Raw genomic sequence first — 114,530 nt, 5'->3', positions numbered from 1 at the left:
CACAAAGGAGCTTGGGAGAGGGGCCCTGAGGCGAAGAGAAGCCCCTTGGGCTGGGCTGCATGTCTACAGCAGCACGCACTGAAGGAGGAAAGCACAGAGGCATTGCTCCCAGAACACCTCAATGCAGTGTCATTTCCCTCTGCAAATAAATAAGCAAACACACAATCCCAGAGGGTAAATGACACCACCACCCCCCGATGACATATGAATTCACAGACACCTCCTGAATACTTGAGCATTTACACACTGACTTACTCCACAAGACATTACCACTTGCTAAGTGCCAGGCACTGCACTAAGGATCAAGCAGTAAGACACAGCACCCACCCCTGCAGTGCTTGCAATCTGAGGGCCAGAGAGAGGCAAGGAGAGAAGTAAGTAAGAAATTCTACACTGATGACCCAATGGAAGCACTGAGACTCACACAGCGACAGAGTCAGCTCAGGAATCCAGATTCGAACCCCCAACCTGTGGTCTTCCAAGGTCTCCTGAGATCAATGTTTGTCTACTCTGAGGCTGGGGCTCAGTGAAGAAGGCACCCTAAATACCTAATAAGGAATGTGGACTCTACACTGAGGGCAAGAGGGAGCCATCGCATATTTTAGGGGGAATCTAACTGGGATCATGGAATGGTCACTCTGGTGGCCAGCGTGGAAGCAGACCTGGGGACAAGGTGACAAGTTAGAAGGCTAGAGTATGTTTCTCTCACTGGGACAAAGAACCTTTAGCCTCCAAATATTCCTTCCCCATGGCTTCCCAGTTCCACCTGATAAGCTAAGAATGAGGCTGGAGAGTATCATTTGTTTTCACAAGACTGGCAGCATGAGGGAGCTGAAAACTTTCTTCCTGGTATTGTTCCCAGGACCGAATTTAATATCATTTTCTACCGAGCTGAAGCTCTTCACCCAGAATTCTTTAGACCAGTGATGGCGAACCTTTTGAGCTCGGCGTGTCAGCATTTTGAAAAACCCTAACTTAACTCTGGTGCCGTGTCACATATAGAATTTTTTTTATATATGCAACCATAGTAAAACAAAGACTTATATTTTTTATATTTATTTTATATATTTAAATGCCATTTAACAAAGAAAAATCAACCAAAAAAATGAGTTCGCGTGTCACCTCTGACACACGTGTCATAGGTTTGCCATCACTGCTTTAGACAGCACCGGGCAAACCTGGAAGACTTGGTACTGAGCAAGAACGAAAGGGAAGACATGAGGCAGATCCTAAAAATCCTTTCCAGGTAGTTGTACTCTTAACAGGGAAACGTGAAGGGGAGGAGAAAACCAGGCACCCACGGCCCCCCTCTCCACTCTCTCCCCAGTGCTTCCCACCTGACACCACACAGTCCAGCCAAACCAAATGGTTTTGCAGATATATCCTGCAGTCTTCTATCTCTGTGTCTTTGCTCTTATGTTTTCTCTGCTTGTAATGTTATCTCCTCAATGCAGACTCACCCAAATGTCTGTCTTCCAGTACTGTCACCCTGATCAGTAAGAAATTCTTGCTTTGTTTTGATTAACTAAAAAACACTTTATCTCTGCCCAGCCTGTGTTGTTCAGTGGTTAAGCATCGACCCATGAACCAGGAGGTCACAGTTCAATTCCAGGTCAAGGCACATGCCCTGGTGGTGGACTCGGTCCCCAGTGTGGGGTGTGCAGGAGGCAGCCAATCAAAGATTCTCATCATTGATGTTTCTATCTCCCTCTCCCTTCCTCTCTCTGAAAATCAATTATAAAAACATCATTTTTAAAAAGCACTCTATGCTACTCGGGTGATTTTCACATAATAATCTGTAATTAAATTATTTTGTACATATTTATTTCCTAGATTGTAGATTACTTGAAGAGATTATTCCTACTTAGTGTTAGTTCTCCCAATAGAAACTTACACAGAGTGCAATAAACATTCTTAAGTGAACTGACGATAAGTGGGTATAGCTTTTAGGGTAACTATAAACTTCATTAAAGGAAAAGTACAGAAAAAATATATATATAATTATTCCTTGCCAAAACCCACAAGCAGCCTCCTCACCCATCTCATTCCATTTTCCTGACCACAACCAAGCTGTAGTCAATTTAGTCAACAGTGCCACCAAGTGGACATTATGGGTAATTATCTAAACCAGACTACACCTTCTTTTTAATCCTTAGAACTGTGCACAAACCATGTTCTCCCGTTTTTTACATCTTTTCCAGACCAGAGTTCAGTTAATCCATCATATAGATTCTTCTACAGATACATATAAATCCTTCTTAGCCCTCTGACTTTTCTTTCCAATTCTCTGATAAACCTCCAAAGTCCCTGAAAGTTTCTGAGAATTAATCTACCCAAGCCTCCATCTGTTTTTGCAATAGTTATGGTCTCTATTATAAAATTATTTCAAGTGAAATAAATATTATGTTTTTAAAGTATTAATGGGCTAGCCTTGGAACTTAACTACAATTTATAACCTTAATTCCAAGTGTTTCAGAGTTCAAGCAGTGAACTTTTGGAACTTCATCCACTTGTAAATTGTTGGTTGTCTGCTTTAGAATTTAAACTGACCTTTTCAAATTGGAAAAGTGGGCAGGAACAAAGAGGAAGTTGGAAACTAATAATGTTCACATTTTTATAGCTATTTATGGTTTAGAAAGTGGGTTTGTATCTTCATTTGCCCTGCGAATAGCCTTGTGAGGCCAGTAAGAGGTTTCCCGCAGCACAGGTGAGCAAGCAAGCCTCAAAGGCTGAATATTACACATTTAAGAAGTAGCAGAGTAAGACCTCACACACAAGTTTCAGACTTGAATTCCGTTGTTTTTCACTGCACCACATTTCCTCCAAGTGCTCACTGAACAAACTGCCCAGGCAATTTTGCAAAGCCAACATTCATTTCAACCTACCCATAAAAGCAATGAAGAAAAAATCCCCAGTCCAGGAAAGGGCCGGATGCTCTTTCTCAGGCCCTTCCTCATCTCTCTGCCTTTACACAAGGTATTGTTTTTTATTATTATTACTGCACTCCTCTTTCTCACCCTTATTGACACCGGCATAGCACCTGCTCCACTGTCTGGCACTAGAAGTTGCTCAGGAAAGACTTGTCCACTGAAGATGATAACCCCAAAGCCAGGAACTGGGTGGCAGCCGCAGAGAGAGAGGTTTTGATTCCATGGCGGGGAGGTGTCGGGGGAGAGGCATGCTCTAACGCCTCGGCAATCTGAGGATGGCCTGGGTGGGAGGTACCATAGCGAGCCCCCCATCGCTAATGGAGAACAAGCACCACCTTGGTCCGGACAGCGGCGCGGAAGAAAGCGCGGCAACCGGAAAATGAGTCCTCCGGCCGAGCGGGAGGGGCGTGGAGAGCCTGCGGAAGGGAGGGCGTGGCACGGGCGTGTGCGGGACAGGGGACACCGCCGGCGGCCCAGGGGGCGAGGCGTGCTCCGGGTCTATTCCGGAGCGGCGTGGAGGGGCGGGCGGGGGTGCCGGCGGGCATCCTGTCTGGCGGAGGGGACGCACGGAGGGCGCTCCCCGGGGCGGACTGGAGAGTGCAGCGCGCCTGCCCGCCCGCCGCCGCCAGCCCCGCCGGAGCCACCGCAACCCGCGCCGAGCGCCCCGGCCGCGATCATCGGCAGGCGCCATGGACCGAGGCCGGGGTAAGAGGAGCCGCAAAGGCCGCCCTTGCTGCACGGGGCGGGGAAGGGAGAACCGGCGAACAGGAGGCGAGGGGGGGGGGGGGGGCGGGGAGGCACCGTGGGGCGGCGGGGCGGGGAGTGGAAGGCCCGGTGCTGCGTGTGCAGGTGCCTCCTGCTGCCTCAGGCAGCCCGGCGTCTGTGGGTCCTGGAGCTGAGGGGTCTCCTGTGTGTAAAACCAGCGTTTCATGCAGTCTTAACTTCATAAAAGAATCCCCCCAAGATCCCCGAGTCCGGCAGGCTTTCCCACCCCATTTCCCTCCGGAAGAGTACACTAAGGTTGACAGGTTACAGCCCAGAAACACCCCACACGCGAAGACCCCACTGTGCGCCTGGGGGGAGGGAGGCCCGGGGAGACGGGAGCCCGCAGCTGCCCAGGGCACTGGGAGGAGAGAGGGCAGGCGCTCGGGTGGCTGAGCCCTGGCTCTGTTCCTGACACGCTGTGTGGCCTTAGCCCGGTCCCTTCTGCTCTCTGGGCTAGTGCCATAGTCTCCCGGACCCCTTCCTGCTTGAACTCTCAGGGGGTGAGTGTATTTGATAGAATTTTCGCAGAAGTGGTGGGGGCTTGCAGAAATTAGACCGGACTTGAGAAAAGAGAGGAGGGGGGCTGTGCTTAAGAAAAGGCCTAGACATCTCGAAGAGCACGAGGCTGTAAAGAGGGGGCCTGCTTGGACATGGGGACTGTGTCCAAGGCTGGGACACCAAGGTCCTAAACCCCCACCTCTGGGATCCAAAGAGACCACCGGTGTGAATACACTTGATAAACTGGTGAGTGTAGGGCATTATTATTCTTGTTATTATTGTGGTGAAATGGAAAATTCTTCCCCCTCCCTACAATCATCGTACACACTTCCTCCATCTGCCTGTGCGCTGTGCTGAGGCCACCAGGCGGGAAGGAGCGACCAGGAGTGTGGAAGCAATTAGGAGGGCACTGGGGGCAGGGACCTGTGCATGAGTAAGCGTCAGGGCAGCCTCCCCTGCACTCGCAGATAAAGCCAGAGTTCTGAGGGCTGCAGAGGACCCCTGGCTCCCAGTTCAAGATTTATAAAGCAGTTCTCACCAGACAGGTCTGCAAAGAGTATCCGCACTTGCCGGGGAGGAAAACGAGAAAGAGAAAAGACGCACCTCTGATGTCCCTCATTCCTCTGTCCCCACCTCCCACCTCCCACATCTAAAGCAGAGCACCGCTCCCCCACCCAGTTACCCCCACAAATGGTCAAATTCCACCCTGTCAGGCCCCGGTACAAAAATCCAGAATTATGGAAAGCAAACTATGTCTTCCTCAGACACCCCAAGGGTGACAATAATTCACTTAGTTTTAATGCTTAATAAACAATCGCTTCTCGGCCTTTTGGCTGAAATCAAGTGTAAGTACTTAATAAGCCTCGCTTCACTTCAGAAGGCTGCCTCCGGAGCACTCTCCCCAGGAAGCTGGACTTCCCGGGAATCTGTTAAGACTCAGAATGTTCCAGGGCTCTGACCCTCTCCCCCACTGCAGGCTTTCCAGGGCAACGTTCCTTCTCCTTCCCTGTTCTCATCACAGTGGGCCATAACTAAGTTATCCAGCGACCTGTTAGCATCTACCTGCCCTGCCCCACTGTGAGCTTCGGGAAGGCTAGAAGTGGATGACACTCTGCTAACACAATGCCTGGCACACAGTAGGAGCTCACTAACAGTGGTTCAGTTAGTTATATGAAACATACTTTACAGTGCACCTCAGGTTAACCATAATGCTGATTTTTTTTAAAAAAAGAGAATGTTACTAAGTCCTCACATCAGAACAGTTCTTTGTGACTTGTAAAGGCTTTCTCAAAATGCCAGCAAAGTAGATGGGGCACACAGGCCCAGTTATCTGTCTAGATCAGCCGTGGGCAAACTACGGCCCGCGGGCCAGATCCCGCCCGTTTGAAATGAATAAAACTAAAAAAAAAAAAAAAAAAGACCATACCCTTTTATGTAATGATGTTTACTTTGAATTTATATTAGTTCACACAAACACTCCATCCATGCTTTTGTTCCGGCCCTTCGGTCCAGTTTAAGAACCCATTGTGGCCCTCGAGTCAAAAAGTTTGCCCACCCCTAGTCTAGATCCTTGCTTGTAATTGTCTACCATGATAAATTATTGCACTTTATCAGCAAAACATGACCAAGTATTAATTAGAATGCAAAATCTGTATGTGCTTTTAAGATAAAACATGAGACTTGAAATATCATTCCAACAGACATTCCTTGTGCCTCTGTCCCCAAGAGGGTGTGTGCATACTCTTCCATTGTCAATAAAGGTTTCAGAAGTGCAGGTCTAGTTTCAACCCCATACCTACCATGTGGGGAGGCGGACTGTCATGGCCAGGATATTGTGGAGGAAACCACACTTCTGCATTAATAACAATATCAACTGAAATCATCAAGCTCTTACTATGTACCAGGCACCACGCTCAGCTTTTTACATGGCTACTCTTGGAACAAGTGGTGGGACAGGGGCTATGATCAGGCACTAATCACTATTCCCCACGTCATAGGAAAGCAGGCTTGGCAGGTATATTGGACAGCTAGGGCTGCCATAACAGAATGCCACAGGTTGGCTGGCTTGGACAGCAAAAAAAGTATTTTCTCACAGTTCAGGAGGCTAGAAGTCCAAGATCAGGATACTACCAGGATTGATTTCTGGTGAGACCTTTTTTCTGAGCTTGTAGACAAGCTGCCTTCTCACTGTGTCCTCACATGGCCTCTTCTCTGCACACACCAGGGGTGGGGAACCTTTTTTCTGCCAAGTGCCATTTGGATATTTATAACATCATTCGAGGGCCATACAAAATTATCAACTTAAAATTCTGCCTGCTATATTTGACCAAACATTTAATTAACTCAACCCTAATGCGTTGGCAGGGCCAGACCAAATGATTTCTTGGGCCTTAGGGGTCCGCAGGCTGGACGTTCCCCACCCCTGCTATAGACTAATACACCACCTTCTACAGGACAAGTAATTCACTTATCCTTATATGAGAATAAAATATGAATACTGATAATACCTATATCTTGGGGTTGTTGTAGATATTAAGTGCATGGGAAATACTTCAAACAATGCCTAGAACATGGGACCCACTCAATAAATGCTGGCTATTATGATCATTACAATCTTTTAAAATCAGATTTAACATAATAAAATTGCTTTACTTGGATCCTCCATACACTGGTCTGACTCTGATGACACTTTTTGAGTTCCTACTTTGGTCAGCTTTTGTACAACTCAGAGACAGGGTCCATGTCATGATCTTCTCTGTATCCTGGAGCCCCTGGGTGCTTGTCTCTTGGAAATCCAAGTTCAATAACTGGACCACTATCCAACTGACATTTCTCAGTGTCCATTTTCTCTTATTTATTCTACACATTCATGCCTACTGACTGTGGTTGTGTCTTCACAATTTTGCTTTTGTGAATTTTCCAGTCTTCTCAAGCCATCTTCTCTTTAAGTTCTTTGGTCTAAATTTTCTCAGATTTTCCTTCTTAATGTCCAAGGTTATTTCTGATCTGCCTGGCTCATATGAAGTCATTAATTTCCCCAATATTCTTTTCCTTTTCACTTCACACCTAGTTATCTTTCAATTAATCAAATTCAACCCAAGATGGGAGGTTTTTTGCTGCATTCTATATTCTTTTGGAAATCATGTTGTCTACTGAGCAATTCAAGAAATAATTTGAAGCTCTGCTTTTCATTAAGTGAAATTGTTATTGTTCGAGACGATAGAAGAACCCATTCTAACTGTGTCTTGCCCTCTGTTGGATCTGCTTTGAGGTGATTAGGAAAGCCACACCTTCCCTATCCATAGCTTCCATTGACCAACCAGCCTGAAGCTACTCTATGATGAGCCTGTCCCCATGGCTATGAATTCCCATACCTCTTCCCTGACATCCGAGTTCATTCCCTCCACCACCTCTATCAGTTACTGTCCTTCTGAAAGCCATACTCATCCATCCTCATCTTTTCCATCCAAACATCTGTGAGGTCACCTTTAACAGCCTGGCAACTCAGAACTGAGTGGGTCAGAGAATGGACTACTGGGGTTTGAGTGTGACTGCAACTTTTGACCGTGTGATCTTCTATGAATTGGGTAAATTACTTAATTTCTATGAACTCCAGTTTCATTGCATTTGGAGTGTCATGGGAAAAGCTAGCACTTATGAAATATTCAATAAATGATAGATGTTATATTTATCAAATATAATTACTTGGATTCTAGCCACACTGTGCAATGGATGTATGTGGTCATATGGTATTTAAGCTCACTCTCTTCCCTGTAGAGGTTTCTGCTGGTCACTGGGCACCACTTCCATTTCCTTGTACCAGTCAGTCTTCCCAATGTTTGGCTTCTCCATTTTAGTCAAGGTTTTTTTTTCTGCCTCTCCCTCAAATATCAGTTTCAAGCCCCCCTTCTCACGTGGGTGAGCACCCTGCCAAATAAGTTCTTCCCTCCCCATCCTCTGCCAAAAGCATATCATTATTCCATTCTGATCTTTGGTTTGGAAAAACAATCTTGTTTTTGGATACCATCAGCTTCTCATACCCTTCTTACCCTTTAAAAAAAAAACTTTCAACTACACAAAAAAATCAATCCCACACACACACATACCCCCGCCACCCGTAAGCATTTTCCTCCTTTCTTTCCTGACCAAATTTCTCAAATAAATGATCACTCATGGCTTCCTGTTCCTTCCCACACTCCCTTTCATTCCCTACAGTCTCACAGCTAATCGCACCTTCTGCTGAAAGCCCACTCTGAAGGGCTACAAATGATTTCTATTTTGTCTAACCTTCACCTATTCCAAGTCTCCTCTCCTGGATTTCTCTGTAGCTCCGTTGACCCTCTACTTTTTTCTAAATGTATTCTCCAACTTTAAAGAGATGGGAAAAGCATGGATTTGGGAATCAAATAAGTCTAGGTTAAATAACTACCGCTGCATCCCTCCAGGAAGCCTTTTCTGCCTCTCCCATCCCCCAATCCCAGGGTTATACGTGCTCATGGCCTCTGACTCTCCTGCCCTAAGGCAAGTGAAATGACCCAACTAAGTCTTGTTCCTTAGTCTGTAAAGCAGCAAGAATGACACCCAGCACTAAGAGACTGAGATGTGGTACTATTTGCCCGGCACCTGGCCCATGCTGGGTGCTTACTAATTGTTATGTCCCATATTTCCCTCTGGCTCACTTGCTTTTTCTTCTTTGATGGCTCTTGCCCCTCTCTCTCTCCTCTTATCCCCCCACCACCTCAGCCCACTCTCTACACTCACTCCTGTAGAAAACCAAGCCCTCTAAGAGGGGACTCTCAATGTCCATCTTCAGCCACGAGTTACTCCTGCGTTACCTCCTGCTTGTGGTACATTTCCATTTGGAGGTCCCAACTCAACCTCCCAGTGACCCAATTTTGAACTCATTTTATTCACCACCAAATCAGATGACCCTTCCTGTTTCTCTTTTTCTGCTAACAACACAACCACGTGAGGAGCTACTGAAGGAAATGGAGTTGTTTGTGAATGAGACTAAAATTGAAGGGGGGATCTGGGATCAGTCCTGTAGAGAGGTGACAGACTTCAGAAAGCTATTCAAGAAGTAAAGCAGAGGCTTAATTTGGGCTAAATCTAGGAGAAGCAGGCAAATGAAGAGTTATCAATAACAGAACTGGAGTTGTTCAGGGACATCATGAAGCAGAGGTTGAATGGCCACAAATCAGAGAAGCCATAGAATGGCTCCTGTGGGACCACAGTAATATATAGGTCAAGAATACCTGTCACTTAATATTCACAGTGTTTCCATAGAGATGGCCCTTTTGCAAATTATAGAGAACAGGACTTCGAGGAGTGTATACTTCAACCTAAAGCATTTATCTTTTATTTAAATACTAGAAGCCCGGTGCACGACATTCGTGCACTGGGGGTGGAGGGGGGGGAAGGGGGGGTCCCTCAGCCCCGCCTGAGCCCTTTCTCAGTCCCGGAGCCCTCAGTCGGACACCCTTATTACTGCCACGGAGGCAGGAGAAGCTCCCGCCACCCCACTGTGCTCGCCAGCCCTCAGCCTAGCTTGTGGCTGAGCGACGCTCCCCCTGTGGGAGCGCACTGACCACCAGGGGGCAGCTCCTGTGTTGAGCATCTGCGCCTGGTGGTCAGTGCACGTCATAGCGACCAGTCATTCTGCTGTTCGATCAATTTGCATATTACCCTTTTATTATATAGGATACCTTATATCAGAAATTTTAATGGACTTAGAAATTATCTCTGCTTGTGGATGGAATTTGGGAAGAGGGACTGATGTAATTAAAGACAGTTATTTAAAAACTATAGATCTGATCATGCTTAAACCCTTCATTAGTTTCCCAATGTTCTTAAGAAATAGGTTACAATCCTTGTGGTGGCCCTCAAGGTCCTTCCCTGGCTGTCACAAACTTATTTTGGGCCCCTGTCCATTTCTTACTGTGGGCTCTCCTCACACTGGCCTTTGTACCTTCACCTGCTTAACTCCTATTTATCCTTAGCAATCTGCTCAAACATTACTTCCTCAAGGCAATCTTTCCCAGTCTCCAAAGCTACATCTCCCTTTTAAGGTACTCTTAGAACCCTATTTCTCTCATTGGTTGCCATTTTCACAATCACAATTAATTGTGGGAGTGAATTAGCTGTTAATGTGAGCTCTGTGAGAGCAGGGCCCTTCTGACCTGTCCACAGCTCTCTCCAGCACCTAGTTTAATGCTTGGCACATAGTAGGTACCCAAAAAATGTCTGATGAGATGATGAATAAATGAAACAAGGGGAGAAACAAAATTCACCGAATGGAATTGGATATGGCCCCTTTAAGCTCCAGGATTCTCCATTTCAATGATTCTCATTTTAGGGACAGAAACATAAACTTAATCATTATTCATCATTTCCTTTGCCTTCATCCTTTCTACAATAAGACTCTGAGCCCTATTGACTTTTATTGAAAAACATATCTCGGATGACGTCTTCTCCTATATACTGTCATCTCCTATAGGAGCTTCCTCTTTCTACTCTCGCCTTCTCCAGCCTGCCTTCAGGACTACTCCTAATTTGTCTACAGCAGTGGTTCTCAAATCCAGCTGGGCTCAGAGCCTACTGAAAGTATATCCCACAATGGGTTGATCAATGGAGTGAGGTTTGGGAATGCACATTTTTTGCAAAGCTCCTAGGTGAGCCTGATGTCCTTACTGTTCTAATGCACTGCTTTTACCTTGACCCTTGAACCTGCTCAAACACCTACTGCTCACTCTAGCACTGCCTTTCACCCTTTTCTACCAAGTGGGACTCTGGGGTCTGGGTCTGCTACCCAAAGTAGCCTTCTGAAATGTCTCACTTTATCTTTAAAAGGCCAAGTGAATTTTCTACTGTAGTTCATAATATAGGGTGTCCCCAAAAGATGAATGAGCACATTTTGAATAATTATAATGGCAGTGTTTATTAAAATACATTTCATCTTCAAAACTGAGCCATCAGCTGCTAAAGTGTGTATACATTTTTGGGGGTACCCTGTATATCTGCACACACTCCCACCCCAAAAATCTTTGTGCAGTGTTCCTCCAGAGATGCACTGTGTTCATCCAGAGGCTTCCGCTTCCCTACCTGCGCTGCCTCTGCCATGGCTTATATAAACTCTAGCCTGAGAAGACAAACCCCCCAACAAGTGTCCCAGCACACAGTGCCAGAAATGGATCAGGACATGGAAGTAGAAATCCCACATCTTAGTCCTGGCTCATCCATGCACTTCTGCAATATGAGAACATACATTTTCATGAAGCTTTTAACTTTTAGAAGCATTTTCACATTTGCCAGTTCTTCCCATTTCAGCTAGTGTCAAGGGTGTTGAGCATCATAGCATGCTTCGTTCAGAGCCTGGCAGCCTCTGGAGATCACACATGCTCTCACTCAGCAGTCATTCACTGAGGGGGTAAGGGGGTGCTATGGGTAAGAAGGAACCTGAGTGATAAGAGGAATTCACAAAGAACTGACCACTAAAACCCTTTCTCTGGGGAACCTTCCAGCCCTGTGCTTCTCTTCTGTGGCTTCTCTCAACTCTGGCAAAAGCCCGGTGGAGTGGACAGCTGAAACATTCTTCCCATTGGACAGGTGTAAAAAACGAGGTTTCAGAAGATGACTCTGCTACTCTCCCTCCCTGAAAGAGACTTCCCTGTAAAACCCCCCTGCCACATCCCCGCTTTCACCTTCTCTCCGACTTTGGGTTACCTCCACCATCTTTGTGTATTTTTTTTTTAACTATATTTTTATTCGTTTCAGAGAGGAAGGGAGAGGGAAAGAGAAACAGAAACATCAATGATGAGAGAGAATCATTGATCGGCTGTCTCCTGCACAACACCCCACCCGGGACCAAGTCCACAACCCTGGCATGTGCCTACACCAGGAATCGAACCTTGATCTCCTGGTTCATAGGTCAACACTCAATCACTGAGCCACAACAGCCAGGCACTCCAGCCTCTTTTAGAAGATTTCACTGCACTAACTGAAATGCCTCCTCCATGTGTATATAAGTCCCATGGTCTTAAACTATCTTTTCATCTCATTTCCAGTGTCTAATACAGAGCAGATGTTTAATAATAATAGCCAATGAGTGTTCACCATGACTCGGGCAGTTTACATGTGTATGTCAAGCCATTTAATCCTCTCAACAAGCATGAAGTTGAGACAATTTAGCCTTATGTCCATAAAACATGCCATTAATTTTATTGCAGGAGAAATTCCATCCAAAAATGCTGCGTACAGCTATGAGTTCTGAGTGTCTGTACAGTGTGTAGCTTCTATTTTCTAAAATTACAGATAGGGCATGCATATGAATTATCAATATACTAGAGGCCTGGTGCACAAAATTCATGCATGGGTAGGGTCCCTAGGCCTGGCCGGCAATCATGGCTGATCTGTGGGGTGACTGGCAGGGGGGGGAGGCCCTGCTGGCACCTGCCTTGGCAGGTCTGGCACCGCCCAATTGCCGGCCCTGCCCCCCGCCGCTGCCACCGGTCGCCTCTCTCTGCAGGAGGCAACTGGCAGGGCGATCAGGAGGAGGGGGGTAGGCGCTGGCCTGCTCGCCGGCCAGCCCTGCCTCCCACCACTGCCACCGCCAGTCGCCTCCCTCTGCAGGGTGATGGGCGGGACAATCTGGGGTGAGGGGGCCCGCTGGCACCTGCCTTGGCTGGCCTGGGGCCTTGCAGGTTGGGGGCACCTCCTGCGTTGAGCGTCTGCCCCCTGTGGTCAGTGCACATCATAGCGACTGGTCATTCCACCCATCATTCCACCGTTCAGTCGATTTGCATATTAGGCTTTTATTATCCACTAGAGGACCGATGCACAAAATTTGTGCAAGAGTAGGCCATCCTTCCCCGGCTGCCAGCACCAGCTTCCCTCTGGCACCCGGGATCCGAGCTTCCCTCGCAGCCCCGGCTTCATCTGGAAGGTTGTCCAGAAGGATGTCTGGTCTAATTAGCATATTATGCTTTTTGCCGGAGGGAAGCCCAGGTCCTGGGTGCCAGAGGGAAGCTGGTGCATGAGAGCAGCGGCTCTCACAGCGGGCAGGTTGGGGCGTGAGCTATGAGCGGCAATGGGCAGGGCGGCCAGCTGAGGCAAGCGGAAGTGAGGCTACTTGCACACGATTTTGTGCGCGCTGGGCCTCTAGTATATATATATATTCAATGTCCCCATTTTACAGATGAAGAAGGTTAGAAAGGTTTATTTACCCACCCTGCCTACCTCTAACCTAAGTTCTTTACCACTGCTTTCTATTGCTTCCCCATGAATGTTGGAGAGTGATCCCCAGGTCAGTTATATGAAGGGCTTGTTAGAGAAACTGCAAGGACTTATCAGGTAAATGTTTCAAGGCAGGGGCAGGGAGGCTGCCAAGAAACAGGGGAGAGAAAAGCGGTCTGAACAATAGGGCCAGGCAGCTGCCAGTGAGATTTGATTTCTTAACCTTCACATTACTGCTGTGGCCGTAGGAGTTCTGGTATTTAGAATTCAAGAAGCTCTGAGCCTCCTGGAATTAACAAAGAGGCTGCCTCCCAAGGGCCCAGGCAGGGTTTGTGCTCCTTCTAAAATTCCATTCGGGAATCCCAGCCGCACCCAGGTCAAGGTGGAGGTGCAGAGCCAGCCCGGCAGGATTCTTCTCCCTGACACAGTTGTCAGGCTGCAGTGGGGGCAGAATGTGGCAGCATTGCAGTCATTCCAGCTCTGACAGCAGGTCCCGCAGGAGGCGAGCTCAGGCTTTTTATAGCCCTCTAGGAACCAGGGAAAGCTGATCTCCTGAGAGGGAGAGGTGGGCGCGTGCCTTTTCCAGGCACCATTCCCTCAGCTGTGTAGTCCCAGGGTAGGGGGTCACTGAGCAATGCAGGGGCGAGGGAGTGAACCTGCACTCACCGCCCAGGAGACGGGGATCCCAACCAAACCAGTTCCTTGAATCCCTTCCTTGCGCTTCAGTTTCTTCACCTGTCAGGTCGAAGTATTATAGTGCAGGGATCTGCACACCTCAGGCCATGGACCAACTCCAGCCTGCCACCTCTTTTTGTAAATAAAGTTTTATTGGAACACAGCCATGCCCATTCATTATGCATTGTCTATGGCTACTTTCTCACTACAATGGCAAAGTTGAACAGTTGTAATAGTTGTCATGTTTGGCCTGCAAAGCCTAAAATATGTGCTGTCTAGTCCTTTAAGGAAAAGTCTCCCAGTCCCTGGATTAGAATGTAGAGTTGGGTGTGTCTGTGTGGAGCACCGTGGTGAGTAGGATTCTGAGGGTGTGTTCAGACTGAGGAATGAAGCATTGTCCTTAGACATTACAAAAGTTTGTATTCAAGAGCAGCGTTGGCAGAAGGCCATTTACCAGTGCTTTTTGAACTACTTTTAGCCCCAGAATCCTTTTGCAAACAAAATCTTAAGCAATAGAGCTGCTTTGGGTGAAGTAGAAATGAGAACTCTGAGTACAGCCCACTGCATCCCTCCTACTCCCAAGGCAGCCCCTAAGGAAGCTACACAGATGCCCTAGCTTCATCAGAACAGCATTTGAAAACCACCTATCTAATCCTAGGCCCCTCATTTTACAACTGGGGAAACGGAGGCCCAATGGGCAGCGTGTTGCCTAAGGTCACATGATCAGCTCCCAGTTGGCTTCCCACGGCACCACTAATGTGGTCATAAGGTATCAGTAGAGCACAGACATCTCTCCGTTGTGGAGAAAAAACCTGTCCACTGATTTGTGGGCTCAGAGCTGCCTCTAGTGCAGTGGTTCTCAACCTTCCTAATGCCGCGACCCTTTAATACAGTTCTTCATGTTGTGGTGACCCCCAATTTCATTGTTACAAATTGAACATAATTAAAGCATAGTGATTAATCACAAAAACAATATGTAATTATATATGTGTTTTCCAATGGTCTTAGGCGACCCCTGTGAAAGGGTCATTCGATCCCCAAAGGGGTCGCGACCCACAGGTTGAGAACCGCTGCTCTAGTGCATGGGTGGCCATGACATGCCCTCACTGACCCAGCAGCCCACAGGGATTCAGGGCTGGGGCTTGACCGGGACACATTGCCGATACCTGCTCATGCTTCACAGTGGTTTGGTCAAGGTTTGGAAACCTTTTATCTGAGGACCAACAGAGCCAAAAAAATAAAAATTGAATTCGACCATATTTTTTTAATTTCATTGATTCCAAGACATGTTTTTTAAAAATCCGAGTATCTCTGGCGCTCTCCCCCTCAGGAGCATGCTGGGGCCTTTCTCTTCCCCCCTCTTGTTAACCCCAGGCGCCTCGCCTTTGCCTTCCTCCCTCCTAAGCTTCTTTTGCTTCTGTAACTTGTTTCCTGAGCCTGTGCAGCCCAGCTGACTCGCCCCTACCACCTCTATAATTTTCTAAATAAACTTTCGCTTATAATTTGAAAAATCAGAACATAGCATATAAATGATACATTGATTTGTTCCTCTTTCTGTGTGTTTTTTCCCCAAAAAGCTGTTTTTCAATAGATAAAACATCTTAAAACCAGTGGCATCTTAGAATGGAGAAATTATGATAATTTATGCTAAAGCCTTCTTTTGAAGATGGAATCAGATTTATTCATTTGTAGAATAAATATTTATTCTTCCTGCCCATTCTTGTTGAAGGGTTTGCTGAGAGCAGATCCAGCTGATAAGAAACTAAGGGGGATTTTTTTTAGCTCCACTTGAACCAAGAAGAAAACGGATCTAGGAGTTCGCTGGGAAGCCAGAGGCGGGTCACATTTCCTCACCTCTCACCAGCAACCAGGTGCAGCTCTGAGGGGTTACAGAGGAGAAACTCGGGGTCCCTGTACCCTGGGACCTCCTAGTGCGGCAGAGAAAGTAAGACTTGGTCACTAGTGTCTATGGCATGAACTCATACCTGGTCATTGTCCATCAAAGAGAATATATAAAAATACCAGAGGGCTCAAGGGACACTTTCCAGCCAGGAGCCTCAGAAGCACTGGAGAGGTGGCACTGCAGGTGGAGGAAATGGCAGACTGGAAGAAAGTCCCGGAAACGTGCTGAGGGTACAAGCCGGGTCAGCGTGCCTACAGCCCGGGGATGCAGGGACAGGTTAAATGGAAGCTCTGAAGTCCTTCCCAAGAGAGGGGCCTTATCCTCCAGGTCCTTGACTGGGTGTGCCCCAGGCCCTGAGAGCCTGTGTCGCTGGGTTTGTAACTAATAATAGAGACAGCATAATGTGGGAGCTGAGTGCCGTGGCTCTGGTGTCAGGTTGCCGGGGTTTGAATCACAGTTCTACTCCTTCCACTTAATCCTGAGTCTGAGTTTCTTCAACTAAAAATGGAGATGATAATCTCCTGCCTACCCAGGGGGAGTAACTGGATTCGTGCAAGGAAAGCGCTCAGCACTAGGAAGCATTTTTTAAAAAGCTAATGCTTAAAGTACAGCTTTGTCAGTGATTGCCTTTCTTAATGAATTAGAATGGAATCCAAGTTCTCTCGGTAACACTTTCTCCCTCGGCTTCTGGCTTCTCCTCGATTGCCCATCCAAAGGATGGGATTACAAAGGAGTTGGGGATAAACCACGGGGATCGCACGCATGTGTGGAGCTCTTTCTTCACCTGTGTCACAGCGGGAACGGGTGTCTGGCCCTGGGGAGTTCTTGCTGGGGTGTGAGCAGGTGGGGGTTATGCTGAGTGTTGCCATTTGGGGAAATAATTGAAGCCAGCAGTGAGCTCACCTCAGAGTGGAAAGGGGGAGCTTGGAAAGAGGTGACTGGTTAGAAAAAGGTGACCGGTTAGGAGCTTCAGCAAATATTGCAGGTGAGCAGCAGACTATACGAGATTGACTGGCCTTCATGTTTCAGTTAAGAACAGGAGAGAGAAAACTTCAAACTGTCCATTTTCAATCACATTCACTGTGGAGAATGGTTGGTCTAATGAAGGCATTTGTCTGGGGCTCTTCAAGACTCAAGACATTCATTCCTAGGACCTTCAACCATCATTTTCTTGATCCCCATCCCTAGTCCTGGAGGCAGGATTCACCCCAGGATGGCTGGGCTCCCTAGGAACTGGATTCCTGGCTGCCTGGCCCAGAACCAAATCCAGGGTTAGCACTGGAAGGCTTTGTCAGGTGAGGGGAAGGAAGGGAGAGAGGGACTTCTTACCGGGGCAGCAGTCAAGGTGGCCATTCTGAATCTGACCTTTAGCCTCCCACCTGGAACATTTAGGCTAACCCTGGGTGATGCTTGAATCCCCTGTGACTTCCAACAACATCAATAGTAACAGCCAAACTTTACAGATGGACTCTTGTGCTCGGCACAATGCCTAACACCCCGTACATTATCTCCCCTTCTGCTCACCTCAGCCTTCTGAGGTCAGTGCTCTCATCACAATTCTCATGTTAAAAAGAGGTGACATCACCTGCCTGGGGTCACTGGGCTAGGGAGGACAAGTGCCAGGTTTGATTCTAGGTGTTTTTCACCCGGTCACCCGGTGTTTTAACTACCCACTGTTCTGATTAAACTCTTGGAAGGGACATCTGCTTCTTCTTAGTTCAGATTTCTGCCCTCCAGTGCCCCCGGTGGCCTAGTGCTCCACCCTCCCCCTCCGCCCCCTACACACATGAGCCCTTCTGCTCTTGGAGACAGTTGTCATAGGCAGGATTTACAGCCCCCTCCCTAGTCTGCAATCCTTTCTCTGAATTCTGGGTTGTCAATTAATCCCTCCCAGTCACCTGTTATAAACTGTGCAGGGCACTGGGTAGCAGTGGCAGATATTAAATCAGGCATCATCTCTGCCCTCATGGGTTCACAGTTTAATGGAGGAGAACAAGTCATCTGCTCTAAAGGGTGTAACAGGATGACCTCACCTGTGCAGGAGAGCAGGATGGACCACCTGGAGCAGTGGTTCCCAATGCCCCACAGGGGGGCAATTTGATTTTTAAGGGGGGCAATTTGAGAATGAGTTATTAACAGTGACTTTTTTGCATTTCTTATGGTTCTAGGGGCCTCATATACAATATATAAATATATATTGTGACATACTTATGTATTTCAGTCTCTATTATTAGTATATGTTCTGAAACTTTATTTGCTATTTTTTCATATCACTTCATATTATTACTAGAGGCCCAGTGCACAAAAATTTGTGCACTCAGGAGGGTCCCTCAGCCCGGCCTGTGCCCTCTCACAGTCTGGGACCCCTCGGGGGATGTCCACCTGCTGGCTTAGGCCCGCTCCCCGGGGGATCAGGCCTAAGCTGGCAGTCAGACATCCCTCTGGCAGCCCGGGAGCCCTCGGGGGGGTGTCCACTTGCCAGCAGGGAGCAGGCCTAAGCTTCAGTCGACATCCTTAGCGCTGCTGAGGAGGCAGGAGAGGCTCCCGCCACCACCGCTGTGCTGGCAGCCGTCAGCCTGGCTTGTGGCTGAGCAGAGCTCCCCCTGTGGGAGTGCGCTGACCACCAGGGGGCAGCTCCTGCATTGAGCGTCTGCCCCCTGGTGGTCAGTGTGTGTCATAGTGACCAGTCATTCCCAGTTGTTCTGCTGTTAGGGTCAATTTGCATATTACCCTTTTATTATATAGGATTATATAGGATTATTAAGATTTTCTTAGTGATTTCTTCCTCAGTACTTCAACTGTCCTTTTGTTCTTTTAATTTCCTCTTTCATAGATGCCATGTTCTTTGGAAGCTTGTTTAGACCAAGTTAATGGCCTTTTAGGCTTCCTCCACATGAATAGGAGTTCACTTTTTGAATAATTATGTCGCGGGGGTGGGGAGGAGGCATCAGGATTTTAGAGATGCTTAGGTGGGGCATGGCCAAAAAGTGGTTGGGAATCACTGACCTGGGAAAAGTGGTGTCTAAACCAACTCCCAAGGATGAGTTGGGAGTAGGAGAAAATTTAAATAACAATAATAGTCAACTTGGTATGTATCCGAAACTGCTCTAAGCACTCTATATATTACCTTACTGGGTCCACATGACAACTCTATAACGTGTATAGTTATTACTAACCCCATTTTGCAGATGAGGAGACACAGAGAAGTTAAGTAACTTGCCCAAGCTAGTAGTGGATAGCAGCTGAAAGCCATGCAGAGGAAATATTGTGAAAAAGAACAATGGGGTAGGTGGGGTCTCAGATATTGAAAATAGGTAAGAAATTAAAAAATCAAAATTTTTAAAAAGACCCATCGAACATAACGAAGATAAATATATACTATGTTCCCTGAAGTATCTATTGATGATTTTCTGGTTCTTTATAACACTGAGGTTTCTGTGGGCTGATCATCAACCTAACCTTTGCCTTTCAGAAGAGGGATTCTGTTTATTCTCATCTCCTGAATCCTGTACAGGTTCTATTGTTTGACTGCAGAGAGGGGAGCAGATGGCACAATATACTATTAACCACAATTTACCAATTTACAAAACTTCACAGTACAGCGTGCTCTCACTTTTCACAGATTTGAGTATCACAATAGGCCCGAAAGGTAGGCAGGGCAGCTATCATCACCCACTTTAATGTGAAGGAAACTGAGACACAGAGACATGAAGCCATTTGCCCAAGGCCACACAACCAGTAAGTGTGGAGCTGCGGCTGGAGCCAGGGCTTTTGACTGTAGCTCCTGTGTTCTCTCCTCTACACCAAAACAGGGTGTACAGTGGGAGCCAGAAAGATTCCAACCTGGCCCCTGTGACAGCCAGAAAGCTCCTTAGCCTCACTAGGCTTCAGTAGCTTGTCAGTAAAACTGACATGAGAAGAGCTCCTATGATACAGGATCGCCACAAAGATTAAGTGAAGTAGTGGGCACAGAAGATTAGGCACAGAGAATGTTCCCACGATGGAATGTCACACAAAACAGTGAGTAAATGCAATGACAGGCAACAACTGGATAACTCTTTGTACAATAATAGTAAAGAAAAAAGGTCATAAAAGGTTACCTACAACATTATGCCCTTTTAAAAAGGGAAGAACAATTAAAAATGTTTAAATGTTTACAGATACGTCTGTTGCAATGACACTATAGACAAGGGAAGAAGACAAGAGTGTGAAAAATACAGCATTTAAGATGGCAGCTAGGTTGGTGGGGAACGCAGAAGCGTGGGATCATAGTGGGATGTAAGATACAGTCCAGATCGTGGCTTTTGTTTTGAATAGTAGATTCATGGGTGGTTACCACATTAGCAAAAATAACTAAGTAAATAAATAACTATATGAAAGAGGAATGAATATGCATGGAATGATAATGACAAGCAAGAATTTTTGTCTACCTAAAATCCTATTTATAAAAAGAAATAAAAGGGTCAGACACGGTGCCCAGTGTTCAATAAATGTTCTCTGTCGTTCTTGGATATCCTTTTTATTATGCGCATTATCTGCACACCCCTAGCCAGCTGTTCTTGATGTCTGCCCCAGGCTATTGGCGAAATGGGTCCTCAAACTCAAACTTCTCAGAAACAGAAAGCCCAGCCCCAGGTAGGCCTCAGGCCAGGTGCCCGTCCTGTGAGCGGACACCAGTGGGGAGCGGTCATGAGGTGCTCACTCTTGGGTTCAGCAAGCTTTGGGGGTTGGGAATCCCTGTTAGGAGAAGAAGCCACAGGGATTATAATGCAACCATAGGAAGCTTAGGCGCTAGAGTTAGGTCTACGTTTGAATCTTGGTCCTGTTATCTATGTGGCTTTAGACAAACGACTGTGCCTCTCGGAGCCTCACTTGGTTCCTGTGTAAAACAGGGCAAAAGCAGTATCTACCTCACAAGGTCATTACCAGGATTAAATGAGGTAATCAACACAAAATGTTTAGCACAACATCTGGAACATCACTTACGATCTCAAAAGCACTACCTGCTTCATCATTGGGTCTCCCAGGCCACCCCTGGGACTGCTTGTTTCCCAGCTTCGGTGAGGGAGGTGGTGCAGGCAGATGCTGAAAGTGGAAACAGCTGCCATGTTGTGTGGGGGGTGAATGTGTGTGTCACAGTTTTCCACTTCCTCCTGGAACCATTTCCTTTGTCAACTAAACAGGGAGGAATCCGCAGACAAAGGAACAATTCTGGGAGAGCCCAGTCCCACAGCCTAAAGTTATTTCCTTAGAGGTCAGTGGCTTGCCCCACCCCCTCCTGTCTAAAAATGCTCGTTGAAGAGGGAGCTATGATTCCTGGTGCCCAGGCCTGAGAAACCAGGTGCCCGGAGCGAGGGCGCTGCTGGTGGATGACAGGAGCTAGGCAGAGCTAGAAAGGCCACTAAGATGCAGGGCTTTCACTGACACTGTCACCCTGCACCACCACCTGCTTCCCCACTGACCTGTGACCTCCCTGACTTCTGGCCTCCCTGTCTTCCAGTAGGTGAGAGAATTGTACTACTCTACTATCCCTAATTATAATCCCCACGGTTGACAAACTCTTTCCTAGCCATTCCCAATGCCCCCTGGCACAGACCTACACATGGGGATTCTACACCCCTCATTACAGAAGAGGAAAATGACACTCAGAGGAGCTACCGACTTATCCCAAATTCGACACTAGTAAGTGGCAGGAGTTAGAACCCAAACCAGATCCTTATGCCAAATCCCAAATCTTCCAACTTTTCTTTACCACCTCCCTTCCTTGGGATTTTGTTTCTGTCCCATGGAGTCAAACTTGTACTATTCTCTTCAGCATAAAGGATATTCAGTTTCCTGCCAGAGCTTTAATTAACACACACAAAAGTCTTCCAAGGTGACCTCGCTCCCCCTTGCCCTCCCTCACACCAGCGCTATATTTAACTCCTGGAAAGCAGTCGGCACTGAGGCATTGGCTTTGCAGCTGGGATTTCTTTGCTACTCTTTTTTCATTCTTTTCCAGCCCTATGGTCTCCCCTGTATACTCTGAGACAACAGGAAGTGTTTGTTTTAGTGATCAACAATGCTAGTCCAACCAGTGTGGTCCCCTCCAATGACCTTCTCTTGGGCTTAGAGAAGTGCTTGTAAATTCAAAGGAAGGAAGCGGGATGTCACCGTGGCTCCAGATGAGTAGATCTGCAGCAACTTGGAAGAGACCATGGACAGGGGAAGGAGATTTCTGCACCCCTGAGGTGAAGGGACAATTCTACTGGCCTCGCCTGTATGGCTGGGGCTTCTCGGCTGCTTTACCCAGAGCTGGACATAGACAAAAGTAGCCTCCTGAAGGAGCATGGGGGGAGGCATCCCTTAGTAGCTCCTCAATATTCTTCCCATTCTGCAATCCTCAGTTCCCACACCTACAGAATGGGGCTAGCCCACCTTGCCATAAGAATGAAATTATCGCTCTGGCCAGTGTGGCTCAGTTAGCTTGGTGCAGTCCCGTGCACCAGGAGGTTGCCAGTTTGATTCCTGGTCTAGGGCCCATGCCTGGGTTTCAGGCTCGATCCCCAGTTCAGGGTGTGCAGGAGGCAGCCAATCGATATTGTGCTCTCACATCGATGTTTCTCTCACTCTCTCTAATAATCAATAAACTATTTTTAAAAAAGAAGGAAATTATGTAAATAATACATGTAACTCTCTTAAAGCAGAATATGACCTACATGATAATTATGGAAGAGTAATGTAAATAGCTAACATGTATTGAGTACTTACTATGTGCCAGACACTGTTCTAGACCACATTTTCATGTATTAGGGCCCATTCACACTGATGAGGTGGTATATTCACAGGTCACTGATGATGTACATGAGGAATGGGGCGGTTATGTGAGTGTCCCAAAGGTACACAGCTAGGAAATGCGGAAACAGGACTTGAACTCGAGTAGTTTGGGTCGCTCAATATATGTTAGTTTTAATTTCCTAACTTATATGTTAAGATTAAAATCCACCAACTACAAAATGGGCATCACTAAATAATGGGCAGCCATACCCACACGAGGGGTACAAGTGCAACCAAAACGGGGCTTGGGGAGCTTAGCCAGTTGGGCTTCTGGTTCCTTTGGTTACCCAGGGCTCTTGGTTCTTCTTTTTTCTTTTTTTGAGCATCTTTTTACTGTGCTGAGCCACTGTGAGGACAGGCATGGTTTGCAAATCACATTAACTAGTCATCATACTTTATCAACTCGGAAGAAAAGTTTGCTTCCAGAATTCATTCATTCCACAAATACTTAAGCACTTACTTGTGTCAGGCACTAGCGAAAGCAGGCACTATTCCTGCCCTCAGGGAGTTCGGGCTCATGTAGGGGAAACGGACATTAATCGAAGAAAGACGTAAGTAAATATAACATTTCGCCATGAAAGGTACCACGGGAGAATGATGCTATGATAGCATAAGTAGGGGAGTGGTTGCGGTCCGGAGGACAGGGAGTTTCCCTTAGGAAGTCAGAAGTGAATTGAGAACCAAAGCGGGGCGGTACTGGTTTCAGGGGAAGGGAGTTCTGACAGGCAGAGGGAATAGCATATACAAAAGTCCTGGGTTAGGAGGCTGAGGGGGAGAGCATGAAGGCAGCCTGGAGGGAGGTCTCTTTGGAAGGGCTGCGGGGTGGGCAGGCCCAGGAGAGGTTCCTCTGCCTTTCCTTCCCCCACCAAGCATGGAGGTCACACCTGTTGAGTGTCCTGCTTTCCTTTCCAGGGCGACTCGCCCTCCACTGCTGTCATGGGTCATACCTCATTGACGTGCTAGGTCGTTAACACACGGCATACAGAGACTCATCTCTAAAGTCAGGTTCAAAAATGTCTTAGGTAGTGCACTAGTTCTTTCTCCAGGGCAGGAGCCTTTATGAGATGGAAATTGGGTTATTTTGCTTTGCTATTTGGAAATGAGAAAGGAAAATTGAATTAACCAAAAGAAAAATTGTAGGCCCTGCATAAAACCACATTCTGACAACTCTTCCTAGTTTCCAGCTTTAAACCATGCTGCTTGCCTTTCCTCTGATTATGAGAACAAAGAAGGATGAGTTATCTTTGTCCTAAAGATGCTTGCCAAGTAGTGAGGTGGGGAAAGGAGAAATTGTGTTTCCTCCTACTGCTTTGCATATACAGTGACTGAAATCCTAACTTGAAAGCTTTGCCAAGCATTTTTGTAAATTCCAGGCTAAAAGGTGACCAGGGTGAAATCTGAAGTCAGAGCGCCCTCTGAGCCTACCTAGTGGGAAGCAAAACAAAGGTTGTTATTCTGTGGTTTGCTGACGTTTAATTTATTCACTTCTCTCTTGTCATGCAAATTACACTCGTTACCTTTGGGTTCTCTAAATGAATCCGCCTTCCCTGCACTGGCAGTGAGGAGCCTCTGGCTTGAGGGTTTCACTCTCAGGCCACAGCAGGGGTGTGAGCTGGGGATGCGGTCCTGGCAGCAAGGAAGAGTGCTTTCCCGCCTGTGGTTTCATTTCTGCTCTATACCTTTTGATTTCAGTTACGTAGGAAGGGTGAAGAAGCAAAGAGAAAATTGGTGTTAGCCTTGGTTGGGTATTCACCAGGAACAATAAGCACTTTGTGGCCTAATCTTAGATGTATTTTTAAATACGTTTCTGATTTTATTTGGCGAACTTTTTTGCATCCCAGAGAACAATTATCGCCCATCTTGGGTTTCTGTGCCTGGCCTGTCCCACATAGTGAAAGACTGAAGACTTATAAACAATGATTAAACCATTTCTTCCTGTGTTTTTTCCTCATTGGGATTCACTGTATCTCCCCAAGGCTCAACTAAACCAAACAAGATCAATGAAATTTATTCGTGGCTCTAAATAAACTTCAGACATAAAAGACAGCCCTGTCCTTGATGCCCCCGCCTGCACTCAGAAAGCAGAAATGATCTAGGCCAGGAGCGAAGAAGGGGGTTGGGGGGTGGATTAGGGGTTGGTGAAGGAGATCTTTCCTGGCGGGACGGCAGGAATGGGATTTCTGGGTTGCATTCCCCTCACCTGACATGGAGGGGTCCTCAGAAAGCGAGCACTGAGGGAAGTGGATCCACTGCCATAGGCGCCCCAAGCTCAGTGTCGGGCACAGGGCTGGCAGAGCCCCCTGATGTCCTCTTGCCCCAGCTCCCCCCTCCCTCGTGCCTACCACTGCACCTGAGGCTGTCAGAGCCACATATGGATGAACAGAGCACGTGCTGGGTGCACTGAACACCACAAGCATCGCTTCATCCCGTCCCCACGATGGCCATGGGAAGCGGCTACTGTTACTGCCCACACTGTTTGCAGGCAAAGAACTGGAAGCTTAGCAATGTTAAGGCGTTTCCCCAGAGGCCCACAGCTGGGAAACGGCAGAGCTGGGAGGGGCCCAGGTGGTGCCCAGCATTGCTCCTCTATGACTCTTCTAAGCTTCATGGTGTGGATGTAACACAAGGTACTTCCATTTTCAACTGGTTGTGTGGCCATAACTAAGTCAAATAACCTCCTCGACCCTCACTTTCCACCTCGTTAAACTAAGAGTTAGAACCGTGTTCTCTGAATAAATGCTCCCTGGGCATCTACTATGGTTGAGGCACAGTCCCTGTCCTCGTGGAACTTGTCACAGCAGCTGCAGCGGACCTGTCGCTGAGTACTCTCTGATCAACACTGTGGGGTCTGCGTCGTTGTGGGGAGTTTAAGAACAGCAGCAACAACAGTACCATGGCCCTCAGGGAGCGAATGCTGGCTCAGGCACAGCACCATCCTGAGTGCTTGCAAGCACGGCCTGGCCTAGTTCTCCCCGCCTAGGCGGTCGGGGTCCTATTATTCTCGTTTTACAGGTGAGAAAACTGGGCTCGGAGATCTCTAACATACCCGTTCTGTACAGCTTGGAAATGGCAGCACAGGAATTCCAACTTGCATAGGTCTGACCCTAGAGCCCACTCACTGTGCTCTTCTAAGCTAGGCTCCACGCCCAGCTAGTTATCATTTTCTGTAGGGACTCTTCTTCCCACCTTGACTCTCCGTCATTTCAGGAGGGGGTGTCTACTGATACGTGTTTAAGGAATGAGAGAGTTCTTCCCTCATTCCCTGTGGTCACAGACATTCCCCGTAGTATGTTTTTTGGTGGCGTAGTTTTCAGAGATTGAACCTTGGACTGCCTGCATCAGAATCACCTGGGGTGCTCATTCAAGTGCAGATTCCTGGGTCCCCGTACAGGGTCTACTGAGTCCGACTCTCCTGATAGGAGGTCTGGGAATCTGCATTTCCAACTAACCTGGGAGAGTCTTAATCTTGCTAAAATGTGAGCCTTGGGTATGGATGAGCCCTGGCAGAACCATCTGTCATATGCATTATATGATTTTTCTACAAATTCAGTTCCCTGTGGTTTAAATCCCTGCGGCTTGAATTATCTGGCCTTAAAGACAAAGCTGCCCTCAGAGGCACCTCTGTGTTCGCTGCACCTGACAGCCAGCTTGCCGGGGAGTTCCGTGTTGTCCCTGAAAACCCGAGTCCTGGCTGAAAGCTTTCCTGCGCGAAGATAAGGTTCTCTCTGGGATGAGATCCCACTGTTAAGTCAGGTGTGTGCTTTGCGTGACTTGTTTTTCTTCTAGGAGATATTCATAGTCAGGGCTCTGAAGTTCAAAGGGCCAGTGGGGAGAGGCCCACTGCGCAGGAATTCCAGACCCACAGGCAGGGGCTCTCACCCACCCAGTGAGGGGACCCCCCCCAGGTCAGGGGCCCCAGTGAAGTCATAGCCCAGAGCCCTCAGCGGGAGGGCTTTGAGGGGCTGCCCGCCTGCTCCCCACCCCAGCCTGGCCTCTGCTGCTCCGAGCCAAAGTCTGCTGATGGTGGATTCAGGAGGGGGGGGGGGGGGGGGGGGCAGGCTTTGAAGTCGGACAGACCTGGGCTTAAGGCCCGGCCTTACTGTTTACTGGCTGGATGATCTCATTCCTCCAAGCCCCCGTTTCCTGCCTTGTAGGGTACAGACGGCAATAAGCATACCTCTTGCGTGGTTTATGAGGATTAAATGAGATGACGCAGGCTAACTCCCAGCACACGATAACGGCTCAGTTCTAGGGAAGGGTTCTTACCCGCTCCCTGCCTGCAAGCGGAACCCCCACCCCCCACCCCCACCCTCATGCTCCTCAGCAGCTGCGCTTTAGAAATGCTACACGATGCTCCCTCTGCCACCTGCTGCCTGCCAGCGCCTGCCAGGCTGCGGGACCAGCCCTGGGAGCTCCTCGCGCCCCCTCTGCTTCGCCCAGGTCCACTCGGTCCCCTCAGTCTCCTTCGCATTATTTGGACTTTTACGGTCACATCTCAGCTAAACGGAAAACACTTAGAAGTCAAGGTTCCATGTTAGGAACCCCATCAAGGACCTGGAGAAAGACAAACAAAAAGTGTTACAAAGCCTGAATACTGTAGCTCATGTTTTTAAATGCAGAGAACTCACTCACAACCTAGTTGGCATTGCTTTAGAAACAGTCACGACACACCTTAAGTGAGAGGCAGGAGAGTGTGGGCAGCAGGAACGCTGCCACACATAGGCGCTTGCTGAGAGCAGCAAGAAGAAACCCTTGAAAACTCACAGCCAAGAGGAAGAGAGGATGGGAAAAAAGGGACGGAAGGGGGAGAGAAAGGAAGGGACAGAGGGGACAACTGGTTGGAATATTATTAAGGGAATAAAATGTCGATTCACTTAGATGAACTTTGGAAACTTTATGCTACCTGAAAGAAACCAGTGACAGAAGGCCACATAGTGTTTTGGTTTTTTCCTTTAACTGATATGCAATGGTCAGAATAGACAAATCCATACAGACAATAAATAGATTAGTGACTCTCAGGGCTGAGGATGTTGGGAGTAATGAAATTATTCTAAAATTGATTGTGGTGATGGTCTCACAACTCTGCGAATATAATGAGAACCAATGAATGTACATTCTTTTTTAAAAAATAGTCCGAAAAGTTTGATGTCATTCATTGAAGGACAGTAATTCTCTAGAAGCTGTGGTGGGGGCGCATCTAGGAGGTCCCCAAGATGTTTTCAGAGGTCAAAACTATTATTAAGGTCAAAACTATTATTATGCAGTACTAAGGCCTTACATGGCCTTTTCACTCTCATTGTCTCGTGGGTGTGCAGTGGAGTTTTTCCAGAGGTTACATGACATGTGATAACATGGTAGCTCTGAAGGCTAATGGGATGTGTGCCTCTGTGTTCTTGTGTTTTAAATTTCTCTCGGTCTTAGTTCTTAATACAGCCAATGTTGACAGATATAACCCACATAAAACAAAAGCTCATTGGGGTACTTGATAATTTTTTAAAGTGTAAAGGGATCCTGAGGCCAAAACATTTCAAAACTACGTATCGAGAAAGAAACTGCCACTGCACCCCATAGTCGTAGCATTCCTGCCTGACAGCAGAGCAGTGTCGTGGGTTTTCAACTATGAACCCTGACTGCAGGCCACAGAAAGCTCCCCTGGTGCCCCAGAGGGCCTTCCCTGTAGCTTTCAGCATGGCCTCCCTGTGAGCATTTACTATGTATGGGCACAGCATTTTTCATGCCTGACATACCTCATCTTCACAGGGACCCTAAGAGGCAGGTGCTGTTATTACCCCCTTTACAGAGGAGGAAACTGAGTCAGAGGCTAAGTAACTTGTCAAAGGTCCCACAGCTAATGGATGATGGAGCCTGAACTTGAACCCAGGCAGTCTGGCTCCAGGGTCAGCTCTCTTAAGCAGGATGTTCTAGCCCAGGGGTGGGTAAAAACTCAAGGGCCACAATGGGTTCTTAACCTGGACCGGAGGGCCGGAACAAAAGCATGGATGGAGTGTTTATGTGAACTAATATAAATTCAAAGTAAACATCATTACATAAAAGGGTACGGTCTTTTTCTTTTTTAGTTTTATTCATTTCAAACCGGGCCAGATCCGGCCCGCAGGCCGTAGTTTGCCCACGGCTGTTCTAGCCCCTCTTAGCCATCCAGACCCTGTAGCTACAGGTCAGTCTCACCACTTCCCCAGGAGGACCCAGGGAGGGGAGAAGGGCATGGAGTTGAAGGTCAAGAGACTAGAGTTGAAGTCCTGGCTCTTCTGCTTGCGTCTGTGTAATTCAAGCAAGTTCTTTATCTTCCCTGAGCCTTGGTTTCTTCATCTAAAACGTTAGGGTGATCATGGGACCTCTCCCAAAACTTGTTGGTGGGATTGTATAAAATACTGCAAAGCAATATGGTGCTATGGGGAACCAGGTCCAGCCAAGGCCGTGCTGGCTGTGTGACTGGAGAAGTTATTTAACCACTCCGAGCCTTAGTTTCATCCTCCATATAATGGAGATAATAAAACACTTGATAGGAGATTTAAATAAGACTGCAAGTCTGAAAGGGCTTAGGCAGCTCAGTACAGGTTAGCTGTTGTTATGCACAAGGGATTGTCGAGTTGCAAAGCAGGACAATACTAGTACTGTAATGAGGCTGGTCTTTAGCTCTAAGGCAAACCAAGTTCCTGTTACTATTCGGGACAGGGAGACATCAATGACATCATGGTCTTGGCACGCTCCAGCTTTGAAAGGAGTCTGTGCCCTAGGATTTTGCAACTCCATGTGGTCTCAACCAGCAGCAGCAGCTGGGAGCGTATCAGCAATGCAGACTCTCAGGTCCCACCCAGGCCTCCCGAGTCAGAATCTGCATTTTGACAAGATCCCCAGCTAATTCCTATACACATTCAAGTTTAAAAAACACTGGTGTCGCATGGAAAGAAAGAATGGTAATGGTAGATTTTGGCCTGGGATGGGAAGGGTTAATATTTAGTTTGGCTCCTGCCAAGGCACCGGAAACAGAAGGTTCCAGAGATTGAAGTGTATGGACTGATGGGACAGGAAGGCTCCCTTCCTGCCTGTGTCCTGGACTGCCAGGGCTCCAGCCTGGGGCCTGCACTGAGCCTCGGGCTGTGGTGAGGAAGGGCCCCGGTCCTGCAAAGCAGAGGGCATGCTGGGACAAAGGGAGGCCTAAGTGCCTCTTCTCGGGCCACCTGGACTCAGAGTTGCCGGAATAAGCCTGGGAGGTTCAGTCCTCAGGCTAAGGCCACATGAGGTCTGAGGCAGAGTGGAGAAGCCCAGAGGAATGTCACAGTTAACTGAGTAGGGCTCTCCCAAGGGTGGCCAGCACTGGGACAGCTGTTTGAAGGCCTCTGAGGTCTCCCTGTTGCACCCAGCCTCGCCCTCTGTCCCCTGTTCCCCTGGCCTCTAGGGGGTGGGAGCAGGGCTGGGTTCGGGATCCGGGGTGCAGCGCTGTAACCACGCTTCCTCTGCAGTGCTGGAGCAGCTGCTCCCCGAGCTCACGGGGCTGCTCAGCCTCCTGGACCACGAGTACCTCAGCGACACCACCCTGGAGAAGAAGATGGCCGTGGCCTCCATCCTGCAGAGCCTGCAGCCTCTCCCAGGTCAGACGTCAGCACTCTGCCCAGAGCCCCTCAGGACCCTCAGTAGCTCCCCAGGGCTGCTGGCAGGAGGAAGCCCAAGCCTCACAGCATAGCTTTCAACACTGTGTGTGGTCTGGCCAATGTCCTCATCCACTTCGGCCCTTCTCCACCACAACCCTGCCTGTACTGTTTGTGCTTCTCCAACCCCAACGCACTACAAATTCACACACACAATGCACATGCCACACACAGGTACACACCACAAACCACACTCACATGTACACCACATTCTCACATACACCTCACATGCATAGCACATCCATAGCAAATATACACTACATGTGACACACACCACGCTCTCACCAACAGCATGCACTCACATACACAGCACACATGACACATCTCTCACACCCCACATGCTCTCACACACAACAAACACATACACATCGCACACTCCTGTACACAGATGCACACGGACACACACCGTCTTTATGAGTTGGCCCCACATCGTTATTCGTTCCCCACCCTCTGCTTCCCACAGCTTCTCTGCCTGTCTTCCCAGCAGCAAGGCCTCCTCGCCTGCTCCAGCCTCTTCTCTCCACCTGTCAGCCTCTGAGATGATATGTGTACATCAAGAGCTCAGTGAGCCCTGATGGGCTGGCCCCGTGTCCCACACTACTGAAGGCATCTGAGTGATATGCTGGGAGGTCACTACTCAGTGATTCTCTGAGACTCACTTCCCAGTGACAAAGCAGGTCGAAGTCACTGGCTGCCCTCACAGGACTGGGCGGAGGAAGGGGCAGTGGTCGTTGAGCTGGCTGGAGCCCCTGCCCCCGGCCACTCCAGGGTGACCCCTGGATTCTGTTTTCTATTCTGGGCTCCAAGCATCCTTTCACTTGGAGGAGATCCTCAGTAACAATGTAAAAATGAAAACAAGGTTTGAAAACTAAAGAAATCATGTTGGTTGTGCACATGCTTTGCAAACTGAATCTTGTATCCTGTGCAGTGGGAGAGACCTGGCCCCTCCTCAGAGCCAGCATCTGCGGGTCCCCGTCCTCCTCACTGTTGGTGTCTTCTCCTTCCTCCCAGAAAAAGAAGTCTCCTATCTGTATGTGAACACAGCCGACCTCCACTCGGGGCCCAGCTTCGTGGAGTCCCTCTTTGAAGAATTTGGTAAGTGACCCTCTCCCGACCTCAGTCTCTGGAAGGGCCCCTGGCTGGGCCGGGAGATACCTGCACCTGGGCCTGGCTCCAACATGACAACAATGGTCACTTTAGGCAAGTCCCCGAGCCTCTCTGGGCCCTGCCACGTCTGAAAGTCTCGTCAATGTACGGTAATAGGAAATCACCCCCAAATTTTGAGGAAAGGAAAGGATGAACGTGCAGGCAAGGAAGGTCTGGCACTTGGGGCATTGTCTTGCCTGCTACCTCGCATTCATGAGCAATGGCCGCTGGGTCCCTGGGTTGAGCAGTGCAGTGGCACCATGGGCATGGGAGCAGCCAAGCTGGGCTGGTGCCGTGTGTGTGTAATGAGTGTTTTATCTCAAGAGGAGGCTCAACACAGGGAGAAAGCTATGGGTCAAGTGAGAGAGTGTTAGGGGCTGACAGACTTAGGGAAGACATTGCTTTCATGACATAACCCTGACAAATGTGCACAGCACTGTACCAAACGTTATCTCATTCGATCTTGTCCATAACCCTGAGCGATAGACAAGGCCGGTTTACAGATGCGAAGACCGAGTCTCAGAGCGATGAAGTCATTGGTCGTTAGGGTTAGTAATGGAGTTGGTATTGGAGGCCTTCTGACCCCAAATCCAGCCCTCTTCCTGCTCTGCCTTGCTCATCCTCGGCTTTCTCTGCCCAACGGCCTGACGCTTCATAGACTGTGACCTGAGCGACCTTCGGGATATGCCGGAGGACGATGGGGAGCCCGGCAAAGGAGCCAGCCCTGAGCCAGCCAAGAGCCCGTCTCTGAAACATGTGAGTCATGGGCTGGCTTCCCACACCCTCAGGCCCTTTGCTCCTCTGGAGGGGGCAAGGGAAGCTGCCCCCTTGATGCTGGGGATGCTCCTGGATGTGCAGGGCCCTGTTCTCTCTTCTGTGTGGTAGTTAAGGGCAGAAACTGACTCATGCTGACTGTGCCCCCGCTGAGCAGGGATAATGTCCCTTTAGGCCCAAAGGGTGGCCCAAAGGGTCTGTCATGACTTGTGCTTGCAGTAACACAGATGGAGTGATAGGGAAAGCTCTGGGCCAGAAACTGAGTGGCCTTTACCCTCTTCCCTCCTGCTGTGTGGCCTCTGAGCCTGAGCTTTTCGCCTACAAAATGAAGGTTTGGATCATATCTCGGGTTCCCAGCCTTGGGGCCATAGAATTAGGTCAAGGGACCCATAATCACATCAAGCATTGTGTCTCAACTGCATAACTCACTATCATCAGCATCAACCGTTCCAACTGTTGACAACTTACTATGTCCTTTACACGTGCACAGCAACTGAGTGAGGTTCTCCGCATTTTACAGGAAAGGAAACTGAGGCTCAGAGAGAGTAAGTGACATGCTGATGTCCCACAACTAGAGACTCATAGAGTGTGGCTGTAAAGCCAGGGTTCCCTGGCCCCAGAGCCTAAGCTCTTGGCCACGAGGCAACACTGCCTCACTAAGTAACATCTCACATTTACTTGTCCTGCTGCTCCTCGTGTGTGTGTGTGTGTGTGTGTGTGTGTGTGTGTGTGTGTGTAGGTGCTTATAGGGCACTGCAGAACTCACAGTAGCTTTTGGTAATTCTGCATGTGCTCACTCAAGTGTGTAACTCCTTCTATGTGACAGTCCACAAAACTTTTAGACATTACAGAAGCCCTGCTGCTTAAATAACTTGGATAAAAACACAGGACCAACCAAACACTCTTAAGGTTTCCCAGCTTTGCCCTTCTGCAAGTCTATTAGATATTATAGCTACTTAGTCAGATCTTGCCTTACAGGAGCGCCTGCCTCCCTCTCCCCAGCCTCCTTCCTGTCATTCTGCTGCTCCCCTCTGCTCTCTTGGCCTTCTTAGTCTCACATACCTCCTCCTTCTCCCTCCAGGCAGCAGACCTGCCTCCACCGCTCCCAAACAGGCCTCCGCCTGAGGATTACTATGAGGAGGCCCTTCCCCTGGGGCCAGGCAAGTCCCCTGAGTACATCAGCTCTCACAGTAAGTTCTGGTCCCCTTGGGGGTAGAGGGCAAGGAGTAGGAGGCTCCTCTCCTGAAGCTCCAAGCCTGGCACCCGCCAGCCATGCTCTCCCCCTGAGGAGTAGCTGCCTGAGCACATGGCCTCTTTAATGACGTCCTGGGTACATCAGTGGGTGTGGACCCAGGGGTCAGGAGTTTGGGCTCTAGTCCCAGTTCTGTATGGCCTTGGGCAATCCCCTTCCTCTCTACGGGCCTCTGTTCCCTTACCCTTAAAATAAGAAAGAGGGGTAGATACATGAATGTAAACGCATTAGGGTGGAGATGCACAGATGACCACTACCACCTTTGCCTAGCCCTGAAGCTGGTGCTAACCTCAGTGCTCCTCCTAGGTGGACTGGTGAACTAAGGCATGTTTCAGCAGAATCACAGCTTACAGGCGGATTAGGTTATGTAGGTTATGAAGTCAAAGCATATGATAAAGAAGCACATAGTCAAAATCAGAGGTCTTCAGCGGAGAGTGTGGGCACCCAGGGGATTTATGAGATTTTGTGGGAGAAGTATCAGAAGTATCTTTTACATTTAGATCAATAGCTCTTTTAAAAATTCCTATGTGAATGTTTTATAGAATTTATAAGCTAATAATAGCATGAAGCTTCTAATTAGTTTAAATATAATTATATATATATATATAATATAGACATACATAATAATTTATGCATGTGTAATTTATACATAAATATAATTATAGTTCATGATTATATTTTTACCGGTAGGTGAGCACAATAAAATAATTTAGAGGGCACTAGTACAAATTATCTTTGAAAAATCTCTTAGCCTGGCCAGCATAGCTCAGTGGTTGAGCGTTGACCTATGAACCAGGAGGTCACGGTTCGATTCCCAGTCAGGGCACATGCCCGGGGTTGCGGGCTTGATCCCCAGTGTGGAGCATGCAGGAGGCAGCCAATCAATGATTCCCTATTATCATTGATGTTTCCATCTCTCTCTCCCTCTCCCTTCCTCTCTAAAATCATTAAAAAATATATTTAAAAACTAAAAAATCCCTTAAGTTGACCACAAAAGGAAAGTGTCTGGTTTTGACTTGTTCTCAACCAGTCTCCTCCAGTGTTACAACAGGTGGCTATTCCTTTGAGGATCAGATAAGTCACTGGCTTGGGTGTGGGGACTTAGCAATCCATACAAGAAAGTACATGATGTTCAGTTGCCAAGATCACATCTGGTTCTCCTGGTAACTTGGGAGAACAGTAGCCTGACATGGATAGTAGGTTGGTGAGATGGAATTCAGGGAAAGAACTGTCATAGGATGTCATTGTAATTGCTTTTGTGCTGTAAAGTCATAGATTAAGAAAAGGGTAGTGAGGCCCAGAAGGGGCTTTTATCTCAAGTGCTAAGAAATGATAGAAAGGAACAGCAATTTAGGTGGAGTGCCACAATGTACTATGATGTACATTGAAATAAAATCCTCTACACCAGAAAGAAAGGAAGGGAGGAAGGAAGGAAGGAAGGAAGGAAGAAAAGAAGGACGGACATGATGATTTTTGGATGACTCAGCATAGTATTTGAACATGTATATGAAAATGTTTGTGTGCTGAAATATTTTCCAACCACAAAAATAGTAAATAGCCCTAACTGGTTTGGCTCAGTAGTTAGAGCGTTGGCCCAAGGACCAAAGGGTTGCAGGCTCGATCCTTGGCCCAGGTCAGGGCATGTGTAGGAGAAAATCAATTGATGTGTCTTTCTCACATCAATGTTTCTCTCTCTCTCTCCCCATCCTCCCTCCCATTCTCTCTGAAAATCAAGGGAACAATATCCTCAGGTGAGGATTTTTTTTTTTTAAAGTAAATAAAATAGGTCTCCTGTGCTGATCAGAAAAGAATTCCAAGATATATTCACTAAAAAAAAATCAAACACATAATACTGCATATGACATGATTCCACTTATTTTTTAACAGTATATATGCACATGCATTCATTTTAACAATTTTTCTAGGATATGCAAGAGACTCAACAGTGCTTTCCTGTGGGAAATGAATAGAAAACTGGGTGAAGGGAACATATATTCCCACTCAAATTCTTTTGTTCTGATTATGCTTTTCACCATGGGCATATATATTTCTTATTGTAGTAAAACACACATAACATTGACCATTTCAACCACTTTAAAGTGTCCAATCAATGGCATTTAATACATTCACAGTGCTGTGCAGCCATCACCACTATCTAGCTCCCAAACATTCTCATCACTGCAGAAGGAAACGCCATACCCATTAAGCAATCATTCCCTATTCCCCTCCCCTCCCCCAGCCCCTGCCAATCACCAATCTGCTTTCTCTGTGGATTTGCCCTTTCTGGATACTTCATATAATAGAATCATACAATGTGTGGCCTTTTGATTCTCGCTTATTTCACTTAGCATAACGTTTTCAAGGTCCATCCATGGCATTGCATATATCAGTACTTCCTTCCTTTTTCTGGCCAAATAATATTCCACATTTTGTTTATTCATCCATCAGATGGACATTTGGATTGTTTCCCTCTTTGGGCCACCGTGGCGTAGTATTTTTATGATTGCTAACTAGTTCAAACAAAGTGAAACAGTGAGGTTGGACAGGTGATCAGTGGCTTTCTCCAGCCTTCATAGTCGGGGGGTCTACCGTCACTATTAGCAGCTGTCTGTGGAGCAGGTGACTTTTATTTACTCCACTGGAAAACAGGGGGGCGGGAGGGGGGGAACGAAGTGCTCTGTGCCCTGAATCCCAGTTCAAGCCCCTCAGATGAGGCTCCTCCACTTCCCCACAGAGCTCACCCACCTCTCAGCTGGCACGGAGAAGCCGCCCCTGGAAGCAGCAGGCATCCTGGGGCAGTAGGGAAGGGAGGGCCTCAGGAAGGGCCAGGGAGCTTGTCCAGGGAAAGCGTGCCAAGCCCATCAGGGAGTATCCTTCCTTTCACACAGTATCCAGCCCCAGGTGTCTGAGCACTTGGGCCAGGCTGTCCCTCCCTATTCTCCCTCACACCTCTTCCTCCCCCACCCCCACACCCCTGGTCCTGACCCTCCCAGTCCTCCTCACAGGGCATGCCACCAGCACGTGAGGCCTCAGAGTGCCTGCTGGGAAAGGCAGGCTCTGAGCCACACTTGGGAGACAGAACTGGCTGTCCCGGTCGCTGAGAACTCGAGCACTGCCATCCTCTGGAAACAGATGGACAGCAGGGTCTGGGAGCCCAGAGCAGTGCTCAGAAGAACAGTGGGGTGCGAGAGCGAGCCGGACTGGGTGAAGGAAGGCTTTCTGAAGAGGGGATGTGCCGCTGTCCCCTAAGCTGGCAGCCTTGGTCTCATCCAGGCTCTGTCACTAGCAAAATGTGTGTAGCTCAGTTTCCTCGTCTGTAAAATGGGGCTGATTCCTACATCCCTGCACTCTGGGAACTGGAGGAGACAATAAGAATAATGTGCCATGCACTGTGCTGAGAGTTTATATGCCTGATATCACTAATCCATGGGGGAAACTGTGCTTGTCACTTTAAGATGAAGAAGGTGAAACGCAGATAAAACCGTTTTCTTTCCAAGGCCACTCAGCAAATGATGGAGGCAGATTTAAACTGAAATCTGATTAATCCCAACACATATGCCCTTAACCCACTGAACTTCAGAGTATGCTCCAGAGACTGTCTACATCAAAATAACCTTTTTTTTTTTTAAATCCAACTCCTTGGAGTTCGATATAGTTTCTATTTTTACATATGTTTTAAAATGTCCTATTAAATAGTTGGGGGATTTTAAAGTGCAGAGTCCTCGGCCCTGTCCATCCCAGTGAATCCGAATTTCTGGGGATACAACCAAGGATCGGCAATTTAAGAAGACACCTGGTAATTCTGAATAGAACAAACTGTGAGGTAACCCCACCCCTGTACTGTGCTGCACCCCTGAGTGGGATTGTGCTGTGAAAGTCCAGCACAGGCAGCTGCTGTATTCACTCTGACATGCATTAGTATTACCTCGTCTAGTCCATTTCCTCCTTTGTAGTTACAGAGGCTTAGAAGGAGAATTGCTTTGATACAAAGAGGGGGATGTATCAGGAAGTGAGCAGAAGGGCTGAGGTGGCAGAGGATGCGGCAAAGGCGGCACAGGAAGGGGGCTGGGATACCACTCTGTGTAGTACAGGGACCAAGACTCATGTCCACACACACCAGTGCTCTGGGGTCAGTGAGGAGGGGCTGACCACACTCTGCCTGCGAAGGTCAGAGAGAAGAACTTCAGCTGGGTCTTTAAGGGTGAGTAGGAGTTCTCCGAGAGAAAATAACAGCACAGGGAGTAGCATGAATGAGGCCTGGAGGTGTGACAAGGCCCACCAGGACAGTTCCTGGTGACAGGCGCACAGAGGGCATGTGGGGACCTGCAGTAGATGAGACACATTGAGGAGGCCACACCCTGGCCGGGAGGGCTGCAGGGAGGGCCACTCTCTCCCCTGAGTGGGCAATGGTATCCAGGGTCTTCCCCAGCCCTGGCCCCTGGAGTCTGCCTGCATTTTTCCAAAGTGTGGCTCCTTCTGCCAACCCCACAGATGGCTGCAGCCCAGCCCACTCCATTGTGGATGGCTACTACGAGGATGCAGACAGCAGCTACCCCTCGACCAGGATGAACGGAGAAATGAAGAGCTCCTGTAAGTACCAGGCGGGCCTTCAGTAGGGTTCTGTCCCCTTGACCTGACCCTTGGCATGCATGTGCCCAACCCCCTGACCCCATTAGTGTCCCCATGGAGGCCCCAAAGCCCTTGTCCTCAATGACCTTGGGATTCAGGGGAAAGATCACCAGCACAGGAGTCAGGAGCCCCTGATGGAGCCCTTGCCCTGATTCTTGGTGACCGACCTTAGACAAGTCATTCATTCTCTTTGAGCCTCTAGTTTCCTTATGTATAAAATGGGGATTTGCTGGAGTGTCATGAGAATGACTTGAGACAGTGGATGCAAAGATGATGGGGTAGTGACAGTCGCTGATGTTTACTGAGCACTCACTCACTGCTAGGCACTTAGCCAAACACTCCACATTCACTAACTCTCGCAACAGCCCAAATGGGCAGATACTATGACACTGTTGTTCACTGTGACGGTTTTACTGATGAGGAAACGGAAGCTCTGAGAAGTAAAGTCGCCAAGGCCACAAAGCTAGTGGCAAAGGTAAAGCATAGCGCCCATGCGGGTGTTTAGCCATCACCATAACCACACCTCACACCCACCCTTTGTGGTCCTGGGGCCCCAGAGCGGGGATGCCTTCGAAGGGGTAGGGAGGTGCCACCCAGCTGATGGCACAGTGGCAGGTCCTTTCCCATGGCGCCTGCAGACAACGACTCTGACGCAATGAGCAGCTCCTACGAGTCCTACGATGAGGAGGAGGAGGACGGGAAGGGGCTGCAGCCCACGCACCAGTGGCCCTCCGAGGAGGCCTCCATGCACCTGGTGAGGGACTGCAGGATATGTGCCTTCCTGCTGCGGAAGAAGCGCTTTGGGCAGTGGGCCAAGCAGCTGACTGTCATCAAGGAGGACCAGCTCCTGGTGAGTGGGCACGGGCGTGTTCCTCTTGGCCTCTCGTGGACTTGTGCACGCGTGTGTATCTGTGTGTGTGCAGGCACGTCTGCCTCAGTTACCCTGGGCTTGCTTTGTGCACAGAGGCTCAAGGCCTGGTGCTTTGAAGATCGGTGCTCTGCCACTGGAGTAGAATTTAAAACACACACACACACACACACACACACACACACCAAAAACTAGAAGACCTGACATAGACTTTACCAAGAGTTGGTTTTGCCAAAGACAAACTTTTTTTTATCGCTTTAAAACAATGTTTTCATTATGCAAGTAAAGTGTTTATAAAGCTAGAGCAAAACAATGTGGAAAATGATTTTTAAAAACACCATCTATAATCCCATTGACCAAGAGCCACTGTTAAGTTTTGGGGGGTTTTATTTTATTTTAGAGTACATTTATTAAAGCTTGGACAATGAAACAAGGAAGGCCTAGGGTAGAAGCAACAGGAGAGCCTGGGCGGGCTGCTTTCGCTCTCCAGAAACGTTAGGAGAAGGAAGTGAGCCCAGGTGGGGCTGCTGTCAGCTCGCTGCAGAGTCAGAGAAAAGGGGGCCTCGGAGACAGGTTCAGGGGGTTTTCCTGGGACAAGCTGCCCATTGCTCCCCTGTTTGCAAGTCTCATGGGGACCCTTAGAGTTTAGGAGAAAGACGATTCACTGGAAAAGAAGATTCGAGCGGACATGTCCCAAGAGGGCAAGCCTGTTAAGTTGTGTTTTTTATATAGTTTTATTGATTTCAGAGAGGAAGGGAGAGGGAGAGAGAGATAGAAACATCAATGATGAGAGAGAATCATCGATCAGCTGCCTCCTGCACATCCTACACTGGGGATCAAGCTCACAACCCGGGCATGTGCCCTGACCGGGAACCAAACTATGACCTCCTGGATCACAGATCAATGCTCAACCACTGAGCCACACCAGCTGGGCCTAAGTTTCAATATACATATTTCCACCCTCATTTTCATACATCGTTTTTTTCCAAAACTAAGCCCATGCAGCACTTGCTTTCTTAGTTTTTTTTAGTTTGCCATCTCTCATCCCTATTATGTCATAAAAGAAAATGTGCCCTTAACTCCAAAGTATAAGATTGGACAGACATAACTTCAGAGGAAAAAAAATAGCTTTCTATCCAAGTCTGTTGACAAACCTTGCCTAACATACATTCATCTGAACATGACCTTTTCTCACCCTGGCGCAGTGAAAAGCTAATCCCAGTCCAGAATCAGTCCAGAGTCACGACTTACTCTTTCCTCCCCGCATGCCCTCTATTTGTCTTGATTTACTGCACTACCTAGGCCTTCTAGCACAATGTGAAAAGAAGTGGTGAGAGTGGGTGTCCTTGTCCCAGTCCACATGTCAAAGGAAAAGTTTCAGTAATTCACCATCAAGGCTCTTTGCTGTGGGTTGTTTGTAGATGTTCCTTATTATCACATTAAGGAAGTTCCCTTCTATTCCTCGTATAGGAGTTGAGTTATAAAAAGGTGCAGAATTTGATGAAACACTTTTTCTGCTTCTATTGAGATAAGTGGTGGGTCTCCTTTTCCCTGTTAGTATGATGAATGATACGGTTGGTTTTTTAATGTTAACCACTCTTGCGTTCCTAGAGTAAACCCTACTTGGTCTTGACCCAGTATGCTTTTTATACATGTCTGGATTCTCTTTGCTAATATTTTGCAACTGCTTTGAGAAAGATTAGCCTATAAATTTCCTTTTTTGTAATGTCATTGCCAGGTTCTGCTATCAAGGTTATGCTGGCCTCATAATAAGAACTGGGAAGTGATCATCATTATTGATAAACTATTGACTTCCCAAACCCAACCCTCTATCTCTGCTAGAATTCCCTCTCCCACATCCCTACCATGTAGCCCATTAGTAGCAAGGAGCTAACTTCCTCCCAAGCCAGCCTGTTTCTTCTCTTTAGAGAAGTTCTTTAGACTAGAATGGTCTTCCTAGTACTGTGCTAAAATTTATCTCTTCCTAATAAGTAGTTGTGCCCCCCGGGCCCCTCGGTAGCCCTTGGTATCTGAAGATTGCCCAGAGATACCCCCTCTCTTCTCAGGGGTGAACAGCCCCAGCCCCTGTCTTCACGTAGCACCCACAGTTGGGCTGGGTGGGGAGGGGAGATATCTGTGAGGTAGGTAGAGCTCCCCTTTGTGCAAGGGTGTCTCCCTCCTCTACCCTCCACTCCAGGAGACCCTGACCTCTTCTCTCCCTGTCCAGTGTTATAAAAGCTCGAAGGACCGGCAGCCACATCTGAGGCTGGCACTGGATGCCTGCAATGTCATCTACGTGCCCAAGGACAGCCGGCACAAGAGGCACGAGCTGCGCTTCTCCCAGGGGGCTACGGAGATCTTGGTGCTAGCACTGCAGAGCCGGGAGCAGGCCGAGGAGTGGCTGAAGGTACAGGGAGCTGTGCCCCCCTTCCACCTGCCCTCCCTGCCCTCCCTTCCTCCCTCTCTTTCCCAGGACCAGCTCTCAGTGGGGTGGGCCCCTGCCCCTGGAAGAGCAGGCTTTGCTCCAGGGAGGGGGCCGATGCCTGTGCATGGCTAGGGCTTCTGTGTGGAAATGGGCCTCGGGCATCTCCAGGAGACAGACCTCAGGCTGGAGGCCTGTGTTTCTTCTCATCATCTGAATCACCACCCTTACGTCCCTACTGAGGGCTTGTCCAGCCTGCACTGAGGCACCTCCTGGAATGGGGAGCTTAATATCTACGGAGGAAGCTGATCTGACCACTAGATAAGCTAATCCTTTTTTTCTTTTAAAAAAGGAAAAATCCTTCCTTGTCTTAGGTGAAATGTGGATCCTTGAAACATCCATTGTGGCCCAGCTTCTGCATCTTGCAGCTGCACAGAACCATTAGAGTTAGCATGTCCTGGGCGCGTACTGTGTGCCATCTGTTGTTCTAAGAGCTTTACACACATGACCGAATTTACTCTTTGCAATGGAACTATTATTGTTTCCATTTTACAGATGAGGAAACGGAAGCACAGAGAAATTATGTGACTTGCCAAAGACCACACAGCCAAGTGGGTGGGGCCAGGATTAGAAGCTAACAGGGAAATCTACACCAAAGGCCATAGGTAGGGTGGCATAGTGACGATGAGGGAGGCCTTGGGTGACACACAAACCTGAGTTCAAGTCCCAGGCCTAAGTGGTTGTGTGACCTGCAGATGACTTCGCCTCTGTTTCCTCCTCTGATTAATGGTTCTTGTAAGAATTCTAGAGAGCATTTGACATAGTATCTGCCAGGCGGTACGTGCTCGGTAATTATCAGTGATTACTGTGCCACGACGATGAAGGCGGCACCCCCAGTCCCTTTCACGGGGCCCTCCAACCCTGCACCCTCCCTCCATTTCACTCTCACACCTTTTTCTCTCCAACTGTGATCTTCCTGCTGGAACAAAGAAACCAAACCCCTCCCTCCCCATTCTCCCTTCCTTCCTGTGATAACCAGCTCTCCCCCACTCCCAACCCCTCCATGTTTAGTGTTTCTCTTTACTGCCTTTGTCTCCGGAAGGAAAGGAGGGGAGAACCTGACTGCTAGTGGAGCCTCTGCCCTCAAGGGGCAGGTGGGTCAGAGAAAGAAGCCCTAGACTGGGAGTTAAGAGGCCTGTCATAACATCCGGTTTGGGAGGCCATTGGCCCAGAGGTTAAGGGCAGGCAACTGTGGCTCCGCCTCTTGGCGCCCCATCATCCTGATGAGTAACTTAGAGACCACAGTGGTCCCTCCCCCGCAGGGCTGCTGCGGGGATACAGTGGGCTATTCCATGCAAAGTCACCTGACTTTGTAAACCACAAATGATGACCTGTTACATGATCTGGATGCTTATGCTGTGTGACCTTGGATGAGGAGGCAAATGCCTTGGCGTCTGGAGTGTCCATATCTTTTAAATAGAAACAATAACCCTGGCTGCCCCCCAGGCTGTTGTAAATGTCCAGCACAGTCAACAGAAGTGAGTCTCTCACCCTTGTGCAGGGCAGCCCAGTTCACGTGGCCCTACACACCCGTCATCTCGCTGGTCCTCAGACAACGTAATGAAGTTATAACCCATGTTACAGATGGGGAAACTGAGGATCAGACAAGTGGCTTTTCTCAAGGCCACATACTCATTAGCAATGGAGCAAGGTCTCGAAGCCAAGCCTCTTGGTTCCCAGCCCCATACCTTTTCAACTCGAGGGACAGATACAGGAGAAAGCTATAAACCCTGATGTGCCCACACATGTGGCAGGAAGCCGCATCAACCTGTCTCTTCTGTCCAGTGGTCCCAACCTCTCTGCTCAGTGGCCCTGGCCACACAGACCCCATTCTTCCTTTTGCTTCCACAGCATCCCTGCCCTCCTGCTCACAGCTGTGTGTCCTCCCCACAGGTCATCCGAGAGGTGAGCAAGCCCATTCCAGGGGCCGAGGGGGCAGACATGCCCAGATCCCCAGTCCTCCTGTGCAAACTGGACCTGGACAAGGTACAGCTATCTCCACGAGTCTCCTCTGGGCCAGGCAGTGGGGGCTCAGCACAGGCTCTTCCCTGGGGGGACTCCTGGGCTGGTGGTGAAGCAGGCACCCAGAGTGGTGTCACACAAGCCAGGAGTGCCCAGTACAGAACTGGCCCCACAATAAGCACTCGATAAATTTCTAACCAATGAGTGAATGCCTATATCCAAGGTGCAGCACAAGCCAGAGGACAGGGTGACTAACTGCCAGGACAGGAGTGGTTACATGTGAATGGAGGAGCCATGAAAAAATTGTATTTGTCTGTCAGAGTGTGCCCCATTGGAAAAAAACGTGCTAGTGTCTATTCTCTGCCCAGTACTCTGGGTAATAAAGGGACTCAGCCCCAAATCCTAAGGGAAGGTTTAAGACCCACATACATGGGTCTGACATGATGTAATACAGGCTAGCAGTTTTAGAATGTGACTGTGGGGCTGACATTGTTCTAAATGCTTTGCATGTATTACCTAATTTAATTTCTACTACAACTCTTGGATGCGTTACACTTTCAGATAGGGAGCCTGTACCCAGTAGGCACTTAATTGACCTGTCATGACTTTTTAAAATGCCAATTCATCTATTTTTCTCCATCCTCACTGTCACCTTGGTTCATCCTGTTACCCAGTCTCACCTTGCCCAGGATGACACACTCTTAAGGAGCTCTTCAGCTTCCAGTCTTGCTCCCTCTTATCACATCCCCCATGATGCCACAGGAGCCAACTTGCTAATCTGGTTGCATTACCAGTACATTAGTCTCCCATTTAAATATCTTCCCAGATCTTCGTCACCTGGTCCAAACTCCTAGGACATGTATCTCAATGTGTTCTAATTAGTTGCCTTGCTCCTCAAATAGACGGTGAGAATCTCAAAGATACAACTATTCTAAGTCATCATAGTCCACCCCCATACCTGGAATGGCATCAAGAACATAACTGTTGCTGACCAATATTTGTTAGCTAATCCTCCTGAGCTGGAGTCTGGGGGAGACTGAACCAACAAGGGGCCCTCTGATATGGGGCTGTCTGTGTCCTTCTCCAGAGGTTATCCCAAGAGAAGCAGACCTCAGACTCCGACAGCCTGGGCATGAGCGATAACTGTTCCACCCTTGGCCGCAGAGATGCCAGCGAACACGGTAGGAGCCTGTGGGGGATCAGGTGGGGATGCCAGAGCCGGGAGGGGCGGGGGCTTGCCACACGCACGCAGTGCAGAGCAGGTCCTGACCACTCTGGAGACCTGGGTGAGGTGACCTGACCTGTCCACATCTGGAGCTGTGGGCGAGGCCTCTGGGAAGGTGAGGGGTGGGTAGACCTGGGTCACGGGTCTCCCTCCCCTCCCCTGACCCATCTCTGCAGCAACAGGCAAAGGGAAGAAGAGCAGCCTGGCAGAGCTGAAGGGTTCGATGAGCAGGGCTGCAGGCCGCAAGATCACCCGCATCATCAGCTTCTCCAAGAGGAAGGCGCTGGCCGATGACCTGCAGATGTCCTCCACTGAAGAGGCGGTTCCGTGCTGTGGTGGGTCCTGGGCATACTAGGCATTCACTGGAGAATTCAGACCCAGTTGACCGGGCCCCTGGGGCCAAGCCAAGAGACCCTCCAGGCTTCATCCACCTTGCCCCCAGGACAGAGAGGAGAATCCTGCCACTGGATAGCTAACCCCCACCCCGTCGGTTTTCCATGTCCTCCCATCTCTACTCTCCCATGAGGACCTGACACTCAGCAGAAGGAAAAGCCAACTGACTCCCATATTTCTGTGACCTTAATTCCAGTTATTACCTGTCTCTAGGCCTCAGGTTCCTCCACTATGACAAGAGGAGAGTATCTTATTTCCCAGCATATAACATACCAGGTGTATAAAAAATATTTAAGTACTTTTCATTATAAATGCATTCAATGTGAGTTAAAAGTGGTTTGAGAGGGAAAGCGTATTATTCTACTCATTTAAATGCAGTGTTCCATGTGCTGGAATTCAATAGAAAAATCATATATTTTAGATATACAATAATATTCTAACCCTGGAAGAACAGTATAAAGGCACCTGGCTATTCAGAAATATTTTGTAAGCCGAGGGATTTCTAAACCCATGGGTCACAGGACTGTACCGCCCTCATTTTATAATTCTTTATCTTGGTTAGATGCTTTTACTCCCACATGCTGCCACCAGGGGTCAGCATGACCCATTATTTTAGGGAGAGGAAAGGCAAGAAAGAGAGTTGTGTCTCTTGTTCATTGTATATAGCAGTCCCTGCCCTTTTCGTCAAGCTTGGGGTGGTCCAAAGGCTGTGCGGAGAAGCGCAGATATGATTAGCAGTCCCCATTTCGCAGACAGGAAACTGAAACTCAGAAAGAGAAGAGGATGCCCGAGATCACAGGCCAGGAGAGAGCTGATCGGAAGGCCTTCTTCTAGCTAGAGTGCAAGGGCTGTCCAGGCGCTGTGGCCCTGGGGCACCCTCCACCACACTGCGCTCTCCCCTCCCAGGCTACCTGAACGTGATGGTGAACCACGGCTGGAAGGAACGCTGGTGCCGCCTGAAGTGCAACACTCTGTATTTCCACAAGGACCGCACAGACCTCCGGACCCACGTGAATGCCATTGCCCTCAGGGGCTGTGAGGTGGCCCCGGGCTTTGGGCCCAGACACCCATTTGCCTTCAGGATCCTGCGCAACCGGCAGGAGGTGGCCATCCTGGAGGTGAGAGAAGAGAGTCCAGAGGCCCTGGTGGTGGGAGTAAAGGGAGTGATGGCCTGGGTGCTGGCTTTTGTCTTGGGGCCTCTCTTCTTTGTGGCAATCTTTTGGCTATTTAGATTTTATAATGTTAACCCTGAAGGAAAATGTTAACAACTACCCTCTCGCGTTACAGATAAGGAAACTGAGGCCAGGGCAGCCAAGTGCTTTGTCCAAGGCTCCACCGAGGGTCAGTGGCCTCTTGGTCTCATCCTAGAACTAAAACCAGCCCCTTGGTCTTGTTTGCTTTGCCCAGTGCCCACTGCCTCTCTCGGTTCTTAAGTTCAAGAAATATTACTTCAGTAACTCACTTTTATTTTTGATAGTTTAAGATGGGTCTCTTATTCCTCTTAAATTATACACAGAGCTTTCTGGCAAAAAGCGTACTTTCTTCATTCAAGTGCAGCATGTATGGGCTAAGTTGATTTTATAATAATGCTCTTTCAATGAAAACTAACATAAGTATGCATTTAGTTGACCAGCAATTTCTGGCCGATCTTCCTGTAAACAATTGGCGATTATGATACAAGAAATAATATGATTGGGTTATGTAAGAAATAGCTTCCTCTAGTGAAAAGTAAGTATTTTTTAAGAAGATTCAGGAAGACTCAAACGTTCTCATATCTAAATGGTCAGGAGGACTCTGAGGATAATGAGCAGAGACCTGAACTGAGGGGACGGGGGGGCTATTTGGATTCCTGGATGTGTTCTAACCTTGTTCTTCTTGGATCCCCAAGTTTTGGGTACATAACAGGTACTGTATAAATATGGGGTTGAGTGACGTGAGCAGCAGCCAAAGTGAACTCAGCTTTGCCTCCGCTCCTTCAGGCAAGCTGCTCAGAGGACATGGGCCGCTGGCTGGGGCTGCTGCTGGTGGAGATGGGCTCCAAAGTCACTCCCGAGGCCCTGCACTACGACTACGTGGACGTGGAGACCTTGACCAGCATCGTCAGCGCTGGGCGCAACTCCTTCCTGTAAGAGCCGGCACCCACAGCCCACAGCCGCCCAGGACCTTTCCCGTCTCGGCTCCCTCTCAGAGGCTCGGAGTCCAGCCCTGGGCACTGGGCGGGAAGGCTGAGGAGGGCTCTGTTCCCTTGGGAAGTCAGAGTGGGTGTGTTCCTCTTCCAGCAGCAGGAGTGAGCGGGCTAAAGGAGGCGGCCCAGGGTCGGGGGAAGCCTTGGATAGAGTGAGCAAAAGTGGAGAAGTCCTTTTTTAGAGTGACATGGGCTCTGCTCGCATGCTGGAACCTTAGGCTCTCACACCCTCGAGTCCCTAGGCGGGCAGGCACGGAGCTGCTACGTAGAGTTTGGTACTAGAAGAGCTAGACTCGCATCTCAGCTCTATCACAATCATCAGCTCGGCTGGTTCCTTGCCGGTCTCAGTCCTCTGTTTTCTCACTTATATAATGGAGGCGATGCATTACTTGTTTCCTGGGTATTTAGAAGCACGTGGGTCCCTGCCTAGAAAGCCCTGAACACAGCAATGGCCCAGTGCTGCCTGGGATGGTTGTATCACTAACCTTCCAGTACCCACTATGAGCTGCTGCCAGAATCAAATGAGAGAGGGGACGGGAAAGCACAGGAAGCTGCAGAGTGCCGTCACATCAGACCTTGTATCTTCTAGATATGCAAGATCCTGCCAGGATCAGTGGCCTGAGCCCCGTGTCTACGACGATGTCCCTTACGAAAAGATGCAGGTACGATCCCTTGGGGCTGCCCGGCAACATGGCCAAGGCCACTTCTTGCTCTCCCTCTCTCTTTCCCTCACTGCAGTCGTGTGCCGCTTAGTGTCAGGGATACATCCTGAGAAATGCGTCCTTAGGCAATTTCGACCTTGTGCGAACATCATAGAGTGAACTTATCACAAACCTAGATGGTACAGCTACACTCCTAGGCTACATGGTATAGCCTACTATTCCTAGGCTACAAGTCTGTACAGCATGTTACTGTACAAAACAACATGAAATCAGTGAAGCACAAGAGAAAATGATGCAATCAAGAGACAGCAAACACATGATGTATGAGGCTGCTTGCTGCAGGTGTAACACGGTATACCGTTTTACAGTACACTTTTTTATAAGTAGGAAGAGTACACACTAAAATAACATTTAAAACTATAATAAATTTTTTTGAAGTATAGTAAATACATAAACAAGTATCATAGTTATTTGTTATCATCAAGTACTATGTACTGTACATAACTGTACATGCTATACTTTTTTTTTTTTGGTTAATCCTCACCCGAGGATATTTTTCCATTGATCCTTTAGAGCAGCAGTTCTCAACCTGTGGGTCGTGACCCCTTTGGGGATCGAATGACCCTTTCACAGGGGTCGCCTAAGACCATCAGAAAACACATATATAATTACATATTGTTTTCTGTGATTAATCACTATGCTTCAATTATGTTCAATTTGTAACAATGAAATTGGGGGTCACCACAACATGAGGGGTCACAGCTTTAGGAAGGTTGAGAACCACTGCTTTAGAGAGAGTGGAAGAGAGAGGGAAAGATAGAGAGAAACATCGATGTGAGAGAAACGCATTGATTGGTTGCCTCCTGCATGTGCCCTGGGGAGGTGCCTACAACCAAGGTAGGTGCCCTTGCCTGAACTTGAACCCGGGACCCTTTGGTCCACAGGCTGACTGCACTATCCACTGGGCCAAACCGGCTAGGGCTGTGCTATACTTTTATAAGACTGGCAGCACAGTAGGTTTCTTTATACCAGCATCACCACAAACACTGAACAATGCATTACAATGTTAGGACAGCTATGATGTCACTGGGCATCAGCTCCATTTTCAGCTCCATTATCATCTTATGGGACCACCATTGTATATGCTTCGACAGAAACATCATCATGCAGCACATGATGGTACTCCTTTTTTCCTTTGCCTCAGAGAGATTTTTTTCATTTAACCAGCAGCTGGAAGGGGAGGGATGAGGCGCAGGATGAGGAATCCCTGGAAAGGAGGCTGGGTGGTACAGTGAAAGGCTCCCAGATCAAGACGGGGAAGGGCTCTGGACACTGGAAAGCACCATTCCAGTTTGAGCCAGGTGTTGGGCTCGCCGCCCTTTAACACTCTGTGAACTAAGGCTGCTGATTCAGTGGTGTCTAGAGGCGGAGGCAATAACTGGGTGGCCACACCTGTAGGCCTTCACCTGGTGGCATCCACAGTCTGGGTTTCAGCTCCCAGGACCAAGTCTCCTGTCTTGCTCACTAAACCGAGGAGATATCAGCTCATTAATTACAGTGAGGCCTCTGTGGCCATCACACAACCCAGACTGCTCCTGCTGTGGAGCAGCCTCCATAGAGAGCCAGAAACGTACATTCTGTCAGATGCTGGTGGTGGGTCAGGCCCCACAGTGAGGGGAGAGGGGGGAACCAAGCTACCAAGGAAAGCAGACGCACATCGGGACCCCTGCCTTGGGCAGTGCTAGGTCACACTCTGAGGTCACACCTCTAGGACTCCCTTCGCATGGTCTTTCTGACACAGATGAACCAATGGATGCAGCTTGAGATCTTTCTCATTTGCAGAGTTTAGGAGCAAGAGCTTAATACTTAAAGGAGCAAACTTTGGACTGAGGGCTCAATCTGAGTTACCTTGGGCTTCACCTCTCTGGTCTTCACTTCTGGGCTTCACACGGATATGATAAAACCTAACTGTCTGCACTATTGCAAGAGCTAATTGAAATATTTTAAGGAAAGAACTTAGCACAGGGCCTGGACAGGAAGTTCTTACACAGAAAAGTAAACCGCACTGCTGTTACTGAAATCACTATTATATTACACTAGAGGCCCAATGCATGAAACTCGTGCAAGAGTAGGCCTTCGCAGCCGCGGCTGACTCGATCCCACAGCTGCAGCCCTGGCTTCATCCCAGAAGGACATCCAGAAGGACGTCCGGTCTAATTAGCATATAACGCTTTTATTATTATAGATTATTATCATATTCCACTCGTGGTTCCTGAGCTTTGACAGATTCTGAGTGTTCTTAATACTCTTCATGCACAAATGTATAGTCAATCTATGTAACTTCTATCATCGGCGGATGTCATCCATGACTTTTTTTTTAACAATTCAGAAAACTTTCACGATACTTCGAAATAAGAAGAGGACAAAATATCTATGATAAATCAAATATGTCACCCATAATCTTTTCAGACTTAATTTTCCTCTCTGCACATATTCCAATTTAGGGCTATCTTCTGCTGCCCCACCCCACAGAATGGTAGGAGGATCCAATAATATACTGCTGGTGAAGGTGGTTTATAAATTGTTGAGTGCCGCACAAGTTTAAAAATGTAAAGCCAAGATCTCAGAGGTCCCATGGCACTCACCCACCGAGCACGGACCAGAATACACCCGTGTTGATGACTCTGGGCCTACCTGCACTTCATCTTCTTCCTCCATCTCCCTCCCAGGATGAGGAGCCTGAACGTCCCACCGGTGCCCACGTGAAGCGCCACGCCTCCTCCTGCAGTGAGAAGTCCCATCGAGTGGATCCGCAGGTCAAAGTCAAGCGCCATGCCTCCAGTGAGTTCTGTGGGGGAGGGGGAAGGGTGAGGAGCAGCCCATGAGTGGAGGGAGTCTCAAAATCATTTTCCTCCAGGGATCAGGCAGGTAAATAAATGAGTGAATTGAGGTGTAAGAAAATACTCTACCATAAGAAAATCCACATCATAAGTACAGTGATGAAGGACAGCTTGCATGTGGCCTCAGAGGAGAAACAACAAGGAGTGGGGTAGGAGAGACTGTAGGAAACTGGAGTGCTCAGGAGTGGCCGCTAAGCTCCAGCCGATGGCCCCCACACAGCAGTGCCAATTATTCAAGAGAAACCAGAAATCTAGACTTTGTATGAAATCTATATACGCATAAAGAAAGTACTGAAAAGAGAGGAGAGAAAGAAGCGTAAAAAAAATAATATATATAATTAAATATATATATAAATAAGTAATATTTATATATATATAGAAATAATGGCTGAAAACTTGCCAAGTTTATTGAAAAACATTATTGATATATCCAGGGTACCAGTGAAGTCCAAGTGAAATAAAAGCAAAGAGATCCACAAAGGACACATCATGGTCAAAATGCTAAAGCCAAAAGGAGAAAACCTTGAAAGTAGAAGAGAAATCTATTTGTCACTTACAAAGGATCCCCAATAAGATTAACAGCTGATGTATCAGAAACAACAGAGGCTTTCCTCTTTTTTAAAAAAAAAAATATATATATATTTTATTGATTTTTTACAGAGAGGAAGGGAGAGGGATAGAGAGTTAGAAACATCGATGAGAGAGAAACATTGATCAGCTGCCTCCTGCACACCTCCTACTGGGGATGTGCCCGCAACCAAGGTACATGCCCTTGACCGGAATCGTACCTGGGACCCTTTAGTCCGCAGGCCGACGCTCTATCCACTGAGCCAAACTGGTCAGGACTGAGGCCTTCCTCTTAAGATCACCTGTGCCCAGCCGGGTGTGGCTCAGTGGTTGAGCATCGACCCAGGAACCAGGATGTCACTGGGTTCAATTCTTGGTCAGGGCACATGCCTGGGTTGCAGACTCAGTCCCCAGTAGGGGCATGCAGAAGGCAGTCAATCGATGATCCTCTCTCATCATTGATGTTTCTATCTCTCTCTCCCTCTCCCTCTCCCTCTCTGAAATCAATAAAAATATATTTAATTTTTTTAAAAAAATCACCTGGAATACTATTCAGCAATAAAAAGGAAAGAAGCACTGATACATACTACATTAGTGCATTAGTTACACTAGTAACTTGGACATTAAACATTCCTTATTTTCCCCTCCACTATGGAAGCCCGGATTTTTCTGGAAGATACTTGGGCAGTTCTGAGGCAAATACTTTATCACCACTACTAGGAGGCCCACAGAATTATAGCTCCTTGCAACAAGCTAGTTTGCTTCTTCACCACCATTTGAGTGACTCAAGGATTACAGAGTTGGGCGTGAGATAAGCTATTCTCCCTGGCGCCAACACAGTAAGGCAAACCGGGGCAGTGACTCCCAAGAGTGAGTCCACTCACTGGTTCAGACCCTAAGGAAGTTTTCCCTCATCTGCAATTGAAATGATAAAAATAAGCGCAGTGCGGGACGTTTTCCATAAATCTAAATCTATTCCATGTCAATGACTACTTTATTCTGCATTTGTGTTCTCCCAACTCTGGGGATGTTACCATATTATTTATTTCATAAAATGTTTGGGATAATTAGATGGTAGTTGGTATTTTTAAGGGTCTTTTCTGTTATGTCAACAACCCTTTGTTGGTCTGCCCATTTTCTTGATTTTACCAGTCTATAAAATCCAAAATCCTGGTAGCCAGCTCCCCAGATATGCCATTGTCTATCTGGAAAGTTGGAGGGAGTAGGGGTCCCCTTCTCTGCCCTCCATGCTTTATTTATGATCTGGTTTGACTTGCAGGGTAGTTGTGGCAGGAACTGATTTTTGCATGAGTCATTGGGCAATCATTGCAATCTCTACAAGAACTGGACAGACAAGACCCACACAACTATCAGTAAATCATGGGAATCAGTCCACACGCCACCAACTTACAAAGGACCTTGTGTGGCTGACTGTAGCAACAACATACTAGTACATAAAATTTCCCTGAGAGGTTTGACTATGGCCTTGCCCCAGCTAGAGCAGTATTACCTGGCTGGACCCTGGAGTTAGGTGTACATGGGTTCAAACCTAGATTTTGCCATCATTACCAGTAAGATCTAACCTCTCTGTGCCTGTTTCCTCAACAATAAAATAGAGCTAATAATAGTCAGTTTTTTTGTTTGTTTGTTTGTTGGGTTTTTTTAATATATTTTATTGATTTTTCACAGAGAGGAAGGGAGAGGGATAGAGAGTTAGAAACATCGATGAGAGAGGAACATCGATCAGCTGCCTCCTGCACATCTCCTACTGGGGATGTGCCCGCAACCAAGGTACATGCCCTTGACCAGAATCGAACCTGGGACCTTTCAGTCGCAGGCCGACGCTCTATCCACTGAGCCAAACCGGTTAGGGCAGTGGTCGGCAAACTGCGGCTCTTTGGCCCCTTGAGTGTGGCTCTTCCACAAAAGACCGACTTCTGCGCATGGGCCACGAAGTTTCAATTGCTCTGTACGTGCGTGCCCGCACATGGTATTTTGTGGAAGAGCCACACTCAAGGGGCCAAAGAGCCACATGTGGCTTGTGAACTGCAGTTTGCCGATCACGGGGTTAGAACAGTAGTCAGTTTTTATGAGAAGGAAATGGAAATGCATATAAGTGGCCCAGTACTTAGTAAATACTCAATAAACTTTTGCTATATTTGTTTTTATTTATTTCAGAGAGGAAGGGAGAGGGAGAGAGAGATAGAAACATCAATGATGAGAGAATCATTGATCAGCTGCCTCCTGCACACCCCCTATTGGGGATCTAGCCCGAAAACCCAGCATGTGCCCTGACAGGGAATTAAACTGTGATCTCCCGGTTCATAGGTCAACACTCAACCACTGAGCCATGCAACCGAGCTATTTGTTGTTTTTATCCATCATCATAGTGTAGAGTCCATAGTAGACTACTAGATCCCTCTCTACCCCCACCATTTCCTAGTAATAAAATGGGCAATGCCTGACTTTAGCCTAAGGTCTTGATTCTCTATGGATCAGAGTTATATCTACCAGTCTCCTTGTCTTACACATACCTGAGAGTTGACTATAAAATATGCCCTTTTAAAACCAAAGTATGTTATACATCACAAAATTTGTTTTACATTATTATTATTATTATTATTATTATTATGTAACCTTTACTAAGCACTTATTATTTGACAGGTACTACACTAAGTACTTTTCATGAATTATCTCATTTTAAACCTACCACAATGCAAAGAAATAAATTTGATCAATATCCACATTTACAAATGAGGAAACTATAGCTGAGGGAAAGACACAAAAACATCACTATTCTCTTTTGCCTGATGTCACACAACCAATAAAGGGCAAAAGAGAATGCAAACCTTTGTCTGGTTCCAAAGCCCTTGCTCCTCACCCCTGAGCTCTACCTCCCTTTTGCTCCTTGCTTCCTTAGAGCAGCCACATTAATGATATCGAGGGTTATCGCTCTAAATGTCCCCATTTTTATAGATGGAGAAGTGGAGGCTGAAAGAGACGCTAACACCACCCAAATGCCCTCTCAGAGGTCAGAACTGAGGCCCTTTTCCTGCCTCCTAACTCTGCAGGTGCCAATCAATACAAGTACGGCAAGAACCGAGCTGAGGAGGATGCCCGGAGGTACCTGGTAGAAAAAGAGAAGCTGGAGAAAGAAAAAGAGACAATCCGGACAGAGCTGATGGCACTGCGGCAAGAAAAGAGGGCGCTAAAGGATGCCATTCGGAACAATCCAGGTACCTACATGGTGTGGTCCTAGGGCTTGGCCTTTCCCTAGAACAGATCACCTGGTTTCTTACTCAAGACAGGTGAGCTTCTCCCTCCTTCCTCCTTTTCATCATCATCATCGCTACCACCACTACCACCACTACCACCACTACCACCACCACCACCACCATCATCATCCTCCTGACTAATGGAAGGGCCACCTATTTGATAACTGCTTTGGGGGTAAAGGGATTAAAAAAGCATCACAAAAATGTGTACACTTAATGTAAGATGCAATCTGATTTTAAAAACGTTAAAATGTGAAAAACAGCGTGTCCCTTAGAATTAGAGAAATAAAAGATCATTTTGAACCTCACATTAACTCATTCATTCACAGATGGGTGCTGAGCATGGCTATTTGAGCGTAGGTCCAGGTGCTGGGGATGATGGACAGCACCTAGTACATAGCGAGCATGCAATATGTGTTTACTGAATGAACAACTGAATGAATGAAATGAACCCACCATTACTAGAAAACCCTCCAGTGCAGCCTCCCTCAGGGTAAACATGGACTAATTTTTAAACCTAGAAAGGCCCAACATAGATAGCTCTTGGTACCAAGAAGGCTCTAATACAGATATGTTGGGTTAAACTGAATAAGCAGCAAAATCCTAGTAGGAACCCCTGGTTTGTAAAGCTCTATGACTCTTGGTTACAAGGAACAGAAACCAAAGTTAAACTGGCGTAGTAATGAAAAAAAAGAAAAATGCACTTGAAAAACTGAACAATCAGGTATATCAAGGTCAAAGGACTTAAATGATGTCACCAGGAAGTACCTTTCTCCAACTCTTGCTTTGGCCTTCCTCTACATTGGTTTCATTCTCTCCAGCCCTCACCTAATCCTCTCAGCCACCCCAGCAGAGAAAACTTCTCTTCCTAGTGGCCCCCACAAACACTTCACTCTGACCAACTTTGATCCCTAAGCCAATCACTGTGACCCTGATTGAGATAGGATTATGGGCCAGGATTAAGTTATGTGCCAACCCCTTGAACTAGGATTGAGTAACACCCATCCAAACTATCCTATATAATAAAACCTTAATGTGAAAATAGACCAAACGGTGGAAGGACGGGTCTGTATGACGTGTACTGACCACCAGGGGGCAGATGCTCAACGCAGGAGCTGCCCCCGATGGTCAGTGTGCTCCCATAGGGGGAGCGCCACTCAGCCAGAAGCCGGGCTCATGGCCTCTCCCGCCACCTCCGCTGCAGGCAGGTAGTAAGGAGCGAGGGGTCCTGGAGTGTGAGAGCCCCAGACTGTGAGAAGGATATCTGACTGCCAGCTTCGGCTCGGTCCCGGCAGGCGAACATCCCCCGAGGTGTCCCAGACTGCGAGAGGGCACAGGCCAGGCTGAGGGACCCCCCAAGTGCACGAATTTTGTGCACTGGGCCTCTAGTAAATAATAATGAAGGAAATGTGGTTTCCCAGGGGGAAAAGCCGGGTTCTGTATCTAGAAGATGGGGAAATGGGTATTGGGAAGGTAAAAAACACACTACCCCAGGCCCAAAGTCCACCTCTTAACCAGGACTGAGGATAGGAAAGGTCCTCTGGAGGGGCAGACTCGGGCCTGAGGCCCTGCCAAACTGCTCGATGCTTCAGGCCAGGCTCAGCTGTTTCTCATCAATGTCTTTGGAAACAGGAGCAAAGTTAAAGGTTCTGCAGGAGGCCGTGGCCACACTGGAAGCTCAGTGTCGGGCGAAGGAAGAGCACCGGATCGACCTGGAACTGAAGCTGGTGGCTGTGAAGGAGCGCTTACAGAGGTCTCTGGCAGGGGGCCCAGCCCTGGGACTCTCCATAGGCAGCAAGAACAAGAGTGCGGTGAGTCCACTCCCTACTACACCAGGGGCAGCTGCTCCTAATGCCCTCACATGCTACAGATCTTGCTCATCCTTTGGGGCTAGGAGTTATGCTCACTTACAGATAACAAACGAGGCCCTAAGAGACATGCCATTGGTGGCACAGCTAGGAAGGGGACTCTCACAGCAAGTTCTCTGGCCTCTGTTCTCTCCACTGACGCACCGTCATTTATTTGACTTTGTATCCTGAATGCAGTCTTAGAAGTGGCCTTAAGGTTACTGATAATAACTACCGTACGTTGAATAAGAATAGCAAACTTGTGTTAACCAATTACCACACCATCTTAACCTGTATTATCTCACATAGTCTTCACAGCAGTCCTATGAGATAGTACTATGCGCATGCACCCCATTTGACAGCCAAGGAAACTGGGATTTTTATTAAGAATTGGACTGTATGGCCCAGCTGGCGTGGCTCAGTGATTGGGCATCGACCTATGAACCAGGTCACAGTTCCATTCCAGGTCAGGCGCATGCTTGGGTTACAGGCTCAAGCCCCAGTAGGGGCATGCAGGAGGCAGCCAATCAATGATTTTCATCATTGATGTTCCTATCTCACCCTTCCAATCTGAAGTCAATTTTTAAAAAATATTAAAAATAAGATAAAAAGAATTGGACTGTATTTTTTTTTATCATAATAGCCCTATCCCTTTACATACTCTGAAAAATAGTAGGTGTGCAATAAATGTTTCAAATGAATAAATGTTCTACTTGCTTTCAGACAAGGAAATTAAGACTCAGAGAAATGAAGTAATTTGTCTGCTAAGTGCAAGTTATCATTGAGAACTTTCATCTTATTATTGTCCAAGATAACAGCTGCCTGGTCCTATGACTAGGAAGTTAGGGCTGTTTCTCCCACCCTACATTTCCTCTCCATGGGGCATTTCTACCTTACTTAAAAATTAAGAGCTTAGGAGGATTTCCAGAAGATGACGGCGTAGGTAGACACCTATACTCACCGACTCCACAACCACATCAAAATTACAACTAAAATACTGAACCACCATCATCCAGAATTGCTGGAAAGCTGGCTGAATGGAAGTCCTACAACTAGAGAAGAAGAAAGCACACTGAGACTTGTAGGAGGTGCAGAGGCATGGAACGGGCTGGTCCGGCACCTGCATGTGCTGCTTTTTTAATCAGGAGGGAGATCACCTCTGTGGAGGCCACCCAGAGGAGCAGGGGTCCCAACCGCACACCAGAACCCTAGCCCAGGGTCCCAGAGCTGGGAAAAGAAGTCCCTACAGGCAGTATGAAATACAGGCTGTAAAAACCAGTGCAGATTGGGGCTCAGTAACACAGAGGCTGCTGGAGACCCAGCTATTCCTCTTAAAAGGCCAGCACCAGGAACTGAACTTACAAGGTCCTGCTTCCTCTGAGCTCCAGTACCAGGGCGAGGCTCTGGGGAACACAGACACATACGAGGAGGAACTGGATTGTCTGGCTTCATGGCAGGAACTCAGGGGCGGCTTTCCCCCAGATGGAGGTGCTCGCAGGGATCACTGTTCCTATGCTGGGACCTCCCCAGTAGATCCCAGGGCTGACTGGCGCCATGTCTGTTTGCTCTGCCCTGGTGATTCCCTAAGACCCTGCCTCATCCAATTTAAAATCCCACCCAATCTGTGTGCAGCAGGTTTTGCATATGAATGGCCTGTCCTTGTTCAGGCTAAATTCTCTCAAACAAGCTAGAGCTGGGTCAGGGAGCACCAAACCTATCAATAAAAGGCCCAAGACCCAGCACCAGCACCAGCCTGACTTGCTTCACAGCTGGGCCTTGTCTGGGCACTTCCAAACCCAATACAAAGAGGAGGAATCTGCAGATCTCTCTGTACCTCCTGCTGGGTGGCCCCAGGCAGTGGCTGACTTTGCACCTCCCTAGAGACTCAAAAGCCAGTGCACCTAGTGGTCACTGTCAGACCATACCACATTACAACTCTACACATCCATAAGCAACACACTCAAGGGGCAGACTCAGTGAGCAACAAAGCCCCACTGAAGCAAGTCCTGCTCCATAGAGGTGTCTCCTGCACAGCAGCTCTCCCACTGTGGTTGCAGCTGGTCCTCACAGTCAATTGGCCTGGAGATCAGTTTCTCCCAGTGATACTAACAGCAATCAAGTCTCAACTACAACAAGACTGTGCTCACAGTCCACAAAGAGGTGCACCTGGAGCTCCCAGCTCAGGTGACTGGGGAGGCTGAGCCACTGGGCCCTATAGAACACCTACTACATAAGGCCACTCTACCAACTCAAGGAGACATAGTGGCTCTACCCAATACATAGAAAGTGAAGCAGCCAAAATGCGGAGACAAAGAAACATGTCACAAATGAAAGAAAGGGAAGAAAGCAAAGTACTGCAGTTAGAGTTCAAAACCACAGTTGTAAGGTTACTCAAGAATCTTCTAGAAACCTCCAAAAAAAATGGAAAAGGACCAGTCAGAAATAAAGCATACATTGCCTGAAATAAAGAATAATATACAACCAAGATTACTCTACCCAGCAAAACTATCATTTAGAATTGAAGATCAGATAAAGAACTTCACAAACAAGAAAAAGCTAAAGGAGTTCATCACAACCAAATCAGTATTATATGAAATGTGGAAGGGTATTCTTTAAAAAGAGGAAGAAGAAGAAAAAGAAAAAGGTCAAAAATATAAACAACAAAATGGCAACAAATACATACCTATCAACAATTGAATCTAAAAATCAAAATAAATGAGTAAGAAATCTAATGGACACAATAAACTGGAGAATAAAATAGAACCAGAGGCATGTAAATGGAACAGACTGACGATTCTCAGAGGGAAGGAGGGTGGAGGGTGGTAAGAGATTAAACAAAAATCTTATATGCATATATGCATTACCTATGGACACAGACAATAGGGTGACGAAGGCCTGGGGTGGGGCGGGGACCAGGTGGAGGGGGGCAATACGGGGTGGAAAAAGAGGGACATCTGTAATAATCTCAACAATAACAATTTTTAAAAATTAAGAGCTTAAAGGCCAGGGACAGAGTCACAGAGGGCTGGTGGACAGACAAGAAGTGGTTAACTCATCCCAGCTGCTTCCTCCCACCAGTAGGCCCTGATGTTCACATTCCAAAAGACTTTCCCTCCACTTTTGACTCTTTCCATGACCTTTAGAGATAAAGTTTTCTCTAAATTCCCTGCAAGCTAAGCTGTTAATATGTCCCATGTAAGGAACTACATCCAGTAAGGTACTAAGCAATCACCTGGAAAATTTCAGGGTAGCGTAGAAAATTAGAAGGAATACAGGAGAGAAAAAGATAGGAAGAACAGTGGGGTAGGAAACCTAGCTCTCCCACTCCCCAGACATGTGACCTTGAGCAGTGACTTGACCTTCCTACTTTTCTTATCTTTACAATAAGATAACTAATAGTACCTACTTCATAGGCTTGAAAAGGCTCAATAAACTAATCCACACAATGCCTAGTATATAGTGAGGGTTCAGTCATTTCAGCTGTCATTAGCTTATTCCAAGGCCTTCCTCCCTCATCCTGTTTGATGCTAGTATATGTGTATAGTACCTTTTATATGCATTCTTTGGAGGGCAGGCTGGGTGAGGTAGACAGCACTAGACTTCACCTATGTAATTATTTCTTGTCATCAACAGGAAACTGCAAATAAACCCCAGAACAATCCTCCAGAGCAACCTCTCCCTGTCAACTGTGTTTCTGAGCTGAGGAAGAGGAGCCCATCCATCGTAACCTCCAACCAAGGACGGGTGCTGCAGAAAGCCAAGGTACAGCCCTAGATGGTTTTTCTCAGTGATAAGAGCGTCGTCGTGGGTTTGATTCTGGTCAAGGGCACATACTTTGGTTGCAGGCTCAGTCCTCAGCCCCAGTTAGGCTACATGCAAAAGGCAAGCAATCGATGTGCAATGAAGTGTTTTTATCCTACAAGTCACACTAGACTATTCAACAAACTGATCTGTCTTGTCTTTCTGTACTTCAGGAATGGGAAATGAAGAAGACCTAAAAAGAGGATGAGAATTTTATCCAAAGGAAATATCAGCTTGTCCATCTAAGGCAGAAATGCTTTTTTCACAAGGAGCTACCAGAAGACTGAAAGTATCCCCCACTCTCTGGGGCACCCAAAAGACCAGCCTTTATTGTCTGCATGATCAAAAGGGGTATAGGGAGGGACGAAGTAGAAGGGAAGAGGGAAATGAAGGGCATCCCTATATAACTTTACAGAGGGTGGGAAATGGGGGTGGAGGGAGACAGACATCTGCCCAGTTGTAAAGATTTTGTTAAATGTCTTTGCCTTCCCTTCTGAAGGAATGAAAGCATGTGTGAATAAGCCATTCCATCCCACTCTCAGCATCCCATTCCCAGTCCCTAGGGCAGAGGAAGGCAGTGCTGAAGTATCAGTGATGCAATAGAGAGAGGCGACTTGATCATCCAATCACATTTGTGTTGGGCATTATTGACAGCCTTTGGGCAAGATAAATAGGCTGAAAAATCAATAGAACTATCCCTGCCTGCATAAAGGTGCACAAAAGCTATAGAGAACATGCAAATTCTACAATCATTCCTCATCTGCTTTAGGCAGATGCAGTGACCAGAACTCCAGATTTGAATTGTTTTCAAATCAGAGATCTAAGTAAGCAGCAGGCAAGGAGAGGTTCAGTAGCTGACCTATGTTAAGCTCTGAGTGATGCTCAATGACAGGAGCATGGATTGCTAATGTCCACAAGAAGTTTCGAGCTTTGTAGGGTGGGGTCATTTGCTGTCAATCAAGTCCTTTCCCTATTTTATATGACGCTCTGGCACCAGGAGTTATGGTTAGAAATGCAGGAGACACTCTTAATATGTTTATCCTCATCTTGCACTCAAGAGGCCCACCTGCCTGCTCTTCCGTATCTGCCATCAAGTAAAACTGTCAGGGAGAACCAAGAGGACAGTGGCCCATTTCTGCCACATGAGTGCCTTTTACAAGCACTTGATATTTTTGTAGAGGAGCAAGGACTTCAAGTCCTGGGCAGTCTCCTTGCTGTGCCACTAATGACTTTCTCAACACTGTGGGCATTTTATAAGTCTACTACATTTCCCTCCAATAAAGATAAAACCATTGAGCCATTGGAGCTCAGAGGTTAGCTCAAAGGTTAGCTCAAGGGGAGAGAAGGGAAATCCCATAATAACCTCTGGACACTCTGCTAGAGGCTTCACATACTTGACCCTGCCTAAGGCTTTACATACTTGAAGCCTCGTCCAAACGTTTCCACCCTCTGAGGTAGCTGGAGACCAGAGCAAGAAAAATAACCTGACCCACAGCACCCAGCTGGCCAGCGATGGAGCATAAGTTTTAGGGCTTATAGAGCCTGTCTGTATCCAGACGGGGCTGGGTTTGAGCCCTGCCTCTGCCACTTAACAGCTGTGCCTTTGGGAAAGTCACTTGACCTCTCTCATTCTTGTTTTCCTTGCCTAGCAAAGCCAGGTTAACAATAGTATGTCCCTCCCAAGACCGTTGGGGGAATTAAGTGAGATAATACACAGTGTCCAAGTAATAGCAAACATCTAGTCAATAGTGGTTCTTATTATTGACTTTTACATGGTAATTACAACCACCAAAAGCTATAAGGCAACAATCTGTAGCCGAGTTTTCATCCAGATTCCACCTGAGTATCTTCAATAGCAGGCACTCACACACTCTGGATTGTCAATATGCCTTTTAAAATGTGAATCTGAAATGTCACCTGACAACCCAATTGTGTCATTGTTTCCCATGTAGTTATTTTGAGACTAAGTGTCTTTTTCCACAAATAAATCTTAAGACTCCTTTGAGAGGTGGACCCTAGAAAATTAATAATTAACATTTTGAAAAGAATTTTTATCTATTTATTTAAATATATTTTTATTGATTTCAGAGAGGAAGGCAGAGGGTGAGATAGAAACCATCAATGATAGGAGAATCATTGATTGGCTGCCTCCTGCATGCCCCCTATTGGGGATCGAAACCTGGGCAGGGAATTGAACTGGTGAGCTCTTGGTTCCTGGGCCAATGCTCAACCACAGAGCCACACCCAGATGGGCTAATTAACAGTTATTGAACACTACCACGCATCAGGCACTATGTTAGCCAGAGCCAGCTTCACAGGCATGCAGCCTGTGCAGTCAGGCTTAGCAGGGTTCTGTGCTTGGTTGATTGCTCTGCTGTTGCCCTCTTAATAAGTTTAGAACAAGAGGTTCCACATATTCCTTTTGTCCTTTAAATCAGCGGTCACCCACTGGTGGTCCGTGAGGTCCGAAAGGTTGGCGATCGCTGCTTTAAATTATGTAGGCAGTCCTGGTGCTAACTAATCACTTTTCTAGGCATTATCCCTTTAGTCTTCACTAAAATCCCGTGACATAGATACTGTTATCCAAGTTTTCACAGTTCAGGAAATGGAAACCAGAAAAGTGAGATAATTGGCCAAAGCCCACAGTTAGGAAGTAGTGGAGCTAGCACGGGAATGCAAGGTCTGACCCTAGAGGCCTTCTCAGTTCCAAATGGATAAAGGCTCTATTTCATTCATTTCTCCCCCTCCCCTTGCATTGCAGCATTCAGAATGAAGCACAGTAGCATTTAATAAATAGATGAATGAATGTATGCAGCACATTTGGTCTAAGTTGAGCAACTAAGAGAAGTGTAAAGAAAATGGCTAGCCCTAGCCGGGTTGGCTAAGTGAATAAAGTATCAGCCTGCAGACTGAAGGGTCCCAGGTTTGATTCCCGTCAAGGGCATGTGCCCGGTTTCGGGCTCAATCCTCAGTAGGGGACGTGCAGGAGGCAGCTGATCAATGATTCTCTCATCATTGATGTTTCTATCTATCTCTCCCTCTCCCTTCCTCTCTGAAATCAATAAAAATACATTTTTTTAAAAAAGAAAACGGCTAAAGCATAGATGCCAGTTCTTGCTTGTTAATGCTTTGTTTGGTTGTTTTTCAAAGTACAGGCTCATGGATCTGAGGTGGACTTGAAGCTCCAACCTTCCCAACACTCCCAGATGTTTGGACTATCAAACTTCTAGTGTCAGATTCTTAGCGGGGGACCTTGGGCAGGTTCACCAACCTCTCTGAGCCTCAATTTTCTTATATGTAAAAGGGGATCATAATCCCTTTTTAAGTCGTGTTGCTCTGCCCCTAAGGCCAAAAGAAAACATAAGGTGTTAGCTTCAACACATCTGAGTTGGGCCTTGGATAGAATATAAACATGCAATTCATGGAATTCATGTCCTCATGGAATTCACAGACAAACAGAGAGAAAATCTGGCCCAAATAGGTACAAGTAACCCATGTTCTGGTGCATGCACTCAAATAAGGAAGGCACACTTCTCATCCTTTAAAAAATATTTTTTTAAAACCTTAGGGACTATCCAGTAACTAGTCTGGATATGCCTTCAACCCCAACCACCAGTCACATCCTGTCAGCTTTCCATACTAAAACTCTCGAAAATACATCCACTTCTTCCTATCTCTACTCATTCCATCAAACTTCATCAATTCAGTCAACAAATATTTATTGAGCATCTATTGTACTAGATGTCAGAAATCACAGCTCTGAACAAAATAGCTTCATGAAGCTCATACTCATTAGGAGAACAAGCAAAAAGAAAACAAAGCAAATAAAATACTAATATGAAAACAAAAATGTGCTGGACACACCTAAAATAGTAGCTGTTTTAGATAATGTCTTTGTTGAGGTGACCCTAGAACCCTTGCATGGACTATTCCAATAGCTTGTCTCCCTACCTGTTTCTCACATCCTGAAATCTCCTCCCTACAGCAAAGTGACTCCTTTAAACATGTACAGGCTTTGTAGCATGTTCCCATTGCAATCAAAATAAGACTCATTCAAAACTTTTTGAACTACATCAGGGTACTGTTCACAGACCAAAAAGAAATCTCTACCCTAATGGAACTCACATTTTAGTGGAGGGGTGGGGGGGTGGAGAGAGAGATGAGAAAATTGGAAGAAGAAAAGCAGGGAACAGTGATGGAGGAAGGAGGAGTGTCAGGACCCAATATTTTATTTTATTTTCAACATATATTGTTATTGGTTTCAGAGAGGGAGAGGGAGAATCATTGATCAGCTGCATCCTGCATGCCCCACACTGGGGAATTAGCGCACAACTCAGGCATGTGCTCTGACGGGAACCAAACCACTGAACCACACCTGCCGGGCTGGATCCTGTACACAAAAGCTATAGTGGCAATCTGATTTACATTAGGTTAATGATTTACATTAACCTAATTCATATAATTATATTAACCTAATTCATATAATTGCCACATTAATATAGTGGCAATACATTTTAGCTGTATAAAATTGTAGGTTATACGTATAATTAAATACAAAGATCTTTCTTATTCAGCACAGGTTCTCTTCTCTAATATAGTATAATTAAGCTATATTAAACCCATCTGTCAATGCCTAACCTTACATCTTACGTTGTCACCACCCCTTCCTCCAGTATTTCAGTCCCTTTCTCGCAGTACTCTTCCTCTCCACTGGATCATTGCAGAAGCTGCTTACCACTACCTGAACTACTTTCCTGCTCTTTCATCTACTCACTCCACAGCTTTCAGTTCAAATACTATTCCCTTTAGAAAAACTCTCCACATTCGGCCATATTGTATTAGTCTTCCGCAACACCATAACCCTCACCTTTAAACTTCGGTCCTATTTTGACTTTATATCGCGTTTGCATTTGTTTGTTTATAATTTCACATAAGCTCCAAAGGAGCACATCTGGGATGCCCGTGGAACCCGCGGCTAGCACCGCGCCTACGCCGCTGAAACAGAAACACATACAAAGCGCAGAACCCACCGAGGACCGGAAGTGTTGCGCCCCGGCGCGGTAACAGACTGGCGCACCGGAAATGAACGTTCGCTTCCGGCATCCGGGAGAGGGAATCGCCCGCGAAGGCTGCCGGGAAGCGTGGTTTTTTGAGTGAGCGCTTCTCATCACCTGGAGCCAGTGCGCATGCGCAGCCTCTGTCGGCCTAGGTCGGGAACATGGCCGCGCGGTCCTTGTGGGCGGTCCGGCGGCGGGTGCAGCACCTCTTGGCCTCCACTGCCGCGTCCGATGGCAGGTAAGCCAGCGGAGCAGGCCGCGGGTCGGGGACGTGAGGACAATGCGGGATGAGCGAGCCGCAGGGGCAGTTGTGGACAAAAGGACTCACCAAGCCTCTCGGCCACTCGGATCAGGCGCTCGCCGCCCCATTTTACAGAGCGGCAAACTGAGGCCCACAGCCGCGCTTCATTGCCCGGCGGAGAAGGTGGGAAAACCCGAGGTCACGTCCTCGGAGGCGGGAGATCTCTTCAGCCCCGAACATGGGTTGAACTGGGCAGGTACCTCTCCCGGCCGCTTCTCCGCGGCTGTGGTGTCTGTGGGTAGATGGGACCCTCTCCCCGACTCCTGTGTGACTCCGGCCGCCCCTTCCCCGTGTTCCGGGCTTCGCTTCACCTTCGGGAAAAGGAGGGCTTGGCATTGGTGTCCCCCCCAACCGCCCTTTCCCCTGCCTTTGGGGGTCTGTGAAGTTCCAGGTGCTGTTTTTATCTATGGGCTGCGGCCGTTTTTATTGATCACTTATGCCGATGGTAGAACTATGGGCAATTTTTTGTATTAGTCCCGGTTTAATTGAGGAAACTGAGGTTTGGAAAAGTTGAGTAACTTCTCGGAATACTATTCCAGACGGGAAACCATTCAGGGCTCCAGAATCGGCGCTTGTAATTAGGAAGCAATGTTAATTATTCTCAGGAACAACTCCCTGTGGACTACTTCTTCCTCGGAATGAAGGAAATGGCTGAGTATGTGGGTGGGTCAGGTTGGACCTCTGAAATGTAAATTAATCCGCGGGGGAATCCGAAAATTTACTGTATGCAAAGCTATTTGTCATCTTTTTATCTTCACACACCTGACCCGGCAAGCACCCCGCCCTAACACCTGGAGGAGAGGTTGCATTCGAGCCTTTTTCAAAGTCTTTGTGACCAGGAGAAAAATGGCTCCTCCTGGTAAAATGCACCCCCACTCCAGTTCTGCAGGGATTGCCACAACTCCCCTCTCTTCCAGGACTTGAGGTCTGGCCACCTCCTCTCTATTGAATAAATATGGTTTGTTAGGGGTTTACGAGGAAGAAGTTATTTCATGTGTATAATCTGACACCAGTGGATTCAGGCCTGGCCTGGAAAGTCTGGGAATATGAAAGTCTTGCCTTATACTAGCTGTTCCCTCTTCCCTTTCTTGAAGCAAAACTCCTTTACCCTCTTTGAACCTTTGCTCGGATGTCACCTCAATGAGCACTCCTCAGTCTATGCCAGTTTATGTGAGTAAACCATTTTTAAAGAGCTTTTTTGTACTCACAGATTGATTTTCTTGATAATTTTACTTATCATCAAATGACGAGGATCCAGGAGGTGTGTTGGAAACCTCATTGAAGAAAAGGTCAGAGGTGCTGCAATCCAAGATCTACAAACTAGCCCCAACTCCAAATTTCCTCCTCTATAAACTGAACGCCATGGCAAACATTTTAGCTATATAAAACTGTAGGTTATACGTATAATTGAATACAAAGATCTTCCTTACTCACCTGTTTATAATTCACAGTCCATAACATATAGTGTTTTATGCATATTTAGTTGACTTGATTTTGCATATAGGTGAGTTACCATCTCAGAATTTTTCTTATTCAGCACAGGTTCTCTTCTCTAAAAGCCTTACAGTTTGCAATCAAGAAGATTTAGGATTCTAGATCTAACTTCAGCTTGATAAAGTCCCTGTACTGGGCTTTATTTTCCCCAACTATAAAATCAAGGATTGAACCAGCTTTATGGCTTTGTGTTTTGAATTCCCCCAACTGATAAATGCCCCCACTGAATCTGAGTATCAGAACTTGGTTTCTTCTTGATAATTTTTGTGTCCCCATTTCTGGCTATTTCTGCTGCCTGGTGCCAGTATCCTGGCTCCATAGAATACTAGCTATGTGATCCTGAACAAGTCTTAAGCCTCGCTGAGCCTCAGTTTTCTCATCTGTACAATAGGAATGATCATAGTACTTATCTCACGCATTGTTATGAAATGAAAAGATGATTTAAGTAAAATCTTGAAAACAGTCTGTAGTGCTTAGTAAGCATTTTATAATTGTTCATATTGTTACTGTGACTGAAAACACTTGTCTTGAGTTCAATCTGGAAACGTCCAGTCTCCGAACTCCGTTGTAACTGTTGACTGTTTATGATGGCATTTCTTCATTATGCGTTGCCTCCCTCCTACTTCAGGGGCTGTCTGCAGCCTTTCAGCACTGCCACCCAGAGAACTGCGGGTGAGGACTGCAGTTCTGAGGATCCTCCTGATGAGCTTGGGCCCTCTCTTGCAGAAAGAGCCTTAAAGCTAAAAGCTGTTAGACTGGAGAAGGAAGTCCAGGATTTAACCGTGAGTAGATTTTATATTATGTGCTCTTCACATTCTCTCTCTGGTTAAATATCCAAGTAAAGTTTTTTATGTCAATTATCACTGACTAAGGATAGCAATCTCTTTCAATTCCCTATTTTGTTACAGTATTTAGATATTTTATATTTTGGTAGCTTCAGAGGAGGTACACGGCCTGGCATGTGATTGACAATAAATATTTGTTGAATGACAGGTTATTTATCATTATACTCTACTGATCATACTACATTTGGCATACTGCTCCCAGTACTGGGTTGACAAACACACTTTGGTGAAGATAGATATTAGAGTAATTGCAAAGCAAGACTAACATATGGTAAGGAGGTTGGAAAGCATGTTCTATGACAGCATTTAAAGGAACCAGGGATTATAAAAATGAAAGAGACAAAGACTAAAGAGACTAAAGTAACTGCCTTCAAATAGATGACACATTTTTTTAAATGTACTTTTGTTTGTCTTAGAGTTCAATTCAGTGAACAAAAGTTGGACAGTGATAATGTTGGCTGAATGTGAAAAAGAAAGCTTTTTCTCAAGATGAGCTTGAAAACTGTTGATATGTTCAAGCTAGCAGGCTAAATGACAGCTTTTCAGGGCTTCTATAAAGAGTAGGTTCCTGCTTTGACTGGGCATTTGGAGTAACTGATAAAAGATTCCTACAATTTCTTTTTTTTTCCTTTTTTTTAATTAAAAACCTGTCACAAGGCTAAAATTTGTAAAGTATGCAAAAACATTCTTTCCTACCAAAAAAGCATTTGTTTTCTCATCATATTAACTTTGCTTTTGATGGTCAGGTGAGATACCAGAGAGCTCTAGCTGATGGTGAAAACATAAGAAGGCGAACCCAGAGATGTGTAGAAGATGCCAAGATATTTGGTGAGAGATTTATTCACAATAAAGAGTACCTTTAACTTTAAGGCTACTTACCAACAGTTCTGCAAACTGAACATAGTGAGAACACATCTGAGTCCTCAACTGATCCCTACCCTTCCCTTCCATTATTACCATAGGCTTTCATGCTGCTTTTGGGGAATGTTGTCAAGTGAACCATTTACTAAAATAACGCTTGTCTTTAGTTTGACCAAACCTTCGTTATTTCCTTTTTAAGCATTACATTTAACACTCTAGTGCTCATACAAACAATTGTGTTTAACTCATTAACAAGTGAATCATTAAGATGGTCAGAGAAGAATCCATAAAACAGACACATTGGCCATCAGGACTGCTGAAACTTGCTTCATAGTAGCAAAATTGGTCTATACAGTGCAATAATCAATTGTATCTCCACCAAACTATATTTACGAGTGTGGACAAGAATTATTTGCATTATTCTCAGTATTCTACAACTTGCTAAATTATAAAGTAACTCAGAGACAAAAGCTTGGACCATATGGAAGCAGATAACCCTGGAAGCTGTGCTAGATCACATTAATTTCTCTTTGGTCCATTTCAGAGTCTTTCAGAAATTTTTCTCTACATGCATCTTGTTCCAAATGTGTTCATAACAGTGTTAGTTGAGTAACAGGGCTTCAAAGGTGAAGGGCAAATCTGTGATTATTTGCTGTACTCACAATTTATTAGGTAACATTATACTTTCACTATACATAGAAGGAAGTGCCTGAAGGGCCCTTGGATTCTATCTAGTCCAGTCTTCTTTTACAGATAAGATGATAAAAGTGAACTTGTGATAGATATAGACTGAGTTCATTATCTCCTGACCCCTAACCTATTATTCTTTCCTATTTAGCCAGTCCTCAAAATAAACCATTCTTTTGACTCACCTTTAGCATGGTCTTTTGTCAACTAATTTTTTATTATTGCCTCCCATGAAATGCTAATGTCTTGTCCCCATTGAGAATGCATGCCTCAACATAACTGAGACAGGCAGAAATTTTCAAAATTTACATAACTCAGTGCTAAAAATGAATAGCAACAAAAATACAAGAAGCATAAAAATGGTTTTAAAGGACCAATTCCTGAGCCCATTATAAATAGTCTTTCCTAGTTCTTGGGTTCTACATCTGCCTACCATCCTAGTAGGCTTCCTAGTCATGTGCCTTCCAAGAGAAACTGGCTTGTCAGTTGGGTTGATGATGATCCCTGAGTCCTGTGTGGCAATCTTCCCACTTCCTGGTGTGGCCAGTACACTAGTCACCTCTCTGGGCCTTCCCCAGACTCCACCCCCAAAGGCAGAGTGGTTTCCTCATAAACACTAAAAGTGTCTGGTTTCTCCATAGGAATTCAGAGCTTCTGTAAGGACTTGGTAGAGCTGGCAGACATTTTGGAGAAGACTACAGAGAGCATTTCTGAGGAAACAGAGCCTGGGGACCAGAAGCTCAGCCTGGAGAAGATCTTCCGAGGACTGTCGCTTTTAGAAGCAAAGCTGAAAAGTGTGTTTGCCAAGCATGGCCTGGAGAAGATGACCCCCATTGGTGACAAATACGACCCACATGAGCATGAACTCATCTGTCATGTGCCGGCTGGTGTTGGGGTGCAGCCTGGCACGGTAGCATTAGTAAGGCAAGACGGCTACAAGCTTCATGGCCGCACCATTAGACTTGCCCGGGTGGAAGTGGCAGTGGAGTCTCAGAGAAGACTGTGAATGGGCCGTGAGGAACTGAATGTCCTTCAGAGTGCAGCCACTTGTGTTTCCTTTATTTATTAAACTAGGTTTGTATTGTACATGAGCTACTTCATGTGATCTTTTTGGGTTTAGTCATATTGGCTTTCTTTCTAAGAGACTCTCTTGATTTACTGTGACCTGTTTGGTCTGTCTCATCAGGAGTCTTGCCATTGGGCATTTGAACAATGTGACAAGTGTTCCTATGGGCTTTATCAAAATATGTTAAAGAAAATTACATTTGTACTCTGATGACTTTCAATCCAAAATCTTTTTAAAAGTTGGAAATGAATATATGTTTACGTATTTTCAACTGAATATTCCTTTCTAATAGTCCCCATCACAGGAATTGTATAGGATCTTGTATTTTGTGGGGAAAAGGATTGGTTCAACATTTGGGTACTTAGATGATAAAGCTTTATAGTTGTATGAATTTAGATCATTTGGGTTAATTTTTATATACATAGATTTTCAGACTTTACCTTTTTAAATTTTATTTTCCTTTAAGCCATTTTTGTCCTTAAAGTTCCTGACAGGTAGACATTATATTCACACTCATTGTCTTTTTCTGATTCCCATTTATAAGGGCTAAAGACCCAGGCAACACTTGGAAGGCAGGGAACATTGAGAAATTAAGATACCCAGCTCCCTTTATGTCACATGTATGCAAACGTATCACCCCTTTAATGTATTGACTTCCTAGAGTTAATGAGCCTATATGTTTATTATTCTTTCAGTCTTGCCTCTTATAACTGGTGTTCCATAAAATGTGTTCAATGTATGAGTTAGTGAATGGATGATACATCAGACTTTAGAAAGGAGGTCACTTATGGCTATTTTAATGCTAGAAGAGGCCTTAATTATAAACTAATTTCACCCTTTCCACTTTTTCTGACATATGAAAACAGTGTTTTTAGAATTGGACTCAAAAAAAAATTCTCTAAAACTAGTGAACTAAATTTCACTGAGAACTCAAATAAGGAACAACTAGATAACTTCAATCATTTAAGATTTAACAGCTCTTTAATGAACATGCAAAGATGTTCCCAGCAGACAATTAAGTGTTAGCTGTTCAGATTGCAAAGGTTTAGGGTTGTTGTTTTTTCCCTTCATTGTTTTAATTGCGTAGGATTAGGTTTAGTTAATTACCCATAAAATAAATCCATTTCTACTGGAACTCTGTGACTGCTTCCAGTGGAGTGGTAAAAGTTATCCTCTTAGACGTACATAATTCTAGGACACTACACAGACTTATATCAATAGAGCCATCCGCCAATGAGCCCTACCATCTCTATCAGACTTAGACACTTTAAAAAAGACTGCATGCTCTTAAAATGCAAACAAAACACTGGTGGTAAGATTTTAAAACCAGAACCTCTTAGCATCCTGCTAAGTGCATAGTATAAATTTAATGAGCATTCAGATTTTACAATAGGAATTTGTCTTTGTTTTGGCCTGTGTTCCTTTGAGATTGACAGATGGTGACAATAAGAAAATAAGCCAATTATATTTATTCATGTGCCCTTGGATTACAGGCTATCATTACCAGTGAATTAAAATAACCGTAATTTTAGGTATGGAATGTTCTGATTACTTGAAGAGTTTTCTAATATTCCTTGTAAGCTCCTGTTTTAGAATAATTTTAAATTCTTTTCTTATTTAGTAGTTTTGTGGACTTAAAAGTGTAAATTTAGAAAATGGAGCTAGTACGAATCTCAAGTTGAAGGGCTTTTGAGAGCCAGAACAGCATAATCAAGCATAGGCTTGGTAGGTATATACCTGAACATAAATCCCAGCTCAGTCGTCATAACCTTTGGCCCCATTCATCTCACCCTTCTGAGCCTGCTTCCTTATTTGTAAAAATGGTTATAATCTTCTCACAGTATTGTGAGAATTAAATGAAATGTGTAAATTGCCTATTTTAGTAGGCCCTCAAATATTTATTTTTATTGCTTTTTATTATACACATTGTTTTTCCTGTTTTTATAGCTGCCTAAAGTCTAGGGAAAGGGGAATACTGATTGAGAGGTACTTAACTATTCAAACTTACAAGGTAATCAGAGTGATGTATTTTTCTTCCAGCTTCTGGTTGTTTTGGGGTTTGGTTTTGTGTGGGGTGTTTTTTTTTTAACCATAATGCAAGAAATCCACATTTCTTAGACTGATTGAGCAAGAAAATTGTGTTGGTGCTCTGAATCATTTCCACCTTTATGGTAATATGAAAAGACATTGGCTTGCAGTGGATATGGGACGAAACTTTGGCTCATGTAAAGAAGGGGTCTTGGTGTTTTGGTACTTGGATTCTAGCGGATTTTCCCCACTGCCGTAAAGGAACCAGTCAGTACAATACTGATGTAACTTCTTTGGTGCTTTCATGGCAAAGGATTTGCTAAGTGAAGAAAGGCTCTTAAACACTAAAACAAAATCAAAGAGGGAAAACTAAGGATGACATATGATATTAAGAAATAACGAATAAAACCCAACTCGAAATAACTGCAATTCTCATGTGTAGTGTCTTTGTTTGACTGATTCATATTGTTCATTGATATGCTGTAGCCACTTCAGTGACTGTGACCCACCATGTTTGGTGCTCAGTGGCGGTACCTTGAGATTTCACAGCAGCCCAGCCAAATGGATGCAGTGAAGGCCTTCCGCACCCTCCCCTGGTGTTGAAGTCTTGTCAGTTTTTATAGCTCCTTGACCTGCTGCTTTCTGATTCCTTTGTATTTTTTAGATCTAGACTCCTGTTTTTGCCTTCCTCTCTAGAATTGCCTTATTTTCTCGTGCTTGCTTCTTGGTTCTAATTGTCCTCTGCTCTAAACACTTAACTTGAACTGCTGGATGTTTTACCATCCTCAACCAGATTACTAACACGTGACCTTGTCCTTCCCAACCTCTGCCTGGCCTTGTTTTTACCTCTGCTCAGCTGACTTCCACCTACCCAGCCTCCTGGCTGAGTGGCTTTCTTTGGAGCCAGCCTTTCCTGCAGTGTGACTTTCGTTTTCATTCTTCTGCACACCCTGACTCCAGGATCTGTTGTTTTCCATATTCCCAGTGTTAGTCGGTAAGTAAATTCTAGTTCCTATGTACTCATAGACTTTGTCCACATTCTTAATTTCACAGTGGAGGTTTTAAAACGTGAAAACCTGGTTCCAAGTTTCCTTGAATTTGAACTTTGTGATTGACCAATAGAATGTAGTTTCTCAACACAAACCTTCCGTCTCTGGATGGTCACTCTTAGAAGCCAGCCACCAAACCAAGAGCAAGCTGAAGCAGTCTGTGGGGTAGAAATGAGGGCCTAGCCAAGCTGGCCCAACCCAACTGACAGCCAGCACCATCTTGCCAGCCATCTTGAAAGTGGGTCCTTCAGCCTCACCGGACACCATGTGGGACAGAGGACCTGAGGTCACAGCCCTGCCCAAAGTGTGGGTTTGGGACAAATAACTTACTTTTAGCCACTAAGTTTTGGGGTAGTTTGTTATGCAGCAGTAGATAACTGATAGAGTCACCCAACCTCATCCCCAGTCTCACTAGTTGTTTTAACACCGCTGTCTCTAGAATCATGCCTCTGCTTTCCTCGTACAGCTTTTTTGAACTCGTCCTACAACTTTGATGCGCTCACACTGCCAATGTGATGTTAGGATTGGAAGAACTTCCTAACAGAAGAAAACACAGCTCTAGATTCTAGAGTTTTCAAGGACCCTGAAATTACAAGCAGAGTGAAGAAGTTGTTTTAAAGTTAATATAATTTACCCTACAAAAAACCTACACCATTAAGTCAGCACAGAAAAGAGCTTTGCTCAAAAAAAATTTAAGGAATTTTTTGAGTCTTTGGAAGTAAACTTAAAAGATTTTGCATTCTTACACAAACACAGCCAAAGTTTTGGGGTGTTTTTTTGTTTTTTTGTGGAGTTTTATGTGTGTGTGTGTATATATATATATATATATATATATATATATATATTACTAGGAATGTTTGTTTATTCATCTACCACTTTACTAGTAATCCAGTTTGGCCCTCTTAAGACACAAAGCTAGTTTAGGACCTCAGCTATAAGCTCCATTACTATTCTCTGAATCCCTTCAATTTCTTCGCTTAGCCATAATCTAACAATACATATGGATTTTACTTACCTACTAGAGGAAATCTGACTTTCAGTGTGGCAAACTATCCACACTGACTAGTCCTGTTTTTTTAGAGGGTGAAAATGGAGGTTTATCCCTTCCTTTTTACCTTTCCTTCACTGTAAGTGGATGAAGTCCTTCCCTTTAGTTTGTTTTGTCTTGTTTTTAAGTAGAAGGCTTAGCGACTAACTACGTAGAAACTGCAAGTAAACGTAACAGCAGTATCAGAAGCATATACAGAGGGTAACCCTGGCTGCATGCTTGGTCAGCAATTTCCAGCATTTGCAGACACTACCAAGCATTTTCACATTCCTTATGTCACGTGATCATCACAACCCCCTAGGAAGGCTGAGCAGGGAAACTGAGACACAGAGGAGGCAGATTACAGAGCTAGTACCTCTCAGAGGCTGGACTTGAACCGAAGTCGTCTAAGCTTTGCTTCTTGCTCTTCCACCAATCTTCCCGCAGCAGGACCCAGGTCCTGATGCTGAGCACCCGAAAAGTGCACACCTGGATAAGCCAACCAATGACGAGCCCAGACTCAGGAGGCGGGACGGGGAAGCTGCCAATGACAGAGCCTGCCCGAGAAAGATGCAGCCTGTGCCGGAGAGGGACGGCTGCTCGTCCAATGAGAGGCTGTGAGCCGAGGGGCTGGAAGGCGGGACGGCCCATGTCGCTCCCGGGCGGGGCGGTGAGCCCAGCACCAGCGCGAGCACCGGACCCCGGCGAGCTGCCCCCCGTCGCCGCCCGCCATGGCCCGCGCCGCTCGCTTCCTCGCCGCGCTGGCCGCGCTCCTCGCCGCCGCCGCTACAGGCGGAGACGCCGGGCCTAGTAAAATCGGTGCGGGAAGGACGCGATGGGGTGCTGAGCTGGGGAGGGCTGCGCGGGAAAAGGGTTCTCAGCCGGCAGCCGCTGGGTGGGGGATGGGGAAGGCAGCTGGGCGGTGGAGGGGTCCCCTGGAGAGGAGCTGGGTGGGGAGGAGGCGAGGGATTGCGACTGGGCGCAGAAGGGGACCGCAGCAGGCAAGGTGCTGCTGCGGAGGGTGGCATGGGCATGTGTCGAGGCTATCTGGGGTGGAAAAGGGGCTTGGGCAGGACTGGCCAGTGTTCTCACCGAAAAATTCCGAAACAGTGAGCATCTGCCATGGAGCAGGCTCTTTGTCAAGTGCCCCCGATAACAGAGGTCAGGGTATGAGAGACTGGTATGCACAAAGGCTGATTGAAGGCCTTGGTAGCAGGCACGGCGCTCCTAGTTCCTGCAGAAGAAAACTGCACAATACCGGGAAGTTAGTGCTAAGGCTGTGAGTACCCTGATATAGAGGAAGGGCGCTTCACCCCAGCCTCTGATGGCTCTGGGGGGGCCCTGGGGCGCTTCTGGAAGCAGCACCTAAACCAGGCCTCTGGGAGACTAGGAGACAGCCCTAGTGGAGACAGAGCCCAGGGTAGGTCTGCTGGAGATTTGCTGAGTGACAGACTGGGGAACTTTTTAATAGCAGTCATTTTATAGTATTTGTGTGTGTTGTGTTTTGTGGGTTTTGCCTGTTTCCCCCGCCCCCCGCCCCCCATTATTTTATTTTGAAAAATTTCGAATGTCCACTGACGTTGAAAGAATTTCACAGTGATCATCCCTCTACCCACCACCTGGTTCCTGCCATTATCAGACTGCTACTCTACTTGCCTTATCACATACCTGTCCACATCCATGAGCCCATCTGACATGTTAATGCATTTCAAAATAAACTGCAGGCATCAGGACGCTTTGCTAAGTACTTCATCATGCATGTCATTGACTAGCCTTCCCCATATTTGTTTACAAGTTTTTTTTCCCTCTTAACGATTGTCATTTTAACTCAACATAACTCAAAAGATTGTCATGTCCCTCACGGAAAACTTCCATAGGTTGGCAGAGGTGGCGGGCTTCTGGTGTTGGGGAGTAGGAGCCCCCACTCCACTCTTCTTCTGTGAGCCCCTCTTGGCAGGGAAGGATGTCCCATGGGAGCACCACACACTTAGGGTCAGCGCAGTGCTAAGGCGTCTTGGGTTACAAAGCCACAGCTCAGGCCACAAAGGGTTAAGACAGACTGAAGCATGTCAGAAATCCATTTGGGACCGAGAGTTTGGGGTTTTCTAAAGAAAGACTCTTGAGGGCCAGCATGGCCAAAGAAGACCTTGTGGAGAAGGTGGGTTTTGAGCCAGGCTCTGAAGAATGGGGATGAGTTAGGCAGGCAGTATCTGGAGGTGCTGGGCACTCTTCCTTCTCTTGGGAATGGACAACAGAGCAGGACACCCACTGACCACTGGGGAAGGCTCAGGGCCTCCTCCCTGCACTATTGTTCCTGGCAATGTGAAGCTTGCTGCCTGCGTTGTTCCAGCTGGCCCTGCCTACCTTGCCCCAGGGGTCATCTAAAGCAGGACACTTGGCAATGCCCAGCTGCCCTGTGGCTTCCTGATTGTCCTCAGCTCTCTGACAGGAGCCTCCGTCCACCCTTGGTGGTTTGAACTCTACCCACACCATAATGAGGAGCTTCCTGTTAGCGTGGCTTAACCCTCAGACTGCTGCAGAGTCACATCTGAACTGCTCGGTGTGGCGTTGGACCCTTTAAATCCCCCGTAGTTCCACACACTGCCCTGCTCACGCTCTTCTCTCTGTGGAGAACGTGTTTCTGCTCACGGGCTTCCAGGTTGTCCTCCAGAGTCCCAGCCAAGCAACCCTTCTCCTGTGAAACCTGTGTCTCCCCACCCCCGGGCAGAACTCATTGCTTCCTCCTCAGGATTCCCTGGAACCCTGTTGTCGCCCTTAGTCACACATTGTCGTAGCTGCTTGTGCATGAGTCTGTCTGCCCCTCTCTGCCTGTGCTCAGGAGGACAGAGGCCCTGTCTGATTCATCGTGTGCCCCAGAGAGTGGGTGTCAGTTCATGGGTGTTGAGTGAGCCAGGTGTTCTGCTTCCCTCTGACCCTTGGGCAGCTTCCAGGCCTTGTGATACCGGTTTCTCTGGAAAAGTGGACAGTTTGGGGCTCTGTTGCAAATGGAGGGGAGGGGAGCACACTGGTTTAAAACCGTTAGTGGCATTCTTGGAAGTGGTTTTGTCAACACCGAGAAGGAAGAAGTGGTTTGGTTTGTTTTCTCAAGGTACAACAAATACTTAATGGACTCTCCTGCCTGCCAGGCTCTGGGGGCAGAGTGACCTGCTCTCAGTCCTCAAACAGAGCATTTGAGCAGAACGTGCCAAGGACCAGGCCAGGGGTCAAGACAGTGTGATGTGGAAATATGCCGGAGGGACGCCTGACTCGTCAGGTGGGCCAGGCAAGCCAGGCAGTGGCATGAGGGCCCTAGAAGCCAGCGAGGCAGAGGGTGACAGCGCATTCCTGGTAAAGGGAGCAATGCAGTCAAAGGCAGAGGCGCGAGAGAGCAGTCACATGCTCCACAGAGATAAGAAAGGTTGCAAGGGTGGGGCAGGGGATGGAATAAGTAAGTGGAGGCCAGATGATAAAAAGCCTTGCATTTTTGCCTACTGGACAGGAGCTGGTGGTTGCAGGGTCCACCGTAGGTCTAGGAAGGACAAATCACACCAGATTTATCTTATTTTCTTCTTGACTAGAGTTACTAGCTGGACTGTCAGATGAGAGGATCAGATACAATGTGGGTCGGGTGTCAGGCCAGTTCCGTAGCTTCAGAGCTGCCTTACTGTCCTCTCACAGTCCTGTTTTGAATTCGTATCTAGATTAGTATCTATCTGGATGGTGGCTCCCAGTAGCACCTCACAGTCCTGTGCGGTAAGACGTTTTTTATCAGTGACTTGAATAAGAATACTGGTGGCGTGTGAACCACGTTTGCGAAGGGAAGAGGTGAAGGACACACAAGGGATGATAAGACCCAAAAAGACCTCCAAGAGCTGAAACTTGGTAACAAGAGCCTAAACTGGAATAAAGTGCCCTATACGCTTCTGAGCAACCCATCACAGGGTGCTTTCCAGTCTTGGCCAAGACAGATAAAGAAACGATGTGTCAGGTAATAGGTTGGACTAGACCAAGGGTTGGCTGACTTCTTCAGGAAAGGGTCAGAGAATAAATATTTTAGACTTCGCAGGCCTTATAGTCTCTGTTGCAACTACTCAACTCTGCCTCACAGGCAAGCAGCCAGAGACAAGCTAAAGAACAGGTTTGGCTGCGTTCCAATAAGACTCTGTTTGCAAAAAAACGGGCATCTGCATAGATTTCGCCCATGAGCTCTAGTTTGCCAAACCTTGGGTTAAAGAATGGTTTCCAAACACTGATCTACCTAATAGTACCTGTCAGTGACCAAGTTTTCTTTTCTTTTTTTAAAAAATATATTTTATTGATTTTTTACAGAAAGGAAGGGAGAGGGATAGAGAGTTAGAAACATCGATGAGAGAGAAACATCGATCAGCTGCCTCCTGCACACCCCCCACTGGGGATGTGCCCGCAACCAAGGTACATGCCCTTGACCGGAATCAAACCTGGGACCCCTCAGTCCACAGGCTGTCGCTCTATCCACTGAGCCAAACCGGCCAGAGCGTGATCAGGTTTTCATAGTGAAATAAAAATAGGGACAATGTAATGGGTTTTGTATCAAACTAAATTTATTCTCTTTAAATGATCATCCTGAAATTTGAGGTCCCTGCTTTTTTGCTGCTAATGTGTGTGGTTTTTTTTCTTCTTTTTACAAAGTGAGGGTTACAGTAGTTGGCAGTTTTCATATTGTCCTTTGCTCTTGAGTATTCGCTTTACTAACAACTAGTCCGCAGATTGCCTTTCTGAGGTGTTCTAACCCTCTGCAAGTGCCTGGGAACCACTGGCCCAGGAGGCCGTGAAGGTGTGTCCTGCAGTCTCATGCCCATATTCTGTCTCTCTCCTTGCCTGCCTCCCGGGCCTGCTGGCAGCCGTGGTTGGAGCTGGAATCGGGGGCTCTGCCGTGACGCATTTCCTTCAGCAGCATTTCGGCCCCCGGGTGCAGATCGACGTGTTTGAGAAGGGGACGGTGGGTGGCCGCTTGGCCACCATCTCGGTCAACAAGCAGCACTATGAGAGCGGGGCCGCCTCCTTCCACTCCCTGAGCCTGCACATGCAGGACTTCGTCAAGCACCTGGGTGAGTGCACCGTCCTGAGGCTCATCGTCCAGCCCCCAGGGCTGGCAGCAGCCATCAGGCCCTTCCCATATTGCCCACCCCTGATGGTCAAGGCCAGAAGGTCATGTAGCCCAATCTCCTCATTTTACAGATGGAGCAGCTGAGACCAGAGAGGGGAAGGAACTTGCCTGAGGTTACACAGTGAGTTAGTTGCAGAGCCGGGATTACAACTCAGGTTTGACTCCCAGGCCAGTTTCTTTCCCTTCCAATTTGCTGCCTCTTCATAATCATAATCGTAATGGCTTGCACCTGCTGTGTGCTTGCCAGGTACCTGGCATCCTTGTAGGTGGTACGTAGACATTACCTCTAATCCTCCCTACCAGCCTGCAAGATGGGGTCATAGCTCCTCCTGCGGAAATTGAAGCTCAGAAAATGTATGCACCTCGGCTAAGGCCATGCAGCTAATAAGTGAGAGAGCTGGGATTTAACCCCAGCGGCATCGATCAAAACCACAAAAACATATACTGTTCGATGCAGAAATTCCACTTCTCAGAAGTGATATTTGCACATGTGCAATGAGGCAGACACATACGGTTATCATCACAGCATTGTTTAGAATAGCAAAAGGTGGAAAGTATCCTACCTGCCCACCCACTGGGATCTGAGATTAAATAATTATTGTTTAAGTATATAGACTGGTCAGCCAGATGAGGGCGTCCTTTACGTCCAGGCATAGGACAATCTCCAAGACATAGCATGTCGGTAAAGTACAGAACAGTGTATAGTATGTGGGGGGAAAGGGGGAACTCAGAAATATACACATTTATGAGTATTTGCACAAAATATCTCTGGAAGGATGCTGAACAAAGATGCTGGTGACTCAGAGACAGGAATGGGAGGGTGAAGGCAAAAAAAACCTGTGACTTGGGACAGGTCCTTTAACCTGTAAGCCTCGGTTTCCACATCTCTGACACCTGTGCTGCCTCTTCCCGGACCGTGAGAGGACGGAGTGAGATACACACGTGCCTGTGCTCTGCAAGCTGTAGAGTGTGGTGGTTACAAGGAGCTGAGCCTCTTCCCGTGTGGTCTTGGTGCCCAGGGCTGCCATCCCAGAGCTGTCCACCCCTGACATTCAGGATGGCACCTGAATTTCACTCATGGCTGAGTGGATCCCTTTTGGGGGGGAAAAAAAAGTAAAATAGTACATTATTTTAATCTTTATCTCCTTATTGACTAACCAGCTCCAACCTTTCCCCCGTGCATTGGTTGACTGTCTTAAACAAGCAGCACAGATGGATGAACCATAGAGTTCATGTTCCCTTAAAGGGAGCCAGTCCATTTGCATCCTTCGGAAAGGCCCCGAATTTCAGCTTCAGGTCTCCTGGGGGGCCCTCTGAAGGGGACCTGAGGGGCTCCTCCTTGTCTCCTCAGGGCTGAAACACCGGCGAGAGGTGGTGGGCAGGAGTGCCATCTTCGGCGGGGAGAATTTCGTGCTGGAGGAGACGGACTGGTACCTGCTGAACCTCTTCCGCCTCTGGTGGCACTACGGCATCAGCTTCCTGCGGCTGCAGATGTGGGTGGAGGAGGTCATGGAGAAGTTCATGAGGTAGGGCTGGGCGGAGCTGTGGGGCTTCCCAAGGGACAGGGGGACGAGGTCGGCAAGGAACCGGCTTGACTATACATTGTCCAAAAAGAAAAGGGACCCAGCACCATTCCGTCCAGGCCCCGAGCAAGCACCCAGTGGGAAGAATGTCCTGAGTTGGTATAGGCATGGTCTCTGGTATTATCACGATAGCATCCTCTTTATCTCTGCTGAGCTAAGCAGGGGTTGTAAACTCAGGCACCTAAAGGGGATATACAGCAGCAGGTGGGAGAGCGGGGGTGGGGTGGGGCACCCTAAAGAGCAAGGCCTTCAGAGGGGGCAGCCGGCACTCTGCTAGCACCAAGTGCGGCCGTGGGGGAATACCTACCTCATGTGGCTAGTTCTTCCAGTTTTTTCAGAAGAAGCTGAAAATCTGGAGTTGCATGTGAAATCTCCCAGCTTTTCAATGTATGCAACCCATTCATCTTATTAGCCGAAGAAAACATATCTGTCGGCCGTGTGCAGCCTGCAGGCTGACCCTGACACTGTGTCTCCCAGTTTCCCCACCGCGAACAAACACCTTTCTTCACCCTTCTCTCCTCCTTGGGTCTCAGCCCCTCCCCATCACTTCCAGAGAACAAGGCCGAGTGGCCGTGGTCACTCTGTCCCTTTCTCGCAGTTCACCTGCTTGCCACGCTGGCCCTCCAGCTCTCCTTCAGAGTCCCCCCGAAGGGTCCCCCTGCCCCTGGGCCAGGTACAGAGGTGCTCCTTCCTGTCCCTGGCACTTCTCCCCTCTTTCCTGACTGTGCTTTTCATGGCACCTCCTCCGTATATTCTCCAGGTAGCCCCCAAACGTCATATCCTCACCACTCTCTTATGGTTTTCTCCCTTGTCCATTGTATGCAAACATACAAAGCTGAGTTCTCCCTTTTGTGGGAGACACTTCTCCCTGTCAGCCTGTTTCCCCTTCAGTTCCAGACCTACGTTTCTAACTGCTTGACCCACATTTCTAACTGGACACCTCCATCTGGGTATCCCGTTAATAACCAGACTCAACATGTCTACACAGCAGCCCAAGCAGAGGCAACATGTCAAAGGCCAACCCACCCGGAAATCCATCAGCACATGCTCCCTGCGATTGGGGGAGTTATGGAGGGAGGGGCAAGATGCGAGCTCGGAGAGTAGGTGGCGGTCCTGTTAGATCAAGCTAAAGGAGAGGACAGGCTGGGCTAGCAGAGAGAGTGACAATATTGGCATGAGGCAGCTGCCATCGGGCCCCATGTGGTCCTAGACAGGGGGATGCATCCGTGGGGCGGCGGCCTAGTGCCTGGCAGTCCCAGCTGCGTGAGAGGAGGACTGTGCCCTTGACAGGGAGTGGCTCAGAGAATGTTTGCAGCTGTCATCCAGCAGAGCCACCATGTGAAGCCCGGTCTGGTGGGATTCCGAGGCATTTGCCCTTCACTCTGCGCTGTCCCCTTAGGTGGGCCAGGCCCCCCACAGCCAGTGAACAGACCCAGGGGAATGTAACCATGCAGAGGAGGGTGGGTCCCTGCCGGGCCTCCCAGGAGCAGTGGCCCAGCAGCGGGTGGTCTGCCCAAAGGCCTTTCTGCATAAGGGCTCCAGCTCCGCATCTCTCCCAGGATCTATAAGTACCAGGCCCACGGATATGCCTTCTCGGGCGTGGAGGAGCTGCTCTACTCACTGGGGGAGTCCAGCTTCATCAACATGACCCAGCGCTCTGTGGCGGAGTCCCTGCTCCAGGTGGGCGTCACGCAGCGCTTCATCGACGACATCGTCTCTGCCGTCCTGCGGGCCAGCTACGGCCAGTCAGCAGCGATGCCCGCCTTTGCTGGTGAGCCTGTGGCCCTCGGCCTGCCCACCTGCCCTCCCCTGCCCCACAGTGCCCAGCATGGGCTGGCTCCCCATAACAGCCTCACATCTGCCTGGCTCAGTGCGGCTCTCTGAGCACTCAGTGGCCCCGACCCCACTTGATTCTGGCATCGGTCCTCCGAGCTGGCAGGAGATGTATCTACCCCACTTTACAGATGGCAAAAGCGAGGCTCAGATCTCAGGTCCAATGTGTTTCTGCTACTTCTGACTAGGTTAGTTTCAGTAACTACCCTGGCTATTCACCTATTAGCCCTTCTAATCTTCCCAGCTCATGACTGGGCCAGTGAGCATGTGGACAACCCACTGTCCTCCAGCAGAGGCCACAAGAGGGGTCATAACTAAATCTGCCTGCAGAGCCATTGGCCATGTCTTCCCCCAGGCATGGCCACCATTCGGGCCTTGGAAGATGTGGTAGGATTTTGCTGGGACCGTGGGAGGATGGAGAGCTGGGGCATTTAAGGCCAAGAAATTGCACAGGCACTTGCTGGCCTCTCCTCCCAGCCTGCTTGGCTGGGCCCTTCTCTCCTCCCGGCCCCATTACATGGCAGGGCCCAGGCTCGGTCCTTGGTCCTCTTCTCACGTGCCCTTGGTGAGCTCAGCCAGTCTCGGGGCGTTAAATTCCACCCACCTGCCTCCTAAGCATGACCTCCAGCCCAGACCTCTCTCCAGAACTGCAGTCTCACATGTCAGCTGCCACCCTTATGTCTCCACTGGGACTTTTAATGGATGTCTCAGAGTCAGCACGGCCGAACCTGAGCTCCCGACCTTTCCTCCTGGAGCCTGCTTCTCCCAACGGGGTTGGTAGTAACTCCTCACGGTTGCTCCTGCCCAAATCTTGACGCATTTCTTTCTCTCATACCCTCCACATGGTATGTCAAGAAATCTCATTTGCTTTATTTCATCCAGAGTCCGGCAGGTTCCCACCACTGCTTCCTCCCTGGTGTAAGCCAGTATCATCCCTCACCTGAATTGCTGCAAGTCTCCCACCAGGTCTGCCCACACCCCCGCCCCTTACAGGCTATTCTCACCACATCTGCTGGATGATCCTTTTAAAACAAAAGACGAGTCGTGTCAGGTCTGCCTGTGAAACTGCGTCAGGGCTCCTGTTTTCCTTCAAGTGAAACCCAAAGTCCTCTCCGTGGCCTGCTAGGCCCTACATGGTCCAGGCCCCACCACCTCTCCCCACCCGCTCACCCCAGTCCAGCCACTCTGCCCTCCTCACCATGCCTCCAGGTGTGCTCCTCACCTTAGGGCTTTTGTGTGGCCATCCCTCTGCCTGGAACAATCTTCCCTGAGACTCAGTCGTGCTAAACTCTCTCTCCCCATCATGTCTTTGTGCAGGCGGTGCCTTCTCTTGAAGCTACCCCACCTCCTTGTCTTACCCTGCCTCTTGCCCCCAGCAGCCCCGGTCTCCCTCCCCCGCAGGCATCATCTTCTAGCGGACGATTACACTTACTTACTTTTCTCCCACTAGAATTTATGCTTCCTGAGGACAGGAATCTCTGTCTCCCTGGTTTACTAATGTGCCCCTAACACTTAGAAAGTGCCTGGACCATTGTAGGCACTCAGCCCATTTTTGGTGAATAAATGAATGAAAAGGTTTGAAATTGACAAGCTCCTTCCCAGTCTTCAGATCCTGCTACGTGTCCCCTCATGGAGCTTCCCTGTTCCCTTTTCAGTATTTTGTGTGTACCCTTCAAAATACAATTCACATACCACACAATTCACTCATTTAAAGTATACAGTTGAGTGGTTTTGACTATATTCACAGTTGTGCATCACCACCATTTTGAACATTTTCATTGCCCCCAAAAGAAACCTCATACCTTCAGCTTTAGCTGTCAACTCCCCAATACCCCCAGCTCTCCAGCCCTGGGCAACCACGAATCTACTTAGTGTTTCTATGGATGTGCCCATTCTGGATAGTCTGTATAAATAGAATCATACAGTCTGTGTTCTTATGTAGCTGGCTCTTGCATTGAGCATGGTGTTGTCACCTCATAGCATTGTACATTTGTTACATTTAATTTTGTGTGTTATGTCTCTCTGTGCCCATGGCTGGGGGGAGTCTTGGCCTGGGAGGGAGGCCAGGTAGGATGGTAGTGGATTCTTCAGCCCTACTTACTGCCCAGTGATTCTGCCCCCTTCCCCCTTTGCCCAGGAGCCATGGCGCTAGCGGGGGCCCAAGGCATCCTGTGGTCTGTGGAGGGAGGCAACAAGCTGGTTTGTTCCGGTCTGCTGAAGCTCACCAAGGCCAATGTGATCCATGCCACAGTGACCTCTGTGACCCTGCAGCATACAGGTGAGCAGACAGCAGGGGGCGTGGCCACCCCGTTCCTAGACAGTGAACACTTAGCCCTCTTCTGTCCCCAAACTCCAGTTTGATCTGCCTGGGAGGATTCCAAAAAACCAATGGGAAGTCCCAGCCTTGTCAAGTGACACCAGAGGGCACTGTTGTCCCAATTCCAATGTCAAAGCCAGAACACAGATTCGCATCAATCTACCTCTATTCATTTGACCACAGTCAGCAGCGGTAGCAGAGCCAGAGCTTGAGTCTCCTGGCTCCCAGTCCAGTGCTTTCCCTGCAGCCACACCTGCATGGAAAGACGACCCCCACCATCTGGACAGCCCAGCCACACCCAGAGGTCTCACACCCTCCATTCTGGGCCCCAGATGAGAGATCGATGGGTAGAAGCCAAGAAATGAGTTGATTTTTGTGCTCTCTTCTCTCCTTCCAGAAGGGAAACCCTTGTACCTGGTCGAGTATGAGAATGAGGCGGGCACTAGCTTCGACTTCTACGACATCGTGGTCATCGCCACCCCCCTGCACCTGGACAACAGCAGCACCATCGCCTTTGAAGGCTTCGACCCGCCCATCGACGTCATCCAGGACTCTTTCCAGCTCACCGTTGTCTCCTTGGTCCACGGCTACCTCAACTCTTCCTACTTCGGGTTCCCTGACCCTAAGCTTTTCCCCTTCGCCAGCATCCTTACCACAGATTTCCCCACTTTCTTCTGTGCCCTGGACAATATCTGTCCCGTCAACATCTCGACCAACTTCCGGCGGAAGCAGCCTCAGGAGGCAGCCGTTTGGCGAGTCCAGTCCCCCAAGCCTCTCCTTCGGTCCCAGCTAAAGACCCTCTTCCGCTCCTATTATTCAGTGCAGACAGCCGAGTGGCAGGCCCACCCCATCCACGGCTCCCGCACCACTCTCCCTCGGTTCGCACTCCACGACCAACTCTTCCACCTCAATGCCCTGGAGTGGGCAGCCAGCTCCGTGGAGGTCATGGCTGTAGCTGCCAAGAACGTGGCCCTGCTCGCTTACAATCGCTGGTACCAGGACCTAGACAAAATTGACCAGAAGGACTTGATGCACAAGGTGAAGACTGAACTATGAGGGCTCCAGGCGAGCCTGGGAATGTCCATCCCCGCTGAAGATGGTGATCCCCCCACAGCAGCCAAGGCTGCGCAAGCCACGCTCGCCTGCCCAGCCTCCTTCTGACCCCTCCCATGTTGAGTGAAATCTCTCCAGTGGGTCCAGGTGACCTGCTCTCTGCCTCTCTATCTTAAGGATTCTCAGAGTGATTGTTCCTTTTTTTTTTTAATATATTTTATTGATTTTTTTTTACAGAAAGGGAGAGGTATAGAGAGTTAGAAACATCAATGAGAAAGAAACATCGATTCAGCTGCCTCCTGCACACTCCCCACTGGGTATGTGCCTGCAACCAAGGTACATGCCCTTGACCGGAACCGAACCTGGGACCCTTCAGTCCGCAGGCCAACGCTCCATCCACTGAGCCAAACCGGCCAGGGCGATTGTTCCTTTTTAAGAGAGAGAGTAAGAGAAGGGAAGGAAATTCAGACCAGTGTATTCATTTTATTTATTTTTTTAAAGGAAGAAATAAAAGTCCATCTTCTCCAGCTACTTCTGACTGGCTTTTCTAAGTAGGAGACAGAGATAATGATGGGAATGAATAGAATACAGAGAACTCTGAATCCAGTTTCTTTGTTGTTTCTCACTGCCTACTCCCAAAATGTACCTGTGGCAACACCAACAATGACACAAGTAACCAGATGGTCACAAATCAAGAAGAAGGGAAGATCAGGAAACAGAAGACATGATAATAGCTCCTATTTACGGAGGGCTTGTTGGATGTGAGGTGCCTGGTTAAGAACTTATTGCCCTGGCCAGGAAGCTCAGTTGGTTAGAGCATCGTCCCGATACGCCAGGGTTGTGGGTTTGATCCTGGTCAGGGCACATATAAGAATCAACCAATGAGCGCATAAATAAGTGGAACAACAAATCGATGTTTCCCTCTCTCTCCTTCCCCCTCTCTCTTAAATCAATTTTAAAAAAAAATAACTTATTAGACATCATCCAAGCCTCTCAGCAATACCATTTGTTGGAGAGATGGCTGTGGTAGGACCCAGGGAAGAGATGGTTACCCCCGAGGGACAGTCAGGGTAGCTCCAAGCTTCCTGGCAACCACTGGGAAATGGGAAACATACCAGGCCGTAGGAAGAGGAAAACTTCCTTGGCACTTGCAGGAATTGACCAGTCTGTCCATTATGCAGGGGCTGAGGAATGTAACAATGACCTGTCTTGCATGGAGACAAGTCCCTAGACGGGCATAACGCAATCATACCTGACCCCCAAGCACTGACCCCCACAGAGTAAAAAAAGATAAGGTGTTGGGGTGCAGTTCAGAGGTTAACATGATTAGGATGCCCAAGTCCCACCCAGACCTGCTAAATCTGGCTCTGGGGTTGGGCCCAGGAGGACACAACACTGCCAAGGGACACTGATAATGTGGCTAACTTACCCTTTTTTTTTAATACATTTTTTTATTGATTTTAGAGAGGAAGGGATAGAGAGAGATAGAAACATCAATGATGAGAGAGAATCATTGATAGGCTGCCTCCTACATGTCCCCTACTGGGGATGAAGCCCGCAACCCAGGCATATGCCCTTGGCCAGAATTAAACCTGCGACCCTTTAGTCCGCAGGCCAACGCTCTATCTACTGAGCCAGACCGGCTAGGGCTAACTTCCCTTTTTTTGAAGAGATGGAGATAAAAGCCCCAAATGAGGAAGTAATTTGCCCAAGGTTTCTTGGTGAGTTCACAGAGTTAAAATCTGGAGCTTCTCCTAATGAATTGAGTTCAGCATGGGGCAAAATCCCCTTCAAGTAGGCAGAGGCCCAAACTGGCTCTGAAGTTTTACCCTGCGGAGGTGATGGCAGTGGTCATTAAAGCGTTGGTGCCTTTAAAGTTAGAGAAACATGCCCTTGGTTACTACAGGAATTTTGAAGTTGACACGTCAGTAAGAATGCTTTTGGTTGACGTAGTAGAAAACCAAACTCAGACTGCCTTAAGCAATAAAAGGGTTTTATTGGTTATCATAACAGTCCCAGCTCAGGGCACTGTGCAGTGCCAGCGCCATTACTTCTCTCATGGTCAAGGATGCCTGCCAACAGCTCCCAGAGCGAGAGCATCTTCTCCCACGACCCCTGAGCCAAAGTCTGGGCTCTGGGCCAGTTGGGCCCCTGCTGAACCAATTCCTGTGGCCAAGTGAATGTCACATGCTGATTGGCTTAGAACAGTCAGGCCCCACCCCTGGAGCAGAGGTGGTCTCATCCAAACTACAAGGGCAGAGGGGTAGAAAGGGTGTTGGAGAGACGCACAATGTCAGCCACAGGTAGGATGGGGCTGTGACCATTCCCTTTTCTCAAGTCCAGTGAAATCAGTGTGAAATGGCATCCTTCTATGGTTTATATTTAAAATGGAGATGCCTCGGGCTATCATGGAGTAATGGATGATCATTGGTTTGGGGCCAGAGGACCAAGACCAATAAACTTGTCCCTGATAACCACCCCTTTGTTGCCTCCCTACGGATGTGTACAAAAGAGGCAAACCAGGGCAGTTACATTTGATCCCCGAAGCTGGCATTTGGCTCCATGCCCAGCTTGAGTGCTGTGGAGCTGGCTGCTTCTTCAGAAACTTCCTTTGTCTGGGTACGCAGGCCTGAACAGCTCAGAACCAAACTGGGCCAAAATGCCCATGCTGCCCACTTCCCCAGGCCCAAACCTGAGAGCTGCATCTCACTACCTTCCCACCTACAAGGAAAGGGCAGAGATCTGTAAGGGAGCATGAGAACCAGGGAGAAACCTTTGCCCCCAGGCTTACCAGGAGCCCTCAGGGACCCACAGCCCTCTGGAAGAAGAGAGAGCTTTTGCAAAGACAAAGAGTCCTATCATCTACCAGATAAAACAGGAAAGAGGTCACACATTCTCAGTCATCCTGGGGGCAGTGTAGTACACGTTTAGAACTCCTCAAAAGAACTTCACTCCTAGAGCTGGTGGCTCAAGCAGGATTTCAGCTCTTCAGTGGGAGGAGGGCTGTGGAGGGTAGAGTTGGGGGTGGGTGAAGAACAGTGGGGAGGGAGGAGTGCCTTGCTCCTGACCCACCTTTGAAGGAGCAACAGAGGGAGCTAGGGGCAGATCTTGGGCTCCCCTTGAGGCCTCCTTGCATGAATGCATGCATGCATTCATTCACCAAGTCCTGCACCCCTATTTTGAATGTGGCACTGTGCTAGGTGCTGGGGATGCAGCACTGACGTTGGCAGATGAGGCCCCTATTCTTACGGAGTTGGGGGACTCTCACCAGAGAGTGGAAAGCGGGAGACACATTTAAACTCCAACCAAAGGAGGTTGGGGGCACAGTGTGGACCCAGTTCTCCAAAGGTCCCTGCTGCTGCCTTTAAACCAGGAGACTGGGAAGGGCCAGCTGCCACCCGCCCCCCCCCCCGCCCCCCCCCCAGGCTCACGAGACCAAGCTCCAGATGAGAAAACTGACGCCTGGAAAGAGGAAATGCCAACCTCCATATAAAACTAATAAACTAACTGGTGTTCATTGAGGATCCCTGTGTGACTGGTGCTCTGGGAGGAGTCCCACCAGGTGAGGAGTTTCCCACCCAACCCCTATGCCCAGGGCCCCTGGGGTCTCCTCCCAGGACTAGAGCAACCATCTTGCCTCTCAAATCTTCCCACGCCCTCACCCCACAAAAAGGCCCTGGAGGCCCCGGGTCCCTCGTGTGCGGCTCCAGTCTTAAGGCCTGAAGAGCAGGCTGTGGGGGCCTCAGAGACAAGCAACCCCCCAGGGAGGGGACACGGCTGCTGGAGGCATCAGCATGGGCTGGCACGAGAAATCTATTTTCCATGTGTCTGGAGCCAGGCCGAAGCTTCCTGGGGTAATTTTAACCAGTATCCACTCTAGAACGATACCAAAAAAGGTAAGTTACTTACCACCCCAGACAGACACATACCTAAGCTAACCGGTGCCCTTTCATGAATTATGGAGCCTTAATACATTCAGAGCTAAAGCTGCTGTAAGCGTTGAAGTGAGAGCAGCCGCGGATTTCTATACTGGCCGATGGCCCTCTTACTGAAACGAACTCTAAAGAGCCAGCTATTCTTACCCTCAGAAAACAGCCTGAGCCCCTCAGCTGTCCTGGGGGCAGGAAGGTATTTTTAGACCTGGGAGCAGCTGATTTAGGATTTGGTGCAGGGGCTAGGAGGGCAGGGGGAGGATTGAGTTGCAAGGGGCTGATGGGTGGGTGGGAATTAGCAGCTCGGGGGGAGCTTTCGGGCAAGTCGACCCACACTGCCTTTTTTATCAGTAAAGCGCTTTGATATAAACCAGTGGTTCTCGAAGGGTGGTCCCCAGACCAGCAGCAGGAAACACTGCCTTAGAAATGTGAGGTTCAGCCGCCATGTCAAACCGACCAAATCATTTCAGAACCACTGCGTGTGGGGCCCAGCAATCTGCGCTTTAACCAGCCCTCCGGGTGATTCTCACGCTGGCTAACGTTTCAGAACCACTGCTGTCAGCAAACCATCTCACCAGATCCCCCTGTGGACACGGCTGGAGGAAAGCATGATCTATGTTGATGCTTCTCAACTCTCGAGTGTTTGTGCAAAGCCAGAGATCCCCAGACCAGAATACGTGCATTCCCACACGACCATTTCAGGGGCTCGATGGCCCAGGGTAAAAACCCCTGCCCTTTGGCAGCCCCGAGGCTCCTCTCTGGGTCTAAGGCTGAACCTGCAGAGAATCCGAGTTGAGCAGGAATCTGCTCTGCCATATTCTTGAGCGGCTCAGCCTTTGCTGGACCCTCACAGAGATGGGAGAGATTGTTTGCAATGGTCCTGCACCTACCTAGGGAGAGTTAACGCTTGGTCACTCCTGCAGACGTTTGTGGCAACCACGCTTCAATGACATGACTGAAATAAGCCTTATAAACCCAAATTAAAGGAAGTATGTGACTGTCCGAAATGGTGGAAGTAAATGCAGTATTTTTTTTTAAGCACCTATTTCAGTGTTGGAGAAGGCTGAGCGATGGGAAGTCCTCCTTTATATTGATCTGAACTCTACCTCCCAGGAACCTCCTACCCCCACCCTGGTTTTGGCTTCAGAGCCACAAGGAGCAAACCCAAGGTCTCGCTTTAGAAAGACAGCGTTTACTTTTCATTGGCCTTGTGTGGGGTGCAGGGAGGGCGCTCTCCAGCTGCCCGCAGGTCCTGGGCCGGGGCCTGGGCCATTCAGAAGATGCAGGTGCAGCCCACGGCGATGGTCTCCATGACTGCGCGCTGGCGGCAGGGCCCCGTGCGCGGGGGCAGGGGGCAGAGGCGGCGGCGCACGGGCACCTGGCTGAACACGGGCACGCTCACCATGCTGCGGTCCTCCTGCATGGTGAAGGGGTTCACGCAGCCCAGACACAGGCACCGCGCCTCAGGCAGGTCCGCCGGGATGCGGGTGGGGTCGTGGTTGATGCTGCAGGAGGACGGGAGAGAACGCAGGGCTGCTGCTGGTGGTGTGTTTGGGACGGGGGAGGGGCAGCAAATTGGCCCCCACGCCCCACGCCTCTGCTTTTCCTAACCCCGGATTTTCATTCCCAGGCAAGACTGTGTTTCGCCACAGGAAGGACAGTAATCAACTCCGTGTTCCCGGTGAGAAAAGGAACCTTGGAAGGCAAGTCCGGCACCCCAAGGTTATCCAGGTTCAAGGACGCCAGTCCGTCACCCAGTTTTCTTCTTTTCTCCAGCAAGATCCTTATCCTGCTACTACATGGTGCTGTGGGGTCTCAAAGAAGCTAAGGACCCTCTGCCTCCCCACCCCCTTACTTATAGTCTTGAGGAACTTAATCCACGGGAAGTTAATATTTGAGAACATTTAGGCCTAATTCTCACTAAAAGAGGAGTCAGGAGGTCTGGGGTCTATTTTGACTTAATTTCTATTCATGCAACCCTATCCTTGACATAGGGTGTTCACTGATGGACAGCACAGAGGAGTTCCCTCCTACAGCTGAGAGGATGGGGACTTGATGTGTGACCCTGTCTTCACTGTGTCTCGGTTTCCTCGTCTGCTAAATGTGAGGGGTGAACTTGACTTGTGGACCTGCAGTGTCAGGATCACCTGGGAACTTGTTAGAAATGTGGAATCTTGTGCCCCGCCCATCTCCCCACCCCCTCTTGATCAGAACCTGCATTTTTATAAGATATCCTAAAAGTCAAGGGCACAGTACAGTGAGAGGCCCAGCTTTGGAGGACCTTTATTTTATTTTATTTATTTTATTATTATTATTTTTTTTTTTTGGAGGATCTTAATGGCCACTTCCAATGGCCACGTTCCAGATATGGTAGCCACTAGCCACATGTCGCTATTTACATTAATCAAAATTAGCTTCCCAATCACACCAGCCACACTTCAGGTGCTCAAGAGCCACATGAGGCTGGTTGGACTTGACATCATCAGAGAATGTTCTATTGAACATGCTATTCTGGACATCGGTTGTGTGGCCTGAGTTTGTGAGAGGACCCTTCAGGGTTAGTCTGTTTCGTCATTATTCATTCAACACATGTACAAGTGGCTTCTGAGTGCCAGGTGCTGTGCTAGGAAGTGGAGCTACAACCAAGCTAAGATACCACCCCTTCCATCTAGGAGCAGCAGATTGTGACTCTCAAACCTAGCTGTGCATCCTCATCACGTGGAGATGTATAAAATCCCACCTTCTGGGCCTCAGCCCTGGAGGTTTGGATTAGATGGAGCATGAGAATCCGTAGAAGGTCCTAGTCTAGCATGAGACAGACATGGACACAGTCAACTCAAGACCACCCAGAAGTGCTGTAACTGTAACTGAGAGGTGTACACAAGACACCCCAAGCTGGAGGAAGTGACATTCAGGGAAAGCCTTGCAGGTACTTCAGCGGGGACTTGGAGAACAATAACAGCAGTGTTCTGCATGGATATCTCATTTAATAACAAACCTATGAAGTAGGTACTTCTATCACCTCCACTGAGAAAACTGAGAGGCTAGGCAACTTGCCTAAAGGCCCACAGCAAGTAAGAAGCAGAGCCAGGATTCCAGCCCAGGCGTCAGGCCTCTGCATCCAAGGTCTTAACTCTTACAATGATGGGGACAGTGGGCAAGGTTCCCCCCTCCCCGTGCAACCCGCAACATGCAATGCAGCTTGCCCATGGCTACCCAACCTGGCCTACCTGTAGCCCCATGGTGACAGGCTTCTCTTGTTGGACAGCCACAGCTGCAGGTTGACCTCACACTTCCTCCTCACTGGCTCAGAGCTGTTCCTCAGTTGGGCCACCATCTCCCCGAGGTTTCTCTCGTATTCCTCCATGCGGGCGTATGGTTTTGCCCTCGATACCAGGTCCAGTGGCACCTGATGAGGCCCAGGGGCCACGGTTCCAGGCCTCCCTTGCCCCTTCCTCTTGCTTTTGGGGTTCCTGGGCTGGCCCAGCCCCAGGATGATGGAGATGGTAAGAAGAAATAGCTGAGGGGGAAGGTCATGGGTCAAAGGTCAGAGAGCCAGGACTCCCTCTGGGCCAAGAGTCAGGGCTCAGAGTGGAAAAAAAAAAGAGGAAAGGCCTTATGGGAGTGACTCTTACCTGCCATGCCCTGTCTTGGTCCCACCAGCCCACCACTCCTGTGTGCCAACACGTTTGTGCACCACACCCATCACTAAGTCTTAGCTATTGCACCCTTCAAACATCTCCCTGCCCATTTGAACTGATGGAGAGGTTTTTAAGGGCCAGGGATGGGTCTTTTCTAAATATCATTACTTGTAAATGAAGTCTATTTTTCTTCTTTGGGGGGGGGGGGGGAATCTCCCACCCATCCACTTCTCTCTATCTTCATCAGTGTTCTCACTTCCCTGAACAGCTCAACAGTCCCTCTCCCCTCCTCCGAATCAATTCTCCACATCTAGGCTAAGAACAGCTATTTGAAATGCAAATCTAATAAAGTCAGTTTCCGGGGCCTGAGCTTCCTCTCACACCCACGGCTCAGCCTCTGGCCTTCTCTCATTCCCTTCCTTTCACCATGCTCCTTCCTGCCACAGGGACTTTGCACAGGCTACTACCTGCAGAGGGCCCCTTCTCGCCCTCTAAATGCCTCTCTAGTGTCACTTCCTTACGGAGGCCTTGGTGGGCATTCTTGGGCTCTCAACACCACATGCCTCTTGCATGACTGCAGTCTTACAGTCTCCGAGTGCGATTCTCTTCTATGCCTGTCCCCCACTAAGCACAGACTCCATGAGGACAGGCATTGCGCCAGTTTCCTCACACTGTCCTAGCCCCCATGTCTGAGTGAATGAATGGCTGTCACCATCCTTGCCTTCTGTAGCTCACAGTCTGGGAGAAAGAACAGATGGTGAACAAGAAAGCAAACACCTAAATCTCCCCTAGAGATAAGTGCGATGGTGGGACCCTGCAGACGTGGTTAGAGAAGAACAGGGCCACCCGCTTAGCCAGGTGGCAGTGTAGGGTCCCGCAAAGCCTTTCTGGGGTGCAGGCATGTCAGGTGAAGTTTGAAGGATAAGAGGGAGGCAGATGGGAAACAGTGTGAGAGGAGGTTTGAGTTGGTTAAGAGCTTTGCTGGAAGGAAACAGTGAGGCTGAGGTAGAGTGTAGGGGGTGGGGGCGGGAGGAGGGGGCATGAGATGAAGTTGGGGAGGGGGGCAGGTGGAAGCCCAGGATCTCTGTTGGACTCCATGGCACCTGTGCTCTCCTCCTCCACCCCTAACCCTCTGCCTGCCCCACCCCTCGTCCTCCCTCACCCACTCCTCTCCACCCTCACCTGCCGTCCATTTCTGCCCGCAGAACCCAGAGTGTCAGGAAAGCCCCTGGCTCACACAGGAGAGGCCCCGGGGGCCAGCAGAACCCAGACTCCTCAGGAAGCCGGGGAGAGAAGGGCCAGGGCTTGGGGGAGGGCCAGGGCTGGCAGATGGGGGAAACCTTCAGGGGGAGTTTCATCTCCTCACGGAATCTAGCCAGGCCCCTGCCTGCCCTGTGTCCCTCACCCCACGGTTCACATGGCCCGCGCCTGACCTTTCCAGGCTACCCAGCAAGTCTTGACCCTTGGAAACAAGTTTGAGCGTAGTCCCTCTTGGCAGAGCCATTTCCTGGAGCAAAATCCACGACAGAGAGTCAAGTCACCACATTCTTCCTTTTTGGTCCTAGATCCTGATGCAGAAAGATGTCTCCCTAACCATAGGCTTTCTCCTCGCATCTGCGTCTCTCACTCGGTGTTCTCAAACTCTGGCTCCTCATGCAGAGGACCACGGAACAGAATCAGAGGCCCCTTCTCTCATGTTGCAGGTGGGACACAGAGACACAGAAGGGCTTGCCCTGGGTCACACCGCCTGGCTCTCAGCACCCAAGGACTCGCTGGAAAAACCCCGATAACTGAGTTTGCCAGGATCTCCCCAGGTGCCTTTGGCCTGAAAGGGCTTCAGTGTGGACGGGCCCAGTTCAGGAGCCTGAGCTACTGGCCATGGCTGCAGGCTGTGAGACCAGTCTGTTTCTCTCCAGCCCTGGGGGAGAGGGCAGAGGGAGAACTCGGCCGATTCCAAGCCAAACAGAGCCAGACATTAATCAATAGGAAAGAAGTACGGAAACACTCGGGCCCTCAAAGGGGTGGGGGTGGGGAAGCGCCACGTACCAGGTTGTACAGCCAGTCCATCCCGACGAGCCAGGCGGTCGGCCTGCAGCTGCCGCCCGCCTGGAACCCCAGATGCCTCCTCCAAGAGAATGGCAGCAACAGGATGGAGCGAAGCAATTATAGCTCATCAGGGGGCTGCTGGGGGTGGGTGGGCTCGTCATCGGCTTGGGCCCCCAGCTGGTTGGGCCTGGCGCAGTGGCAGGCGGTGAGGGGCTTGGGGGCAGGCCAGGAACCGGCCGAGGTGCCCAGGGGCTGTTGACTAAGGGACAATGCCCTGTGTGTCTGGTGGGGCTCTGGCGGGTGGCACCTCCGTCTGTGGCCTGCGGCCGGCCGGCCGGCCAACACCCACAGGGCCTGCTAAGACAATCAGCTTCGTTTGCTTTGGGGATGGCAAGGGGGTGAGGGCAGAGGAGGGACGGGCTGTCCGTTGGTCAGGAGAGCAAATGTTCTCAGAGTGTGCTGGCCAGGAGCAGGACACAGACCCCATCTCCCAGGGAAACAGACGCAGGCACTCTGGCCTCACCCGGTCTCAGGTGAGCTCAACAGCCTTTGGTGACGGGAGTTTTGCTTCCTTCGTTCACAGGCGGGGAAACTGAGGCTGGCGCAGGAAGGGACTTGTGCAGGATGACACAGTGGGTTACGGAGGACAGAGCTGGAGTGCATACCTGATCCTGTGCAGGGCTCTGTCCACCAGCCCAGGCTGTTTTTCTTGGGACATTTTCTATGCAATTCTGGCCTGCTGGGAATGTGTTTCTGAATCTGTGTTCTCACACCAGCCAAGCCTCAGATCCATGAGGACTTCATGGCCAGTCGTGCTGGCCTTCCCTTGCATAGAGAAGGTCTCCACGCCAGGGACCTGGCCCCCTGTGATCGTCTGTGACTTTGATTCTCTCTCAGCCTCAGTTGCCTTCCCTGTAAAATGAGTGTCGTGCCCAGGAACTGACAGAGGCTTGGCCCATTTCTCCCTGAAACCTTTCTGAGGCTCAGTTCCCACATCTCTCGAAAAGGGATCATCACAGCATCCACCTTTGGAGGCTATTATAAGGAGTAAAAGAAATAGCCCATCTGGCACAGTGCCTGGCACGTAGTAACTGCTCAATAAACACTTAACTGTTTATTATGAACATTATTATAAAATAATTTTATAATTGTTTTTATGAACATTAACTGTTCTTAGAGCTAGCACAGTTTGCATTGCTCAGCCGAGTCTCCTTTCCACCCCCACCCCCCCACCCCCCCACCACCCCACCACCCCGCTCCAGGCCCAGCCTCCTGGCTGAGAGAGCTCTGGGTTTCACAGGCTCTGGCCACAATTTTGTGAGCTCAGGTGACCCCGGGGTCTATGTGTCCTGGAATCACATGCTGAACTGACCAGCCCTGCTGGTCGAGCTCTCTCACTTAAGTGAACAGCCCAGCCAACTGTGAGGGAGTAGTCCACCCAGGGTGGCGGGATGAGGGGTGGGGGGGAGTGTGAAGAGGGCAGGGGAGGGACATTGTGAACAGACATCCAGGATCGCGGCGCCCTGTGGAGGGGCCACTCTTGGCCATTTACAGGAATGGGCTAGGGGAAGAACGCAGGGTGCGAGGCGCTCCTGAATGTCACAAGATTAATCTGTCCAGGGCAGGTTTCCACAGCATAACTGAGAAGCTGGCTGAGGCTTGAGCTCATCGAGAGATACCACCTTATTTGGTCAAATACTAGACAGGGCTCCATTCTATCGCTGGAAACTCCAGAGGGAGGGGGACTCTGAAAATACCTCCTCAGGCAACAGGGCCCCCACTCCCACCCCAGGCTGTCCCAGCCCCACTGCCACTGTCCTTTGAACCAGAGAAACAGCCAGAGGGACAGGGCGAAGGATGGGGCAGCAGGGAGTCAAGGGTGAGCCCAGTGACCATCTTGGCCAGCTCAGGCCAGGAAGGAGGCCCCTTCCTCCAGCCTTGGCTTCTAGAAACCACTGGAGGGTCATCTGCCTTCACCGATGCGGATTCTGGCAGAGTGTGGTCAGAGCCAGGCCTGAGAGGGAGGCATAGTGACTTCGACTTCAGGGGCTTCTCCCCCACAGCAAAGTTGGGGTCCTTAAGTCTTTACACACGGGAGGTGGTCAGTACATGGTACTTGTGAATGAGGGAAGGGGCAGATGGGCTGCAGAGCAAGGGGCAGAGGGTGGAGGCACTTAGAGCTACAGGCCTGACCAGGAGCAGTGCTGTGCTCGCCACCAGGTGGCGCCACCAGACATCCCTGAAGATCCTGGCAGAGCCTAAGGGAACTTCGACACCAGTCGCTTCTTTTCTCTGGAATGGGCCCTGGAGCTGAAAATGAGGGTCTGGGAGAGTGGGTTTGGGACCTGTGCCCACCCCTGGCTGCCCAAGTGACCCTATTGTTAATGAGGACCAGTGCCCAGGGCACCTTCCTCATTAGAGCAGGAATGACACAGCCGCAGGAGGGGGTGGGTGGTAGGGGAAAGGATGAGCAAGGGGGCTTCTGTCTGCTGTGTGAGTGATTTCCTTCACTTGGAGCACCTACTATGTGCTAGGCCCTAGCCATTTGACACCCGGACATCATAATTTCCAGAAAATAGCAACTAGTAATAACAATAGCTGTTGCTTAATATCTACTTACTGACTGGCAGGCATTGTGCTAAGTCCTTCATGCACAGTTTCACTTAATCCTCCCACCCACCCTGTGGTGAGGCCCTAACTTTTTCCCAAATATAGAATGGGGAAACTGATGCTCAGGGAGCCAAAGTTTGATTCATGCACATGCTGTTCCGTACAGCGGGACAAGAAGAGGAGCATTGCAACCAGGGCAGGAGGGGGGATGTCCAGCTGGTCTCTTGGTCACCAAGGGGGAGCCTGTGCTTGCCTCAGCCTCACCCTGATACTCTCAAACAAACTGGACCCTGTGTGTTGGGGGATCACTGAGCCCAAGCCCAAACAAGAGTCCTCAAGGGGACCTGAGGACTCCCAGCGGATGGGCATGGCACCCAGCAATGTTCCCGACACGACGCAGGCATTGGCTGTTTCATGCATTGAATCACACCAGTGGTATGTCACGCAGGGTGATCACGCTGGGATGGAGAACGGGAGGCCAGAGCAGCAGGGAGCCGGTGGAGGAGGTGCAGCCCAAGGGCTAAGAGTTCAGACTCCAGAGGTTGACAGGCCTGGGTTTTAATGCTGCCTCGACCAGTTCACAACTCTGTGGCCTTGGGAAACTTACTTGACTTTTCTGAGCTTTCGCTTCTTCTGCACAGTGGAGATAATAATAACTTGGCTCCCAGTGGATGGTCGTGAGGCTCAGATGACATCATGCATGTCAAAGCACTCAGCAGCGTGCCTGCCGACAGTAAGCACTCGATGGATGGCAGCTTCAATTGTCACTGTTATTGTTAAAACAAATCTGGAGTTGGGCCTTCAGCGATATTTCTGGGGTGTTCCCAGGTAGGAAGGCCATTGTTAGGTGGGGTCAAGTTCAGAACCAGCAGAAAAACGTAGAGGCCCCTGTTCATAGTGGGCTTCTCCGGGAACCTCGGCTGGGCCAGGAGGGCCCACGGGATTCAGTCTAAAGACCAGTTGAAGTGGACCCGGTAAGGCTGGGGGAGGCAGGAGGAGACTGGCCGGCGCCTCCGCTGCAAGATGGAGGGGGGCTGTGGCCAGGAGGGCGCATCCTCCACAGGAGGTCTTGGCTCTCCTGCCATGCTGCCCACCCCACCCTCCACCCTCCTGGTAGGAGTCCTTCTCCCAGGCCCATATTTGCACAAATGCCTGCCTCACTGCTCACTGCAGAGCCCCAGCCAAGAGGCACTATTTTAAGATCCCTGGACGGGAACACTGTTGGTGGGAACAGACCCAGCCAGCAAGCTCCCAGTTCTCAAAAAAGGGAAAGGCCTCGGTGAATGGGCGGCCCCCGGGATGTACAGAGAGGGCACCACATCCACATGACCCTCTGCCCAGGCCACATGCCAATGCCTCCTCCCCCACGGGGACCAATCAAGAAAGTGTGAGCTGGGGCAGGATTCTAAGAGGTGGGCTTGTGCTCGGGGACTGGGTGGCCGAGGCCTCCCTCCTGCCCAGCATCCACTCTTGAAAACGCCGAGTTTGTTTCTGGGTTGCATACTGACTTTGTGCTGCTTCTGGGTTGCATACTGTGCGCTGTGCCCAGTCTCTTGTTAATGCTCGCCGCCCATAGAACCTCAGGGATATCTTGTGTAGCTCCCACCAGAGTGGGAAACCCTTCCAAAGCACCTTCGCTGGACGCCTCCAGTACAGGGAGGTGATCTCTCTCCGAAGATGTACACCCCATGTTTTAAAGCTCTAGTTGGTGAGAATGATTATTATAATTATAAACGTTTTCTCCCATTAGGCTAAAGTCCCCCCACCACACCCCATGATGCAACGTGGTATCGTGGGAGACTGCAGACTTCAGAAATGGTGGCTGGGCCCTTGCCCCGCCCCTTCTTACATGACCATGTCCATGTCTTCTAACCTCAGTGAGCCTCAGTTTCCCCAGAGAGTTGTTAACATTGATTTGTCATAAAAATTATGACTTGCCTGGCATACAACTGGCATTTAATACTTGGCAAGTTTGGGCTGTTTTCCTCTAACTTGGTTGGTTTCGTGTGTGCCTGTTTGTTGTAGGGTGATTTGCGGGTGTTTGAGCTATTTTTGGTTTTGATTGGGAAGACCCAGTGTAGACTAAGGTTTAAAGCACAAACATTGACCACAACAGCTGGGTTACCTTGGGCAAGTGACCTAACCTTTCTGAGCCCATGTGTCCTCCTCAGAAGGAAGGGGGTTTCATGAGGTAAGTGCCTGTCACAAAGCGGTGCTCAGCGAATGGTCCTGCTGCTCTTTTGTTGTACCCGTGGCTTTTAACACTGCTCAGTCAGGTTGCACAGAACAATTCTAGTCAGCTCTTTTCTAGAATTTTCTAACTGCCAAATCCCAATAGTAGGATGGGTTGCCCTGGGAAAGAGTGAACTCCCTGTCAGCCGAAAAGACCGGAGGACAGAAGACCGCCAGGGAGTGCTGTGAGGGAGATTCAAGAAGAGGAAAGGGTTGGACTGGTAGAGCTTTAATAGATAGTTCCTCTCCAGCCCTGAGAGGCTGAAGTCTTGTGTTCAAGGCCTCAGACCACTATATAGGGCTGTTCTGCCTGCCTGGACTTGCCCAGACCTGGGGCAGGAAAGAGCCCAAGAGGGCTCGTGAGGGACATGGAATAAACAGCCTGTCCCCAGGGCAGACGGAGGCGCCGGCCCCCCTGCCCACCGTCATATCCTCCCCTCGGTCCCAGGGGATGTTTATACTCTGGTCAGAGTTTACGGGACATCTGGACTTACAAGATCCAGAGTTCTGGCTTTCCCCCCAGAGCTATCAACCCCCCCCTCTTGCAGGGTGGGTCTGTGTCTACTTTGGGTGGGAGGCTCCATTCTTCCAGCGGAAGCAGGAAGAGGGTACAGCATGAGAAATGTTCCCTTCAGACCCCCAGTGTGGACTCCGTGGAGGAAGAAGCCTGGGCCATGGAGGACGGGAGAAGAAGGGGGTCCATGTCTTCTGGCTGTTTATAGAAGAGGAGTCCTGGGAGGGGGAGAGGAGATTTCCTTTACAGCTTGGGTTCAAAGGCCTGCTCCCCGGAACCAAGCTAAAAATGGATGGTATTTATCAGTCTGCCTTACATGTTAGCTCCCGTCATTGCTGCAGCGGTGCTGTTTTTATTGCACGTGTTTGGTGTGTATCTGTGCGGGTGCAAATTCAGGGGCGGAGTCTTGTATGTGTGTGCTTCGTTTTGTTATGGTTTTGAAGGTCTTACAGGCAGCCAACATGTCTAATTGATGCATGTGCTTCTCACTGCCTGTCTTGGGGACCTGTGACCAGGGCAGGTCTTGCTGAGGGAACAGGCACTCACAACCCACCCCTTGGGGCGACTGGCAGCATCACATCGCACTTCAGCAAGGAACCTTGATGACATAGCCAAGGCCTCCATCCCCATCCTTCTTCCCCCCCAGAAAACAGCCTCAAAAACATACAGGCTCTGAGGCCTCCAGTGTATCCCAGCCCTGGTTTCCATGCAGAAGCTTGTCTCTGTGGCCTGAACCTGTTGAGAGATGATCTTGAGAAACCAGGGGATGGTTTAAGTAAGTTGTCTGGGAAACTGTAAGTTGCAAAGTATGGGCGGTGAGGACCCTTGAGGAGGGTTCATTCGCTTCATTGGACACAGATATGTATTTGAGCATCTACTGGAGGCAAACAGCAGTAAACAGCTAAACAGGTCCTGAGCTGATGCTCTTATAGAGGATGACAGACATCACCATCCTGGTACTTTAGGGTCAGCCTATGGTCAATATAGGGACTCTTACTGGGCCCCTCTCCTCTCAGTCTCCTGTACCTCCTGCATCCTTGGGAACTGCAGGATCTCCTGGGAAGCCCATGACCTCAGCCCTCAGGGCGTGTGGAGGAAGGTACAATGTCTCCAGAATATGATAGCTTGCCAAATTTCCATTGGAAGGTCAGTTCTCATAAATATTGTATTTGTGAGGAAAGAGGAAGAAATGGCTCATGTGGAGTCTGGCCATTTCCAAAGTCTGGTTCCCAGGAAAGAAGCCTCCATAATTGTTTTTATGTTAGAAGACAGCTTCAAGGTTTCTGGTCTTGGGAGACAGAAATGGTCCAGCCCCAGGAACCAGGCAGATACGGCCGATCATCGCCCTGGTGGTAAGAGTGATACCCTTGGCATGTGTATAGCACTCGACAGTTTACAAAGCACTTTTATATCTGACTTTATTTACTGTGTGTAACAACCCCATGTGAATATAAAGATTTTACAAAAGAGGAAATTGAGGCCCAGGGAAGGGAAATAACCTGCCCATGGTCACGTAGCACAGAAAGGGGGCAGAGCTTAGGATGAAAGCCTGGGCCCCTGAGGCCACTTTTGACCACCACCCATGCTAACCTTTGCCCCAGCTTAGGAAAGGAGCACTGAAGCCAAGCAGCAATTACAGGGGGGCACCCTTGCCTGTCATTCGGCAGGGTACACAGAGTGCCAAAGGTCATCCAAATGATTTCTGACATGGCCTCGCTGTGTTCTACGGATAAATCTACATTGGAGGGAAATGTGTTTGGCGAGAGGGCTTGGTGCCAGGGAGAATGTTTTCTGAGTCAGTTTCAGAGAAAATTCAAGGGTTGGGATCCCGATCTCTTTCTCTCCAGTAGTGTGTTCGTGGAAAAGCTGGGCTGGTTTGGCTCTTCAGTCTGGTGATCACATAGCTATCTATGTCTATAATTGTTGTCTTCCAGGTTGGGCTTCCCTTGCATTCTATCCCATTATCTCAACCACAGAGCTAGCTCTGACCTCGTCATTCCAGAATCACTTCCAAATCTTCTCAATTTTTAGACCATTTCTTACAGTCCCAGGCTCAACGAGACCTTACTGGTCATTTTTCTGGCTTCTCAATGATGCTCCTATTCAATGCTCCTGAATCTCTTACTAGTCTCTACTTGTTTTAAATGTTTACCTCCCTTTCCTCTGCTGGTGACAAATTTGCTCTTTGAAAATACACGGAACAAAGCTGTTCCCTCTGCCCTATGACAAGGAGTATCAGTCAGGAGGGGCCATGTTGGGCTGCAGTAACAAACAGCCCCCAGATCTTGGAGGCTTAGCCCAGGGAAGGTGTCTTTCTCACAAGTTGGCTGCTGGGCATGCTCTGTTCATCAGAATCACTCAGGGACACAGAGTAATGAAAGCTTCATCATGACATTGACTTCCACAAAGGATCAGAGGTTTGTAGGCAACAGATTTATAGAAGTCAAGAATGGGTTCTGGAGTCTCTATTCCAACCACTTATTTCCTTTGGGAAAATTCTTTCATCTCTTTAACTGTCCGTTTCTTATCTGTACAACGAGGAGGATGAGAAAGTAACCTACCTCCCAGATTTGCTGTGAGGTTAACTCAGAGGATGGATGTGAGTCCTCAGCAGAGTCTGGTTCATAGAAAGAACCCAATAAATGTCAGCTATTATGTTGTTAACATAATGTTAAAGCAGGAAGTTAACTTAACAGTCACTACCATCTCCAGACAGCACAGCCCTGTTCTTTTCCTTGTTCCTCATATTGACCAATTTGAAGTCCTTCCAGAGTTAGAGTTATTTTTGTTGTTTTATTTTCCACAAGTTATTTTCACATTATTTTTTGTGCACTTTATCTCATGAGAGAGGCCCTTAGGTGTTCAAATCCAAGGGAGGAAGAGGTATACCTATGGGTCTTGCCAACCCCAAACTAGATTTACCCAGTTCAAGTTCCATTACTGAGTGCTTTTGTAGAGTACAGAGAAGGGAGGTCGAATTTTGAGAAGAATCCTTGCTTGAGACAAACCCAATGCCAGAGAGGCACAGAATGAAACTGCAGAATGTCAGAGTCTGAAGGGACTTTTAGAACAAGCAAGTCTTATCATCTCTTCTCTTTTCCAGACCGGGAGACTGGAATAGTACTTTACTGAATTCATAAAGGTTTACTTTTAAAAATAAAGTCCAGCGAGGGAAAGAGACTGATACAATGTCACACAGCCATTCAGGGCCAGACTTGGGGCCAGAACTCACTCATTTTAATCCAAGTCTTGGGGCTCTGCACATACCCCATAAGGGGACAACACTCCTCACTATTGGGACAGGATGGGGTGCGGATGGGGGTAGGGGGTATCTCTTTGGAACTGTGGCTTTTCCTTGTTTCACGGAGTTGTATTCCAGCGGAGTTGTAAAGTTAAGAACTTTATAAACATTACCTTATTAAGGCTTCTTGGAAACCCAAAGTCACAGCTCCTCTGGGTCATGGGACATGCGTTGAGCATCCAGTGAACAAACAGAGGGTAGCGTTACATTTTTCACTTCGTTTAGGAAACCTGGCTTCTAATTATAGGATTTGTTTAACAGTCCTGGGTGGTTTACGAAGGCTTGGAGTCAGCCTGCAGTCCCAAGGGCTGGCTGAGGAGTGTCAGATGGAAAGACATGGGTGGGGTGGGGGCAGGAAGGTGGGGAGGCAGGGGGGCCTCAGCAGCGGAGGGGAGAGATGAACACGCAAAACTTAAACCAAGGCCTAGAGGGGACGTTAAAGTAATTTTCCCTAATCCCACCAACCAGGTTGCTCATAGTTGGAAATTGTCTCCAATAACTCCTCCCCCCCCCCCCCACCCCCGTTACCATAACCCTCTCACACATAGGCAGTGAATATGAATTTGTTCTACAGCGAGCAGGTGAAGCAATGATCGCATTACTCTTGGGTTCCCTGTCAAATTGAGCCCCCTGCAATAGCAGTCATTGTTAGCACAAGCCCTCCTCCCTCTCCTGAAAAATAGGCTAGGGGCTAGCTGCATCTCCATGTCTATTTAAATAAATAAATTTTAAGTAGGTTATTTTTTTAAAACAATTCTTTACAAATTCTGTAAAGTACTAGTATGCTAATATATTATATTCCTTTAATACACACACACAAAATAGAAATTAGAAAAGGTAGAAATAAAAACAGAAGTCTCTAGTGTTATATATAATTATAATAAATACGTAACTAAGTCCCCATAGTTAAGCTCATTGTTTAAGGTGGCAAGGGACTTACCTAAGGGGACTCTAAGGGTGAGGAATGGGATCATTATGAAGCTGAAAGGCTCCCCATCTCATGCAGCCAAAGTTGGGGTCCAGGGATCTTGCCAAGCTGCTCCCAAGCCAAGACAACGAAGGCCCAGCCCATCTACTACACAGTTATGGCCCCCTCCTCACTCAGGGCTCCAATTCAGGCTCGGCCCAGGCCCCTGCCACTCAAGAAAATCCCTCCCATGTCCCAAGCCTCCCAATTCTCCCAGCACCTCCATTCCTGAGTTAGTACATGTGCTCTTGCACACGTGCGCGCATACACACACACACACACACACACACACACCTCTAATGCTTTCTTAAAGCTAGGCCTATGGTTTCCAATATGGGGTATCATTCCAGGCTTAGGAAAAATATTAAGTTCTTCTATTTTTTACTTCTATCTTTCCTAATTTCTATTTTTTATCTATGTATTCACTGCCAGGTTCCTAATTTCTATTTTTTATCTATGTATTCTCCTCCCAGATTCTCATCCTCCTCCTCCCTCTCTCCCAGGCTGCCTGGAGAGACCATCTATTGCTGGTGGGAGGACATATTGGTTATAACTTCTGTAGGGGGACAGAGGACAATATATCTCCGAATCACAAATGCATGCGACCTGTGATCCAACAACTGCTCTTCCAGGCCTTTGTCCGAAAGAGCCACCCCCACCCCCCCACCCCCGCCGCCAAACACACACACACACACACACACACACACACACACATAGGTATGACACAGGTACCAGGACAGGCTTTGCAGCATTGTTACTAACAGGGAAGGCCCTGGCTGGTGTGGCTCAGGAGTTGAGTGTCGACCCATGAACCAGGAGATTGAGATTTGATTCCGGTCAGGACACGTGCCTAGGTTTCGGGCTCCATTCCCTGTAAGGGGCATGCAGGAGGCAACCAATTGGTGTTTCTCTCAGTGATGTTTTTCTCTCTCTCTTCCTCTCTCTCTAAAATCAATAAAAATATATTTTAGCCCTGGCTGGTTTGGCTCAGTGGATAGAGCGTCGGCCAGCGGACTGAAGGGTTAGATTCCAGGCAAGGGCACATACCCAGGTTGTGGGCTCGATCCCCAGTAGGGGACGTGCAGGAGGCAGCCGATCAATGATTCTCTCTCATCATTGATGTTTCTATCTCCCTCCCCCTCTCCCTTCCTCTCTGAAATTAATAAAATAGATATATAGATGATATAGATATAGATATAGATATAGATATAGATATAGATAGTTATACAGATAGTTATATAGATATTAATAAATGAATAAATAAATACATAAATGCCTGTCACTATATGAAGAAGATCATTGCATTCCCTCTCTTTTCCTCTTCTCTAGGTTGGGCCCAAGAAGCCTCACCTTCATGAGTCAACAGAGTCACCTAGAAGTGAGTCAGGCCTCACCCCCCACCCAAAGCAGAAGCAACCACGGCCAGTGTGTGTGGCTGTTTCCTCCGTTCCTTCCTCAGTAACCAGTTGTCCAACCCCATTGTGGTACTAACTGAGGCTCAGCTTGAGGTAATCCGTTACCCAATGTCCCCCAGTAAGCGATGGCAGGCAGTTGGTCATGGTTGGGAGAAGACAGTTATCTTTTTAAAAAAATGTTAGGGCAGCAAGAAAAACTAAAAGAACACAGTTGAGTGGGACAGCCTGTGGGGAAAAATGTATGGAGTGAGTTACCAGCGTGTGGCACAAGGTTCTAGCGTGCAGTCTTAACAGTGAGCACCACAGTGCTTGTTGAGTGGCTTGTGGATGGTGGGACTTCCAATCAGTGGGTGTTGGTTAGCCGTGGCTGTCACCCTACAAGTTAAGGGAAAGGCCAGGGCTCTGACTCCCAACTCCTGGTTTCTGAGGACAGTGCTGTTCTAGTATCCCAAGTTCATGTGCTTGGTGGTGTGCACTTTGCCAGCCACAAAACGACCAAGGGTGGGTGGTGGGTAGAGGGTGTTGGATTTAGGAGGGTGGTTTGGTGGATTGACAGAGCATCCATTCCAACCTACTCCTAGAATGCCTTCATTACTGCAGAGCCTAATAAGCTAAAAACATTCCCCAGACTCTCTCTGGTTCTGAAGAAGGTCATATCCCTGCTTCATCATTGTAGCTGACATCAAGCACTGCTATATGTGTTTTTCCACAGCAATGTTCCATTACTCATGTATGAGCTGAACTGTGTCTTCCCCCCACCCCCAAATTCATATGTTGACGTTATAACCCCCTAATTTGGAAATAGGGCAGTTGCAGATACGATTAGTTCCAATGAGGTCATACTGAAGTAGGGTGGACTTAATCCAATATGATGGATGTCCTTATAAAAGGGGGAGATTTAGAGACAGACAGACATGGGGAGAAACCATGTAAACATAAGGCAGACAGCAGGCTGATGCATCTACAAGCCAAGGAACACCAGAGACTGCCAGCAAACCCCCAGAAGCTTCTAGAGAGGCCTGGGACAGCTTCCCCCGCACAGCCCTCAGAACGACCCGAGGCTGCCACACCTCGATCCTGGAGTTCTTGCTTCCAGAACTGGCAGGCAGTCCATTGCTGTTGTTTGAGTCATGGAGTCTGTGGTACTTTGGCACGGCAGCCCTAAGACACTACTTAGAGCCATCGCTGGCTTTGTGGGTGTCGAAGGACAGTCATGGCTGTGGCGAGAATGGCTTCCTGGCCCCTGCACTCAGCACAGTATGGGTTCTCGAATCAGCAGCTGAGGGGCCCTTTCTGACCCCAGGAGCTGCTCTAGAGGGACAGCTCAGTGGTGTGGCCGACCCAGTCCTGTCAGGGCCCTTCCTGGAGCTTCCCCCAGCCTTTCCAGCAAGTGGGTAGGCCCCCAGTTCCCTGTCGGAAATCCCTTTCTGCTTAAACTAACAGGAATGGTTTCCTACAACTGAACCCTGACCGGCCCCTCCTTGTCAAACAGCCAAGTGTTGAATTTTCAGTTTTGCACACTTGGCATATGGAAGTTCTAACACAAAGTAAACTGTCAAGGATCTGTTATGTGCCTTTTTAAAATGTGATAATTGCCTCTTTTCTGATAGTGAACACAACAAATGCACAATGTGAATTAGGGGGAAAAAATCAAGTATAGATAACAATAATAGAATAAGCCAGAATTACCCAAGTTCCCACATTCTTTCAAATATCTAACTGCATTTTCACACACATGTGCAATCCTATGCACACACACATGTTACTGGGATGTTCCTTTGCCTGGCTCAGGATGCCATTAGTGTGACTCAGTGGCCCCAAGAGTTCAGATGTTCAAGGCCCCTGTGCTGGCTACAGCAGGAGGTGAGACCTGCAGTGCAGCTGCTCTCTCCAAGGCTCTCACCACTTTCCTCTTATGCATCCAAGGGTCTCGGGTGGGGTAGTGTCCAGTCCCATCTGGTGCCCTGGAGTTATGTCATTGTGCTGACTGTGGTAGGTCATGAATGTCTGACCAGAAGCTGGCTTCGGTGAGTCATATCCAAGCTATGGGTCAAGTTCACAACTCCCAAGGCAGCCACAGAGGTGGAAGTTAATATTCTCCCTCGACTGGGGAAGGGCTCCAAGCCAACCAGCCAGGGCCCTTTAACGCAAGCTGTTCCTCTTCCTATCAGCACCTGAATGCCAGGGGTCACAGGGATTTGGACTGTACACACCATTGTGCCTCCCGGACACTGCCATTCTTCCCCACTGACCAGAGAAAAGGTTTGTTGCGTCCTTTTCCCAAGACAGTGGGAGACCCACCCTCCCTGCCTTCCCCAGAGACACTGCCTTCAGACACTCCACAGTGACTGTAGTACCTGTCTGTGCCGTAGACTGAGGGTCAGACAAACTCAGCTTCCAGCAGGGCACCCGGCTTCACCCACACTTATCCCCACACACAGACATATCTTTTTTCTTAAAGGATGGTAAAAGACATAACATAAAATTGGCCATTTTAACCATTTTTAAGTGTACAATTAAGTACATTCACAGTGTCGTGCAGCCGTCATCACTATTTGTTCCCAGAACTTTTTCAACATCCCAAATAGCAATTTTATTCCCCTCCCCCTACCTCCTGGCAACCATCATTCTCCTTTGTCTTTGTGATTTTGTCTATTCTAGACACTTCAGATGAGTGGAATTGTACAGTATTTGTCCTTTGTGTCTGACTTATTTCACTTAGCATGTTTTCAAGGTTTATACATGTTCTTGCACGTACTAGAATTTATCCTTTTTATGGCTGAATAACATTCCATTGCACATATATATATGTTTATATATATATAATATATCATATTTTGTTTATCCATTCATTCATTGATGGACACTTGGATTATTTTCACATTTTGGCTATTATAAATAATGCTGCTATGAACATCACTGTGCAAGTATCTAAGTAACTGGGAGGTTCTTCTTCCATTATTATTATTATTATTATTATTATTATTATTACTAGAGGCCCAGCGCACAAAATCGTACTCTGGTAGGGTCCCTAGACCGAGCCTGCGACCAGGGCCATTTTCTGCCCACTCGCCAGTCCCTGGCCGCTGCTGCCGCCGCCAGCAACCCAGTTCCCCTTGCAGGCCCTCATCCCACCCTGCCGCCACCACCAGCCAGCGGGTTCCCCTCGCTGCCCCACCACCTCATAGCGACTGTCGTTCCGGTCATTACACTGATGGTCTGGCCTTTTATTATAGAATTATTGCCATCCTAATAGGATTGTAGTGACATTTCATTGTAATTTCACAGACACATCATTTTACTTAAATGGGATTTATTTTTTTAAATATATTTTATTGATTTTTACAGAGAGGAAGGAAGAGAGATAGAGAGTTAGAAACATCGATGAGAGAGACATCGATCAGCTGCCTCCTGCACATCTCCCACTGGGGATGTGCCTGCAACCCAGGTACATGCCCTTGACCGGAATCGAACCTGGGACCTTTCAGTCCGCAGGCCGACGCTCTATCCACTGAGCCAAACCGGTTTCGGCAACTTAAATGGGATTATACCATATATCTTCTTCTGTACCATGATTTTAACCTCATTCATATGCTATGCACAGTTTTCTATGGAATGATGTTTTGAGAAATTGGTTTGATTACAAATTATAAGTATCTTCACTAATTAACTATTGCCTCTCAGAATCAAATCAAATCAATGAAACAAAAGTCTTATGCTCATCAAAGAAAACACATGAAGCTTGATTTTTAACTCAGAGCTTATGGCCCTTTTTAATACATAACTGTCTCCCACTGGTCACCTCCGAGCTATGCCTTTTGGGTCAAATCGGTGTGAAGTCAGGGCTGGTGGTTGGGGACAGGTTGGGATGAGAACATGAAGTGTGTACTGAAGTTCATAGGATCTCAGCACTAGGAGGGACTTGCAAGTTGTCCTTCAGCCTCTGCTTGCATTCCTCCAGGAACAGAGAGCGCACAACTTTATCAAGACAGCCCTTTAGTCCATTTCATCCTGAGTAGCTCCACTGACTTACAAAGTCTTTTTTTCATTTTTAAGAGTTACCAATTTTGCCCAGCCGGTGTGGCTCAGTAGTTGAGCGTCAGCCTAAGAACCAGGAGGTCACAGTTGAATTCCCGGTCAGGGTACATGCCCAGGTTTCGGGCTTGATCCCCAGTAGTGGGCATGTAGGAGGCAGCCAGTCAATGATTCTCTCTCATCATTGATGTTTCTATCTCTCTCCCTCTCCCTTCCTCCCTGAAATCAATAAAAAATACAGTTTAAAATAATTAAAATAAAATTTTTTAATTTAATTCAAAAAGAGTTATCAATTTCTTTTTTATTTAATTGAATTTATTGAGGTAACTGGTTAATAACATCATATAAGTTTCAGGTATACAATTCTATAATACAGCATCTGTGTATTGCATTGTGTGCTCACCACCCTCAAAGTCCTTCTCACGTGGATCTGAACTCCATCTTCTTAAAGGTTCTAATTGTCCCGACTCAAGCTCTTCCTTGATCACCTGCAGGAGTGAGGCGTCTCTCCCAGGCCCCATGAGTCCCCTGTTCTTCAGGCCCCTCCTCTTTGGAGTCCCCCGGCCCCTGACTGCACACACTGTCTGAAGACACAGAACTCACCACACACACTCTCATCCCCAGCTCCTAAGAAGAGCCCTTCCTTCGCCTCCCAAGACGCCTTACCCACACATACGAGGAGTATCAGTGACCTGTTTCCTCTGGGAATGGAGGGATTGCAAAGCTGCTTGCCACAGTCTGGAAAGAAAAGCCACTTCACACAGTGATTAATAAATCTAAAGCACTCATAACTCCCAAGAGGGGGTATGGGAGGAAATAAAAATGGCTTTGAAATGTTTGAGACAGATTTATGACACTGAGTCACAAATGGCTGCCATTAAGCTAGCCTTTTAAAATACTTTGGTGCCAGGACACCTCCTCTCCTAGGATGTCCTAGGGTCTGTCTCTGGGTGGCTTTAGTTCCTAGTCTTGACCTCTGATAATGAACTTTCTGATAACAGCCTGGCAGGGTTTAGCCAGGTCCAGAGTTTGGAGCATTGAAACGGTGGCTCTCAACACAACTTAGACTGGAAGTTTTTCTGTTTTTCCTTTCAATCTCGATGAAAACTCTCTGATGCTCATACAGTAGCAGAACTAACAGAAGCATAAGTTTCACAATCTCCAGAGTGAACGTTCCATAATCTTGATGGTTTTATTGGGGGGCTTCATCTTTGCCCTGGGATCTGTTGGTGGTGCCTGCAGTGTTAACCTGGCCCCCTGAGCGTGGTGGGGAGCAGGGTTCCACGCCTTCCCTGCCCATGGTCTTACACCCCGGGCTTGGGGGAAGAGGGGGGGAGCCGTATGAATGGAATCCATCTCCTTGGTTCAGGAAGGAAAGGGATGACATGAATGGTGAGTCTGCTGTGTGTCAGCTCCAAGTCACAACACTTAACAACACCAGACGCTCACTGAGCACCTACGATGAAGTGGGCCCTGGGCTAACCCTTCGTCAGCACAGTCTCACCTCTTGGCCACAGCAATCCTGAAAGGGGGTGCTGTTTCTCACCCCATTCTACAGAAGGGGAAATCAGGTTCACAGACATTAAGTAACTTTCCCAAGGCCCCCCTCCACCCGTGGGCAGTAGCAGAGCCCCTGCCTGACCCATCCCCAGGACAGCAGGGGCCGCCCCTGCTGACCCTCAGAGCAATGATGCAAGGCAGGCCTTGTTATCCCATTTCACAGAGGAGGAAGGTGAGGCTCAGAGCAACAGCTGACTGGCTGGGAAGCACAGGGCAGTAACGGGCTCACAGGCCTCCCACATCAGGAGGATTATTTCCTCAGAGGGAGGAAGAGGAGGTGAGGATGCCCTGCTAAACCGGGGCCTTGTCGGGTTGAGCATCCCACAACCCTCGTGGCCACTGGCCCCACACAGGATGGCACAAGGTCCTGTGCTGGAGGGAATCCGGGCCCTGAGGGAGGAGAGGGAGGGGGCAGCCAGGAGCCAGGGGACCCGGAATTAGAATGTGAATGGAGGTAGCTATGGTCCAGCCCCCTGGCCACAGAAGGGAAGTTCTGAGCAACAAAGGGCAGGGATGGGGTAGCAGCCCTCGGCTCAGGGCGCGGCTGGCCACTGGGAGGAGCCCTCCTCCAGCCTCAGAGCAGCTGCTCCAATGCTGGCGGCTGCCCCTCCATAAACTGTCTTTCTGGCCATCTTGCACCAGCCCTGTGGGAGGCCTGGGGACACAGACCCTGCCCAGGGGGTCACGCTCCCTGGAAGAGCTAGACAATGAGCAACTAACCCAGGAGATATGTGAAATATGGGCATATGTGGGGCAGTCTCGGAGGGCCACGAGCAGGGGCAGTAGTGGGTAATAATACAGCGGCCAGGCCAGGCCTCATCTAGAGGTGACTTTTGAGCTGAGACCAGAATCAGGAGGAGTCAGCTCTGGGTAAAGGGCACTTTTGGCAGAAAGAACTGTAAGTGCAAAGGCCCTCTGGCATGGAAGAAATAATAAGATAGCTCCAGGAGGCCAGTGGGGCTGAAGCATGAGAAAGGAGGAGTATGGCAAGAGATGGGCATCTCGGACAACTAGGATGGTGGGGAAAAGAGAGACTGGGGTGTCTGGACTCAAGCTCCTGTCCTGTGGCAGCGCCTCTATGACGAGGGCAAGCCTGTCCCTCCTGGGCCCCTGGCCTCCTTTGCACAATGATGGGGTTGGCCTGTCAGGGCCCCCGCTTTCTGGAGAGTGGGTTTGCTTCCTCATGGTCCCCAGTCCCTTGCCATGACCACCACCCTCTAGGCCCCAGGAGCCAGAACTGATGTCTTCCTGGCTAAAGGTTCCCAGAAAATCTCAGCACTCCCACTCCAGGCCTGGGACACAGGGACGGAGAGGAGGAAGGAAATTCTCACACACACAGCTTACTCCCAGGGCTTTGCTCATGTTCCCAGGCTGACAACTGGCAACCCTCAGAACTCTGGCCCCCACCCCCTTCCTCCTCCTCCTCCTCTCCCTGCCTCCCTCTCTCCCCTGGCCCCCCCTTCTTGGGCTTAATGAC

The 114,530-nt window shown here is 48.3% G+C and overlaps 4 protein-coding genes across 6 annotated transcripts; 3 read left to right on the top strand and 1 right to left on the bottom strand.

Annotated features, from left to right (window-relative positions):
- Positions 1-3,464: 3,464 nt before the first annotated feature.
- On the top strand, positions 3,465-62,458 carry AFAP1L1 (actin filament associated protein 1 like 1). Its single transcript, XM_070414637.1, has 19 exons — positions 3,465-3,635; positions 30,300-30,428; positions 31,497-31,580; positions 32,290-32,387; positions 33,487-33,595; positions 38,149-38,247; positions 38,925-39,136; positions 41,382-41,561; positions 43,530-43,622; positions 44,686-44,779; positions 45,000-45,158; positions 46,123-46,334; positions 47,196-47,341; positions 47,991-48,063; positions 50,793-50,904; positions 54,602-54,766; positions 56,438-56,616; positions 60,286-60,414; positions 60,627-62,458. The coding sequence occupies exons 1-19, from the start codon at positions 3,620-3,622 to the stop codon at positions 60,648-60,650; spliced, it is 2,313 nt and encodes a 770-aa protein (XP_070270738.1). The 5' UTR covers positions 3,465-3,619; the 3' UTR covers positions 60,651-62,458.
- Positions 62,459-65,643: 3,185 nt separating this feature from the next.
- Positions 65,644-70,784, top strand: GRPEL2 (GrpE like 2, mitochondrial). 2 transcript variants are annotated; one of them, XM_070414635.1, is made up of 4 exons: positions 65,644-65,748; positions 67,934-68,087; positions 68,897-68,978; positions 70,340-70,784. In XM_070414635.1, exons 1-4 carry the CDS (start codon positions 65,672-65,674, stop codon positions 70,702-70,704), a joined length of 678 nt encoding a protein of 225 aa, XP_070270736.1. In that variant the 5' UTR covers positions 65,644-65,671; the 3' UTR covers positions 70,705-70,784. The 2 variants fall into 2 exon arrangements, with proteins under 2 accessions (XP_070270736.1, XP_070270737.1); XM_070414636.1 differs by lacking the exon at positions 65,644-65,748 and adding an exon at positions 65,791-66,981.
- Positions 70,785-75,549: 4,765 nt separating this feature from the next.
- On the top strand, positions 75,550-87,331 carry PCYOX1L (prenylcysteine oxidase 1 like). Of its 2 annotated transcripts, XM_070417111.1 has the most exons (6): positions 75,550-75,687; positions 79,749-79,955; positions 81,366-81,540; positions 83,157-83,368; positions 85,568-85,708; positions 86,145-87,331. In XM_070417111.1, exons 1-6 carry the CDS (start codon positions 75,600-75,602, stop codon positions 86,801-86,803), a joined length of 1,482 nt encoding a protein of 493 aa, XP_070273212.1. In that variant the 5' UTR covers positions 75,550-75,599; the 3' UTR covers positions 86,804-87,331. The 2 variants fall into 2 exon arrangements, with proteins under 2 accessions (XP_070273212.1, XP_070273213.1); XM_070417112.1 differs by lacking the exon at positions 85,568-85,708.
- A 4,674-nt stretch (positions 87,332-92,005) lies between these two features.
- IL17B (interleukin 17B) lies at positions 92,006-96,440 on the bottom strand. The gene is made up of 3 exons (XM_070417110.1): positions 96,420-96,440; positions 93,963-94,252; positions 92,006-92,237 (listed from the first exon to the last, which is right to left on the bottom strand). The coding sequence occupies exons 1-3, from the start codon at positions 96,438-96,440 to the stop codon at positions 92,006-92,008; spliced, it is 543 nt and encodes a 180-aa protein (XP_070273211.1).
- Positions 96,441-114,530: the final 18,090 nt, after the last annotated feature.

This window comes from Myotis yumanensis, unplaced genomic scaffold (genome assembly GCF_028538775.1).
Source record: "Myotis yumanensis isolate MYYU_CA2020_CCGP unplaced genomic scaffold, mMyoYum1.0.hap1 SCAF_5, whole genome shotgun sequence".
NCBI lineage: Eukaryota > Metazoa > Chordata > Mammalia > Chiroptera > Vespertilionidae > Myotis > Myotis yumanensis.
The sequence above is the reverse complement of the archived record's forward strand: the minus strand, read 5'-3'. Positions and strand labels throughout refer to the sequence as shown.

Bases quoted from the DNA above. Each gene is read 5' to 3' on its own strand.
- PCYOX1L (XM_070417111.1), top strand. From the start codon at position 75,600: ATGGCCCGCGCCGCTCGCTTCCTCGCCGCGCTGGCCGCGCTCCTCGCC. The intron at 81,541-83,156 runs GTAGGGCTGGGC...CATCTCTCCCAG, and splicing joins GTCATGGAGAAGTTCATGAG to GATCTATAAGTACCAGGCCC. The intron at 85,709-86,144 runs GTGAGCAGACAG...CTCTCCTTCCAG, and splicing joins TGTGACCCTGCAGCATACAG to AAGGGAAACCCTTGTACCTG.
- AFAP1L1 (XM_070414637.1), top strand. The intron at 30,429-31,496 runs GTCAGACGTCAG...CCTTCCTCCCAG, and splicing joins GAGCCTGCAGCCTCTCCCAG to AAAAAGAAGTCTCCTATCTG. The intron at 31,581-32,289 runs GTAAGTGACCCT...GACGCTTCATAG, and splicing joins GTCCCTCTTTGAAGAATTTG to ACTGTGACCTGAGCGACCTT.
- IL17B (XM_070417110.1), bottom strand. From the start codon at position 96,440: ATGGACTGGCTGTACAACCTG. The intron at 94,253-96,419 runs GTACGTGGCGCT...CTTCCCCCTCAG, and splicing joins TGGACTGGCTGTACAACCTG to CTATTTCTTCTTACCATCTC. The intron at 92,238-93,962 runs GTAGGCCAGGTT...GTCCTCCTGCAG, and splicing joins CTGTCACCATGGGGCTACAG to CATCAACCACGACCCCACCC.
- GRPEL2 (XM_070414635.1), top strand. From the start codon at position 65,672: ATGGCCGCGCGGTCCTTGTGGGCGGTCCGGCGGCGGGTGCAGCACCTC. The intron at 68,088-68,896 runs GTGAGTAGATTT...TTTGATGGTCAG, and splicing joins AGGAAGTCCAGGATTTAACC to GTGAGATACCAGAGAGCTCT. The intron at 68,979-70,339 runs GTGAGAGATTTA...GTTTCTCCATAG, and splicing joins AGAAGATGCCAAGATATTTG to GAATTCAGAGCTTCTGTAAG.